Source organism: Hydra vulgaris, chromosome 06 (genome assembly GCF_038396675.1).
Source record: "Hydra vulgaris chromosome 06, alternate assembly HydraT2T_AEP".
NCBI lineage: Eukaryota > Metazoa > Cnidaria > Hydrozoa > Anthoathecata > Hydridae > Hydra > Hydra vulgaris.
The window spans coordinates 32100967-32245145 of record NC_088925.1 but is presented as its reverse complement, the minus strand read 5'-3'; the positions used below and the strand labels follow the sequence as shown (position 1 = coordinate 32245145).

Sequence of the window (144179 nt, the reverse complement as noted above, 5' to 3'; positions counted from 1 at the left end):
TATATTCGTATATGTATATATATACATATATTCATATATATATATATATATATATATATATATATATATATATATATATATATATATATATATATATATATTCATATATGTATATATATACATATATTCATGTATATATATACATATATAAATATATACAAGCATATATATATACGTATGTATATTTTTATATATGTGTATATATATATTTATATATATATTAATATGTATACATGTATATATATGTATATATATATTTATATATATACATATATTTATTTACATATATATATATATATATGTATATATATATATGTATATATATATATATATATATATATATATATATATATAAATATATATCTTTATGTTATATGTATCTTTGACAACTTGTTTATATTTAAACTTTTTACTTGCAAATCTAAACGTATAACATTATTTTTTTTTTTTTTTTCTATGCTTTTTTTATTTATTGAAAGTTCTTTTTTTTACCATTGATTTTTAATGCAGTGCTTTTGTATCCTTAAAACATTTTGTATAAGTGGAGTTTCAAAATAGATGGGCTGCAGCTGTTTAGCTAGAAAATTTTAATGGGAAAAAGCAAAAAGCGGGTGTCTTGGTGCCAGTAAGATGGTTAGACAAGGCAGATAAAAAATTTTATTGGCCACAAGGCATAAATGTACTGAAAGACTAAAGTTCTCCACCAAACAAAGAGCTATGGTATTAAGACGATCTAGTTTCAATTAAGTAAGTCGCACGTAAGTGTTTTAAACAGTTTTACCGTTTAAATTTGGATTTTGTCACATGAAGAAGGCTAAAATATGCATATCGTTAGAATTTACAAGCATTTGATATTATGTCACCCATTTTTTTATTGTGTTGTGCTTGAAGAACATTTTTTGATAGATATTAAATTAACATATTTATTTCTAGACGAAAATGAAACCTGTAATCAACTTCTGTCTGTATTTACTTATTCAAGTGCCAGTGAAATGGACAATAGAAAAGAAAAAGCATTCAGTAAGCTTGCAATTTATTTTTTCAAAATGTTTTTAAATGATCTAAATAATTTTGTTGTTTATATTTGTTGAATGATGAAATTTTTAAGACAAAAGATTGGCTCTTTAACTTTTATGTTAAAGTTGTTATTTCCTTGTTAACTGCTGTCTATCGTTAACAAAGCAAGTAAAAAATGCACATAATGACAACAGGTTTATCTTTAGAATTGTCTGCAAAACTTTTGGTTTGGATAAAAAAGATTAAGTGAAAATGATACTGGAAAGGTACACTTTCTTATAGCTAAACATCATTGCAGCTTTCTAATCTCTTTATTTTTGTTTATGTGTATTTCATCTGTGTTGCTAATGATATCGTCAGTTTTTATAATTTTATGTTGTTAAGTAATGCATCATTATGTTTCATGCTAAAATAGAGCTTTGAATAATACTTTTATCCAGTTTAAATAAATAACAACTCTTAATGTGTATTAGCTGAATTATCATTTCGTTTTTGATAGTCTTTAGTCAATAACGGATTTTTAAATTGTTATAGGTGTACAACATTTAATTTCAGCAAAATTAGATTAAAAAGTCAAGTCGTAGAAGACATAAAAATATCAATATCTGTTTTCAATAACTTGGCTTTCATAGCAAATCTAAGAGGTGCAAATGTTTAGCTTGGTATAAGTACTACATAATAAAATACATCGATGTACAGTCATTTTTATGGTCGTAAAAATTTTTAGCATTCTCATTTTTATATATTTTTAGACTACTGTTGAAATACTGTCCCAATTTAATCTAGTGGAGGCAAAAAGTAAGGACCACGCTGGAAAAAAGAACGGGGTTGAAAGGATCAGCCCTTTTTTAATTAATAGTCGGTAAGTCTAATGTGTTTCACTCAGCTGATTAAATATCATTTGCTTTTTTGTATTACATTAAAACAAGAGACTGTTTTTCATGTTCACTTATTTTTTAGAAGTCGTAGCCAACTCGTATGAAAAGAGTTCTCGGCGTGAAATAGTTAATTTTATTCATTCTCGACGTGAAATAGTTAATTTTATTAAAACGCAACAACGCCAAGAAACAGAGCTCGCTCAAGAAACAAAAGAGAAAGATGAAAAAAATGATGAATCTGGAGATGAATCTGCAGATGATTCTTAAATAAATATATTCTGTTGAACAATACAGGGTTCCCACTCAGCATGCAAAGCATGCAATTGTATACATAGGCATGTAAAAGCATGCATTTTTGTTAACTAAGCATGCAAAAACAAAAATAATCAATTTTCAAGTTAAGTTTCTAAAAATTCATTTTTTTAAAAGACATTACAGTGTAGTTTTTGTATAAAATTTCATTTGAAAAGGAAATGTGTATTAATAAACAATGTTTTAATATTATTTACATTTTATTATTCATAATAATTTATACAATTAAATTTATTTAAAACTTCTTTTTGTTCAAAATATTTTGGTTAATTTAGATTTTCTAGATTTAATACAAACTAAAATATATAAATGGGTAAGACCACTTACCAAAAATCTTGGGAAAGTAGATTTAAATGGGTGACAGGTGTTGACAACAATTTAAGTTTAGCTCATTGCATTTGTCGTAAGACATTTTTCAGTATATCTGCCAGTGGCATTAGTCAACTTGTGAAGCACGATAAAGGTAAAAAACATGTTAGCAAAGATCCTTGTAAAGTATCAAACAACCAAAAGCAGTTCAATGAATCAGTTAGACTTTCAAATGTTGGATGTTCGAATGTCCATATAGATGATCAGATCTCTCATGCAGAAATTATGCAAGCTTTACATGTTGTCAATTGTAATTATAGTTTCAAGTCAACAGAAAATGACAATGCAAGATTTACATCTATGTTTCCTGATTCTGTTGTGGCAAAGCGTTACAAGCAAGGTGAATCAAAAATTAAATATCAAATACAATTTGGAATTGCCCCTTATGTTAAAAGTATGTTAAAATCTGATATTAAAAAAACACCATTTACTTTTAAGTTTGATGAAACAACAACTAAGCAAATAAAAAAACAGTATGATGGGTATCTCCAGTATTGGTCAAACAAAAAGGGAGAAATTGTAACTTCATATTGTGGTTCTCTGTTTATTGGTCATTGTGACCACAACCAACTAGTTGATCATTATTTTAAATTTGAAACTGACTTGGAGTTGGATTCTGCATATCTTTTACATGTTGGGATGGATGGGCCAAATGTTAACAAAGCCTTTGAAATGAAGTTATCACTGGATTTGAAGAAAAAGTCTGAAAATATTTTTATTGAGCTTGGTACATGTAATCTTCATAAAGTCCATACTGCTTTTAGAAAAGGCATTAAAAAGCTTTCCTTTGATTTAGATGAACTTTTTATTGATATTCACTTTTTTTTTAAGTTATCTAGTGCCAGACGAGAAGATTATGCTAATTTAGTCGATGTAACTAATTTGGTTGCTGAGTTTGCCAATAAACATATAGAAACGCGATGGCTTTCTATGAAATATGTTGCTGTTAGGACTTTGGAACAATGGGTGAACCTTAAAGAATATTTTTTAACATTTCTTCCAAAACAAAAAAACTTTAACGCTTTGTTTAAAACAGATAGATACAAAAGAATTTGTGAAGCTCTGCGCAATGATATTCAGACTCAAGGATATTTAGGTTTTTGTGCTTTCTCGGCACAAGATTTTGAAGCATTTTTAGTACAATTTCAAACAGAATCTCCAATGATTCACATGCTTTATCCTGGGATGTGTAAACTATTAAACTCTTTACTTCAAAAATTTATTCTTCCAAAAAAGTTAAAAAATGATAATGGAGAGTTCAAGTCACAGCCTGAACTTTTAATGATTGATTTCTACAAAATCGAAAACCATAGAAAATTAAGTTCAATTGAATTAGGAACAAAAGTCAAATTGCTGTTGCATGGAGCTGCTCTACCTAATTCAGTAGATGAAAAATTTAGGACCGAGTGCAAAGAGTTTTATATTGCTTCTGCATCGTATTTACAAGAAAACTTACCTTTTCGTGTTTCACTTTTAAAGCATGCTCAATTTTTACATCCAAAAAAGCGTATTGCTCCAGGTGCTACAAGTGCAATATCTAATTTAGCATTGAAAGTCGCTTCAGTTCTAGAAAAACAACTTGGCCCGGTTTTTCATCTAAATGATATTTCTTCAACCAAAGAATCACTGTGTGATAAAGTTGGAGATCAATGGTTGTCTTATCAGAATGAGGTAATCCCAGAACACTTTTATATAAATTCACAACTACCTATTGCATCTGTCGCTCAACAGCAAACATCATATTGGTCTTATGCTTTTAGTACTTGTTATTTAAATAGTATAAGCAAACAATCCAAATATAAGTGAATAGATAATTATTGGAGTCAAGTGGGCACTATATGTGATGAAGCAGGCAATTTAAAATTCCCTCAGCTGCTTGAACTTGTTAAGTGTGTTTTAACTCTTAGTCATGGCAACAGTTCACCCGAAAGAGGATTTTCTATAAATAAGAATTTTATAGAAGGTCACAGTACCAACTTAAAAGAGGACACTATTGTTGCATTGAGATTAGGTATGGTTTAAATAACAATAATTTTATCTTTTTCTTTTTTAGTAATATTACAACATTTTATGATAAATAGTTTGATTTATTGCAATACTTTTTTAGTTAAAGATGAACTTAATCAAGTAGGTGGAGTTATGAATTTTCCAATAACAAGTAACTTAATTAAATGTTGTAAAGAGTCTCATCAAAGATATAAAGTTTATTTAGCTGAGCAAACTAAATTAGTAAAGGCTTAATCAGAAAAAGTAAAGCAAACAGAGTTGCTGACAAAATCTTTACAACAGCGAAAAACAGATCTAGAACTTATTGAAGCAGATATAAGGTATATTGTTTACCATTTTTTTAACAAAATTTGGATATTTTCTTTATTTTATTGTTTGAATTTTGTCATTGAATAAAAACATAACTAGTAGGACTTTTTTTGAACAAAATATTTAAATTTTATTACATAAAGGGTATGCAAAGCTGGCATCGAGGTTGCAGAAACTGCTATTGATGAAGGTAATGGAAAACTTCAGCAAGCGCTACTCAAAGTAAAGTTAGATAGAACTGTATGCCAAACTTCACAAGCTATGATTGACATGGGAATAAAGCGTAAAAGGGAATTACAAATAAATCTTGACAATTTAGAAAAAAAGAAAAAATTAGTGAAATAAAGTTCTAATGAAAAAACATTTTTTTCTTAACTTTTTATGTTATTTTTTATCAAACTTTATAAATTTTGGAACATATAATATATTATTTAATTATATTAATATACTATAATACTAAGTACATTTGTTTTGAGTCTAAAATATAAAAGAAACCTGTTTTAATGCAAGATAGTTATTAAAACTAAAAGTAAACTTTAACAGTTATTGTTGTTAACATGAGTTTGTGTTGAGTGTTATGTGTTGACTCAAATTTTGTTGTCTTTGTTATATATATATATATATATATATATATATATATATATATATATATATATATATATATATATATATATTATTGTTAATTTTGTCTTTTTTTGTGATTTCCATATATACATACTTTATCGTTAATTTTTTCTTTTTTGATTTTCCGTAGAATTTGAACTAATTCCAAAGTAATGAAAAATATGTTTTCTATGATAATTTAAAAATAATAAAAATTTACAATATGTTTTTGCAGCATACTTATATTTTAGTATAAGGTTTTGTTGATAATACTTCAAGCATTTATATACAATTTAAAATTGATTCTATACTCATCAGTTTTAAGTTTCTTTTATATTTAATATAAAATTAAAAAATCCAAATACTATTATGAATTTATACATATACATATACACTATATATATATATATATATATATATATATATATATATATATATATATATATATATATATATATATATATATATATATATATATATATATATATATATATATATATATATATATATATATATATATATATATATATATATATATATATATATATATATATATATATATATATATATATATATGTATATATATATATATATATATATATATATATATATAATATATATATATATATATATATATATATATATATATATATATATATATATATATATATATATATATATGTATATATATATATATATATATATATATATATATATATATATATATATATAATAGAGTGCGTGCAAAAACATGCAAATTTTTAAAAAGAAGCATGTAAAAGCATGCAACATAATTAATAAATAGCATGCAAAAGCATGCAATTTTAGTAAAAAGTAGCATGCAAAGGCATGCAAATTCATAAATGTTGGCTGGGAACCCTGACAATACTGCTGTTTTATTTATAGATAATTCTCCTATGTTTAAACAGATGTAGAAAATACTTCCTCTTTTATATTGATACCTAAAAGAGATGTTTTTATCGGCATCGGAAAGAGCTTTTTGTCATACTTTGTATGAAGAGCTGTTATCATCTTCATTTAATGAAAACAGCTTTTCATATATGAAAAGCAGTAATACATGTACTATTACTGCTTTTCATATATGAAAAGCAGTAATAGTACATCGGATGTTATAATATACTTATAAGAATGACAAAAAAAATTCTTTCCAACGTCAAGAAAAAACCTTTTTAGATATGCATAATGGATTAACAAGGACGCCTTAAAGACGCATTTTTATGTATTTTTATAACAAGGTAAAGACAAAAAGACGTCTTTTGAGGCGTCGAAAAAGATGTCTTTTAGATTTGCATAATCGACTAAAAAAAGACGCCTTAAAGACATCGTCAATAAGACTTTTAAAAACGTCTTTTCGACGTCTTTTTTCCCACTGGGTGGTGTCATGGCGTTAAAAAGTGAATTGTTTTGCAAAAGCTAAGCGGACAAGATTTATTTTAAATATTCTAGGCTTTAATTATAAATTTAAAACTAATTGTGAATTCGGACTAATTATTCACACATTAATTCACCAACAACATGAATTTAATGCAGGTGGGGGTTAGTATTTTTATCCACAATTCTCTAAATTATATTTTACGTTACGACCTGTGTATTAATGAAACAGATTGTGAATCATACATTGAATTAGTCAATAAAACTGAAAAAAACAGAAACAACTTTTTGATATTACTATCTGCTAATATCGAAAAGTTCAAAACTCATCTTCAAACATAAACAAAACTACAAATTCGAGAAAATATATTTGTTTGGTTGGATCATAACATCAACCTGATCAACTATGCTTCATATACTGATGCTAAGAACTTTATAAACAAATCAACTAGAGTTACAACTAGGTCTTCTACTCAACATAATCACAAACAACTTTCATGATAAACCCCTTATACAGGTATAACTCAGACCGATTTATCGAATCGTTCCTACATTATTGTGCGCCACGGCCGCTCAATAAGATTTTAATTAACAATGTTGACAAAAAAAACTTCAGCGACAAATCAATAAAAACTTCTTAAAACGATTTAAAAACTGTTTAAAAAATTGCGTTGATTGGAAGCTGTTTTTACAATCGAGATTAACAACGCCTACAAATTGTTTTTTGTTCAAATTTGCAAATAGTATGAAACAGCGTTTCCAGAAGAAAAAAATCATAAATACCAAGTTTACGGCGATCTATCCTGCAGGCCTTGCCAACGCGCAAACGACATCTGACTGGGGGCCTATTTTATAAATAGCAAAAACTAAAAAAATCGGTTTAGTAATTTTATTTTAACTCTATAAACTTTTTTCTCCCAAAAAGATTTACTTTATAATTAAAAAATGAAACTAAAACAAAACATAAATTATATATATATATATATATATATATATATATATATATATATATATATATATATATATATATATATATATAATCAACAAAAAAGTTTAAAAAGTTTAATTAAATAAAATATATATATATTTTTGTTTTTAAATTTGTCAAAGAATTCACGACAATTTCAATATTTTTTGAGCTGGTTCTTTATTTGAATGCGGAGTCAGAATTTTACATAAATTGTTCAAAAAAATATTTGAAAGAATATTTCCATGGTGTTGCTGCATCTCAAAACTCTGAAATCATCATTAGAATAATGCTTAATGATACTCTGCATAGTCTATCCTTAATTGCATTTAAAACTATAAAAGAAAATATTACCCATTGACAGGTATTATTTGTGGGAATATTTAGCCCACCACGGTGCATTGAGTCTACGTGTCTGTGACAAAACCATTAGGTCTTGTCACACAGAACCGCTGATGAAGAACTTGAAACTTTATACAAGTATAAAAGTCGTTATACAAAGTATAAAAGTCGTTTACAAAGTATAAAAGTCGTTATACAAATAAAAAGAAAGCGGACACTCGCAAAGAACCATCAAGTCTTCATCAAGAACCGCTCGTAAATTTAAAAATCTCATGAAAATCAAATGCGTACATACATGGTCAAGTGTATACATATACATATTTAGTTGCATCACTGCATAAAAAATAAAAAAGTAAATTATTTAATATTTAAAAATACAAAAATATATCATAAATAGACAAAATGATATCCTTAAGCTTTTTTTGAATGAGAAGTAACTCTATTCCAAAGAAAAATCAAAAAGTTTTAAAACAATTTTATTCCAAAGAGAAGCTCCACCAAATGAAATGCTTGATTTTCTAAAATTAGTTTGAAAGAATGGTTGACAAATGAAATTATCATTTCTTAAGTTGTATTTATTTTAATCTCTTAAGGTATATAAATTATGGAAAGAAACTGGGTTGGAGTTAGTTTTACATTTGTACAAAAAAAAAATAATATTAAAAACATTTAGCTGATATATATCAAGAATTTTAATTTCAAGTAAAAGAGGCTTGGCATGAGTAAATCTATCTTTAAAATTAATAAGACGAGCAAGATGCTTTTGTTGACGACAAGGTCTAAGTTTGGAATATTTGCATAGCTTAAATGATAATGGATAAAGGAGTAATATATATATATTTTTAATTTTATTTAGGTGCCCCATGAAGTCCTTACGGTCTTATCACAGAGCACAGCGGATGAGCATTTAGTTGGAAGTTCACGCCTTCTTCGTAACCAATGTCTCAAAACTTGCCCAGAGGTGGGGTTTAAACCACGGATCCTTAATTTCTGAGGCGAGTGCGCAATATAATTGAGTTAAACTACGTTTATTTAAAGCACTTCTATCTTTATACAATATTCCTATACTTTTAGCAACTTTATTACATAAGAACTCTATGTGATATTTCCAATTAAAGTTTTTATTGATATAGATACCCAAAAAGTTTGTATTAATTACTCTTTTTATTAGAATTTTGTCATTAAAAAATAATGGTAAATCGCAAGGCAGAAGTTTTTTTTTTAGAAGCTGGATGAAAAAGTATCCAATAAGTTTTTTCAACATTAACTGAAAGCTTGTTTATTTTAAACCATTCAGAAATTTTTGTTAATTCAATATTCATATTTTGAAATAATGTTTTAATGTTGTTATCAGATAAAAAGAGGTTAGTGTCATCTGCCCATGACAGCAATCAAGTTTGAAGCTTTATGTAAGCCATTGATGTAAATAAGAAAGAGAAGGGGTCCAAGTATAGAACCTTGGGGAACACCACCACTTATATTTAATAGATTGGATGGGTCAGTTAAATTACTTTAAAAAAACTGTTTATGGTTGCTTAAATAACTTTTAAGTTACAGTAAAATATTTACTGTTACTTAAAAGTGAGAGTAAATATTTTACTGTTACTTAAAAGCTATTTAATTTCTTCCTTTAATTCCATAATATTCAAGTTTTTTTAGGAGTATTTTATGAATATTGTATCAAAAGCTTTTGATAAATCTAGGAAAACTCCCTACGTGAATTGAGAATTTTCAAAAGATTTAGAAATATTGCAAATAATTTGGATTATTGCATGTTCTGTGGAGTTATTTTTTATTGAATCCGTATTGATTAACATATAGTATATTATTTGAAGAAAGGTGGTTATAAATTACGTTATATAAAAGTCTCTCTAAAAATTTAGAAAAAACAGACAAAACAGAAATTGTGCGATAATTAGAAACATTGGTTGCATCACCAGCTTTGAAAATCGGTGTCACTTTAGCTATTTTGAGAAAATCAAGAAAAACGCCCTGTTTTATTGAAAAATGTAAAACTTTAAATAGTACTTCTTTTAGGGGTTTATATGACTCGATGACAACATTACCATTTATATTATCATGACCAGCTGATTTATTACACTTAAGCATTTTTTAAGATTACTCAAAATCTTCATAAGATAATTCATAAGATGTTAAGACCATACTCATCTATTTTATTAGTCACAAAAGGATTTTTATAAGCTAGACTAGGGCTAACTGAAACAAAAAAATTAAATTTAATTCACTAATTATTACAGTTGAATCAGAGGAAAATTCATCATTAATTTTTATAGTTTTGGGCAGTGAGCATGGTTTTTTTTTCTGCATGCCAGTAAGTTCTCAAATAATTTGTTTTATGCGTATACAATCATCTTAATGCGTATACAATCATCTCAATGCGTTTACAATCATCTTAATGCGTATACAATCATCTCAATGCGTATACAATCATCTCAATGCGTATACAATCATCTCAAGTAAATTTAAGTAGTTCAATAATTTAAAATTTTTCCTTTGTATTTCAAATTTTTTCGTATATTTTTTATAAAGAGTCTTACTTTAGTTTGTTTTGGTTAAGTACTTGGTATAAAATTTTTTCTTAATTTTAGAGGATCTTCTAATATCTTGGTTTTTTTTATTTAATGTACATTTTGGAAAGCTTACGTCATTTGTTTCATAAAAAGTTTTAAAGAAAGTGTCATAAATTTGATTAGCGTCTGTAGATACTTTAGTTTGATTCCAATGAAGCATCTAAACTTAAACACACTTTTATTCATACTTATATACGTTATGGAACTATTGCCTGGGGAAGCACTGATAAAAACAAGTTACAATCAAATAGTAGCATTAATTATACCAATGAAATTCAAGTGATGTTGTTAAAAATTCATCTGGTGATTATGTTAGTTATAAAATTTTATATTTGTATATACTTTTTTTATTCAAGAATTTTTGTTTATATATTTCTTTAACAACTTAGTAATAGTAAGCATTTTAACACTTCTTTATTATTTTTATTTCTTTATTCTCTTAGTTATTTTCTACTTCATTTCTAATTTTTAAATGTCGCGATTATGTAAAGTTTTTAAATGTCGCGGTTATGTAAAGTTTTTAAATGTCACGGTTATGTAAAGTTTTTAAAGTAGAACTCGGCGATGAAGCAAAATGTGCCTTCTTCTTGCTCTAGCCATTAGTTTTATTTTATTATTATATAACATATATATTTTTATTATTATATACATATTATATAACATATATTATATAATATTTTTAGAAAAAATGAGCAGAAATCCGTGTAAAAGCTTGTTCGTTAGAAAACAATTAAACAAAATACTTCTTTTTTTTTTTTAGGTGCCCCAAGAAGTCCTAACGGTCTTGTCACAGAGCACCGCGGAAGTGCATTTAACCAGGAAGTTTACGCCTCCTTCCTTACCGTGACGCGAAAATTTATCCAGAGGTCGTTTCGAACCTGGATCTCCTGCTTATAAAGCAAGCGCTCTAACCACTGCGCCACGGCCGCATATAATTTATCGATCATGAAACATCCACCGAATCAGATGATATGGGAATCATGAGCAAAAACAGTGCCAATGAATTATATTTTTTAACTCCTGGGAATTGAATGAAAAAAACTATAAATTAACAGTGTGTTGAATTGTTCAGAAAAAAAGTTGAATCTGCATATGGCTATCTACATTTTCATGCATGTTGCCACTCTATGCGACCGATCCAAGAATGTAAAGGATATTTTAACAAAATACTGCGTAAAAAGTCCTGGAATGGCTGAACAATAGTTCGGACTTAAACCCAATAGAAAATTTGTTGTATCAAAAGAAGAATTTAGTAGCCGAAAGACAACCTCCTAGCGCCCATTAATAGTCATATTTATGTTACCATAAATTTATGTTTTTCTGATGAACTCCGTTTTCTGAGAAAGGGGGGGGGGGGGGTCCGATACTTTTGCAAATGACTGTAAGGACCACTTTTGCATCTGTATATAAAAATGACCAGTGGTAAAGTTAATGCATAGTCAAAATTAAACTTTGTTTGTCACCACAAATAGTCTCCTTATTTTATTTTTTCTGATCAGGCCCTAGGCAGATTCAAATTTTGGGGCCTCTAAAATGATACATTAATCCTTTATTCAAGAATCAAGAATGTACTTTTAAAAGCAACTTCAAATAATGACACTCAATCAAATTTAAAAAAAGGACTTCGGTATGTGAAAATATGTTTTATTTTCAAATTTTACATTAACTTTTTTCTACACTTTTCCTTAGCAAATTCTTCAATCAATTCGTCGAAATCAATTTTTTTCATCAAATGTAATGTATACTTGATAGCAATCAAAGACTATTTAATGTATTTTGTATAATAGTTGATCTTAAATAATTTTTCGTAAGTCTTAACTTTGAAAAACTTCGTTCTCCAGAACAGTTAGTGAGCATCAAACATAAATAGATTCTTAAAATTGTTTCGGAATTTGGAAACACAATTTCCATTTTTTTTTTCTTTAATAATTTTATATAATGATAAATGACTTATAGGTAAATCTTCACTTTTGCAGGTTAACTTAATATAATTATGTAAATGAATTAGTTCATTATACAAAGCTTCATCGATGTCTTCACTGTATTGCTCTATAATTTTTTGAACGTTAGTTTTTAAATCCTCATGTGATATGTTTAAATTTGTCAAAAATCCAAATAGTGCGAAAATATCCTGATAAGCTTTAGCCTGTTTTTTTAAGTTTACACTGAGTATTTTCAAACTTTTCTCAAATATATTTGTTTGAAATGCTTCTTTAGGAGTCAATTTGGTTTGTGGTGTTTGAGATTCATCAGGAAATCTTTTGTTTGTTCGTTGCCTTGTGTATCGGTGTCTGGAAGCAACTTTTTTCGCTTCCGTTTCAATGACATTATAATCGCCAACTAATTTATCAAAAAAATTACCAAGAGATAAGTATAAATACGAACAAGTGTCTAGGGTAATTTTTGAATCTTGTAGATATTTTGAAACTAAGTTTATTCGACTCAGGACGGTGTTTCAAAAAACTGTTTGTAATGCAAATTCAAAATCGTCCATCTTTTCAATCAGATTATGTGCCTCCGCTCTCGAATTCGATTCAAAACTTGAATCTTCCGCGGTTTCATTCAAAGAATCTTCTATATCTTCGTAGTTACGATATATTGTATTCACAGATTCTGCACGAGCACTCCATCGGGTTTTAGACAAAGATTTAACAGACCTATCCGAAAATTTCTCAAGAACGACCCATCGTTTGGTTGATGACGAAAAAAAGTTATATATTTGTTGATCTATTCCGAAAAAATTAATTAATTCTATACAACAATCAACACCAGATAAACCCACTAAATTTAATGAATACCCAGCACACGGCAAAAAGATGGCCAACTTATTGATATTCAAAATTTTCGTCTTCATATCTTTATATTTTCCAGACATGTTTGGCGCGTTGTCATATGATTGTGGTCTACAGTTGATGGTTTCTTCAGCTAATTTCTCACCCGAGTGATCTCAACTTGCACAAAATTGATAAATCTTTGAATTGGTTCAAATGTTATATCATCAACATATCTCAAGATAATACAAAGCTGATCTTTGTGACTAATGTCTGGTGTAGAATTGACGGATAAACCAAAATATTTTGAATTTTTTACTTCGTTGCTAATCGACTGTAAAACTTTTTTGGCCATCAGTGCAACGAGTTCGTCACAAACAGTCTTTGACAAATAATTAGTTTTTCCAGATCCAACATTTCCATAATTTTTCACATGCTCAGATAGAAAAGGGTCGAACATCGAAATAAGCTCCAGTAATCCTATAAAATTGCCATTGAATTCTTTGCTGAAACTTTCGTTGGATCCTCTGAAAGCCAAGTTTTTTTCTATTAAAGTACAAATCACTGCTACTACTCGTTTCAAAACTTGTCGCAAGTAATTTCGTTCCTTTCTGATTTCAGAGTCCAACTGAACTTTTAAACTATAATCATTTTAACGCTCTAAATACTTCATCAAAGCTTCTCTATGTTCGGTGAATTCTCATGACTTTTTAACGATGAAAACAAATTCTTCCAGTCTCTAAATCCATGCGTTGCTAGGGCGAACTGAGAAACTCTAAACAGCTTGCACACAAAACAAAACACACTACCTAGTGATGGAGAATATATTAACCATTCTCGTTTAAATTCTTCACCATTGGCTTTTTTGCTAGTGAAAAGGTTTTTTGAGCAATAGCGATCGTTTTCTGCATACGACGTTTTTGAAGCCAAAAATGTGTCATTTATATTTTGACAGACTTTAGGCCCCCTTTGAATCCATAATTCAACATCCTCCTTAGACAAATCAGCCCATAGTCCGGCATCACTCTGTCTATTAATTTGAACACTCAGATCATTAAAGGTTATTGCACTTATTGGAGATGATTCACAACAAGCTAGAGTTGATGTTTCAGTGATTGCTGACAAATTATTTGTTTCCAATCCAATAGCATTTTCATTTACTTTAATGAAAAACTGATCAAGCTTTGGTAATTTTTTGACTTCCTCATCTTTTTCAGCTTTTTTCTGACGTTTTTGAGCTCCGCTTTCATATGCATTTCATCTTCATTTTTTAGTTTTTTCTATAATAAAGGAAAAAGTCAAATATTCTTATATTTCTCTGCTGAAATGAATAAAATAATGCGCTAATTAAATTCTTACATTAATTTATTGAATTGTACTATACTTAAAAAATCATTTTTAATCTAAGTTTCTAGTTTATTCTGTACAAATAGAATTCAAATTTCAACTTATTAAGTTGAAATTTGGTTTCTATTTGAAAATTTGATTATACCCTACATTATAATTTCACAAATTATGAATAAACAAGGAAGGGGTGTATGTTTTCACTAAAAAATTACTAAAGTAATTTTTAAGAGATGGCGCTCGTAGAAAAAACATGTTTTTCAAATTAATAATTTGAAATTATGAACGTTTATGTGCAAACTCACAATATATAAAGTATAATTTTTTTTCAACACAATTGTTGATTTTTTATCAAAAGTTTTCAATTCAAATATTTATTTGTTTCCGAATTGGATCTCCTGATGCTTGGGGGCTCCCAAAATTTTGGGGCCCTAGGCAGTGCCTAGTCTGCCTATAGGTAAATCCGGGTTTGTTTCTGATAAAACCAAACTTTGTAGTATATTGGTTTCCGTGACCCAATAAACATTTTGGTACTTAAATAGTTGTGTTCAACTAATTGACGCTGTACAACTTTACTAAGTCTTTGACCCTATGTTATTTAATTTTAAAGGATGAATGTTTAAATTTATTTTTGGGCTCTCCCCGACTTCCTCAAGATAACAATAAAAGACAAATATAATAATTTTAAATTCTATCTTTAAATTAATATCTTACCAACTCTTATTTTCATTTCAGAACTAGGTATATCATCATATTTCAGAACAAGGTATATCATTATATGTGCTGCAGACTATTTTACTTAGAAATTTAATAACAAGTTTGATAACTTTTAACTGCGAATACATCTCGTTACATCAGTATAACAATTTTAGCATAATAAATTCTAATATGTTTTTAGCATAATAAATTCTATAATGTTTATGCCATTCTTCAATTAATTCCAATTTTAATAGAGAGAACACACAATCTGAAATTACTTAGATTAAAAAACACTGTGGATTGATGCGGAGATAAATTATACATCATTTTACAAGTAAGAACTTAGATTATACCCAGTGATGGATCCAGGGGGGAGGGCGGGTATGGTATGAGGTATGCAACCCCCCACCACCACCACCACCACTACCACCCCCACCAGAATCTGAATGTCCTAAAATATCTTAGAAACGGAAGGACTTTTTTTTTTTAGAAGACGCAAATATGATACAAAATACAAAATAATTTTTGTATTTTGTATCATATTTTGTATCACATAAAAATAAAATATCCCCGCCCCCACCAAAAATTCACTATTGGTTATACACTATTAAAAAAAAATATACGTTGAAAAATTAAAAACAAAAAAAATAAATTACATTTTCAAAAATACCTTTTTTGTAAAATTAAAAAATTAAAAAAAGTGATACATTTTTTAATTTTTAAACATATTTTTTTTAACTCAAAGAGTTAGTTATTTCGGTGCCGGGTGCTTGGAATTATCAAATATAAATAAAACGTACTAACTTCTTCGCGTCCATAGCAAGATATAATGGCATCAGTTGTGAAAGTTTTGATCTGCTTAACTTTATTTTCAACATTTCTTGTAGTTTTTTCAGGGTAAGGTGTAACTTAAGCTATTCCTATTTAAAATTGAAAATAAAAAAATGTTTAATTTTAAAATTGCATAGAAAAAAATGTAAATGCAGCATAATAGTTGACTGACATTAAATTAGTTTGCAACAATTAGGTGTAAAGTTAATTTAAAATAGGAACAGGAAATATACAGGAAATATCCAGCGTAATTTTAGTTTATTTTTAATATAAATTTTTCAGAAACAATTCTTACATTTAAAAATGCCATAATTTTTTATGAGTATCTCAAACTATAATTAATATAATTTTTTATGAGAATCTGAAACTTCACGTAGTTTTCAGCCTTATAATTACTACGAAGCCATAAATAACTACATCAAAACTATTCCAAACCACTCTCTCTATTCAGTTCTTGAGCTTAGCAAATTTGTCACACTATATGATTTTGATCTGTGGTTCAATAAAGATACCTGCTCTATGTGAGTCTTAGTATTACAGTTCTCCCAGGCAAAGGAATCAAGGAAATTTTATGAAACCCTCTTAAAATCCACGAGGATTTTAAGGGGGTTTCATAAAATTCACAATTTTATAATCTTTGATGACCTCCAATCCGAAGTTGTCACACTTCAAGGCATTCAGTAACTTCTTGATACTGGTGTAGTCCTCTTTAAGATAAGAGTAAGCTATCAGAATAGACTGGTAGTTGTTTCTGTTGTAAAACAATTCTGCTTTCATTTTAATAGGAGCCATTCACTCAGGTTACCCCTAAAAAATCTTTGGTTTTTTTCTGTGATTTTTATAGTGTTTTTGTTTACTTTTAGTTTTTTTTTCTTGGTTTTAGTTTATTATTTCGATATTAGGTTATATTTAAAATAATCTTGTTTTAATAAAGTGTGAACAGAGACTTAATTTTTTTTTCACAATTCAAGTTTTGTTTAATTTTAAGTTTAAAATTTAGCAACAAAGTAATTTTTTTTTTCAAAAACAAGTTTTTTATTTAAAGTTCATTCACAGAAGAATCCTGAATATAAAATTCTGATAGTTCAAGAACTTTTTGGCAAAATTGGTTGTTGTATTGTACATATATCCAATTTATGAGATATGAACACTAATTTTTTTTCTTTTTTATTTCACAATCTTTTTTTTCCAGCACATAAATATATTTGCATAATTGGTAAAACTTCTTTTGCAAGCTTAACTCAATAATTGTCCATAAAAAACATTTTGGAAAAACTTCCTCTTTACTTCGGTAGACATCAAAATATCTATGTTGATATTAAGAAAATTTATAGGAATAAAACACTTCACATGTAACTGTTAAATAGTTTTAAATATTGCATAAATTTTTTTTCTTATAAACAAAATTTTTGATCTTTTATCTAGAATTACTGTTAACTTACATTTTTTTCCCCATTTAAATATCTTCCATGATAATTAGGGTCAAACAGATTAGCAGCCATACAAGTTTCTCTTTAGCATAATTTTTTTCTTTTAGCAAATAGTTTTTTCATTTCTGCTTCCTCTTTTTTTGTTAAAAATTTTTAAAATTTATTTCAATGTTTGTTTTAAAAGTTTAAATATTTAAAATTTTTAAATATTTTAAGCGGTAGTGGTGTAGTGGTAGAGCGCTTACTTCATAAGCAAGAAGTTCCAAGTTCGATCCCCACCTCATCCCCGGTACTGCACTCAACTTATTTCTCTGTGCAGCGGCCTTTTTTTGTCAAGGTTCATGTTTTGAAGTTATAGAGTTAAGAGAGGGTTTGTAGACAACTAAAGTAGCCTCCTTGGCTGTAGTGGCCTTCTCGGCCTTGGGGAGGTGAATTAACATTAAAAAAGGTAAAAAAGATTTGGTAAACATTTTTTTCTGTTAAAACTCGCTATTGTGTTTTGAATACTATATTATTAATAAGATATTTAAGATTTTAGCTGATGACAATATTGGGCTATCTGCTTCTGTTATTTTGTTTGCATACAGCTATTTGTGCTACAGCCCGTTTTAAATAATGCTTAACATGTTAGCTTAATGTGACTTTAACTTCATAAAATTTTCTTCATTTTTTATTTTTTTTAAGGACGATTTTTTTAAACTACTACAATATCATAAATTACAGCAAAAAGAGTTCAATTAAAAAATTAACTTTAATATTAATTTTTTTTTTTGTTTTTAATATAAACTAATTTCTTTCTTTTTTCAACACTTTTATAAATGAATTAAAATATATTAAATTTTTTTATTATATTGTTTCTTAAATTTTTGATTTTTGATTATTTCGTCATTTTTTTATTTATAAAAAATTACAAAGTAACAAAAAAAATATAACTTATTGCAAAAATAAAAACTTTAGTTAATTTTACCAGCAAAAGCAAAGATTTTTTTTTAGATTTTCAAGTGCCATTAAGTAAAAAATGTATATAATTGCGCTTTCCCTTTGAAAAAAAAATTTAACATAGGTTTTGTACAATCTTTTGATGCAGCCTTGGAACACGTTTAGTTTTTAGAAAAAAAGTAAAAGTTTATTATTGAGCAATACTTGGTAATATTTTTAAATTTAAACCCAAGCATAAACTTTTATTATCTATATAAGCTTAAAATATTTTATATTGGTTTGCTTCAAGCTTCTAATATTTGCGCTTTTCAAGCAAAAATATCAATAATTAAAACAAAACAAATTATTAAAATATAAAATATCATAAACAGCGATAATATAAAATAAAATTTTTTGTTGTTGTTGTTAATTTATTTTTTATTATTATATAGAAATTTAAGTGATTTTTTTTTATTGCTATGAAAAATTGTATAAACAAATGCTCTTGTGCTTGCAAGATGATAAATAAAAGTTTTTGTATTATAAATATTTATCTTATTTTTACATTTTATTTTAATAACTTAATAAAAATTAGGTTTTCTTTATTTTGAATTTTATTTGAATTTATACACCCAACATCCATATAAATATCCAACATAATTGACATTTAAACTTTGGTAACAAACTTTTTTACATAATTATCATTCAAAACTTTAAGTGTTTTTTTTGTTTTCCAACTTGACAATGTGATAATTGTTGGAGGTTGGCTGCAAGAGCAGGTCCAACAATGTTATAAAATTATAATAATTTCTTTATAAAATTAATTACTTCTTTTATGTTACCGCTTACAGACCAAATTGCTTGAGGCATATGAAAATAGCTTTACACATATGTAAATTGGGAGCTGTCTAATGCTTCAAAACAAGGCCTAGTGCTTGCAGCATTAAAAATTCTTGAATTTTATCCTAAAAAGTATCTGATAACAAACTATTTTGAGTTTATGATATTTTAAAAACATTATTTAAAAATATTTGAACCCTATCTAATAAAAATAATAAATTTTGTTATTTGGTTTTTTGAACCCTACCTAATAATAATAGATTTTATTCACATCCTAATTTAAAGATTAGCAATGAAATAGATTATCATGTAAAATTACATTATAACTAATTGTATGAAACTTAAAATTACCTTTTTTTTTTACTGAAATTTTCAATAAAATGCTTTAAGTGATGAATTTTAAATTCAAAACTCTTAAAGGTGCGTTGAGGTTGCTTTCAATGTCAAATGTTTCTTTATACGTAGTACTGTTATCATTAGTTATTGGTCATATAGCTTCAGGTGCAAGATTATATTTCCATAAATAGAAATGACTTTGAATGAAAATGAAGTTATACATAAATCTTTTCTCTCAAATAATAGGATTTAAGGATTTTCTCTCAAATAAGGATTCAAGGATTCTCATCTCATCCTATCTCATCTAGATTTTGATCATTAAATATTTTTACTAGTAGTGTATAGTGGTCAACTGCAACAATTAGGTTAGGATATTCCATAACAAACATTTTGCAACTGTCTAAACCATATAAAATATAAGCTAAAGATTCATCTGCAATGGGAGCGCATTGACTTTCAGCAGCTTTTGTAAACCAATAACCAGCATAAATAATTTTCCCATTAGTTAGGCTGATGTTTTCCCATTAGTTTCCCATGATGCTTTGTAAGCTTTCTAATGATTGTAAGCTTTCTAATTTACTATTTTACACTATGCTAAATGCTTTTAAATAAAGTTTTAAAATGTTAGTAAATAATTATCATATATATACATATATGATAATTATAAACTTTTTTTTAAAATTCATGAAGTTAATATAGTTGAAAACATAACTACATTTTTGTTGTTGTTTTGTATAAAATATTTTTCAGTTTTAAATTAGTTGCTTTTTTTATTTAGAGCTATTGTTTTTAATTATTATTATTTTTAATTTCTCCTTCGTTAAGATCTCTTTCTTTTTTCTATAGTTAAACTTGTTTATAATTGCCTTTCTTTTTCGAGTTGTTCAATGTATTTTTGAAGTGTAGAAAAGCTACAGTCAAGCTTTCAAAAATAGTAATTATATGTGTGGCTAGGCATCAAGTGGGGTCGCATGCCTTTCCTTTCCATGATTGAAAATATTTTATTTTGTATTAGAAAAATCAAAAAAGATTTTTTTGAAAAAAAAGGTGCCAATGTCCACGGAGCTTTGTTTCAGAAACTCTGTGAGCGAACTACTTCAGCCCCTAAAGTGTGTTGATTGTGAAAGGTTTTGAAGCTATTTAATAAAAAATAAACTTTGTAAAACATTAAATAAATTCTATAAATCAAAATTAAGGAGATAATGCTGCAATGCACTTTTCAAGTAAAAGTAAAACTATAATAATTGTTATAAGTTTATGTCTTCACATATTTTCACATTTTCTTATTAAAAAAGTGCTGCAACTCTTGCCATTACCTTAGTTGCAATGGCTGCTCAAAACATTTTTTGTTACAGCTCTAGTGTTAGTACCACAATAAAAGTATTCATTGGATCTATGAAAATATATAAAATTACTTTTCATATAATATACATCATAGCCATTTTTTCTGCAGCCCTTATGCGTTGTATAACAATTCCCTTCAAAAACTTTAGAAATGCCTAATCCTTTGATTGAGTGTATCCAATCGCTTCTGCAGTAAATAATGTTTTTCGTCTGATTGACAAAACGTGTTCAATTCCGAAGTTCATTCGGATTTGTTTTTTTGCAAAAATATTTGCAAAAAATCCAATCCGAAGATCCAGTGTTATTATTCAAAACAAGTTAATAATAAATAAAGTAATATTTTTTAACATTCACACTCAAAGAGATTCACACGCCATATTCAAGCACCAGGGATTGTCAATTATGTTTATTTCAAAGAATTAATTGTGCATTATATAGCCATGTCACAGCTAATTGTCGTTCTTTATCTACTTAGTTAATCAGCTTTGGTTCAACCAGTGTTAATGTTGAAATTTTCAAAAAGAGGCTAGACAAGGTTTGCAGATCTCTCTATAGATTACTTTAAACAATAATAAAGCATTTATAATTTTAACTTTAGGGTTTGTATAAAAACCAATTTCTTGAAAATATGGTTTTCAAATTTCAAAATTCCAAAAAAACTGTCTTTAACTGGTTTTTGAATTTTTGTAAAAAAATTGAATAAGAAGAAATATTTTATTTAGTTTAAAAAACAAAATTAGTGATCAAGTCGAAATATATAAAAATAAATTATACATGACTTACACCTAACAAAAAAAGCTTTTAAAATCAAAAAATTTAAATTAGAAACAATATATATATATATATATATATATATATATATATATATATATATATATATATATATATATATATATATATATAATTTATTTATTTATTTCACATATTTGAAATTTTCCTTTGGAAATAGGATTTAAAAAAATATAAAACATCCACTGAACAGTGCTATATTTACACCTTCGGGGGGTCCTAAGCCAAATCAATTTAAACATCTAGAACTGTTCATTATTTGCTCTTGTATCTACAATTCTTTAGTAAAATGTTACAGCTTTTTACATTCATAAAAGAATTCCTTTGTGTGGAATTAATTTTGAAGCAAATTTTAGTCCGGTGATGAATGTGTAAATAGAACTTTACAAAACTTTAAATTGTTTAAGGGTTAATTAATGTGCAATCATTACAACCATGAAAGTTTTTTTACAATAACTCTAAAAACTCAAGAAATTTGAAATATTTATCGAATCAATTTCGGGCCCCCAAAATCGTGAGGCCTTTGGCTGCATCCTTGTCGACCTATAAAAAAATCCAGCCCTTATAACTAAAAAATGGTTTTGAAATGGGTTCTTTAATGTGTCAAATTTATTATAAAAACTGATTTTTTAAAAACGGTTTTGAAAAACCATGAAACTCTACTTAACTTGTCTATAATGTTACATCGATTTTTTCTATCAAAACATCTGTGATTGAAGTAATTATACAAAAAAAAATTTTATAACCTCATCAATTTAAAAAATAATTATTTTTAGGAGAGATTTCTACAAGATATTAGGCGTCAGTCGTAATGCTAGTGTCAGGGATATTAAAAAAGCTTACAGAAAACTGGCAATGAAATGGCATCCAGACAAAAATCCTGATGATCCAAAAGCACAAGAAAAGTTTCAAGATCTTGGAGCTGCATATGAGGTTTTAATAAGTGTATTGTTTTTCTGTGGAATTTTACCATAAAATAAACAAGTTAGCACACTCTTGTGGATTAAATATTAAAAAAAATTTTTTTTTTCCATTTTAAAATGTAACTAAATAAGTGTATATTAACAAATAGCTGTGTTTGAAATAAAAAAGGCACCACTCATAAACAAAAAATAATAAAACTGTACCTAAAGGAGAAAAAGTTAAATAAAAGGTTTTATTAAAATGATCGTTAAATTCAGATATACATGCACAAAAAACTTGCTTAGCACTCATTAAAATTTAACAAAATTTAAATTTTTTAAACTTTAGAGATTAATAAAATTAATTTTAATTAACATTAATAAAAGTAGAATATATTATAAAATTTAAAACTTTTTAGTGTTTTACTATTGGCTTCTTAGAGTAATGAAAAGATTTTTTGTATATTATTGTTTCTAATTTTCACAAAATCTTGTTATTCTTATATAAACAATTATGTCTGTTGTTTTTATACTTTTTCATTTACAAACTTGTAAGTCATTCATCAAGTTCATTGTAAAAGTAGCATGTGCTAAAGTTGTTTAAAGTCTTTCTTTTCATTCAATTTTTTATCAAGATTCTTCTTGTTTAAAGTTAATTTATCTAGTTTTTATTTTTAGTTGTATGCTTTTTTTAGATTTGTTTAGAACATTTCTTGATAAGAGTTCTTCACCTATAGTGGAACTCTTAGCCTTGGGGAGGTGAATGAAATTAAAGAAAAAAAGGACAGTTCCTTAGTTAAAAAAATCTCTATTCCTTTTATTTAATAGATTTTTTTCAAAAGTATTTTATAGCATTTTTTTAAAGCAATTTTATAATTTTGTCATTATTCAGTAGAATTTGTTATTGAATAGTTGCTGGGTTTGTCATTGATTAACTTTGTTATTTTTTACCTGTCAGCTATTATCTTCTTACTAAATCTTTATTTTAGTTTTTTATCTTTAACTTTTTTTCTTTGACTTTTACTCTAATTTTTTAATCAACTATGGTCTAAATTGTTAAATTGATTTTTAATGAACCTCCTTATTAGGAACAACAATTGATTATTTTTCAATCAAACAAAAAATTTGAAATTTAGTGAGAGAAATTTGGTTTGATGAATGACCATACAAACCATGTAAGTGTGAAACTATGGGTGTTAAACTTTAAAACAATTCTATTAGTTTTGCATAATACAAAGTTAATTTGGGTTGATCAAGAATTTTGAAATCTTAAATTTTCTATTGACTTTATATATATATATATATATATATATATATAAATATATATATATATATATATATATATATATATATATATATATATATATATATATATATATATATATATATATATATATATATATATATATGAATTATTACCTTCTATGTGTATTTCATGTACATTGGTTTTTATTAAATTTTGTATAAATGTTTAATAAAAAAATTTCATTCATAAACAACTTAATGCATAAATAACAGGTTTTATCTGACGAAGAAAAAAAAAAAACATATGACCAACATGGAGAAGAGGGTGTTAAAAAAATGGGTGGATTTCAAGGTGGTGGTTTTGATCCATTTGAGTCGTAAGTTACAAATATTTTTTATAAATTTGAGATGCAAGTTAAACATTTGTTGTTGTATAGTTTTAGTTATTAAAGTTTAATCTTATTATTATTGGTTAAAGATTTTTTGGCGGTTTTGGAGGTTTTGGTTTTGGTGGAGGAAATCAAAAAAGTCAAAAAGAAATACCAAAGGGTGCAACTGTTACTATGGATTTAGAAGTAACACTTGAAGAATTATATACAGGAGATTTTGTTGAGGTTTATAATTTTATTATTTAGATAATTTTTGTGTAATTAGGCAATTGTTTCTCTTTTTAGAACAAGACATAAAAGTAGTTTTGAAAAGCTTTTGTAATAAAATTTAAATTTCAAAGATATAATATTAGTTAAATGTCTTATTTGAATTCACTTTTATTTAATATTTTTATTACTTCAATAATAATAAACATTTAAGATATTACGTGCAAAACCTGTGGCTGAAACCACTTCCGGTACTCGGCGCTGTAATTGCCATATGGAAATGAGAACTCATCAACTTGGACCTGGTAGATTTCAAATGATGCAGGAAGAAGTTTGTGATGAGTGCCCTAACAAAAAGTTTATTGTAAAAGACCAAGTACTTGAAATTGAAATTGAACAAGGAATGAGTAATGGACAAGAATATCCATTCATTGGAGAAGGTTTAATAGTTGTAAATGTTTTTATTAGTTGTTTTTTTATTGTTTTAAAACAATTCTAATTTTCCATCTATAGGAGAGCCTCATATTGATGGTGAGCCTGGTGATTTAATTTTCAAAATCAAAGAATTAAAGTATTTGAATTTTTTTTTTATTAAAACTTTATAATTTTATTTTATATTTAATATTAGTAATGTCTATATAAATTCATGTAATGTATGCATGTGTGTGTATGTATATTTTATGAACAGTATCACATTTATAAAGAATTGAAGTATTTAAATTTTTCTTTTTCTTATTAAAACTTTAAAATTTTATTTTATACTTAATTTTTTAGACACAAAATATTTGAACGACGTGGCGATGACCTGTATACCAACATTACAATTAACCTTGTAGATGCTCTTAATGGCTTCAGTATGGAGATAAAACATTTAGATGGACATATTGTCAAAGTTCAACGTGATAAAATTACATGGCCTGGTGCAAAGGTTAAAAAAAGTGGTGAAGGAATGCCAAATTATTATAATAACAATCAAAAAGGACAATTAATAATTACTTTCGATATCAACTTTCCAAAAGGTGAACTTTCACCACAAGATAAAACAGGTAATTTATTTTTGTTTTATATTGCCAGGTGTTCAATATTTAGTTCTAAAATTCTAACTAATAGAAACAAATAAAACAGATTCTTCCTAGAAAACCAAAAAGCTGAAAAATAAAAATATTAAAGTTAAAATGAAAATGTTAAAATACATTTTACAAGTATTTAAAATTCATAAACAAAATGTTTCTTGTTTTCTATAATATACATTGGAATAACCAGAAAACATTATTTTTCTTAAACTAATTTTTGCAATTGTCATTTTATTGTGTAAAAGGTCTTTTATTGTTTAAATTAAATTTGAGATTTTAGACGTTTTGACGTTGTTTTTTGGTTACTTAAATATACGTGTGGTTTTCAATATCCTTATTTCAACTAGGATATTGAAATCTGCATGTATATTTAATTATTTTTAACTCCGCATCCCTAACATCCATTGTTTTATAGTAGATATATTTCACCTAAAAGTTATATATAAATTATGGACTGAATATTAATATATCCTGATATATGGTTATTAAAGCTGCTAAAAATATATAGAAAACATTGGTTATATGAGTTATTGTGATTAAATAATTTCGTAAATAATTCCATTGTTCAGCATTTAATCCAAGTGATTTTCATTATTTTATTTTATTTTCATGTAGTATTTATATCTAAAAGTTACAATATTATAAAATAAAGTATGCATTATTTTACTTTTTGTTTTTAATGATTTAGTATAACACTAACACAAAACCTGACAAACCAAAGAGTAGCAAGTTAAATATTTTCTCACTTTGGTCGTCACTAGAGTCAACATAGCACTTTGCTTTTCGCTATGTGATTTCACTAATCCTTAAAAACTAGTCAAAATTTTTAAAATTTTGTTACTTTTTTCTACTTTTAAAAGCGTATTTTAAAAACTTAATCTTATAGTTAAAGGGTTCCCACTCCTCCTTAAAAACATTAAATATCCTTAAAAAAAAATTCTCCTTAAATGTCCTTAAATAACCTTAAAAAAAGATTTGACTGCTCTCCTTAATTTCTCCTTTTTTTTAATTTATTTTTTAATCATCTAGGAAATTTTATTAAAGTGAAGGATTATACTTATTAACAAAGAAAAAAATATATAGTTTGTTGATAGTTTGCAAATCTATATTTATGGAAAAAAATAAGATTCTGTTTCTAATGTTTTCTCCTTAATTCTCCTTATTTTTTTCTTAAAAAAAAATGTTGTTTGTGACCAAATCTCCTTAAATATTAGAAAAATATTTCCTTATATCTCCTTAAAATCCTTACTTTTAGTCTCAGTTTTAATAGTGGGAACCCTGAGTTAACTTCTGTAATACTTCTGCATTGTTTGTTTGTTTTTTTTTACAAATACTCCTACATTTTTTTTTTTTTTTTACAAGTACTCTTGCATTATTTTTTTACAAAATATCTTATGGTCATTTTATATTATACCGTTATATTTTATATTTGTAATATCTTTAATTTTTTTCGTTTAAGCTATCGAAGAAATATTAAAACAAGGATCTAAACAGCACATATATAATGGTTTGCAAAATTAAATCATTAAAAAATACATATACAATATTTTGGAATTCTAAAATGGGGAAGATCACAATAAACATAAGGTGTAGAATTATTGGTTTTTAAAACGAGGATCTTTGCAACAAGTGTTCAACAATTTACTTCAAAATGTAATCACTAAGTTTGCTTTTAAAAATAGTTAGCATTTACAATTATTCATAGAAATAAAAATAAAAAACTTAAAATTTCGAATTTTTTTAATGTTTGCTTTTGCTTTTTATTGTACTTTTATTATGTCTTGTGTCTTTACTTAGTTGAAAGTTGCTGTTTTATATATATATTGTACTTTTATTATGTTTTGTGTCTTTTCTTACTTAAAAGTTACTATTTTATATATATATTGTACTTTTATTATGTTTTATGTTATTATGTAATTAACCTGATTTATTTCTTTGCTACTAAATTACAGCTTCAAAACAAATAGTTATATTTTTTGCTTTATAATTTGTTTTTTACTTCTCCGATGAAAAAAAAAATCTGATCTTATTTTCACTTTTAGAATTAAAGTAGTTGTGTTGTAAAATATGTCAAATTACTATTATCGTTCCAGAATATGTCTATTAAATTTTCTTTATAAAAAATTGCAAGTTTTATGTTGTGAGATCAAGAATCCAAGGTTATAAATAGGGTTGCCGATCACCATTGTTTTAGCAGAAAGTTTTAGAAAAGAGTTTGTCATAAAAAATATTTTTTTCAGACTAATTTTTTATTCATATTTTATGATTTGTAAACAGTATACTCAATCTTAAGGCGATTTTCAGGAATTGTAAACGATACATTCAATCTTAAGGTGGCCAGTTGATGCGCTGATGATGTGTTGCTTAAAAGTCAAAAGCAATTATTCGTATTTTTTTTCGAACTCGCTTTGTTATATAACCGGAAGCCGTATTTGTAAGAGTGCGGGTTATATTTTAAAAACTCTCTTATGATAAAAACTCTCATTTTAATAAAAAATATTTTTGTATAAATTTTAAGCACTGTTTTTGTATAAATATTAAGCGCCTGTTTGTTTTATTTTCCGTTTAATGATTATTTATAAATTTTATTAGTATTCTTTTAGTAACAAAAACGTAACAGAAGTTGTAACGTAGTTGTTAATTTTAAAAGCTCTCTTTTTATTGCATAATTTAATAAAATCAAGTATTATCTTTCAAATGAGCTATTGCAACACTATTTTGCAATTAAGTTATAAAATGATTTCAGGTGACTGGGTATTTGAAGTATTTTTTTCAGTTAATATATAGTTGAATACTTATGAGGTGGTCTAGTAATTTGAGACTTGAAATTTTTCAATATGTATATTATCAATATAAGTTTGGTTTATAATCAGCGGATGTCCGCATGGTCTATAACAGGGGAGAGTGGTGTACCTTTGGGGTACGTCAATTGTGCTGCCATCTTGAGTGATGAATTCAAACTGAAGTTTTAGTTGCATGTATTGGTTCATAATAAGTTGTTTTACCACTGCTTAACATATTTTTGTTGCAATAGAAATAAAAGTTTGTTTTCGGTATCAAAAAGTAACTTTTTTAGGGCGTATTCTTTTTTTTTATACAACTGTAGGTATAAACTTTATTTTAAATGCATGTTTAAAACTGCTAACCTATAAATATATTTCAGCCACATTTATGCATGTTTAAAACTCCTAACCTATAAATATATGGTAACGATTTCGTAAAAACTAGGGTAGCGGTGTATCTTGGAGGTAGCTAATGTTGTATCTTGTTGGTAGCACCAAGATATACACATGCATGATTTTAAATATAAAAAGTAAATACTATTATGAGTAATATTTTAAAAGTAATTTTTTAATGTATTATGTTGTTATAGTTTATTATGATTTGTTTAACAATAATTTTCTCATAATATGTGTGTATTTCTTTGTTAAATTGTAATTATTTTTCTCAAACCGTTATCTTCTGTGTGATAATTATCTCAAATTATCAAAGAGAAGATAAAACTGTGTATGGTTTGGACAAATCATACATGGTCTTTCAGTTGCCCACTATTACAGGAGATTCAACAGCTGCAAAAACTATCATTTGGCATTAACTTTAATTACCTGAATGTTGAATAGACAAATGCTAAATCAAGGTGAAAGACTTAATATTACTAAACTTTATTTAGGTATTTGTTATTAGAAGAGAGTGGGGCACCATGAAACATTGTAATTGTGGAGGCATCTTAAGTGTTGTAACAACACTTTCATATAGTGAAATAGTTACTACTAGAGCTATGTTTTAAAAAAAAATTATATCATTTGACATCATTAGGCCTGTGAGGGGTCGAAATTTGTGTTTTTTGATGACTAAGTAATTTATTAGTTTTTAAAGCTCATAAGTTTTAAGGTACCTTGTTTGATGTGTCTATCGGTAAGCAACATTATTTTGTAAACTAAAATCCATAAGCTCTTTACTTTATTATATAAGATCATTGAAAAAGCAAGTTGATACTAAAAATAAAGCGATTGCTTTCTATTAGAAAGTGTGGGGTAACATGATACAGCATTTGTGGGGGGACCTAAAACTGTATAATAATACTCCATTGTGTCATAAACAAATTTAAAAATCATTTCTATTAGTATTTATAGGCAATTTTTAAAAGATTTATGTAAATGTAATAGGGGATACAAGAAGATCAATGTGCAAGGAGATCCCATTCCGATACAAAACCATTATTTATTGACGCTTAAGAATGACACTTAAAACAATGTATTATCTGGTTTTCTAAAATGTGATTTGGACCATTAGATGCATTATTTGATTATAATTAATAACTTGTTTATATTTCAAGTGAAAATCTGCCTTTTCTCTATGTTTGATACTTATTATTTACTTTTTTAATGATGCTCATAGAGTATAGCAAGGTACCCCATGGGTGGGGTACCTTAGTACACTCTATACCTCTCTACTCTCTATTCCACTTTATTACCTTGAAACAAATTTTTAATTTTACTTTAAATAGTCTCCCAAGTTTTACCTTTTATATTTTGGTAACTTATAAATTTAATTTTGTAGGCATAAATTTATTCTACAGAATAAACCAATCGCCTAAAAAAAAGGCGTATTTAAAAAATTGTTACGAAACAAAAACCAAAAGTTTGTCATGGTGCCCCACTCTCCCCTGCTTTTTTCTTAATCAACTTTATTTCTTTAGCACGCGTAGTTCCAATATATAAAAGCGGAGATAACTCTACTTTATCAAACTATAGGCCTATCTCCATACTTTCATGCTTCTCGAAAGTACTAGAGCGCATAATGTACAACAGACTTTTTTCATACCTCCAAAATCACAATATCCTTTGTCATAACCAATACGGACTTAAAAAAGACCATTCAACTGAACATGCAGTAATAAAGTTAGTTAACAAAATTTTGAATGGGTTTGACAAAAGTCAATATATACTTGGAGTATTTATCGATTTGTCAAAAGCGTTCTATACAGTGGATCACGAGATCCTTCTATACAAACTTAGTAATTATGGTTTAAAAAAAATCTAAAATGGTTTAGATGCTATCTAAACGATCGGAAACAAGCTTTTTATTACAATAAAACTTACACTTCCCTTGAAACCATTACTTGTGGCGTTCCCCAGGGATCTATTCTAGGTCCTTTGTTTTTCCTTGTCTATATTAATGACATATTTTTATCATCTTGTTTACTTTTTTTTTTTTTTTTAATTATTTATTTATTTTGCCGTTGATAAATATTACAAAAAAGAAATTACAATAAAAGAAAAATCCTGGCCTGAGCAAGAAGAAGACAGGTTGTCTTACAACCGAGCCCCGTCACACAAAAATTTACATGCACAATAAATGATAAAAGACAAGAAGACAGTATAAATACAAAAACAAATAAAATACTTCAGCAATAAAATAGTTTGTTGCTAACAATCTTCTAGCAGAATAATTTTAAAAATAAAAAAGTAAAAACGACAGAAAATTATGAAAGTTATAAAAACAAAAAAAAATGCGTTTTTTAATTAAAAAAAAAAAAAAAAGCAATATATGTAAACATAAGTATTCGGGCTGATTATTTAATATCATCAAAAATATGAACGAAAAAGACAATTTTATTTTCGTTATCTTTTATACTAATGGTTAGAAACCATTTTAATAAAAGCTAAAGAAAGTGATAAAGATTTAATTTATTTTCAAGCGATTCAGTCCAAACCTTTAAATTGTTTTCAAAAAAGGTATTTGAAATCTAATATATCGAATTCCATGTTTAGTAAATACCGTTTTGAATCATCCTTAAAACTTTGCAAAGTGCAGTTTAAAACGAAGTTTTGTTTTTTACTAAAGATTGGAAGAAATTTTTTCCAAACTAAAGGTCCCCGATATTGAATTTGGTGCGAACTTAATTTAAGAAGGTTTATGGGAACCACAAAGTTATTCACTGAAAATTTGGTTGGATATTTATGGGAGATTTCATTAAAGTAGGATTGAAATGTTACTGGAGAAAACCCAAGTTTTGCTTTAAACATAAATAACATTACTTGATAAATATTAAGCTTATAAATATTTAAAGCTCCAAGCTGACGTAAGAGAGGTTCGCATTGTGTTTTTCTATTTGCCCCAAATACTATCCTGCAAGCATGTTTTTGTTTACTAAAATTTTTTTTGAGTTTAGTGTGATTAGTGCTACCCCAGGAAATGTTACAGTATGAAAGATAACTGTGTATAAACGAAAAATATAAATTTTTTTAAGACTTGTTATTAAGAAAAGGTTTTGTTCGGTATAACATGGCAATATTTTTTGAGATCTTACCTTCAATATATTTAATATGAAATTTCCATGACAATTTTTTATCTGAGAGCACTCCCAGAAAGTTTGTAGTCAATTCCCTTTTAATTATTTTATTATTGATTAAAAGATTGGGTAGTTTAAGAGGAATATTCTCGGCTTTACTAGATTTATGGAATAGGATAAATTTTGTTTTCTCTACATTTAATGATAGTCGGTTACTTATAAACCACTTGTTGATCTTATCTAATTCTTCTTTAAATATTTTAAAAAGAACAGTAATATCTTTGTGAGAATAAAACAAATTAGTGTCATCTGCAAATAAGATAGTATTTAATACTTTTGATGATAAATATAAGTCATTTATATAAAGTATGAACAATATACTGAATTTTATTCTTTTTGCAGATGACACCCAAGCTTTCTACACCCACTCAAATATCAAATCTATCTATAACCTAGTAAATCCGGAGCTTGAAGAGTTAAGCAATTGGTTGAAGGCTACCAAACTTTCCTTGAACATTGAAAAAAGCAAATACATTCTTTTAACAAAACCAAAGTCAGACACATCATTATTAAAACTTCCAGATACTTTAGTTGAAAAAACAAAATTAAAAAGAGCATTTTCTGTGAAGTTTCTAGGAGTCATTTTAGATGAACATATTAGCTGGAAAGAGCATATCAAGATGTTAGAAAATAAAATATCTAAAAGCATTGGGATTATGCATGAAAACTAATTATATTTTAAATAAAGTATGTCTAAAAAGTTTATACTTTGCATTTGTTTATAGCTACATTAGCTACTGCAATGTTGCCTGGGCAAGTACTTACCAACCAAAAATAGCCTTAGTCTATAAAAAACAAAAGCAAGCATGCCGCACATTCACAAATGGACATGTTAGTGCTAAACAAATAATGAAAGAACTGAGAGTTCCTAATATTTATGAGCAAAACATCTATAGCATCCTTCAGTTTATGTTTAAAATAAAAAATAATTTGGTTTCAAAAATGTTTCATAATTACTTCCAACTTATTGATCATAAATACGAAACAAAACATTCTAAGCAGAATTTTCTTAAAAACATTTTTTGAATATAGTAGATATTCAAAAAATGTTTTTAAGAAAACCCAAGTTCTCAATATCTAGAAGAGGACCACAATTGTGGAACTCATTTCTTACAAATGAAATAAAAACAATAAACTCTTTTCAATATTTTAAATGCGTTGTTAAACAACAGTTACTTGACCTCAACATTACTGTAACAATTTCTTATTTTTAAAAAACTTTTACAGGCTGATGTAAATAAGGCTGATTTACATCAGCCTCATTTGAGATAATAGTCCAATTATCCTATAAATAAACATTATATCAAATTTCTACCATGTTGAGTACTGAATTTGTTAAAACAATAATACCTTCGAAGTACACTCACCGGTGGTGTACTTTTGAGGTATTATTGCTTTAATACTACAACCAGGGTACTTTACGACCAAGGTACAACACCGCAGTGTTGTACTTTTGATGTAGTGTAAGTCATTTTTAAGAATGAAAAAATATGTCTGGATGTTTAATAAAAAATTCTAGTAACTAATATCATTAAGTTAAAGAAAATATATTGTTACAGATCATATTGTAAGTATTTTTTTTATATTTGTAAAAGTTTGAAAATACCTTCGAGGTATACCACTCTTCCCTAACGATTTTTACAAGTTAAATGATGTACCTGATTTTAGGTGGTGAAAACATTTTTATTGTTATTTTTTAAACATTTTAAACATTTGTTAGTTTTTACGATATAATGAGTAGATAAAATTTATAAAGTAAATACTAGTAACATTATAAATAAATAAAGTAAATACAAGTAACATTTGAAAAACTCTGAAAGAAGATCAGTAAGATCAGAACCTTATAAAGTGCAAACAAAATATTAGGTTATAAAGTAACTCTAAGTACAACATAATAATATATTTATACGCATATCACTTTGCACTATAGGTAATAAAGTTTAATTTTTTCCTAATATAAATTTTATTATCAAATATTGATAAAATTGGAGAATAAAAGATTTTTCAGCCTAATTTTGAAAATGCGAAAAAAAAAAATTTAAATCGAAATTAAAATCATACAAAACAATTTTATTCCAAAAATGAAGTGCACGATTATCAATGCAAAATTGGTTAAAATATGTTCGACAAAAGGGCTCAATAAGAGAGTATTTATTGGTATGTTTCAAGGTAAATAGATCCTTAAAAACGGCAGGAGAAAGATTATCTTTACGAAGCATAAAATATTAAAAATATTGAGTTCGTAGGTATTAAGTATTCTCATTTCAGAAAAAAAATATTTAGAGTGGAAAAACAATCAGCAAAAGTAATTACACGTACTGCATGTTTCTGACGGCGATAGATAGATTGTAACTTTTTTCAATGCTTGCCCAAAAAATATTTGCATAATTCATGTCTGAATTATGCAATGAATGAATGCATGATAAAGTTGAAATAAAACTTTTTTATTTATATAGATTCCGGTCTTATAAAGAATTCTAATATTTTTGGAAACTTTTGTACCAATATAATCAGTATGTTGCTTCCATATGATGTTCTCATCAAGGAATACACCCAAAAATTTTGTGATGCAATCTCTTTTTATTTGGTCAAAGACCAAATAAAAAGACCAAGTAGAGCTGGTAAAAGTTTTTTAGTTATCAAATGAAAAAGAATCCATTTTGTTTTGCTAATATTTGTGGTAAGTTTATTGCATTTAAATCAGCTAGAAATATTTTTGAGTTCTTCATTCATAGAAGTAAAAAGTTAAATAATATTGTTAAAAAAAATTGTTCTTTGCGTAACACCACATAAAATATCTAAAACATTTGATAAGGATCGTTAAATGAAACGAATTGTTTTCGGTTTGTTAAAATCTTTAAAAGCATTTTAAAATTACGCCATTCACTCCATTATATTTAAGTTTATGAATCCAAATGCAACGATTTACTATATTAAATAGAGTTAGAGATTTCACGGACGAATTGGATGATTGCATGCTCAGTAGAACTATTTCTTTTAAAATCAAACTGATTTTTATATAAAAAAAATTCTTATCCATAAAATAAGTATATAATCTATTTTAATCAATTATTTTAAAGATTTTTGAAAATGTTGATAAAATAGAGATACGTCGATAGTTATATATATATATATATATATATATATATATATATATATATATATATATATATATATATATATATATATATATATATATATATATATATATATATATATATATATATTAGTTTTGTCTCCTTCTTTGTAGATTGCGATTATCTTGGCTATTTTTAACTTATCAAGAAAAACTCTTTATTGTATTGACGCTTTAAAAACTTTAAAAAGAATATCTTTTAATTGTTAAAATCATTCTAAGACTATGTTTCCGTTTATTTCATCAGCTCCAGGAGCTTTTTTTATCATAATAGGTTTAAATGACACTTGAAGTTCCTTAAATGATAGCTCAGAAGATAATCCATTGGAGCAAATGCAATCATCCATCAGTGTTAAAAAGTTATTGAACACAAATTGGGAATTAGGAATTTTATTCTAATTGGTAACGTAATAATTGGGTTTCAGTAAGAATAGATTAGTGTTACGCTTGTTTTAATATTAATACATCTTAGAATACCTATTAATAAAATGTTGTAAATATATTTCATATTTTTATATAGTTAAAACATGAAAAATATTGATATTTATTCACATATAATGCAAGAAAACTTGAACTTAGCTAATCCTAATATTTTTGATGCAGTTGTAAATAGCATGAACTAAACTGCAAATAACAACTTGCCTAATTTGATTCAGCGTAAATGATATGAGCTTAATTGCAAATAATAACTTGTCTAATTTTGTATTTGATGCAGCGTAAATGACATGAGCTTAATTGCAAATAATAACTTGTCTAATTTTGTATTTGATGCAGCGTAAATGACATGAGCTTAATTGCAAATAATAACTTGTCTAATTTTGTATTTGATGCAGCGTAAATGACATGAGCTTAATTGCAAATAATAACTTGTCTAATTTTGTATTTGATGCAGCGTAAATGACATGAGCTTAATTGCAAATAATAACTTGTCTAATTTTGTATTTGATGCAGCGTAAATGACATGAGCTTAACTGCAAATAATAACTTGTCTAATTTTGTATTTGATGCAGCGTAAATGACATGAGCTTAATTTAAACTTTAACAAAGGTAGCGTATATGCAAAAGCTTAAAATTCGTTTCGAAAAAAATAACAAACAATGGCCACAAAACAAGCCGATATCGGTTTAATTTGTAATTGATAATAAGAATATTCTTCTAACTGCTTCCATTGATAAAGATATCTCTGCTCTTATCCAACTGTAGTATCTGGCAGATCCCAGGTTAACTTTGATACTTCAAGAAGCAAAACAAAGAAAAGATGATTAATGTCATTAGTTGCATCTTTTTCATCTTCAGAACTATTGTTTGCACCAGGTCGTAGTTTGCGCCAAGGTGTTAAAGAAAAAAAAGCTAAAGTTGCTTCACAATTATCAGTATATATAGGTTTTAGTTTGAAAAATAATTTTAAATCAAAACTTTTTAATTACTATATACACAAAAAGGTTTAAGCTTTAGATTCTTTTTTATATGAGTTACGTAGCACTTTCATGAAATATATGAGTTATGTAGCAGTTTCATGAAATACAAAATAAAGCATAACAAAAAACAGCATAAAAACACCTAAAGTTAGTAATTAGGTATGTGTTTAATTATTCTTAATCTGGCTGCCACATTAACATTAGTCTATAGACTAAAACCTACAAATTAGATCTATAAACTGTTAACTATATCTAGTTTATAACTTCCATGTTTTAAAAAACTTAAGCTGGTAATTATGCAAAATGAACCGTTGCTAGGCATTTTTGTGTCACTATCAACCAAAATAAAAAGAATAATACCACTACATTTGTATTATAAAAATACTAAATGCGGCAATTATGGGAGTAATCTGATAAAGTTATTACTTTCGTCCAGTTTATATTTATTATGGTTAATAAAATATGTGGTTGCTGAGCAATTTAGGTATCCATAGCAACCCAAAAATTAAAACTAATGTCGCCATTGAAACCGCAATCCTTAAATTAGTAAACAGTGCAAAAGTCTTTAAATCTTTTTTTATACGAGGAGTTATTAGTTTTATCCAGTAAAAGTAATTTCTGGCCCACTCACAGTGGTCTGAAAAAACTGTTTTTTAGACAAAATTAAAATTTTGATGTATTATACTAAATCGATAATGCTGAATCCAAATCTGAAAACAGTTTTTGATTTAAAAGTTTTGTTGTTCAGATATCGCATAATCGGCCCAGTCAAGAATTTCAGAAAAAGTTTTTATTTTTTTGCTTGCGATTTCATAATATATCGCATTTATATATATGTATATATATATATATATATATATATATATATATATATATATATATATATATATATATATATATATATATATATACATATATATGGAATGCAGTAAGGGAGGAGGGGGAGGGAGTTAAGCCAGTCACCCCCACAAAAAAATTTTTTTAACATCAAGTAAATATCAAGCCAAAACTAAATATCTTAGGTAAAAATTGTTGGTGATGGTGACTGCTGGTGATTTCTGTTTATTTTTCACAAGTTTTTCATCAGTAATTAATTAGTAATAAAAATCACAAGCGAAAATTAGTCATAAATTGCGTATTTATTTTTTCATGAAAAGCTTATTATTCTTATTTTCAGTTTTATAATCAATCTAAAGATATACAAATCAATACATTAAATTAAAAACCATAATATAAAAACTATACGTACAATACGGAAAAACAAAAATATGATTAAAAAACAACACAAATATACTGTCAATACGGTATAGTTTGCAATGAATATAAGTCCCTTTATTTTAAGTATATGCAGCTGATTTTTTTAGTAATTATTAAGCGATAATAGATGTTCAAAATATACTATAAAATGTAATGTTTTAATAGCGGACATTCTATTTTACGTGGAATTTAAATTTGTTAAAATATGCTTATTTTTTAAGTATGAAATATTTTATAAAAATAATATAAAAATGAATATTTGAACTATTTTTAATAATTTAGGTAGCAAGTACGAATGCATAAAGAAAAAAAAATGTTTTTGAACATGTATTTATAGAAATAACACAAAAATAGAGACACTAGTATTAGTGTCTCTATTTTTCGAAAAACAACTTTTTATATATCGAAAAACAACTTTTTTTGAATTTGAAATTGTAATAGAGCGGAAAAGTTGCATAATGCTATAAAAAGTGTTTGATCCAAATTTTTTTGTATATTTTTCATGTCTTCAGTTCACGCTAGGATTTTCTTTTTCTTACAAAAACACGTTTTCTGACCTTTTTTACAAAAGAAAAATAACAAATTCTATGCAAATACTAGAATTGTAATAGAGTTTAAACATTACAAAATGACTAAGTTAAAAATGGTTACAATTTTGAAGAAAATATTTTAATTTTTTCAGTTGCCGCTAGAGGGCTGAGTTTTTAAGAAAAAACACAATTTTTATTTAAAACAAAGTAATTTTAATTATGTTATTGATGCTTTTACTTGTCGTCACTGTTACGATAATTGAATAAAAGTAATTAAAATGTAAAACATTCTATGCCAATTGTTACCCCGGTGATTTTTAAATGACATTAAAGTATGTAAAATGTCATACGTCATTTATTTCCATCACCGTCAGCATTATTTACCACAAATTATGTCTATAATCAAAACATTTATTTACATGGTTATTCAAAATTATAATCACTTGTATTCAAAATTATAATCACTTGTATTCAAAATTATAATCACTTGTATTCAAAATTATAATCACATCTATTCAAAATTATAATCACATCTATTCAAAACTATAATCACTTGTATTCAAAGTTATAATCACATGTATTCAATATTATAATCGCCTTAAAATTCATGAAAATTTTATTACTTCCGTGATGGTAAGAAAAGCAAGAAAGCAAGTAACGAAAGAAATTTATAATATGGTTATAAATATGCAAGAAAGCAAAAAATATACTATCAAACAGATTTCAAATACCGTAAATCTCTGCACCAGGGCGGTTGGAAAAATAATTAAAAAATATGAAGATGGAGTTGCGTTTGTATCATCTGGTGAAAAACTTAAAGCAACTTGTCTTAATAAAAGAAGAGTTTTTGATCCAATTGAACAACTATTATACAATTCCATTTTAATTGATAATTCAATAACACAAAATGAGTTAAAAACTCTCCATACATGATGTAAATGGTGTTATAATATAACAACCATCTATATCAAGAAAAATTAAAAAGATAGGGATGAGTCGAAAAAGACTCTCTTTGATTCCAATTGAAAGAAATGATATAGAAAAAATCAACGCAAGAATTATCTATGCAGCCGAGATATCAAGAATCGGGAATAAAAATCTCGTGTTTTTTGATGAAACTGGTTTTAATCAGCATACGAAAAGAAGATATGGTTATTCACCTCTGAATAAAAAAGCCTTTGTTGCTGTTCCAGCAAATAAATCGGTTAATAAAAGTTTAATATGTGCTATTGATTATCATGGGATCATTGGTTATAAATATAGAACAGGCTCTTATAATGGAACTGAATTTATTAATTTTATTTCAGTGTTGGCTCCATATTTCGCATAGCACCCGAATAGCATTTTAATTATGGATAATGCCAGAATTCATAAAAATCACGAAGTTCTAAGAGTATTAAGTTCTCTTAATATTCCATTTAAATTTATTGTGCCGTATTCTCCTGAATTGAATCCAATTGAGGAATTTTTTTCAATGTTTAAATCAAGATATTGTGCAATACGATGAGCAAATCCAACATTAACAATTGAACAATGCTTAGATTTGGTGGCATCATCTGATAATGATTATTCATTACAATGCCATGGATTTTATGAAAATATGAGATGGGTTGAAAAGGCTCAAAACGGTGAACAATTCATTTAATTAAATAAATAATATAATTTTTTTATTTAAAATTTTATTAAGTTTTTAATAAAAATTGTCAATAATTTTGAATATATGTGACTATAACTTTGAATACAAGTGATTATAATTTTGAATAGATCTGATTATAATTTTGAATAGATGCGATTATAATTTTCAATATAAGTGATTATAATTTTGAATACAAGTGATTATAATTTTGAATAACCCTGTAATAAATAATCAGATAAAGAGCAAAAAGCACAGGTTATAATCTATTAGTTCTGATTTATATCTGTTTATTATTAGAATAAATTGAAATCAAAGAAAGTTTTAATGGCAAAAATCTCTTCTGCTGCAGTGACAACAAGAAAAAAGTCTTCTTGTCCTATCTTCGGTTTACCAGCAGACTTATGTGAAAATGTCTTGCCAGCATACAAACCTGTCATGCTAAGTTATCTTTTCTCAATGCAGAAAATGAGAGTGGAAAGTGGTGGAAAACAACCTTCTTTGAAAGAAATATCGGAAAACTTGACGCACAAAATAGAAAATTTGTGGAGAAAAGCATCGATACCTACTGTGTCTCATAAACGCATTGTAAAAATGTTTCTTGATTACAATCAAAAGTATAGAAATATTATGAAGTCCGTTAACAAAACAAAACATACAGACAAGTTGAATTCCAAAATAATAACATTTCAAAAGCTTGCAGAAAATACTTTATTTGACGTTGCAGCATGCAAATGCTTTGATTTTTCTAAATGCATCTGTGAAAAAGTAAAGAAGGTACCACAGAAAGAAAATGATTTTCTCAGCGATCAGAGATTTATGAAAACTATGTATATGGAAGGACTTGATATTCAAAGTACTTTAAGATTACGGCAAAAATAAGCAAGAAAAAACATAGTAAATAGCCCCGTACTGTCTAACCCATCAACACAGTCTTTAGCTATTACAGGTATTGAAGCTCAAGCAATATCATCAAACCGCAGACTCAAAATGCAACATTTAGACCATGAAAATATTCAAATGTTAGAAGGTTTGTATTTTGATGGAAGAAAAGATACAACATTAGTAATTGATACAAACAAAGAGAAAAATATACGAAAAACTATAAAAGAAGAACATGTTGTTTTAGTTCAAGAAACAGGTTCAAAGTATCTAGGGCATGTAGAGATTGCACCAGGGCATAGATACAGCATTAAGACGAGTATAAAAATATTTTTAACTCAAAACAACATTGATACGTTTAAGTTAGTTGCCATGGGTTGTGACGGGAAAGCTATCATTACCGAATTTCTTAATGGTGTTATTGCTTTGTTCGAATTAGAACTAAAAAGACCTGTCCACTGGTTTATTTGTAAAATACATGCTATTGAACTGTCTCTACGGCATCTGATTCAAAAACTAGACGGACCTACATCAGGACCAAACGGATGGTCTGGACAAATCCGAAGAGAAATTAAATTGTGTAATACCTTACCAATAGTCAACTTCATTCCTGTCAGTGTCACATTGCCAATAATAGACAAAAAAATCTCTTAGTTCTGACAAAAAATACTTACGTAATATTTTCAAAGCAATATCTACAGCTTATTGTCCAAACGCTTTGGCTAACCAAAATCCTGGAAAACTTAACCATGCCAGGTTGAGGACCACTGCAAACAGAATATTGAGGCATTATGTTGAATGTAGCGAACCGTCACACAGGCTGAGAGAAATAGTTGAGTTTGTTATTAAAGTTTACTGCCAAATGTGGTTAAATATAACATGTAATCCCACGTGCACGAAAGGGGCTAGACATTTATGGCTAACCATCAATTTATCCAGGGATGCCAGTAGTGAAATAAAAAATATCATCAAAATTATACAAAGGAATGGTTTTTTTGCGCATCCAGAAAACATGCTTCTTGCTATGATATCAGATACTCGCCCAAATGTGAGGAAATTGTCATTACAACTGATAATGAAAGCAAGATCAATGAAAACAAACAAAGTCCGAAAGTCCTCTATACCAGAAATCAATTTTGAAGCAAAAGACTATGTAGATCTAATTGATTGGAAAAAATGTGAACTAAATGAACCTCCGATTACCACTCACATTTCAGATGAAAATCTAATTGAAATGTTAACAAATGTTTATCTTCCAGATGAGCAGCATTTTCCATGCCATACTCAAGGAGTAGAGAGATGCATCAAACTTGTAACCTAAGCTTCAGATCAAGTTTGCGGTTTGGCTAATAGAGACGGCTTCATTCGTGCAAGACTTGCATCGCGAAAAATAATGCCTTTATTCAACACAAAAAGACAGTTTCACACAGATCTAAATGAATCAGATAGTTGAACTTTATTACAGCTAAACTTTAAACATTTTTCAAAAACATTTTTCACATAACTTTAACTGTACATTATGGACTGCAGAGCTTGTTTGCCAGAAACTCATTAAACAGTGTTTTTTCATAAAAAAATCAGCCCTCTAGCGGGATCTGAAGACATTAAAATATTTTCTTAAAAATTGTAACCATTTCTAACTTAGTCATTTTGTAATGTTTAAACTCTAATACAACTCTAGCATATGCATAGAACTTGTTATTTTTATTTTGTAAAAAAGGTCAGAAAACGTGTTTTTGTAAGAAAAATAAAACCCTAGCGCGAACTGAAGACATAAAAAATATACAAAAAAATTTGGCACAAACACTTTTTATGCAACTTTTCCACTCTATTACAATTTCAAATTCAAAAAAAAGTTGTTTTTCGATACACCCTAATTAGTATTTTTAATAACATAAAATAGGTTAACTAAAAATAACTGAAAATATTTATTTTGGGAGCTTTAAAGTTGGTTTAAATAAATATATCTGCAGCTGATTTTTGTATTGAATAATATATGCATATTAGGATTTAATAAAATCATATCGATTAAGTCCATGCATGCGGACTTTAGTTTAAGGTAGAAGTTGAAATTGAAGAAAAACTCTTATTTTATGCTAGTTTCAAAAATAAATAACTTATGCAAATATACAATAACAAAAAACTATTCTTATTTAAAATCAAACTCTATACTACAATACTTGCTTAAAAAAAAATCTATACATACGTGCATGTAGTTTTAAATTTCTACACATATGAAAAAATGTTGTATTTTTGAAGAAATTATTCGTCGAGTTTTAATCGCTCTTGGATACGGTTATTAACTTTTTTTCCAAGAAGAATACAGATTTTTTTTTTTTAATTTTGGTTAAAAACCAAGTTTTTCAGACCACTGTACCAAGTAGCAAAAATATTGGCGCAACATTTTTTACAGTATGTAAAATGTATAAGCAATATTGTGCCAATATTGTTTATATATAGTTTTTCTAGACTAAGAACGCATCGTCATATATGATGATGATTAGGAATGCAGCACTGAAGTTAAATTAATCGAATAAAAAATCGTTTTTAAAATTCCAAGATAAAATCTTGGAATTTTAAAAACGTTTTGTTTTTTAAGGACAAAAAAAGAAGATATAAACAATGTTGAAACAATGATTTATTGTCATGTGCCAGTTATTTTCGGCTTTTGCTAGGTGGCTTCGAGATTTAAGGCTTGTGCTAAAAGATTTTCTTACTCTAAACAACTTTTTTCTGAAATGACAATACTAAATATAAACTCAATATTTTTATTATTTAATGTTTTGTATATATGCGTAAATACAATCTTTCTTTAATGATCTTTTTTTTGTTCTTTTATTGCTTTAAAAAAAAAAATCAATTAAGAAAAATTAAGCAATCAATTAAGAAAAGTTAAGCAATCAATTAAGAAAAATTAAGCAATTAGTTAAGAAAAATAAGACAATCAATGAAGAAAAATTAAGCAATCAATTAAGAAATAGAAAAACGCGGAGATCTATTTACATTAAAACAAAGTTGTTTTACTTAATTTTAATTTTGATCTACTTACTTCTTTGCATCTTATCATAATTAAACTGAAAATCTTTAAATTTCTCATACTAACACAATTTGATGTTAACATTTATAATATAGAAATATTTATTAAAAATTGTTACGTATAATACATAGTGATATGTGTATATTACTTTATTATGTTATATTAATAGATACATTATAACATTTTTTTGTCTATAATAGTATAACATTCCGACGACAAAATCATAATGATCTTCTTTCAGATACCAAACTTTTAATGTTAGTAGTATTTGTTTACATTTTAAATAGAACTTTAAGTTACTCTCATTATATTGTAAAATTGTAAACTAAAAAGTTAAAAAAAATTAAAAAAAAAAGTAAGGAATGGTTTCATAGATAGAGATGCAAAAAAACGTGCTTTTTTGCTATCGTATTTTTTTCACCAAAATAAACGTGTTTTTTTGGTTTTTTTGGGGTTTTTTTTGAAGTTTTTTTGGTTTTTACAGATCCTTTTAGTGTTTTTTTTTACTTACTTTTAACTTTTTTTAAATGTTTCCAACTGATCTAATATGTTTTTATTTAGTTTTGATGAGTATTTTAGATTCTATATTAGATTATATTAAAATTAATTTATTAAAGAATAAACAGAGTTCACAAAAGAGTTAAATTAATGATTTTTTTATTGCTAAAATGGTTAACAAACTATTTGTTATTTTCAAAATTTGAATTCAAAAATTGATAAGAAACAATTCTATTTTAAGTATTTTTAATCTAAAACAACATTCTTGGTCAAGTGACTCAAATTCTTGTTCAGGTGACTCTTCATCCGAAACATTTATTGATTCGTGAGATTTATCTGAAATATTTATTAGCTATTTAGGCAGAATTGGTTATTGTGTTGCACAGATATCCATTGCTTCAAGTTTGAAATTTTGCAATACAAAATTTCAAACTTGAAGCTCTTTCATTTGTTAATCTGTTTCTTTTGGCACTGTGAATATTTGCATAACTGCTAAAACTTCTTTCGCAAGCAGCACTTGTAGCAGGAAGCTGAAGAAATGAGATTGGGACATGACTGTGTCATCATTTAAAAATTTGATTTTGACTTCAACTGGACATTTTCTACATTTCTTAATATGCAAGGCCATTCGTATTTTACTTTTCTTTTTTTATTATTTATTTTTTATTATTATTATGTATTTCGCCGATAAGAAAAGCTTACAAGTTTATGCAATACAAATATATAAATACATGGCTGGGGCAAGAAGAAGACAAGTTCTGTCTTTTGACTAAGCCCCTTTAAATAAAAATGTCAATAATAAAAATACAAAACAAAGTAACTCGTTAAATAAACGTTAAACAAAACGTTGCGTTAAAACAAAATAACGATAAATAAAAACTAAAAAACATTTACGCTATATTACAGTGTAATATATCCAAAAGTATACGAAGATTTTTTAATTAATTATTTTAATTAAATTATTTTTTTCCTAACTGGTTTTAGATTTATCAACCTTTTGAATTTAAATCATAAAATAACAGATAATACACGAACAACAAACAAACAAAAAAAAAAAAAAAAAAAAAAACATTTTTTAAAACATTTTTAGTATCATAATGTGTCTTTTATATATGTAAAGTTTATTATATCAGATAAAAAACAACGTCATAATGTACAAATTGAACTGTATATAGAATATATATTTAAACCATATTTATAAAGAAATAGACAAACGTGATTACTCCTAATCAAAGGCTTCAGAAAAATTTTAATTCGTTGTCATTTATTAAAAGCTTTTACTTAAGTTTGTTTTTAAATTGTTTAATAGAAGAAATAGTTTTTAACTCATTATTTAATAGCATGTTCCATAGTTTAGGACCTCTGTTAGCAATTGAGAACTTAGTAACAGAGTAATAGGTTTTAGGTTGAACATAATTGTTTTTTGAAAATTGTGTTGGGTATAGATGATATATTTTTTCCAAAAAAGAGTTAAATAAAATACATGCTATTTTTTTATTAACTTTGAACATAAAAATAAGAATTTGATAAAGATTTAGTTAAAATACGTTGAGAATATTAAATTTAATGAATAGAGGTTTAGTGTGTGAGAAACGATCTACATTTCCGATAATTCTTAAAGCATGCTTTTGTTTAATTAATAGTTTATTTATTTTAGTTACGTTAGTGCTACACCAGGCAACGTTTGCATAACTTAGGTAGCCATGAATAAATGAAAAATAAATGTATTTTAAACAGGTTTGATTTAATAACTGCTTAGCTTTGTAAAGTAGACCAATATTTTTTGAAATTTTATTTTGAATTATATTTATGTGCTCCTTCCAACTCACATTTTCATCAATAACAACACCAAGAAATAACAATGAACGCTCTCTTATTATACAAGAGTTATTTACAACTAAAATTGGAAGATTTAATGGGATGAGTCTTTTTTCATGAAGACAATGGAAGAAAGTATATTTTGTTTTTTTTATGTTTATGGATAATTTATTTGCTATAAACCATTCACTTAGTTTTGCAAGCTCTTTGTTTACTGTTTCAAATAAAGAATTAATATCCTTATCAGAATAAAATAAGTTGGTGTCGTCTGCAAATAGGATTGAATTTAAGATACTTGAAAATTAATTTAAGTCATTTATATAAAAGGGGCCCTAAAATTGATCCTTGTGGGACGCCGCAGGAAATTGTCGCTAAATCCGTTTTACTATCATTAAACGAGATGTACTGTTTCCTGTTTGCTAGATAACTTTAAACCATGCTAAGTTAAAACTTATGATACCATAATTTTTAAGTTTGTGCAGGAGAATTTTTAAGTTTGTGCAGGAGTTTTCGAAATAACATCTTTGCAAAAAGAACATTGAACTCTTTTTGCTTTGATCACCTGGCTTACTGGCTTAAATAAAATGCTCACAGATGTTTTCTTTCTACCCCCAGTGAGGCCACAGACTACTCTATTATTACTACTCATTAGTATATTCTAATCAAACAACTAAATGATGTGACTACTTTGATTAGAAAACTGTCCAATTAATGCTTACAATACCTTATAATGGCTATAAAATAATTTCATAATTCAGTAATAATATTAAAAAACTACTGCTAATAATTGTATCACTGAAAATTTACTTTGCTAAAAATTATGATAAACTGGTACATTAAGTATTTTCAAAACAACAATATATCATCATTAATAATCTTATGTTTCAAAACTATTAACATAAAGGTATAAAATAAAAAAATAAAAATACTACAACACACTTATGCAATATTATTTATAACATGATTGAAAATACTATTTCTGCTTTCTGAAATTAAATGTTGACAAATTTAATTTATTTGCAATTGCAGAAATAAAACTAAAAAACAAAAAGCATAAAATAAAATAGCAAAATTAAAAAAAAAATTAAAACTATGCAAAACTTATACAATACATATAAATTCTGCATTGCAGTGTTACTTCATTTATAAATTAAAAACTTCATTTATAAATTATAAAGTTCTCATTCATTCTACAAATTACAATAATTAGTTTTCATTCATTCTTTTGAAAAATTTGTTTTTAACGTTAAGGAAAAATAGTTTTGAACTCAAAAAACATATCTACATAAAAAAACAAACAAAAAAAAGACCCTTTACTTATGATGTCTTTGTATTTTATAAAAAAAATGTTTCTTTAAATAATTTTTTTAATTTTATTTTAGCTTAATATAAGTAAGTTATTGAAGAAAAATTATTAAAGTTATTTGATAAATATTTGAAGAACTTGTAAAACAAGACAGATAAATGGTATGTTAAATAGGAGAATGACAAAGTCTTTTAATAAATATCTCCTAAAAACACACTCTTGAGGTGATATTTATTTAAATGTTAAAGTTCAAGGTGTTAAAGTAGTTAGTTAAAAAAATACACACAAAAAAAAAAAAAAAGGGGGGGGGGGGAATCTGCTACTTGAAGAACTTTAGGTAATTCTAATAAAATCATGTGTTAAATAAATGAATGAAAACTCTCCTTTAATAAATAACACCTAAAAACAAATTTTTAAAATTATTTCAGTGTTTAAAATAAGAAAAAAAGTAATTTAAAAAAAACAACCAAAAAACGAAACAGTTTGTTTTTTTGGCAAAAAAAACGGTTTTTTTTTGCAAAAAAACAAGAACCAAAAAAACGACTCACATCTCTATTCATAGATAAGAAGCAATAAAGTAAAGTATTTGAAACGTAACATCGACAAGAAGGAATCGAAAGAGAGTTGAGATTCTTATGTTTCAGGAAATTTATGATTAAGTTTTTTTACTTTCATATTTATCTGTAAAAAAACAAACTTCGAGAGTTGTTTCTATACAGGTAAATCTGCGATACTACTACTAACTCTGTATTCATTTCTAAATTAAAGTTTGATATTTGAAATTTGGCTTTTCATCGAGAATATACTACAAAAATAAAACAGCTGCCTTTTAAAAAAATGATAAAGGTTTAAATTTTTTATTATAATTTTATTTATTCTTTGATAATCTATTAGTTTTGTAAATTTGAGGTTAATTTTTTGTATTTAAAACCTAAAATAAAATAAAATTAATGAAAAGAACAAAATGAATAAAATGAAATAAATTAATAAAATGAGTTTTTATAGGAAAAAGATTTTAATTCTGTGATGACGTTGAGTCTTTAAGAGGTTGAGTTGAATTGTCACTTATGCTGCTATTTTTAAAGCAATAAAACTCGATTCTATTTATATATTGCTTTGGAATGCTTGTTTGACAAAGCCAAACCTTGCATTTTGAATATTCGCTGTTACTTGCTGAAGCTTCGCTCAAAACATTACGGCACTTTTTACACTTGACTTGGTTTGCTGCTGCTGTTGTTGTTAGAGTTATTGATTGATTTAGCTGCTGCTCATCATTAAAATAAAGTTAACGTTGAAAAAAACGGTTGGGATTTAAAAATAGATTCTTGACCGATTCTTGATAAAAAAATAAACTACATGACCGAAAATTTGACCATTCATAGAAAAAAATTAACCGTTTTGTATTAAAATTTTATATAATTTTATTCAGAAAAAGATTCTCCACAACATGAATAAAAAGTATTTGCAAAAAGTTCTCCACAACATGAATAAAATTTGCAAAAAGTTCTCCACAACATGAATAAAATTTGCAAAAAGATTCTCCACAACATGAATAAAATTTGCAAAAAGATTCTCCACAACATGAATAAAATTTGCAAAAAGATTCTCCACAACATGAATAAAAAGTATTTGCAAAAAGATTCTCCACAACATGAATAAAATTTGCAAAAAGGTCTCCACAACATGAATAAAATTTGCAAAAAGTTCAATAAATAAGCAGAAGCAAAAGAATGAACATTGGGGAGAGTGGGGAGAAAGAATGAACATTGGGGAGAGTGGGGAGAAATAAGCCATGTAAATTTTTTTTTAAGGGTAATATCTTTTTTATTTGATGTATAAACTGAACCAAACAAGTTTTTACGAATAAACCTTCTTTTTAGGCACTAATTCAATCCCTTTAGGTTTCCATGCAATTATAACAAAGTATATAAATTTTTGCTTTTAGAGAAACTGTGCCATTGGGGTAAAATGGGACAAGTGTGAGTAGAAGTGGGACAAATAAATTTAAAACAACATTTTAACACAAATTAATAAATAGAAACTGATAAAATCGCCTAATCGACATAAAAATGTTCAAGAACTTTCACCAATTGAAATAATCAAATAGCGACGGGAAGATATTTCTTTTTTCTGTCCCACTTCACCCCAATGTAAACACTTTTTAAAGGTACATTTCAAAATTAGGGCTTCTAGCGAACGCAGGGAATTAGCAATTTCTGTTAAATAGAGGGGAAGAAATTTAATTGTTTACATTATTTAGGCACCACTCCTAATTAGAAATTTCGGGCTTCCCAATTCTCCCATACTATTTCATTTAACCCGCTTTTACTCTATATTTTATACAGCCGTTTAAAACAGTATTTTTTTAATTTATATAAAACACAATTTTCATTGAAGCTTTGATATGCTATAACATTAGCGACAAATATTAAAAAATATGTAGGCGATATGAACGCTTTAAAGCGATATAAATTTTTTAGATGTCCTAAATATAGTAATAGAAAACAAAACAAACGCTACTGCATTCAATTTAATGCATTTGTGCTTACTTTAAAATCGCTAAGTAGCTTACGTTTAATTTTGCGTTATGATTATTTTATCTTTTTAAGACCAGATAAGTGTTTCTGTAAGGTTCAGTTTAGGCGTTTAAATTTTCATTATTCCTTTTACATAATGGTATTCATTTTACGTACTGGTATAAATGCAAAAATATTTATAAAATGGTTAGTTATATATTATTAAGTTTGTGAATACAATACCTGTGACTTAAATAAACAATATATTGTAATTGACGTTGCTTTCATTGCTGGTATTGTTATTATCCTTTATTAATTCGATGGTTTGAAGCACAAAAGACACATGGCCATACTTGACTGTCTCAAGAAAATAGGTTTTCAAAGCTAGAGATCCTCAATTAACTAATTATAAAATATTTCAGAAAATCAGTAAAATTGTAATTTTTGTTTGTTCTATTTTTTTTATCCACACACAATAATAGTGTCTTGTTACGCAAAATTATTCCGTCTCGTACTCAAAAACGTGTTTACAATCACATCTAGCAGATGTTATTAAAAGATGTTTTTATATTATTATAAATATTATAAAGACGTCTTTTAGCCTAATGAAATAGAGATCTACAAATGCGCATTTTAGACTTCTTTTAAACTTTTTTGTTTACTGGGTATGACTTTGAACATATTTTCAATATAATAAACTGCAGAAAAAGGCAATGTGATTATATAACGCAGAGTTTAATTCATTTTTTTTCTTCATAAAACAATTTATACTTTTTATCCAATTTTCAAGTATACATATGTAAAATTTCGTAAATACACGTAGTTAAATTTCGTGTTCACATGCATCCAAATTTCGTAAACATATGTAGTACATCAAATAAATAAAACTAAAAAAAATCTTTACTTCAACTAAAGTCACCAAGTTATAAATTAAAAGCTTAAAAACTTTCTAAATATATTTAAGATCATTTTAAATACTGATTATTCTAAATACTTGGTATAATTAAGATATTTTACAATGAAAGTTATAAAAATTTTAAAAAATGTTAAAGTTACTTCAAATGTAAAGTTACTTCAAAATTTTAAAAAAATCAAACAAAGTTTTGTTATATAGATAAAATTTTACATGCACAATATTAAAATTTATTAAAAGTTATTTTACTTAACAGAACAAGACGCAAACACTAAGATGACAGATAGCAGTCTGAAAAATGATTTCTTAATAAAATTTGTTAAAATGAGTTAACAAAAAATAATATATGTTAACATCACATATAATGTATAGAAATTCACATAAAATATAGTTAAAAGTCTAATAATTAGACGTTCCTAAGTTAAAATTCAAAAAATGCAAATAAATTGTTTAATACTTATAATAGCAAACAATTTATATAAAAACCTTTCAAATCTCCAAAAATATCGAACAATTGTGATATAAATTGACTTTATTGCGTAATAAAAAAACTTTCAACAATGATGTATAAGCAGAACCAGTGAAAAAATTATTTTTAGTCGGCAACAACTTCTTTCAGAGGAGTGTCGCTACAAACAAAACATGAGTTAAATTTAAAAGATAGATGCAAATGAACTTTTACAAAAAAATTCCGTGAGTTTCATAAAAGTTCGCGTGTTAATAAATTATTCCTTATTTAGTTTTATAACACTTTTTTAAAAAAATACCTTTTAAAAATAAATATAAAATAATTTATGCCCATAAATTGTTTATTAATTTTCAAAAAGTTTTCTTGAATTAATCAATTCGTAACAGATTCGAGATTTGATTCGAATTTTTTAATTTCTCTAATCTATACAAATTAATAGTGGATTGCAAGAAGCGAACTTAAATTTTGAAGTCATACTTCAAATCTGAAATTTGTTTTGAGCAAATGCAAAGAGCGAACTATATTTAAAAACCGGCTTTTAAATTTTTTAGATTTTACGAACTTTGAAGATTTCCTGGATATATTGGAACATTAGATGAATCAAGTGTATAACATAATGACAAGGATAAAACATGTATATAAGAAGTTCTGAGGAATGCAGAATTAGAAACAGTATCGAAACAGAAAAGGATATTTTTCTTTATACTACCAGGTAATTAAAGGTCCTTTAAAAGAAACTTTGTCTGCTTTTATTCAATGGGCTAGATAAATTCAAGGATCACGAGTTTTTACTCAGCCATTAAGCAGGTTTTAGAAGCTTATCAGCATGTCCATGTTATAGGGGACAACGTCCCATATTATCAGCACAAGTTAAACAGTGGAATGTTGTTTTGGAATTTAAAGAAAAAATTTATTTGTACTATCCCTTTACAAATAAAACCAAAAAATTTTATAGACATTATTGATTTTGCTTTGCTTCACAACTTTTTTTTTGCCTTTCTACAAAATGATCATTACCCGATGAAATGATCGTATACCCGATGACATGCAAAATTATAACGAGAAAAATGGTTTCAAAGCATATACGAGGGGTTTTGTAGGAGAAATGAAAAGTAATTTAAATTAAAACAGTGACTCGATTCTTTTTATAAATATTTAACTTATTAAAGAATAAAAGCATAAATAAATGAAAAGTATTAACAAAGAAAACCTTTTTTATTGATAAAATAAATAAAGAACTCTGAAAAAAAAAAGAATGATCTTGTAAATTAAAAATAACATTCAAACCATAGAAATACTTTAATAAAATAATCCTTAAAATTGTGTTTATTAAAATCGGTGCCTTCTTTTGCTCTCTTTTACTAAAACTCAAAAAATAGGTTTATTAAGCCGAAATTATTTGTTTATATTATAAACCTAAAAAATGCAAAGAACTTTTTCTCTAATTCGCATATTGAACAAAAATGGCCATACTCTTCCTGTCACTTCAATGATACAACTCAGCTCAAACTGAAGAGCAATTTTTTGCAAAGCATACTGATTTTGTTCTCTACCTCTATATATATTGTACTTGTGCTAGTAGTGAAAACTGTTGTCATAATTTTATATTAATTTTCTGCAAACTCCCAACTTAATTAGTGTTTGCTTGTTGGAGTTCAATTTTTTTATTTAATAAAAATTTCAACAAGAAAAATGAATAATAACAACCTTGTGTTTGACATATATGCCTTGCCGATAACCGCATAGCATATATGTCATTTGAAAGTTAAGCAGCTGTTACATCGTAGTAGAGCTTTGGACTAAATAAAAAGTAACACAAGCATGTTCAGTTGAACCCAGTGTTTTTTATTACATTACCAAGTTTTGATAAAAATAAAAATTGTTATTTTTGTAACACATTTATTTTTGTAAGTTAATATTATAAAACTTAAAAATATATAGTTAATTTGCTTTATTTAAAAGGTTTACCTGTGATAAATACTCTGCTGCTATTGGTTGCAAAGTGTTTTTTTAAAATTCCGCCTTTAATTCAACACCTTTTAAGTTTTTCAAGTTTTGAATTTGACTCTAACTTGAAAAAGCGTGATCTTGAAATTTTCAATTTTTGTTTACGCATTTGCTTTTTTTTTTAAGTTTAACTTGACAAAGTCAGACTTCAAAGTTCAAGTCTAATAAACTTGACTCAAGTTCGCTTCTTGTATTCCACTCTAAATGTTTGGACAACTTTTCATGAACTTTTATTTTTACATTAAAAAACCATACATTTTTGATGTAAAATTTAAATATAATTATAACTTATAATTTGTAACAATATTTGTTTTTATATAATTGAATTTTTCAAATTTAATTAATTTTTCTATTTAAAGTATATAACTTAGATTACATAATAAATATTATGCAATACTTTGCACCAACTTTTATTATTTAAAAGATAAAAATGTCAAAACCTTTTATTATTTAACCGCGGAGAAAGTTTTTTTTAGACCAGAAAGAGGATAGAATGTATATTGTAAACAAAGAACTTGAAAGATTTGTTAAGAACAGAGATGATTAATGGCAGAGAATGAAGAATGATATAGCATTGAAAAAGAGGCATGAGATGAGAGAACTGTTTCTTGAGATGAGAGGCAAATTGAGATAAGAGTTTCTTTATGAACTTTCCTTTAAACATGATGTTTGTACTTTTACATCGAAGTTTCTGGAGATAAAACTTTTGTCAATGAATTACTCCATAAAGTCTCCATAACTTCTTCATAACTTCTCCATAACTTCTTCAGTAAAAGAGTAATATGAGTAAATATAAGAATTTAAATCTAAAGTTGTATTAATTAAATTAAACTCAACTGCATTCAAATAAATTAGAACTAACATAATTATATTTATATATATATATATATATATATATATATATATATATATATATATATATATATATATATATATATATATATATATATATATATACAGGCCTCGGGATTAGGGTCAGTATTCCGCAATGACGACCTACATGCCAACCTAAAAGTGTTTGAGGTTGGCGAAAAATATCTATATCTATATGGCGAAAAATATCTATATCTATATCTATATATATATATATACTATTTGGATAAAAGTATCATTCCTGAGAATTAGATTAGTATTTTTATTAGTAGTAGATTGTAGTATCTATTCAGTATTATTAGTAGTAGATTGTAGTATCTACTCAGATTCTGCAGTATCTACTCGGTATAGGATTGAGATCCAACCCCATACCACAATCTTACAGCAAGTTCTAGTATAGCAGGCTTTGATCTTGAGGAAGTGTCTTTTCAATAAATAAATCTTTTGGATGATCTCCATAAACTTTATTCATCATATAAGACTCAAAAAGTAAAAAATATTGAGGATTAAATGAAACTAAATAATGATTTTGATAAAAAAGTAGTAGTGTCTGCTAAATAAACCAATCTAATAAAAAATTATTTTTTTACTAGAAGATTAGATAAGATGCTTTTCCAGCACCTTAATTGCAGACAGATCAAAGAGATGAAGGAGAACCTAAATTTTACTGTTAGTATTAAAAGTCTGTACTTTATTTTTTCTTTAAGTTTTTTTTGGTACACGCTAACTTATATATATAAATATATATTTATGTGGTAGCCTGATAGCACCAGACAACCAATTATAAAAAACATAATTGTGATAACTGTAAAGAAAATAGTTTTTAAGTTTTTTAGACAAAAATAAATCAAATGTTTGAATTAATAACTGTATTTTAAAAACATGGTTTAATTTGCATTCTAAAAATCTTTTTCAGTGAAATAAAAACTTTTATTTCACTGAAATTTAGACTTTAAACAAACAAAAAATTTAAAGTATAATTGATGTAATATTTTTTAATTTATTGAGAGAATAAAATTAGTAAAAATAAATAAAAATAGTTTAAATCAATAAAAATAGTTTAAATAGTATATATAAAGTATATATAAAAACTAGATCATCTTTTTAATTAAATAGTTTTTAATTTTATTAAATATTTTAATTTTATTAAATAGTATATATAAAAACTAGATCATCTCAAAAAAGTTTTATCAAACAAAATTTATGTTTAAATCAATTTAACACCAGAACTACTGCAAATTTCACATACCTAGAACTCTGATAAGGTCATTTTGACCCAATATATAAAACTTGAGTTAGGAAGGTTTTATTTATCATAAAGTATCGTTAGGTAATAGTAACTTCGTTTTTTTATTTTAGACATTATGTCACACAATATCTTTGAAGAATTAGCCAAGCTAACAAGCATCATCATTAGCTGATTTATCTGAAAACAAATCAGATAAATCAGCTTATGATGATGTAAGTGAGATTAATGAGAATTTGGTAGAGTCTGAAGATGAGAGTAGCAAATCAGATTTAGAGCCAAAAGAATCAACAGATATAGATTTGAGTGATCCTTTAAAAGCTAAAAATGGAATCCAATGGCGTATTGAAAATTGTAATCATGTACGCGGAAGACAACAAGCACACAATATTTTATTGCAACCTCTGGGCCATCTGCTACAGCTAAAAGAACAATTTTATCAAAGGAAAAAGCAAAGTCATCATTTTCACTTCTAATTGATGAGACAACTTTGCTAAAGGTTTCCAGCTCTGCAAAAGGCAGTGTCCAAAAAATTGGACAATGTAACTATAAGATTTAGCAGGGGTTGATAGCCGGGGCTAGAAGAAAATTTATAATACTTTATATATTATAATTTTATGCTTACATTTACTATTCATTAAATATTTTATATATTTTTATATATTTTAAATATTTTATACATTTTTAAACTCTAATTTACTTCCAACAAGATTACAAGCAACCACTATTAAGTAATGAGTTGCTTTAAAATAGAGAATAAGTAAAAATATTAGGAAATGGTTAACTAAAGACTTGAATAGTTGTAGGTTGTATATAAAAGAAAAATAAAGTTTTTTTGATGTGCAAGGAAAAAAACTGGATTAATAAAAGTTTTTATAGCATGAAGGGACAAATACAGTAAAAGGATGGAACTTGTTGAATAAGAAACAAGTAAGAATGAGTTTTGGTTTATTGTAATAGAGATGATAGCTTGTTTGAGCATTGACCATTATTGTATTTGTAGAAAAAAGAAAGAAATGCAACCTTACAACTATAGGAGAGTGGCTCAAGCTTGGCAGATAAAGCAGGTCTAATTTATTATTATTTTTTTATGTTAATTAACCTCCCAAGGCTGAAAACGCCACTACAGACGAGGAGGCTACTTAATTGTGGTTATAACCCTCTCTCAACTATGTAACTCCAATTCACGAACCTTGACAACCAAGGCTGCTGTGCAGAGAAACAAGATGAGCGCAGTACTACCAGAGACGTGGTGAGGATCAAACCCGCTACCTCTCGTTTATGATGTGAGCGCTCTACCACTACACCACGACTGCATTACATTTACAATGTGCTTTTAGACTTTGTCTGAGATTAAGAGGGTTGTTATTCATCAATATAGGCATACCATCATTATTTCAATATTTTTTGCAGTAAATAAATGAGTTTTGTTGTCTAACAAAAATTGCAGATTTTAAGTCCAGAATTTAAATCCATTAGCCACAGCAAGCCTTAGGCTGTTACAGAAGAGAGATCAGATTAAAAATAAGCTGCTTGTTCTAAGCAATCAAAAAGTGAAGATTTTTGTCAAGACAAGAGTATAAAGTTGAGTTGTCAACAAATAGAGCCACTTTAGATGTTAAACTTTTATGAAGATTGATACTGTAGATAAGAAACAATATAGGAGCAAAGATTAAAGGGTACCCCAAAATACCTTGTGGTACCCTTAAAGTTACTTGAAATAAAGAAGAGTGTAGGCCTTCAAGAATAACTATATTACTGCAGTTAGTAAGAAATAATTTAATGATCTCAAAACCTTTATATAAAGAAACTAATAACAGAGTGAAGACTAATCGCAGGATAGTTGGATAGGTCAATCTTATTTTTTTTAGAGTTTTGAACAATTGGAACCACTTGTTTAGCACTTTTTAAAAATTAAATATTATATAATTAATAAGATTAAATGTTAGACTTTCTTTAGTTAATGACATTGTTGAAGATTAACCAAAAGTCTCTAGAACCTAACATCTGATATATAATACAAGATTTAGTAAACTTTTTTATTTTTTTTTAGTTAATGACATTGTTGAAGACTAACCAAAAGTCTCTTGAACCTAACATCTGATATAAGATACAAGATTTAATAAACTGAGAATAACAAAGCTTAACATCAGACGGGACCTTTTTACATTGGCTTTTTGAAATAATAAAAGGACATTTGTGCTTAAGAGATTAATTAATGAGAAGAGATTAATGTTTAATAAAGCAACTGCTTAAGATAGTCAAAAATATGGAATAGAATAAGGTTTGACTTAAAATTGAAGATTAGGAATAAAAGCTTCTAAACTTTTAGCCTAGAAGGAATAAAAGCTTCTGAGATGCGCTTTATGCATACATATTATGGACATAAACATATATGTTTGCTATTTATTTAGATGCTGGCATACAATATCTTTTCATATTTATATAAACTTAAATATTTATATGGTGTAGTATTTGCTGAAAGAGAAGATGATGATGATTATGATGATCATGTTGATCATAATAATGTTTATATATGCACCTATATACAAAATATAACATGAATTTTAAATAAAAAAAGTATACTTTAGGATGTATAAATATTTATGCAGCCCTGGTCACAAACCCGGCCCCAGTCAAATATGAACCTTGGTCGTTTACTAATGGGGAAACAACTTATTTCAGCATGCTATACCTAGAGACAGATTCAAGGCGATCATGAAGTACTTAAGATTTGATGATTATCAATCAAGGAGCACCAGACTTTTGCAAGATAAATTTGCACTTTTTTCTGAGATCTAGATCTTATTCACAGCCAATTGTCAGTGGTACTATACTCCAGCTGAAAATACTACAGTGGATGAGCAGCTCTTCCCAACTAAATCAAGGTGTAGATTCACACAGTATATTCCCAATAAAGCAGACAAATTTGGCATTAAATTTTGGATCTTAGCAGATTTGGACACAAAATACTTCCTCCATGGAATGCCATATCTTGGTAAATGCACAAGACTTATACTTTATTTTATGCAGAAGGGGTAATGTGTGATTAGTGTCTGTTTATATTTATAGGTAAAGATGATGCAAGGACTGGTGAAACACTCGCCAAACATGTAGTTCTTACAATGGCAGAACCATATTTAAATAAAGGATACAATATTACTGCAGACAACTTTTTCACACAACTTCCCCTTATTTTGACTCTGAAAAAGAAGAGAACCACACTTGTTGGAACAGTTAGAAGTAACCAACATGAAATTCCATATATAGCCTTTAATGTAAAGGGAAAACCCATGTATCACTCTAACTTCTTCCATGAAGATAATGGGGTACTTTTGACCTTCATATAAAGTAAAGACAACCAAAAATGTTCTTCTTATGTCATCAAGACATGAATATGGGACTTTTGAAGAAAGGATTAGGAAGAGTAAACCCAACACTGTAGTTTTCTGCAATGAAACCAAGTGTGGATTCACTTGACCAGATGTGCAAAGCCTATTTTGTCAAATCTGGAATCTGACAGTGGCCCCTAGCATGCTTCTTCAATATGTTGGACTTGGCCGGAATAAATGCATTTATTCTTTACGAAGTAGTAACAGGGCAACGCCTATCGAGAAGACAATATCTAAAGACGCTCCTTGAAAATTTAATAATACGTGCAAGACAACATCAACCATTACTTTCTACCTTCTAGCCAAAAATTAACATTGATAAAAAATTAACATTGATCAATTTAAGCAGCCAATCAAAATAATTAAAAATGATCAATTTAAGTAGTCAATTAAAAATGATCTATTTAAGCAGTCAATCAAAATAATAATCCTGATATTAAAGATTCAACTCAAAGAAAAATTAAATGCAAAACCAAATTAAAATATTCTTTTCATATTATTTTCAATATTAAAATATTCTGATTTCATTGTTGTAGACTTTTGCAATAACATTACATTTTTACTCAGCAGAGGCATTTGATTATTCTAATCACCTGGGTCTTTACCCTCTACTTGCCCAAACTACTTTAATCTTCCCTGTTACACACACACACACACACACACACACACACACACACACACACACACACACACACACACACACACACACACACACACACACACACACACACACACAACATATATGTTGCTAAGTCGACTGACAAATAAGTAGTATATAAGGAGTGCTGCCACATTGACTCAGGGTTTTTGGCTAGGGCAGGCAATCTTTTTATTAAAAACATTAAAATCCTTAATAAAATAATTAAAGTAAAAATGGCAAAAAAACAAAAATTTTAATTAAATCCTAAATATGAATCTTTTATTAAAATAGTAAACAAAACAATTAAAATAAAAGCGGAAACACAAATTTCATTAAATTTCATTAAATTTCATTTCAACAAATTTCATTAATTCTAAATAAAATAATTATAATAAAATTATCAAATTTAATGTTTCATTTGAATTCCTGTGGTATGCTTGTTACCATTAGGTTACTCTAATGGTAAAATGATGCATATAAAATTTGTATACAACCTTTAATTTTATTTCAATAAAACAAATTACTTTAATCCAAACAAATTTAATTTTTTGTCAATATATGATACACCAAACATAGTATGCATTAACATAGATATATAGTATAGTAAACATAATATATATAGATATAGATGCATATAGATATGGTTATTGTCTTCTAAAAATATCATCTTTTTTAAAATCAACATTCAATGAAAATTGTTAATGTTTAGATTTGAATTTTTATATTTTACTTGTCAATACAACTTCACTATAAAATAGCTGTTTATCTTTAAATTTTCAGGACTCTCGATTTGCGAGTCTGGATATGGAATAGGCATGTCTAGCCTTAGTGTTTTTACAACATTATAACGCCAGACTTGCCTATGTCATATCTAGTATTAATGAATTTAATATTAAACTTTATATATTTCATAAAAATTTTTATGGATACACAAATTTTTGATTACAAAAATTGCAATATAATATTTTGCCTACTTAACAGATTTTTTTTATAACACATGTTTTGAGGTTATTTTTAGTTGGTAACCCTACCTTGGGGTAGGGCATTAACCAAAAATACCCTTAAAACATGTGTTATAAAAAACATGTTCACTAAACAAAAATATTAAACTTATTAAACTTCAAAAAAAGTAAAAAAGTCAATAATTAAAAGTGAGTACACAGTATGACAATAATTAAAAGTGAGTATACAGTATGACAATAATTAAAAGTGAGTACACAGTATGACAATAATTAAAAGTGAGTACACAGTATGACAATAATTAAAAGTGAGTACACAGTATAGCAACAATTAAAAGTGAGTACACAGTATGACAATAATTAAAAAAAGTGAGTACACAGCATGACAATAATTAAAAAAAGTGAGCACACAGTATGACAATAATTAAAAGTGAGTACACAATATGGCAATAATTAAAAGTGAGTATACAGTATGACAATAATTAAAAGTGAGTACACAGTATGAAAATAATTAAAAAAAGTGAGTACACAGTATGACAATAATTAAAAGCGAGTACACAATATGACAATAATTAAAAAAAGTGAGTACACAGTATGACAATAATTAAAAGTGAGTACACACAGCATGACAATAACTAAAAAAAGTGAGTACACAGTATGACAATAATTAAAAAAAGTGAGTACACAGTATGAAAATAATTAGAAAAAGTGAGTACACAGTATGACAATAATTAAAAGTGAGTACGCAGTGAGTATGACAGTAATTAAAAAAAGAAAATTATAATACATAATATATACAAATCAATTTAAAAATTCAGATAAAAATCAATGTCAAATATTTTTAACTCTAATTAAATAAAAATAAAACAATGAAAGATCAAGCAGTTTACAGCAAGTTGCAGGTGCAATTGGATAGAGAATTTTCACTTGTTAGCAAAAGTAGTGCACAACCTTTTGAAATCATATTTTCAATATCTGTACTGATTATTTTTTAGTTAAGTAAATGACAACCATGTGTTGCACCTAAAGACTATGTCCTTAACTATGCATGAAAAGTTTTAAGTATGAGATATCATTGTTGCTGTTGATTTATAAAAAAATATTCATCTAAAAATATACCTTTTCTTTTCTTCTAAATAATCAGGCATTTCAATAGTGTAGGTATCATCCAGTAACAAACAAAGTAAACCACTGGTTAATGCCAAAAATCCATTTACTGTAAATGGTAAATGTTGAGAAATGTTGCTGAGAACTCTATTTTGTGGGGCAACTATACCACCAAGGCGACCAAAAAAAGAAGCAAAACCATAAGCAGTTGTTCTATAAGCAAATATTTAATATTTAATGTCTAATTTAAAATAATAATAATAACACACACACATACACACTTGTGTATTATAATAATAAAGGCTAATATAAAATATAAAATATAAAATTAACTATTTGCAAAAATTAATTAGCTGCATTAAAATTTTTTAATTATAAAATATAAAAAATTAAATTAAAATAGTAATTAATTTTAAAAATGCAATTTAGCAAATTAATAAATTTAAATATAAATTTCAAATAAAGTTCAGTTTTCATTAACAATATCATATCAATTAATAACTTAGTATCAAGTATTAGTCAGCCTTTAACTTAGTATTAAGGCTGATGGTCTATAGGTCAGCCTTTAAGTGATCTTGCTGGTTTTAATATCAAGATTAGAATTTTTTAAGGCTAATAGTCAATTTTAAGTGACTTTGCTGGTTTTTAAGTCAAAACTAAAATATATAGTTATTAACATTATAGTAATTATTTTTATAATTGTAAATATAAAAATTGTAAAAGGTTTTGTGTAATTAATTTTGTGTAATAAATTAATGTAATTTGTGTATTTGTATAAAATTTTTTAAAACCGGCTTTTAAAAAATGAAAAACAATTAAAATACATACATAATTGGTCAAACAAAATTAACTAAAGTCTACGTTATGTCTACTTATAGACATAATGTAGACATAAAATAATTTTTTTAATCGTATAAAATCATGTTATGTTTACTATAGTAGACATAACATAATTTTATTAATGCTATATAACTAAAGTTATATACCATTAATAAAAAATTGCCACTGATTGTTTCTTGAACCGCAATGCAATGAAATTCATTTAAAAATTCATCTGTGAAATTAAAAAGGAATTATGTAAGAAAACGACTTCAAGCTTTTAAAAGCCATTTTCTTTAAAACATAATTTCAATGCGTTGTTACAACTATTGTCAAAAAACATTAATACATCATCAATGTTGTATGACAGAATTAAAAAATTTAACCACTCCTTTTTTAATGAAAATAAATTATTTATGATATTTATATGTTATATATTATTTTTGTTGTGTACCTAACAACAGTTGGAAAGGTTTCAGCTGTAAATACAATAGTGGATGTCCATGCAGCAGTAAGAAAAAGTCGAGAAATCAATGCTAGAACACTCATGATCGCTTTAAAACGAGTAGTTTTCGCAAAGTATGCAGCAGTAATGCCAAATGAAAACCCTGAGGTTAAGATCATCAGAATTATAGTACTTTTTTTCCGACCAAAACTAAAAAAAAAAAAAATTTAATTTGAGATTTAGCTTAAATTTTGATTTTGAATAAAAAACTTGCAACAGATAACACAATCATAGTCATCATAAGTCATTTTTTTATACAATTATAGTTGTTATGGTTGAAAAAGAAAATTTTTATACAATTATAGTTGTTATGGTTGTAAAAGAAAATTTAACAAGAATTAAACATATTTGTGTGTTACACAAATTTAACAAAAAGCAATCAAAAATTTCAGTGTAATTAACTTCCTGATGTTTTAAAAAAGAAGCAAGTAAAGCATAAAAAAAAAGACTTTTAATCGTTTTTTTTTTAAATCGCTTTTTGAAGAATAAAAACAAAAAAAATAAAAGCTTTTTTTAAAACTTTATAAAAAATATTATTTTTTAAAACTGTTTATTTTACCAAAAAGGAGACAAGTAGTTAATACTATACTCATGTTTTTAAATTGTTTTAAAGAATTATGATTATTATATTTACAACAATCATGGTGCTTTAATTATGCTCAACTTTCATTTACCATTAAGATAATAACAGCAGCAACAGCAGATAATAGTAAAAGTAAAGAGAAATTGTAATGTAAAGTATTGTTAATATTGATATTATAATAGTAAATTTTTTATAACAATTTCATATTTGATGCCTATTTCTCAACATTGATTTCTCATTAGAAATAAACATAAAAAATGTTATCATATTATGTTGACTATAATCACTTTTTAGACAAGGACCAAAAAAGCATTGTAAATGTTGTTGGACCAGGTCTAGATGCTTGGATCTAGGTGCTAAGCTTGAGCCTCTGTCCCATCCTCATAATTTTTTACAAATCATGATCACTGGTCAAGCAATCATGATCACTGGTCAAGCAATCATGATCACTGTTCAAGTAACCATGATCACTGGTCAAGCAATCATGATCACTGGAACTATCATTACTTACTCCATCAATCAAAACTTTAAAACTGTTTACAATTAGATAACTTAAATGCAATTTAAAATAATTCATATTTTTTCTATAAATGTTTTTAATTGAAAGTTAAAGATTTTTTGGCATGGGAATGTTTTAACTTAAAAAATTAGCATATCGAAAATACACAAACAATTGTTTTTTACATTTTCTTTTTAATTACCTTTTTTAAAATATATTGGACAATGACAAGTCAGTTATAAAAAAAACTTCATTTTTACTTTTTTATTATTTTTATTATAAAAAAATAAAATTTCAAAAACTTATAAATATTCCAAATAAATGGAACTTCCATAAAGGTTATTATATTATTCACTATTGCCCAGCTAATAAAAAAATTATAAGGGTCATTTTATTACTTATATAAGTACAAAAACTGAAAATAACAATATTCAATAATTGAATAAAATATGTTATCAACATAAAAATTTATAAACAAAAAAATAAAAACTTTTTATGGCTACTAGTAGTTTCATGCCCAAAGGCAATCATCAGCCATGTAATACAAGAAACATTAAAATACAAAGTTACAGTGGAGTGTCTTCTGCTGCCAAAACAACAAATATATATATATATATATTTGTTATATATATATAAATATATAAATATTTGTTATATATATATATATATATATATATATATATATATATATATATATATATATATATATATATATATATATATATATATATATATATATACACACACACACACACACACATATAAAAGCTTACTGTTTATATATGTATTTTAGATCCTTTTGGGGCAGAAATTGCTTAGTAGTTATGTATGGGTTAATTTTATTAATAATTTCTCTTTTATTTAACAAGCAGATAAAAAAACAAAACCATGAAAGTTTTGAAGTAACAATGAGTAGCTACAATGGCGTCGAGATTGGTGTTCTCGTAGGAATCCAGATACTTAACGAAGTATCCAAGATAAATACAAAAATTGTCATAAGGCCGTGATGACACCTTGTTAGTAATGCAGAGTTTTAATGGCCAAGAAACAGAGTGAACTTAAAAAAACATAATTCAAAAATTTAAAAATATAGAATTTCAAATCAATATAAAAACAAACCTGAAATCAGTCAACTTCTTTGATGCCATCTTCAATTTAATTGAAAACACTAATAAAACTTTCAAAAAACCCAATAACAACCTTCATTACATCTATACATCTTCTAATCACCCACCACAAATTCTTAAACACTTACCTACTTCAATACGCAATAGCAAAACTCCTCAAACAAAGCAATATTTAATCAATCCAAAAACGAATGCGAACAAGCACTAAAAGCGCACACAAAAACAACTTAATAATATTAAACAAAATCAACTCCAAAAATTCTAAATGTAGTATCATATGGTTCTCCCATTAAAAAAAAAAATCTCCACAAATCTAACTAAAATATTTTTAAAACTACTAGACATAGACTTTCATTAAAACCAAAAATAACACAAAGACTTTAACAGAAACACTTAAAAGTAAGCTACAGCTGTGCTGAAAATATAGAAAAAATAATTAAGAATCACAATAAAAAAACTCTTTTTCCAAAAATCCAAAATAATGAACAAAATGCTATTGTGGAAATAAGGTAGAAAGCTCCATGGATGAAAGGTGTATAATTACAACTAAAAACCAGTCCCACAAAGTTTATATTGGATTAACAAATCATCATTCAATAATGTTAAATACAAAAAGTTGTTGTATAATATATAGCATTATATTAAATGGCTACGCTTGGGATTTGAAAAGCAAATATAATGACATAACTTTATAGATACCAATTTTGTGATACCTCACATAGTTGAACCATTCACACTAAATTTTAGAAACATAAAACTATTGTTTTATGTTTCTAAAATCTCAAAATAAAAATTTACACAACTAGCACTAACTAAACACTAGCAATTACTATTTTTTTAATATAATTATTTTATTATTTTATATCTAAACTAACTAATAAACAACAATGTGCACTATGGCAATCCTCTGGGTTCCCATAGCCCACCATAAAAACATCTGGTCTTTAAGTTATGTTCAGCAGAAAAAGGTGTTTTTCAACAAACATTGAAATATCACTATATAATCTTTTTCATCCTGTAGCAGCCGAATCTCAATGATACTGAGGTACTTGTTATAATTCCTGGTCATTTTCATTGTTAACAGATACAATGAGTCAGCCATGAACTTCATGCTTATACCAGGTTGTAGAAACCTAAAGTTTGACAAACCTGCTCCAAGGTAAAATGAAACTAGTTGACAAAAATATTCTCACTTTCGTCAAATATTTTTGTTTCCAGAGCTGTTTTGTAGAACTTCCTTGTTTTAGTTGCAAGATTGTAAAAGAGTGTTCTAGGAGTAAACTCAGGTCTGTTCCAATCAAATTTCTCAATTTTGCATAGCATATTCACATCCTTTTTCAATCTTAGGCCTAAGATCTTGATACTTTTTGTATACTGGTCAATTGGGTATACTTTATTTTATATTTATAGTATATCTTTATTTTTAGATACTATACTAGATAAAGATTTATATCAATTAAAAAAAATTATGAGATAATCTTGATTTTATGTAACAATGAAGATTAAAAATGACAAAAAATCATTTTTCACATACTTTTGAAGCATTTAGACTGAAATTTTTATAAAACATTTTATAAATTTTTTAAAGCATTTAGCTGAAATGTTTATAATATCTGCTTTATCATTTTTGTTCTGAACAAACAATAATCAATTGGAATACCAATGGAAAAGTACCCATGGAAACTTTGCATGTAAACTTTACTCTATTTTTAAGTTTAATAATACTTTTGACATTTGATCAATATTTTTTAAATACTTGTCTAACTTTCATAGCCAATATCTAGTGAACAAATTATTTTTTGAAAAATATTTTGTAATTTACCTTCTAGTATACTGATACTGTATGAATAGCATCAACATAAAAATTTTGAAATAGCAAAAGAAGTCAAGGCCACTATTGAACTTTTCCTAATTATTACAGAAAGTTGCTCTTAACTTTTTTTTAACTTTACAAGTATGCAAATCATTTATTCAAAGTTTAATTACAAAAGTTTTTAAAATTTGTCACTCTCTCACTTATTATTAAATTCAATAAAATTTTCATTTACAGAAGAAGAGAATTAAATGAACTTGTATAATAATAAAGAGAAGTACAATGGTTTAATAAAAAAACGATATGCTGTATGACAGTAAAACGATATGTTGTATGACAGTACAACGATATGTTGTATGACAGTACAATGATATGTTGTATGACAGTACAACGATATGTTGTATGACAGTACAACGATATGTTGTACAACATTTTTATATTATTATTTATTTATTTTATTATAAAATATTAAATAAATATAAAAATAATAATATAAAAATTAATTAAAAAATAAATATTTTTACTATCCCGGAATTGAAAAAGGAATAAAATAAAAGTTTTGAGTTTCTGAAATTTTATGAAAACATGATAATTTTATTTCTAGAAAAAAACTCGTGCAAGATTATTCCCTTATTCCATATATAGGGTCAGGTGCATCAATGTCAAAAAAAAAACCCAACTATTTATTAAAGTATAATCTTTTGATGCAAAAGTCAGTTGTTCTTTCTTTATATTTCATCAAGTTCTACAATTCATTTCAAAGTTTCTTGACATCAAATATGCAATTCTGTCTGAATTTAGTATTCCAAAATAAAACAGCTTCCTCTGGATCATTCTTTAGAAATATTTTCATTACTTTTGACTTCCTCTGGATTATTGTTTAAAAATATTCTCAATATACAACTTTAAGATTTTCTCTGGACCAGATTCCTTAGAAATAAGACATTTCATAACTTGCCTACAATCAAGTAGACTCATAATTAATGTTCAAGGATGACCTAAAAATAAGTCAATTTCATGTCACAGGTTTGTTTGGACCTGCTTTGTACGAGCAAGGAGTACTAATACTTAGTACTTGGTTTTTTTCTCCGTTTTTTGAAACTTTTCTTATTTTTTGTATGGGTAATGACCAAAAAAATTAAAAAAATAAATAACAAAAGTATTTACTTAAATTTGTATTTATAAAAATCTTTTTGGAAACCTGGAAAAACTAAAAGTTCTGAAAAAACTAAAAGTAGAAATATCCAGAATTCCAGATAAAAGATAATCCTTGATGTAATATACTGTGATTATGTTAATTAATCATAGATTTAACGTTTAGCATACATGAGAAGCCTATTTTAATTGTATTACTATTAAATATACAAAGCATGTGACTGATCAGAAAGTGCAGATCTACCATTACTAATAAATGACTACCTACTTTTGTTGCAACATTAATAAAAAGTGGGTTATATAGGATTATGGTCTGTTTGTGATTTTTAATAGGTCTGTTTCTTTTTTTTTGAACAGTAAATAAATTTGAAAATAAAACTTGATTTAATTATTACATCTTGATAAAGAGGAAATGGTTGTTTAAAAATATTTCTATTTGAAGAAGTTATATAAATTATTATATAAAATAATCTTAACTTGATAATTTAAGAAAGACTTTTAATATGAAGGTGGTAAGAGTCAGCATGTATATAACTGATTCAGTGGCAGCAAGGTTGGAAAAATTTGCAATTAAGATTTAACATTAGGTCTGTATAATTAACTATTTTAAAATTATAGCTGAAGGAGATCATTATTTTTAAATATTCTTACAAAATGCTTTTTTGTTTTTTTCATTTATTGGCCACTCAAATTAGTAAACTTAAAGATTATTAAACACTGCTAGACCATCATGAACCAAGATGGCCTAGCAGTTATCTCAATACAATCTGACTATGACTGCACTAGCTGTATGTATATATATATATATATATATATATATATATATATATATATATATACATATATATATACATATACATATATATATACATATATATATACATATATATACATATATATATACATATATATATACATATATATATATATAAATATATATATATATATACACATATATACATATATATATATATATATATATATATATATATATATATATATATATATATATATATATATATATATATATATATATATATATATATATATATATATATATATATATGTTATCACCTAGGATCATGTGTACCAAAAATTAGACTAAAAGAAGCAATTTTAGGGGTTGCCATGTTTTATAAGATGAATTAACTATTGGTAAAGTTTTGTGATTCTCTCAAATTTTGCAAATTTATTTTTTTATTTTATATATATATATATATATATATATATATATATATATATATATATATATATATATATATATATATATATATATATATAACAATATATTTTGAATAGAAATTAATATGGCAACCACTAGATCTTCTACTGTAGTGTGGCTTGTTGGTAAACCTACACATACTCTGTCAACTGCCAGACTTCCTTCAAGAGGGGATGTTCTTCGGAGGTTGCTCATCATATTGAAGAGAAACAAGAAGTGAAAATAAGTATTCGGGCAACAATTGAAGCAGTTCTTGTTATATGGGAGAGAGGAAGAATTCCAACTCAAAGAATAGAAAATGCAAAAATAAAGTTAAAAAAACTTTATGACTAATATCTGTTGCTGAAAAAACACCGACGATCAAAATTGGACAGCTGTCAAATGAAAGAAGGACTTTTCCATGCTGACCTTGAAGAACTTTTTGATATATCAACCAAAAATGCATCAGAAGTTATGAAAAACGATGAATATAAAGCATTTTTACATCAGCAGCAAGAAGATCCATTAAGTTGTAGCATGGCAGGAATTGATTGGAATTTAACAGCTAGTGAAGCACGGAAACAAGTCCGAGAAACTAAAATGGAATTGAGGCATCAAAGCAGTAAAACGGAACTGATGGAGAAAACAGAACTCATTTCTTCTTCATAAGCAGTTGACATTGTGAGTGAAAGTAGCTCAAGTTCCTCGGATGATGATGAAAATCAGACTCTTTCCACTTCCAGCACACTGAGCACAAGTGGTTCAACAAAAAAGAAGATGAAAGTTCTAACAAAAAATGTTGTATCGTCTCTTGATTGTGTTAATATTTCTGATTGCTGTGCACTCTTTATGGTGGAACAGTTGCTCAGGCTCTTGGTCACTCTCTAAAAGATTTATCATTGTCGTACAGCACAATCTGCAGAGAAAGGCGATCTGTTCGTGAAGCGCTGACTACAACTGACAAGGTTGATTCATCTCATGATGATCCACTTCTTGTGCATTGGGATGGAAAGCTCTTACCTGATATCACTGGTGGTCAAAAAAAAGTGGATAGAATTGCCATCCTTGTGACTGGTGGTGGGGTGGAAAAATTGCTGGGCGTTCCAAAGATTGATCGAGGTACAGGTGAGCAACAGGCTGATGCTTGCATGAAGGCTCTTAAAGATTGGAAATTGGAAGAACTTGTTCAGGGACTGGTTTTTGACACTACTTCATCAAAAACTGGGTTTAACATTGGTGCCTGCACAATAATAGAGCAGAATTTTTACCGTAACCTTATATGGATAGCATGCAGACACCATGTCTTTGAAGTCATGCTTTCCACCATTTTCATGACTGCATTTGGAAGCAGTGGAGGACCTGAAGTTGGAAATTTTAACCGTTTCCAAAAGCAATGGCCAGCAATCAACAGGGAGGTGTTCACTATAGGGAATGAAGAATTGTATAACTGTGATTTTTTCTCAAACTCCATGAAGAAATGGTAGTGTATTATGGTGAAGCAATTAAAGGTCAACAACCCAGGGATGATTACTTAGAACTCTTGAATTTGGGCCTTATTTTTCTTAGAGGATCAACTGCAACATCGGAGTTGAATGTAAAGTTTCAGGCACCAGGTGCAACACATAATGCACGTTGGATGACAAAAGCTATATATTGTATGAAGATATATTTGTTTCAGGATCAATTTGTTATTACTGCAAAGGATAAGAAAGGAATAACAGACATAAGTCTTTTTGTGGCATTTATATATGGACAGTTATTAAATGAAGCTCCGTTAGCTGAACGAGCACCACTCAATGATGCCAAGCTTCTTCAACGAATTCAAGAATATCCAAATCGTACAATTGCAATTAATGCAGCAAAAGCTTTTCATCGCCATCTGTGGTATTTTTCTGAATATCTAATAAGATTGGCTTTCTTTGATTTCCGTGTCGATAACAACACCAAGAGAGACATGGCAAACAACCTGAAACAACAGCCAAAACAGAAATCTCTCAAAAGACTTGATGCTGCCACATTCAATTGTCACAGTACATTGTCTTCCTTCGTTACATAACGCACCGCAGAACTTTTCGATCTAATTTTGAAGAATGGCAAAGAAAAAGCTGAATCATTTTTAATGAAAGAATCTTCTGAATGGGAAATGGTTTCAACATATTTTGAAATGAAGCACAAGGTTCGTCAAATGAAGGTCGTCAACGATTGCGCGGAACGAGGCATAGCACTTATAACATCCTTCAACAAAAGCATTACAAAAAATGAAAACCAAAAGCAGTTTTTTCTTCGATTGGTTGATCTTCACCGGAAGGAATTTCTAGTTGCATCAAAGTCTACCCTGATGAAGATGACTGTTGAATGATGAAAATGATTGATCTATTATTGCCTAGTGTATATACATAGTAGTACAGTACTATATTATTGTTTCTTTAACATTAAACATCAACAATCCACCACATAATAATAAGTAATTGATAATAAATAATTGAAAAAATAATTTTTTTTTTTACTTTTTTAACCTCATTCCAAAATGTGACAAAACATGACAACCCCTAAATATCATCCGATTTGATTCAAATTTTGAAAAATAATTACTATTGTCATATAGAACATATAGAAGGGCAAGCTTGAGGACACCTAAAATTTTGAACCTAAAAATTTTGCATCACCCTAATATGTATATATATATATAAAATTGTTTATTGCTGTTGTCACTGGTGTAAAAACTGTCATTTTTCAAAATTATATAAATTTTATGTTATAGCATACCATTTTGCGAAAATCAAAACTAGAATACCCTGGACCATTTCTGCAATACCCATAAATAAGAAATTAATAGATAGATCTCCAGAGAGTTGTCCAACACCAAGAGTCATTGCATAATATACAAACGTGCAAGTAAACCTAGAAAATTATAATATATAAATAAATCATTAACAAAATTATTAATACTTTTTTTTGTAAAATCACAACTTTTAACATAAATTCATGGAATAATATTCCATGAATTTATGTTAAATGAAATAGTTTTATATATTGTAGAAATAAAATAAATTCAAAATTCCGATTGCTTTATATGGTTTTGGATCAATTTAACTCTGCAATTTTTGCAATTATAAATACTTGTGCTTGAATTGCAAGTGTATTTGTAAGAATTTATTGCTCAATTTAACTCAAAAATTACTTCCAGCAACTTTGGGAATTTTAACTGCAGCACAACATTTAAAAATTACTTCCAGCAACTTTGGGATTTTAACTACAGCACAACATTTAAAAATTACTTCCAGCAACTTTGGGAATTTTAACTGCAGCACAACATTTAAAAATTACTTCCAGCAACTTTGGGAATTTTAACTGCAGCACAACATTTAAAAATTACTTCCAGCAACTTTGGAATTTTAACTGCACAACATTTAAAAATTACTTTTATTTTCATAAGATCAAATATTTCGAACTTTTCGGTGTTTATTTTCAGTAAACTAAAAAGCTTGCTAAATTTATTTTTTTAAGTTTATTAAAAAAACTTCTAAAAAAATATCTTGAGAACTTTTACATTTTAATGTACCTAATTCCTCTTTTCGCTACTTAAAGCAATTTTTAAAAACTTTAATAAATTGAAAACAATTAATTCTTGTTTTTCCATGAAAAAGAAGGCAAAAATATTCCTTGTGGAAGTAGTTTTATTTCAAGCATTGCTTTTTCATCATTATTTTTACAGCTTACCATGCACCTAATTGTAATAGCATTGAATCTTTTATGCTCTCTCTTTACCTCTTAAAGAAAAAAGTTCTAAAATATACTGTGTAATACAATTATCATTTAAAAAAAAAACTTTATTTGATGGTCAAAAAGTTTTGGGATAAAAAAAAATTTATTGGATGGTCAAAAGGTTTGGGGATAAAGCTTTAATTTAAATATTTCACAAAATTCTAATTTATTTAAATCTTGAATTAAAAAATATATGCTAGACAACTGTTTACTTTTTTATTTGTAATTAGGTAAAACCTGATTCTAGATATACATAATATATTTTAATAATGAGTTGATTCAGTGAGGAATAGAAAACTTATGTAAGACAACACTTCTATACTCGGAAGAAGAAAGAATTTAATGTAAAACTTTTCAAGTTCGATTCTATAATATATAATTATATTGCACAGTAAACTTTCAAAGTAGACTACCATGACAACGACCATGCAATGACATATTAAGAAAAGGTTACCCAGCTGAAATAGACATGTAACAGCGACTTGAAATTCTTTGCTGAAAACTATATTGGAATGAGCCAAAAATTGGTGATCTAAAAATGAAATGTACTAAAACATACACAGTGAAATCAAGAAAAAATAAATACTAAACAAGTGGTGATAATTATGCCCAAAATTTTCCAAAACTTATATCATTGTTGAGAGAGAAAAGTATTTTGAAAATCAAGCTCAGATATGACCAAAAATTTTAGATTTTATTCTTCTGATAAAAAATACATCAAATGTAAATTTAAGCATTAGTCTGTATTATATAAAAGAAACAACTATGCTGAACAAATAAAAAGTACAACTTGTGAAATAATGTTTTAACATTATTTCTATATATGTTCGAAGTTAAAGAGAGTTATGAATAAACTAAGAAAGATTTATTTCAATATCAAACCATGATGAAAGGTGGTGTTCAAAAATTAAAAAAAAAAAAAATAGATAAAGAATCTTTAAGTGATATAAACAAAAAGTGATAAAAACAAGAACACTTTACCTTTTCACAAAACTTTTTGACCACCTGTAATTTATTAAACTTCAAAAACGATTAGTATTTATCTTCAAATTTCAAGATGGAAACACCAAACTTTTGAAAGGAACACCGTAAAAAATATAGCCTGCAAAACAAATTTTTAAAATTTTTTATTAAAGTATCAATTTAGTGAACCAAGCATTTTTTGTGCCGCAACCTAAACTATATAAGCTGAAATTTTTCATAAAATTTTTTTAATGCTTTTTAAAAAAATTCATTAAAATAGATTTTAAACCAACTCTTTACTTTAATAATATAATGTTACTTAAGTCTTAAAAAGTAAGTCCAAGGTAAGAACTTCGAAGGTGAGGTCTTTATTAAAAAAATCTTAAAGAAAAAATTTTGCTTATATAGAAATGTTATGTTACAAATATATATAAATATGGGTTTAAAAGGTCATCAATCTAATAATTACAGAGTGACATTATGTTAGAAGATCATTAGTGCCAATTTATATGAATCGTTTCAGTGATATCTTATATCACAATAAATCTCTAGATTTTCTGTAGATGTAGAGATTTTCAGTAGCAGCATTCTGAATATTTGAATAAAAGACCTAAAATGAGAACCTGTCAGAATTTTATATTTTACCATAACATCATACAAGAAATTTTTTTCAGGAAGCAGGTGTAAGTTTGAGCATCATAGTATATTCCAAAATCATCTTCAGAGTTTTGATCAACACCCGATTCAGATGAGTTGAATACTTTCAAACTGATAAAAGCTTGATGCAGTGATAATGTATATGTGATCACATGACATGTGATGCAGTTTTCTGCATTTTCATAATACAAACTATTTTTATAATACAAACAAAAAACAAAATAAAATTTGTTTTCTTCAGTGTTTCTAAGTATTTTATAAAAACTTCAAAATGCTGATCAACTATATCTAATTATATCCCGGAAAACATTATGCAATATTTTTTATAAGTTTTTCCACTCTTAAAAACCACAAATTTTATTTATTAGACTCTTGACATACCCTTTAAATCTTGAATTGGAGTTGCTGATTTTAATCAAAGTAGGAAATGGATACTATGGATACCAGATGAAAAAAATATTTTAGTATTTCTTAAGAACCAATTTGAAGAAAATCTCGACAACAAAAAATTCATTTTTTCAGTATACTTATACTTTTTCATCTTTTTCTTCTTAACCCAGGAAAAAAGTTCTATAGAATTTTTATAAACTTTTGAAACATACGGCCTATAAAAATTCTATAGAATGTTTAATAATTTCTATAGAAATTGCTATAAAACTTTTTTTCTATAGAAAAAAAGTGGAAAAAGTAGAAAAAAAGTTCTATAGAAATTTCTATAGGCCATATGTTTTAAAAGTTTATAGAAATTCTATAGAACTTTTTTTCCCAGGAAACCAAGCCTTCCCAGAAAGCGCGTGCGGTCGCATACTTTGTTCGCCAACTTTTACAGTAATTTTTTAGACAACTTGACCACCTTTTTTATATAGTATGCGTTTTAATAATTTGCAGCAAAATAAAGCTATAAGAAACTACAGAGATTAAAGCATCAATACCCGGAGAAAATTTAAATAAAATAAACTAAAAAAAGAATTGAAAATTAAATTAAGAAAAATTTTGTCAAAAAAATAATATAGTGTGGCCACGCTAGACAAGGAAAGCACAGCTAAAAACCTAAAATTCACCAACCCGGCTTAAACACATTTAACCCTCTATCCTCTGTCACTACCAATAAAGCCAATTGAAAACAACTCAATTTCTGGGCAAATAATCCGCACTCACTGAATGGTGTAAAACAAGATGAACTGATGGCGAGAATAGACACCCAAGAACCAGCAGACAAACCAGACACTAAAATCAATGTCATCAAACGTACTCAACTATTATATAGTCAATCTGCTAACTAATCGGTTGCTAGGTTAATATTTCGAGTGTAAAGTGCCATCATCACATGCAGAGCTAAACTATTGTCTGTGAAACACTGCTGCTGAGGTGCATTTATCAGTTAATATTGACTAACACTTCTCGCTGCATCAACTGAGTTGATAGACACTGATAGATATTGGACTGCCAACTTGAACAGTTGAGAGAATTGTTCCTAGCTGGAGAACCAGAATGTAAGTGGTTGCACACTGGCATCAATCTCCTTAACAGCCTGCTTGTAGGCAGCAACTTCATCAGCAATGAGATGATTACACTGTACAACAACGAAAAAAAAACGGAAATGCCATTGACACTATATTATATTGACACTACCTTATGTATTTTGATTTGGAGATTACGAAAATGATATCCGTTTTGTTGTGTGACCCACCAATTTTGGTTAAATTCACATTTTCAAATTTTCGATTTTCACTATGAAAGTTGTCAATGTGATTTTTAATATATTTATTAGCAGTTGTATATGATTTATTTATTAGCATTTCTTTATCATATACCTATTTGCATTTGTTTAACCTTGTATTAGACTAAATGTAAGTCTGTTTTATTTTAGATAAACTACAGTTAGCCAAGTAATATATAGATATAATACAGTGTATATTGAAACTTGTAAAAATCAAGCCGACAACTTTTGCTACATTTGTGACGAACTGACTTTAAAGAGATGCAGACGAAGATTAACACCACATGTGAAAAAACTGAATGAACTATACTTTGGTTGCAAAGCCGGCGACCAGGATAAGAACTGGGCGCCTCATGCATGTTGTGTGAGGTGGGCTAGTTCACTATCGTCGTGGGCAAACCGGACTGGTGGAGGACCAACATTTGGGGTGCCAATGGTGTAGCGTGAACCCCAAAATCATTGCTCAGATTGCTATTTCTGTTCTGTTAACATATCAGGTCGCAATTCTAAGGGTAAGAAAGCTATAGTGTACCCAAATCTACCTTCAGCTATTCGTCCTGTTCCTCATTCGGCTGAACTCCCTGTTCCTGAACCTCCATCGGAAATCCCAAACACGGACAGTTCTGATTCAGACGAGGATACTGATGACGATGATAGTTACGAGTTGCCAGAAGATACAGAGCGTAAACCCCACTTCATAACAGGATCTGACCTGAAAGATCTCGTTCGAGATTTGTATTTAACAAAGCAACAGAGCGAGTTGCTGGCTTCACGTCTCCAGGAGTGGCATCTGTTGGCTGGTGATGCAAGAGTGTCATCATTTAGAAAGCGATCACGGGAACTGCAGCAATACTTCTCTATGGATGAAGAACTTTGCTTCTGTAATGACATCAGTGGATTGTTTGATGATCTAGGAATACAATACGATTCATCTATATGGAATTTGTTTATTGACACATCACTTTATAGTATTAAGGCAGTATTACTGCATACTGGAAATGTGCTGCCTTCCATTCCCATAGCACATTCGGTAACCCTGAGGGAAAACTATGTGAATATTTTACTTATTCTGGACAGAATTAAATACAGAGATCACAGATGGTCCATATGTGCAGATTTGAAAGTTGTTGCTATACTAAATGGATTGCAGGCTGGTTTTACTAAGTAGATGTGTTTCCTCTGCAAATGGGATAGCAGGATGAAATCAGAATATTATATGAGGAAATGTTGGCCACAACGAGAAACATTTGAGGTTGGTTCCCATAACGTCATTCATGAACCTCTTGTGGATAAAGAGAAGATCATCTTACCCAATCTTCACATCAAGCTTGGAATCATGAAACAGTTTGTAAAGGCGTTAGATCACGACAAACCAGCATTTCAGTATTTGCAGACCGAATTTCCTAAAATCAATGACGCCAAAATTAAAGAGGGCATTTTCGTGGGGCCCCAAATACGAGAACTGATGCTGGATGAAACGTTTTTGGGAGCGATGGATCAATATGAACTTGCAGCATGGGATGCATTCAAACGGGTGTGCCAGGGATTTCTTGGAAAACATATTGCACCGAATTACGCTGATTTGGTAGACAAATTAATAGCATCCTATCAACATGGTTTGTAACATGTCGCTAAAGCTCCACTTTCTTCATTCCCATCTTTCCTTCTTCTCTGTCAATGGAGATGTATATGATGAAAATGGCGAGCGCTTTCATCAGAGTATTGCCACAATGGAAAGCAGATACAAGGGAAAGTGGAGCCCCGCCATGCTTGCAGATTACTGCTGGAATTTGCAGCGCGATGAACCTGATGCAGCATTCAAACGCCTAAATACAATTAAATACAAGTAAACAATTTGTGTTAAAAGTGATAATAAACATGTTCATACACTTATTCATATGTATAGAAAAATGCATCTTACGTTACATCTTTAAGTTGTTATTACAAAAAATTGTGACGTGCTACAGCATAACTGATTACATGTTTGGAATCAGCACGTCTGAATTAATAAAGATAACCTAATTTGGTTCTTGTTTTTTTCAAAAAGTTAAAAATTGTTGTACAGTGTTATTAATCTAGGTATTCCATTATAAAAGCAGTTCAAAGTTAATGTCTTGGCCTATTGTGGATTGAACAGGCAACGGATCAAGCCATGAATCATGCGAAAATCGCATGATTCACAGCTTTCCTAAAAATTGCAGAATTTACAACATCTGTGACTTTGGGAATTTTCACTGACCCTAATGTAAATCCCTGGAGACTTCAACTTCAGTCACACGTTGTACCAAGAGCTTGACTTGGACGGAACATCAGCAACAGTTGCCCATGTGGAAAACGAGGATCAAAATGATTTGATATTCTAAAAATGTCTATATATAATATTCCCTACACAAATGGTAACTTTCAATACTTAGAGAAGAAATAGAGAAGAGCCAAGAAGCACACTTGACTTACTTATTACGGACAAACCTATTCATTTTCCTTTATGCATAAGCATAAAGGAAAATGAATTAGTGTAATCACTTGAAAACAATGCTGGAAAGATAATTACAAGTATCCCAGAAATTACATATTTACTTACTATTTTTAGTCTGCATTTGTCATTGAACCTCTAGATCAAATTTTAAATTTCAGAGACAGAAAGCAAGCAAAGTGCAATTTAATTGAATAATTTTAATGAATGTGTTACATTTTCAGATGCAATTATTTTTGCACATGATGTTTCATATTTTGCTGACACAAGTTGTCATAGAAACAGTAGGTTCTGAATTAAAAGTATGCTTATGTACAAAATAACATTTTAATCTTTAAAGGGAGATGTTTGTAGTAACTTAAAAGTTTTTTTTACAAAAATTAAACACCAAAAACAAACTAGAAAAAATAACTATAAAACTGCCAAACTACCAATTTATGTTTTTATTTAAACAAAATTTTTGATATGATTAAACTTTTAATGTTTATAGTGTATCAAACTACCATCATTTTTGGTTTTTATTTAGTGAGTTTAAACCAAAACATATTTTACAACTTTTATAGTAATTTTTTTTTTTTAATTGTTATAAAAAACTTTTAACTTTTAATATTTGCAATTTTTTCCTTATACTTTTTTCTTTATTTATAAACATATTGGTAGCCAAAGTTGCCAGAACTTTCTACATGTTAAATACCAAAAGTTTGGTTGTAAAATACCGAAATAATGCCATTCTGCCCTGAAAAATGCCAAATTATGAAAGTTATATTTTCATGTTTTATTTCAAATTTTCTATGGAATCATTTAAAATTTAATAGTCTTTTTAACATTTTTTTAATCTGCAAAGGAAAAATTGTTACTACATAAGGTATTGTGACAATGGGGGGATGGGAAGAAGGGTCTCAATTTGCTGACTAATGGTACAAAAATTTATTGATTGAACTTTTGTACCACACCCTCCTCCCCCATCGCGCAGGCCTTGTATATTATATATATTTCAAACATAAAAAATATATTAGAATACATAATGTTAAAACAGTGCAATGGTATCATTATTTTATGGTTAGATCAACGTAAATACAAAATGAATAAAATGTTTTAATGCTACTTATAGAATTTTTTGCATTTGTTTACTACTTTTAAACTTTTTGAAAATCCCAAAATAATGTCATAATGGCATACTATAACGCCATCTGGCAACCCTGTTGATAGCAGTACTTCGTTTTATTCAAATATTTTACCTTCTCTATATATTCAGTTATACTATTAATACTCTACAGCTACTAATAATAACACATAAAAAAGTAATAAAAAATAAAAAATTATAAAAACATACCATAAGAATGCAAATAAAGGAGCTCTCCATGCCGTTTGCCTGTAACAAAATAATGATAGATATGTATAAGCGGGTTTCTTCTTATTAAATGTTTCCTCTTCTTTAATAATTTTGCGAATGTCTGATAAATCTCTCTCTGGTAATTTGTTTACTTTTGCTAATGACTTTAAAACACTTTCACCTTCATCAAAACGATTTTGTGTAAAAAGCCAACGGACACTTTCTGGTAAGTAAAACCTTAGATATAAAGAAATTTGAACATCAACAACAACAAAATTACGAAAATTTTAAAAAAACTTTTTAAGGATAATATGATATTAAGATGGTTCCTATTCAAAGATTTCTTATACAAGCTATTGATTATTTTTATCAATCTTGACCAGCTATGAATGAGACTTTATTATATCATTTTTATGCTAATATCTTGTTGAATTACTACTTTGATGTTAAAAGCACTTAAGTTTAATTTTTATATTAAAAAAACTAATATAATAGTGTATAACAAAATATAGTTTCATTAATAATAACTTCACTAAGCCATTTGAAAAGTTATTCAATAATAAGAGAAAAATCTGCTTAACCCATAAAATAATAGTTTATTCATAGTTGATTTGCTAAAAAAAATTGTACTTTTACATTTTTCTGAAATTGCTTCCTTGCATAACTATTTCTTAATTAATTTGCTAATTAAAGCTCCTGTTACTCTTTAAAAGAAAACAAAGAAGAAGAAAACAAAGAAGATGAGTGAAATTAAAATTTTATGGTAAAAATTGGTAGAAATTGTAGAATTGGTAAAGATTGGCAAAAAAAATATTTGAATAATAGAAAAAAAATTAAAAATCAAAATACATACCACATTAATAAAAATACAGGAATTCCTGTTGCAGAAGTAGTATAACATACATGCTTCCAGTATGGCACAATTTTGATTAATAAACCAAACAATGAAACGCCTAAACCCCAGAAAGGTAGCACAGTAGCAACTGTTCTATACTCTGTTCCAACAAACTCCAAGAAAGCTACTTTGATTAAAACCATTAACCCTAAAAAATAAATAATTGTAAAATAAACATTGATATATATGTTGTAAAGTAAATAATGGCAATATAAACATTGTTATATATATATATATATATATATATATATATATATATATATATATATATATATATATATATATATATATATATATATATATATATATATATATATATATGTTGTAAAATAAATAATTGTAAATAAAGTAATAAATAAATAAGTTTTAAGTAATTTTAAAAGTAAGAATTTAAAAAAATGATAATAAAACTTATATTTTTGACATTAACAAAGATGTCTGAAACGTCTAACCCTTGCCTTATTCAAGTCTACAAAACTATAAGGAACTTACCCATTAAGAAACATAATCAAAGCTAATCTTGATTAATTACTTCATAAATTGAGGTAATATAAAAGATTAAAGAAAATGTATGTAACATTTATGAAAATTAAATTTTTTTATTTATTAAATTTATATATTGTTTAACTACATTTGAATTTTTTTTAAATTTGGTCAACGCAGTGTTAAAAAATATTGGAATAGTCATTCTTTAATTTTTTTCTATGGATTTACAGCCCAAATTGTTACAAATTAACAGAGATGTTATTTGGCCATGTTATAAAACCATCATTTAGCATTCAAAGATGTTTTAAGAAAAGTGTTATCTCACACGTATAACAGCTAAAGCAACCTCTTCAATATTACATTTGACACATTTGAATTCATTTTCAAATAATCTGGCATAAAACCAAAAATTAATTTAACACGAGAAGTATAATACCAGAATATAATATAATACCAGAACCCATAGGTGAAATCTTTAATTGAAAAAACAACTAACCTTCTTGATTTTTGCAGAAACAAGAAAGTTAGTTGCCTAAAACAATAATAAACATTTAAGAGATTTTTCAAAAGTAAATGACCTTGGAGCAGAATTAGCAGACAACTTCAATTCCTTCATTTATATCCTAAAGGTTTTTGCCAATGAGTAATCAAAAACAAATTCATTTGATGAAAAATGACATTTAAAATTTTGACATTTTGATTAAAATGGCAATTTTATCAAAAAACAACTTCGTAGTTTCTTGTAGCTGAAACGATGTTTACAGTATAAAATAATTGTAAAGAAGTTTAAAAAAAAAATGTTAATTTAAGTTCATTATTTTGATAAAGTAATCAAATAATAATGAATGGTTAAATAAATATATGCATTGTTTGTGAAATTTCAAAAAAAATAAAAAATAAAAAAACATTTCATCATAAAGCACTAAAAAAACACTCCATTGTAAAACAATTGAATTAAAAAACTGAATTCAATTTTTTTAATAACAAAAAAAAGATTTTGCATTCTTGAATGCTTAATAGGAAGAAATGCATATTTTTTCATATTATTTTTGTTGTGTAAACACAAATTTAAACAAGAATTTCAAATTAACAAGAATTCTACACTATATGCTAAATATAGTAAAATAGTTATATAAATATAGTTTTTGCTAAAATTTATGTTATTTAACTAAAATTTATGATATTTAACTAAAATTTATGTTATATTAGTTTTAATTATTATTAATTGATTAGCTCACTCATTTAAAAGTAACAAACAGTTTTGCTTGAAATGAAAAATAAAAAAAATTCGAAGATTCTTCTTTAATACTTATTGTCCCTGTTCTGCTATTTAGTTTATTGTTCTGCCACTTAGCTTATTTTATCTTTCGTTTAATCTATTATCATTTTATTCTAAGTTTTAGAATATTGAAAAAAAATGATCAAAACTCGGAAATAAAACGATCTTAATTTGACTTAAACTTATTAAAGAAAAGAGTTTTGTGGCAGTATCACTATAAAAAACATGCCATAGTGGTGTAGTGTGGTAGTCATAGTCTGATGTATCAATTTTAAAATATGTCAGTGGTGTAGTGTGGTGGTCATAGTGTGGTAGTATCACAATAAAAAATGTCAGTGGTACACCACTTCTATAAAGTGGTGTACCACTACATAAATATGTCATAGTGGTGTAGTGTGGTGGTCATAGTGTGGTGTATCACTACAAAAATATGTCATAGTGGTGTAGTGTGGTGGTCAGAGTGTGATGTATCATTGTAAAATATGTCATAGTGGTGTCAATACACCACTATGACATATAGTGGTGGTGGTCATAGTGTGGTGTACCACTACAAAAATATGTCATAAGGGATGTAGTGGTAAAGTGCTCCCTTTGTAATCAAGAAGCTCTAAGTTGTACAAGGAATTGGATAAGTTAAAAACCCAATGTGGTTATTCTATATGATCTATATTTATCATCTATATTTTTCTATATTTTACATTTGATTAAAACATCACAGAATTTTCAAAATATTTAACATTTAAAAAGACTTTAGAACATTTTATAAAAATACAGGTTTGGATTTTCAATTATTTATTGAAATAAAATAAATAATGAATGTATTATTCAAAATTAACTACAAATAGTTACCTCCAACAGAAATTCCAACAAAAAAAACACATACGGACATCATTATCCAATTAATAGAAAAAGCCTCCAGAGTGAAAAAAAACAGATTCATTGAAAAAACTATTAACAAAGTCTTTCGGCGTCCTATATAATCTCCTAAAAAATTAAAATAAAAAAAGATTTAGAAAACCAATTACATCACATTTTATATATGAAATAAATTTTTTAAAGACACAACTATATGCGTTGTAGAGAGAACACTTAAAGACACAACTATATGTGTTGTAGAGAGAACACTTAAAGACACAACTTTTAAAGATATTAACTGTGCTTCAGACTTATATCTTTGAAAGTTTTGATTACAAACATATCTTTGAAAGTTTTGATTACAAACATATCTTTGAAATATATTTTTGAAAGTTTTGATTACCTAATCCAACCTCTGTTTTTTCTAGCTTATCTCCATTGTAATAGCAAATATTTTTATTTGAAGCTTTTGAAAAAATAACTATTATTATATTTATTATTCTATTACTATTAAAAAATTTATTGCATTAATATTAATGCAATATGAGAATTGTTTTAAACTAAAAAATAAATAAATAAAAAGAGAGATTGGAAGTATTGTCAATAATAAAATAGATACTTATTAACTCAAAGATGTTTGTTTTATTTCCATTAATATTGAATAAGTTTGAACAGTAATAACTGTAGGTAGATTGAAATATTGGGTATATAGGTCAGATATGGTAGATATTATAAATCAGTGTCATGTATTTTAAAACAGAAATTAGAATTAAAAATAGAAATAGGAAAATTGAAAATCTCCCCTTTTTCCATCTATCATTTCTGTACAAATTATAACAAATTTTCTTGGTTTTTGAAATATGTTTATTACATTTTAAGGTGAGGTAGCATTAGTATATAAAGAAAACTTGAAGAAAAATAAATTTGTTTCAAGAAGAAAAAAAAAAGTTAGACTGTAGTGAGGAAGTTTTATTTTTTATTTTTCATGGATCAACATAAAAAAAGAGTTGTTAATTAGTTTAAAATAATATGGAGTAATTTTCAAGCTGTTATTGCAGAAGCAAGCAATTCATCTTTTAACTAGATCACCCACTCAACACTCAATCTAAGAATGGTTTCAAGCAAATAATTGTAATGTTTTGGTGTCCTAGATCACCAGATCTTAACCCAACCAATATTTGGTTATGGATTGACAATCAACTTACATATCACCAAATTTAATCAATTGAGTATTTCAAGCCACTTTTAAATGAGTACTGGTTAAAAATCTCATACAGTCAAGTTAAAATAGTAATTAAAACACTATCTAAAAATGTAAGAAATTAAACAATGTAAAATATTGTAACAATGTAAAATAGTGGTTTAAAAATAACTAATTCTTAAACTAACAGAAATAACTAACATAAAAAACTAACAACTAACATAAATGAAGAATAAAAAAAAGAAATAAAGAAGGATAATAATATTACTTGTATATTACAAAAAAATTTATTGCTGGATTATAAAAATCAGATCATTTTAATCTTAAAAGAAGCAGCAATAATAAATATAATAACAATAATAATCAAAGTTAAGTTCTTAGTGATTTAAAAAAAATCTTTTAATTATTGATATAAATAAATTTTAACAATTTTTATGTCAAACATTATTTTAACAACAATAAAGTTATAAAATAATTTTTAGAGAGTTTTTTAAAGATGCTGAAGAAACCTTAAGATAGAAAAATACAATTTTGCAGTTGGAATCATCAATAACAATAGCACTAAGGAGTTATATATAAGTTAAATGAGGAGAGCTCTGAAAGTTTAAAGTCTTAAAAAGCCAAAAAACACAAAAAGAAACATGATCACTGATGCATTCTTAATGGCCCATGATTGATTAATATACTTTTACATAAATGCAGTGAATCGCAAAAATATCAAGAGAACAAAACTCAAAAAAACATCAAGAAAATGTAGAAAAGCTAAATATTAATAGATCTAAACAATTAAACAGAACTTTCAGATAAGACATAAATTTTCACTTTTAAATATACCACCAAAAAAAATAAAAAATTAATTCTTTTTTTGGCACATTTTTTTTTTTTTTTGAAGGCATATTTTTATTTTTTTTTTGGTGGCATATTTTATTTTATTTTTTTTTGGTGGCATATTTTATTTTTTTTGGTGGCATATTTTATTTTTTTTGGTGGCATATTTTATTTTATATTTTTTGGTGGCATATTTTTTTATTTTTTTTTGGTGGCATATTTTTTTTTTTTTTGGTGGCATATTTTTTTTTTTGTGGCATATATTTTATTTTTTTTGGTGGCATTAATTTATTTCATTTTTTTAATGGCATATTTTTTTTTGGTTAATACTTATCAAAAAAAAAAAAATATGCCACAAAAAAAAAAAAAAAAAGAAAAATATGCCACCAAAAAAAAAAGTGCTCTTAACCAATTAAAAAGTTAAAGAGTGCTCTTAACCAATTGAGATTATTATATATTCTGTTTCATCAGCTTCAAAAGAAAAAATATATAAAATAAAAAACAAAACAGGACCTCCAAAAAAAAATGTTGACAGAGATCTTATAAGATTAATATAATATAGTATAATAAAAAACTTATAGTTTTTTTTTTTTTTTTTTTTTTGGTAATAAAATGCAGAATTTGGATTAAATTGTATACTTTGGCACAGCTTGTCATAGGATAAAAATGAACCATGTATATTTTAATATAAACATGTTAACAACAATGTGTTAACCATGACCTGCTGTCCATTGATAAGTTTAACCATGGACTTCTACTTATTGATAAGTATTAGCCAAAGCCTACTATGTACTGCTATGTTTTAACTAAGCTCTATGTATAGTAAAAATACCATAACAAATATTGATAACATGTTACAGCAGTCCTTATCATATATATATATATATATATATATATATATATATATATATATATATATATATATATATATATATATATATATATATATATATATATATATATATATATATATATATATATATTAGGGATATGACTTTTTAATTTTTTTTCAAATAAAATGTTTCCTGTATCATAAATCGATGAACTTTTACCTAAAATCATGAAAAAAGGCCCAAATAGCTTTCTGCAACAAAAAAAGGTCACCCCCAAAATAAAAATTTGATTTACCATTTTTATACATTCATTTTTGACCGATGTTTTAATCTTAAGCTTAATTCTCAGCTTAATTCTATTTATTTCATTATTTTGTTATGAATTTATAAATATAACGCCACACGTTACCATGGCAACAAAACGGCCGTGTGCCGGCAAATACTTGGAATTGTTATGTGATGACGTCATTGTGTTACCACGGTGATATAGACGACTGTAACAGACTGTAGAAGATTATAGAACTTAGTAGAACATTCTGGAAGCTCTAAATAATTATATAAGCGAGCTGCTGTCAGAGCTCAGTGTTGATAATGTGAATAGTTCTATGAAGTACTCTGCATGTAACTGAGCTAATAAGGAACTACTGTAGCGAACTAAAGACGCTGTAAGAGTACGAAGTATAAGTAGTTGTAGCATTATCGTTAGGATACGGACTGGATTATCGAACTGTTATCAACATTGACTGGATTATCGAACTATAATTGGATTACTATACAGTTAAAGTATTTTATTAATTAAACGACTTTATTAAACGGATATTTACGCTCAGCTATCCGTAAAGTCGTAACAATATTATATGATGTCTCACAAGAAAAGTCATACCACAGTAACAAAGAACAAGAAGACTTGGACTAAAAATTTGGTGAGATTTCAAGAGTCACACAGAAGAAGAGGAAGCGTGGCTGTAGAAGAACATTCACTCGATGAAAAATCCAGAATACCACTTCAATTGCAGATAGTAGGAAGATACCAGTTTCTCGGAGCATATGTTAAAGGAAGAAAAGAACGAATAGACCAAATTTCTAAGGAAATTACAAAATTGTGGGACAATAAACTGAATTTTCCACGTGTGTCTGATCAAGTGATAAGAGCAAAGCTTATGAAGGTGCTGAAGGTCTATGATGAATGTGTCAAGCGTGGAAAATATGATGTTCTCAATGCATTATTTGACATCACGAAAGTGAATGGCCAGTGGTTATCCTCGGAAGATAAACGTCTATACCACCTACAAAAAGAAAGTAAAGGACAGGTGGGGTACTCAACAGGACAAGTGGCAAGTAAAGAAACCATTCACCTTTCCAAGAGAAGGAAAGTCCAGTCTGGAACAGCAATACCTTCCACATCACAAGTCCTGTCTACCACAGACAGTGGTACTGAATCTGAAAACTGCAAAAGTAAGAGTGAAGATGATGAAGACGACGATGGTGATAAAGACGATGATGAGGACACTCAGAAAAAAACTAGAAAGCACTACAAAAGTAAATTTGCTGTAAGTATGGTTACATCAAGTGGAGTTTCCACAAAGAAAGCTGCTAAAATATGCAATGTATTATCACAACAAGGTATTGATATTCCAACTCCAAGACAATCAGCAATTTACAAGTCCATATTCAAAGAGGCAGGTAAATTAAAAAAAGAAATGATACAACAACTTAAAATGGAACAGTGGTCCTTACACTTTGACGGCAAACGAATAGATGATAAGGAATATCAGGTAGTTGTACTTCAGAATGAAAGAACTGACGTGAAACTTGATGCACTGCGTTTAAAAGATGGCAAAGCTGAAACTGTTGCTGAAAAAATTGCCAAACTTATTGATGAATACAATTTGTGGAATTCAATTAAGAAGATCATTACTGATACAACAAACGTCAATACTGGGAAGAGAAATGGAGTTGTTGTGAAGTTGCAACGTATGTTTAAATTAAAGGGTGTCACAATACCACAATTTATCGGTTGTCAGCATCACGTACTAGACAGGATTCTCCGTCTGGTGATGGACGAAGAACTTGGGGGTGATACCAAATCTCCTAACATTGAATACCCATTTGTGTCTGAACTGTTGAATAAGTATGATGAACTGAAGGATAAGTTTGTGAATGGAACTGTAGAAATTCTTGATAAATCAGGGTGGAGAGACGATATGAAGTTTTTGTACCATTTAACAAGAGTGTTTAGGTTCTATGAAGAACAAAGAAACTTCCCTCTGATTCACTTTCAGAACATTCCTAATATGAGCAATGCCAGATGGAACTCAAGAGCCATTCTCGCCATTCTGGCGTTCATTCTTATGCCTGAAGCGAGAAAGAATTTGGAGAAGGTTTGCAGGTTCATTTCATATGAGTGGGCAGAACATTGGTTTAGTAGTCAAAAGTACAATGACAATGACTTCAAGAATTTATCTGATGTATTGAAGCCTTACAAAAAGGCATTGCAGTCATTCAAAAATCACTGGAAGAAAGAGCCATCCGTCATCGACATACCACGAAGTAATCAGATAGCTGAACGTGCAATCAAGGTGATGCAAGACCTGTATGCTTCCTGCAGAAAGAAAGACAAACTGCAACTTCGATTCATTCTAAGTAATAAGCGCTAGACTCTTTATGAGACGTGAGCATCATGTGACCCATGTACTAAACACAGTAGGCCTATAGACACAGACAGTTATGTATATTGTTGTACTAGACGCTTTGATACTGTTAATTTTGTAATACTTGTATAATTATATATCACATAATGTTTTTTGTTATATCACAGTACATGTTGCATAAATAAATAAAATAACAACAGGAGTATGACTCTTACAACATCTTCAGCCTTTAATATTCATTTACTGTACAAAAGTGTACCTATTGAAAATTCGATTTTTTGGTTTTGGGGTGACCTTTTTTCAAAATATGTCAAAATGAAACATCTATTCGTTCTTTTTACATAAAAGTTCATTGAATTTAGATACAGGCCTAGTAGGTTGCAAAAAAGACATATCCCAAATATATATATATATATATATATATATATATATATATATATATATATATATATATATATATATATATATATATATATATATATATATATATATATATATATACATGAGCCCATGAGATGCATAGTGGTATAAGTCACTTTTTTCAATATTTTGAGTTATTGCCACCAATAATTAGCATTTTGTTAATTCTATTACATGGCAGAGTTGTATAAGTCTAATAATATTGATAATGATGCTGGAACTGTTTTTTGTTATGCTCCTCACTAAACAGGTGTTTTTGTTCACATCCATAGTGATATTAGTCCGACTTCTCAAAACTAGATATGAGTGACTTATACCATATATAGTCTAATAAATACTGCATAAAATTAAGTCAAGAATATTACTTGTGTGAACATTCATTAAAATGTACACATACGATCTAAAAATTGTATTATAAATAGTGTTATAATTATAACAATAAATTATATACTTAATTGTGCACAAAACTATTTCCAAGCTAATACTAATAAAAAAATTATAATTTAAAAATTCAAATTAAAATTAGAAAATGAAGAGAGCTAAAAGTAATAAAAGTTTAAATAAAATCTACTTTGATCATAGGTCTGAAAAAAATAAAATCTAATTTGGTCAAATGTCTGATCAAAATAAAACTTATATTGATCATGTCTGATCTAAAATTTTTGTGAACTTTCTTCAAATAGAAGCATGATATATACTCTCTCTTTCTTTCTCTCTCTCTATATCTCTCTCTCTCTCTCTCTCTCTCTCTCTCTCTCTCTCTCTCTCTCTCTCTCTCTCTCTCTCTCTCTGTGTGTGTGTGTGTGTGTGTGTGTGTGTGTGTGTGTGTGTGTGTGTGTGTGTGTGTGTGTGTGTGTGTGTATATATATATACACAGAGAGAGAGAAAGAAAGAGAGAGTATACACTGTATATATATATATATATATATATATATATATATATATATATATATATATATATATATATATATATATATATATATATATATATATATATATATATATATATATATATGTATATATATATATATAACATTGCGGCAGAAAGTAAGTATACACCCTACCCAAATCGTAAAAATAATAGTTTAATGTGGTATTTCTTATTTTTAGAAACATAATAGAAGCAATTATTGCATTCTGTGAATTTACTTAATCAATATTCTTTGCACTTCCTGTTTACAATAGCAAGTGTGACTCATCTTGTGTACTAAAAATTAAACTTTAAAGAGTTAACTTTGTATTGTTTAATTGTGCAAATTTTGAAGACAAGGTTAGTAATTGTTTTACAATGTTATAGTATTGTTATTATAATTAAGTTTTTAATAACAATTAACAAATAACTTTTTTTTATTGTCCTAAAAACTTTCAAAATGGTTCTGACCAGTTTGGACTTTAGGCCAAGTCATTAATAAATTATTATTATCCATTGTTGAGATGCATGTTGGGTTTTATAGAATTTTTAGTTACAATTTGTTAGTTTAAGCTAATACTGATTAATTAATGTTGGTTTTTCATTATTCATATTTGGCCATTTGTCTGATATATTTTGTGTAATTATTCATTTTTATATTTGAAGGTATGCCCAAATATCGTCAACTGACAACAGAAGAAAGACTTCGCGCAGTGTTCTTGGCAGTAACAGGTGCAAGTTTAAGAAAAATAGCCAGAGAACTTAAAGCAACACCAATGGGTATTAAGAAAATAATAGATAAAGATATCGAAACTGGTTCAACAGCTGATAAGAGGCGATCTGGAAAACCAAAGAAAACAACTCCACACACTGACAGAGTGTTAGTTCGAATGTCCTTGCAGGATCGTAGACTCACCCTCAACTCGGTCAAAAACTTTCTGAAGAGCATGGGGTTACTCTGGCAACTCGAACTGTACGTCAGCGCCTTCTGAAAGCAGGTCTTCGTGGATGTGTGGCTGCAAAGAAGCCACTACTTTCAGCTACAAACGTTCGTCGACGATTGGCATTTGCCAAAGCACACAAAGACTTGACAGTAGATGATTGGAAACATGTCCTGTTCAGTGATGAAAATTCTTTCGAGTTGTTCCTTAGTTCCAAACGAGTAATTGTGCGAAGAAGAGTTGGTGAAAAATTCAGTAAAAACTGTATTGCTCCAACTGTCAAGCATGGAGGAAAGAGTTTAATGATTTGAGGGTGTATGTCTGGCTATGGGCTCGGGCACCTTTATCGATGTACTGGAAGTATGAACCAACACCAGTACATTGATGTACTACAAAACACAATGTTTCCTTCTGCTAGTGCACTGTTTGGGCAACTTAACTCGTTCTTCTTTCAGCATGACAATGCACCATGCCACAAGACCAAGACTGTCACAGATTTTCTTTGGCGTAATCAGGTGGCAGTACTTGATTGGCCTGCTCAGAGCCCGGACATGAATCCGATTGAAAATTTGTGGAGCGTTATGGCAAAGAACATTGAAGGAAAGAGGCCATCTAACTTGGATAGTCTTTGGTTAATTTTGCAAGATGCATGGAACAATATTAATGATGTTACAATTACTCGCCTGTTTGAGTCAATGCCAAACCGTATGAAACATGTTATTAAAGCGCGAGGTTACCATACTAAATATTGATCAAACTGCATGTTCTTGATACAGAGTGTTGTTTTTGATGATTCTGATAAATAAAAATTGTGTTTGCAACAATTTACAGTGTTTTTAATTGCTTAAAATAATAAATGTATGCAAAACTCAATGGTGTATACTTACTTTATGCCGCTATAGTATGTATATGTATATATATATATATATATATATATATATATATATATATATATATATATATATATATATATATATATATATATATATACTTTCTTTAATTTCTAGCAACTGAGTAAAGACAAATATGTAACTGCAAAATTAAAAAAAAATTTAACATGAATTTTCTTTAAATGAATTTTAAAGAAAATTCATGTTAAATAAAATTTCATGGCCAAATAGTTTTTTAAAATATATTGAAAACAAAACACACAAAAAAATATATATATATAAATAAATTGATTAATAATTTGAAGACATCTTAAATCTCTATTTTTAAATTAAACAATTATTAAAAACAAATTTACTATAAATCTAAAAATTCATACCCAGAGCACCACCAATAGCAGCACCAATCATTACACCCACCATTTGCGTAGTAGTGATGGTAGTAACAATCCATGATTTCCCACAGATCAAATACCACTAAAGTAATTTTTATTTTAAATAAAGTCAGAAAAAAAAATTAAATCTAAATTTAAAAAAGTAAATACTTGCCTAATACTGTTTTTATACCAAATACATAATATCTGGTTAACTTATTTAATAATTATTATTTATAGCAATAATATTTATTATATATTTTATTTTATAACACAAAAAAATAAGATTTAAATGAGTTACAACTTTCTTTTTATCTATAACAACGAACTTTAATTTTGCAACAATAACAACAAGCTTTACTTTCACAACAATAACGAGCTTTACTTTCACAACAACAACAATAAGCTTTCTACAGTCGTTTTTCAAAACATCTCAAGGTAAAAAAAAGTTAAGTTTTCTACAAAATATGATAATTTACATGCCAACAAAGATTATCAAATTTTTTAAGAATTGTGAAAAAATTTATAAAAAATATTTCACAAAACATTTTACAAACATATTAATATATATATATATATATATATATATATATATGCATATATAGTTCTATAGATTGTTGCATTTGGGAGTACAGAAGGAAAAAAATTATTATTACGCCAACAAATATGTCACTTTTAATTACTTTTGACTTTCGTCCAACATTTGCGTGTTGTCAGAAAGTAAAAACCATTAATTTAATTACAAATTAATCGTTTTTTAAAAAACCTGCAAAAACGCAAATTTAATTGACAAGAATGTTTTTAAAAACATTCTGAATGTTTTTAAAACATTCTGAATGTTTTTAACAATATAAACAATGTTTTTATTTTTATTTTTCTTATTATAAGATGTTTTTATTATTTTATTGACCATACAAGAAATGATGTAAAGATTTTTTATATAACATGTTACAAGGTTAGTTAGTTTAGATTCACTTAGGACCATTATACACTTTATATATATATATATATATATATATATATATATATATATATATATATATATATATATATATATATATATATATATATATATATATATATATATATATATATATATATATATATATACACAAAGATTCATCAGAAATGCTGTGTTTCATCTTTGTTGATGAAACACAGTGTTAAATGGAAAAAAATTTTGTTAAGTGATTTTCTACTAATATATAATTGCTCTGTTCTTTTAACAACATTGAGCACTCTATTGTGTAGAATGTTTTTTAAAATTGTTTAAATATATATATATATATATATATATACATATATATATACATATATATATATATATATATATATATATATATATATATATACATATATATACATATATATATATATATATAAATATAAATATATAAATATATATATACATATAAATATAAATATATATATATATATATATATATATATATATATATATATATATATATATATATATATATATGTATATATGTATATATGTATATATATATATATATATATATATATATATATATATATATATATATATATATATATATATATATATATATATATATATATATATATATGTAAATATATAGGCCTCGGCAGGAAGAAATAAGTGCGAGAGTGGCAAAAAACTCTCCTAAAACAAACATAGAGAGCTATGCGAGCTGCTCCTCTAAACAGTTTCTTAGGAGAGCTTTTGGTTTTTGCAAGATTGTTTATTCATTAAAAAAAGTACTTATTAAAAAAAGTCTGTTATAAATCTAAATATTATTAATTTGATTGATTCTTAGTTGATTTAATATAATAATATTGTTATAATATTATTTTTACGAATTATTTTGGGCTAATACATAATGAAACATAAAATATGTGACCACCCAAGTTATCTCGGGTTCTTTTTGGACCATATAGCATGACCTGAGATATTTCGGGCCTGGCCCTTAAGGGGTTAATTACAAAATTTTGGTTTTATACTTGCTACAAGCCCAGGACGCGTTAAATTGTTTATTTTTTAATGAATGTTGACATTCATATCTTTATTTAACAACAAACGTCTAATTTAAGAGATATATGTCATATTAGGAAGTTTTATTTTCAAATTATTTTTAATACAGTTAATAAGTTATTAGATATAATGATGCTTATTGAAATTAATTGATTTTTATTTCTTTAAAACAATTTTTTACACATTTGCAAAGTGCGCGCAAACTAATGATAATTAATATGCAATGACCTAACGATTGTAAATTGTTATCCATCGATATTAAATAATGAATTTTTCTCAATTTAGTTCGCTTAATAAAAAAAACGTACAAAAAATTAATAAATAATTCCCCCCTCCCCATCCTCCCTTAGAAATTTAGTTGACAATGCAAAAACGATGGGTCTCTTGTTTGTTAGGACATACTTATATAAAAGATTGACAGATATTAACTTGCAAAATACTTAAGAATTGCAACCAGTCAGTTTCCAATTGATATTAAAAATATGGTGAAAAAATTAAAAGGAGCTAAAAATAAAATAAAAGTTCTTTTTTAAAAGTTATAAAAATATTAAGTATTTAATAACAAGTTAGTAAAAATATCATATTATTGACGCTGTTAAATGTATATATTTCAGCAAAACTTAAATATTCTTTTCAGACATTTAAAAGTGTTCTTATGCAAATAAAAAATATGCCACTTTAAGAAGAATTAAAAATTAAAAAAAAAACACACTATAGAAAAAAGCAATCATAATGTTTAAGCATGGTTTTTTTTAAAGTAATTGCATATGCACTCATTTTAAGTAAAACTTTGAATGCTTTTGTTAACACATGCAAAAACCATGCTAAAACATAATTACTTTTTTTGATAAATTTCTATGAAATTTTGGCATTTGCTTAAATTTTCTAAAAACACAGGCATTACTTCAGCAATTTTTTTTTAAATATTGTTTATTATAAAAAGCAGATATTTATGATAAAAAAAACAATTAGTTATTAAAATTTAAAACACATTTTAAAGACTTAAAAAGAAACCATGCTAAAACATGATTATTTCTTTAAGTAAATTTTTAAATATTATTAAAGTAAACTTAATAATATTTAAAAAATAATCATGTTTTAGCATGGTTTCTTTAAGAGTCTTTAAAATGTGTTTTAAATTTTAATAACTGATTGTTTTTTTTATCATAAATATCTGCTTTTTATAATAAATAAAAAACTATCAATCACATAAATATTTGGAAAAAAAAATTGCTGAAGTAATGCATGCATTTTTAAAAAATTTAAGCAAACGCCAAAATTTGCATATGCAAAAATATAGAAACATGATTTTTTTAACAAAAGAAAAATGAACGTCAAAGACAAAAATGTCTTTTTTTTTAACAAAACCTTGCACTTTCGTAGATTTGTTGTGCCATGTCAAGTGTATGTTTGTTACGTTAATATTACTAGAATATATACATAACAAGTGTCATTTATTGCAGCATGAAAGAATTCTTTAGACGAGCATTGTTTTTACTGCTTATAAAAAAGTTCTATATTTTCTTATTGCAGGCATTATAAGAATTATTAAAATAATTATTAAAATGACTGCGTTTTTTATTTTAGTTACAATGATAATTATACTTTTGAGAGAAAAAATTATATTTTTGCGAGAGCCATAAATTGCTCCTGTAAACCGTTAGGTGAGTGTGGGCAAGAACAAGAGCTAAAGTTCTTTCTTCCTGCCAAGGCCTGTGTATATGTATATGCATATACACAGGCCATATATATATATATATATATATATATATATATATATATATATATATATATATATATATATATATATATATATATATATATATATATATATATATATATATATATATATATATATGCATACATACATACATAAATACATATATACATACATATATATACATATATACATACACACATAATATATATATGTATGTTTGTATGTATGTATGTATGGTCTACTAAGTCTGTACTAAAATTAGACTTAATAAAAGATAATAAAAGATTACAGGTAGTTTTGACTTACAAGATAGAACATTCTTTAATATAAAATACATATAAACTTTGTAAATAGTTTTAATTTTCAAATCATTAAGTACTTTATGAGTAATTAAATAACCTGAAAATTCTGTAAAAAAAAGCATATTAGAAATGTATATTTATTGTTGAAAAAAATTATTTTGTTACATAATTGAATTCAAAAACTATTTCCCAAATGATATAGGTGTTTTCTAATTCTGGAATTGTTACGTTCTTCTTAAAACTACATATCCAATAAAATCTTTGGTTTATTTAATTTAAGATTTATTTTTGACTATTACTAATAACTATAAAGTGATATAACTGTGATACAAGTGATACTACCTCAGTAACTATGTTGTTAAGACCTTCTCTAAAGACAATAGTTTCGTTTACACTTTTTGGGCATACTTTGAAAAACTTTTGTGTTAACGTAGAATTAGCTAAAAATAAAAATTTAGTAATGGAAATCAAAATTAGCATTAAAAAATTTGAAAAGTATGTTATAGAAAATGATATTTTTAGAAGACTTTATTGAACTGTATTTCAACAGTTTAAACTTAAAAACATTATTAACTTCTGTAATTGAAAAACAAATATTAGAATAAAATTTAAATATTTTTTATTTAACAATTTAATAATCTTTTATGTAATTTAATTTATTTATATAAAGATTAATATAAATTTTAAAAAAGATTTCAAAAATAACTTTAAGTTAATACATTAATCTACATTAATACATAAGTACCACAAAACAATTATAAAAAAAATCGTTATTTAAAAAAAAATAAGATTACAGAGTAAAAAGACGAGACTTTGCTGAATGACAAGTCAAGCGAGAACAAGCTTTGGTTGATGGAACTAGGGAGCAGTGACCATGATAGTATTTGAGAGCATTAAATTTTTTTTTTTTTTTACTATGATTTTTTGAACTTTTGGAATTTTTAAACCAATTAGGAATTCTGCATTATAAGCAGTGCCATCAGGCTGACTAACAGCTGACTTCTCTGCATAAAAATGTTTGATCAGTTACATCAGTGTTCCAAATGACTTTGTTTATAAAGAAATGTTAACAGTTGATGATATTTTAATAATGGAAAGTGTAATGGTAGATTACGCTTTCACTTTGCATTATTAAAGCACCATCATCAAAAGATATCAAAAGAAGAAATTGTTCATGATATTATTGAGACAGTTGATGATGAAATGAAAGAAGGAAAAGAAGTGACTAATGAACCAGGATATTCGCTAAGTCAGACAATAAATATATTTCAATTCATAGTTAAGTTAACAGGATTCTACTGAAGTATATATATGGAGCTACCACAGGGTCTTTCTTAGCTTTCACTTTAGCTAAACTATTTATTTATTTAGTCAACATGAAAATATTTGGTTAAAAAATAATAAATGCAAAAATCTTTAAAAATAATAATGAAGTACTTACCTTCCTAGACAACATAAACAATTAATATTCCTTAAATTTACTAAAGAGGAAGAGAATTGATCACAAATTAAACTTCCTTAATGTTATGATTAATTTTAATAACAATATTAAGTTTAAAACCTCTACATTCTATAAAAATAAACTGACACAGGTTTTTTAACTTATTAATAAACTGACACAGGTTTTTAACTTATAATTATAAACTAGGACTCATAACTTTAATTGAAGTCTTGATTTTGAATTGAAATTTTTTTCATTGACTTTTCTTTTAAATCTATAAAATCAACATTTGTTGGTTAAGATTTTTTAGGTACCTTAAAAATGTTAAATTTTTAAAAACTAAGTTTACTTTATTTCAAAAACTACTGAAATTAGACTACACATAAGGTTAAAAATTTTAGTCAACCATTCAATAACTACAAAACATGTTTATCAGCCATGCTTTGAACTAAAAAAATACTATATTATTTGATGCAAGGGCTAAAAGGATGAGGTAATTCCATGCAAATATAGAACAAAAATATTAAAAATTAATATAGAACAAAAATATTAAAAAGTCACCCCCTCAGATTTTTAGAAAATTTTGAACAGTTATACCTATTACTGAAATATTAAAAAAAAAAGTTTATGGTCCAAAATCCAAATGATTCAAAAGCTATAAGATTTGGAAATGCAGACTAAAATACTCTGATTTTGAAGTCTGACATAATGGATTTTGAAGTTGTACTTTTAAATGAAAAAGTTCTGTTTAAGAGGAAGAATATGGCTAAATAATAATACCTGACTATTTTAAAGGGTGCTGAATCAAAAAATGTAGAGATGGTATTTCAATTTGAAGTTTTTAATGGTCATTATTTGATTTTAAAATGGTCATGACAAATATTTATTGTGTTAACAAAAGTTGCAGATTTAAAATATTTTCCAAATTAAAAAGAAAAATTATAAACCTCAAAATAAAATATAGTTTTAGACTTCTAAAGCATAATATGTCATTTTGAAATATCAATTTTGATATTTATATAAAGTAAATAAATACAATAACTCTATTTTTATTTTTTTTAATGTATTTTGGGCAAATTTCATTGTTCTAATTTTGTAACTTCCCCATGGTCACGCACTAATTTTTTTTCTGAAATCACTCTAATAAAGTCTAATAAATCAGTGGAAAAAAAAAATCTTATCAAAACCATTGTTGATCCAAGGTTACCAATGGTTTGAAGTGGAGGCACATTTCTTTTAGCCGCAGCCATTTTTAGAAGTCCATAATTTTTTAGGTATCTTATTAGTAAATTTTAAAAATTTGGAAGCCTACTATTTATAGAAACTTAAAAAATATGCTGAATAATTATGTCTTTTCACTTCTTAAATTGCAGATTTTGTATATTGACTCATCAAAAATCAACTTTTTATATTTGCAAACAATTTTTTAGGATTTTTAGGTAGCCATTAGGAATAAAATGTGACATTTGAAAATTCAATGTCAAAATTTTATTAAAGTAAGTCTAGAGTTGTATTTAGTAAAAAAAACTAGAAGGCTTACTGAAATTTTTTTTATAAATATAAAGCTTCAAAGTATGAACAAAACATGTTTTTGGTAATAAAGTTTTTTTTTGTGGAAAAATCAGAAATTTAAAATGACTATATCTCATAAACCACAAAAGATTTTATGCTGAAATTTTAAGGAATCACCTTTCTCATTTATTGATTAAGCAACCCACCAATTTTCATCAAATTCTGAGGTACTTTATTATGAATAATTTTGAGTGGGAATATATATGGGAATAATAAATCTAGTGGAAAAATAATTAAATATTAGTACTTAAACTTGTGAAGCTATTGAGTTAAAAGATTTTTTTTAAAAAATCAATAATTTCGATGATCACTTTTTGATTTTAAAATGGTCAAAACAATTTTTTTGCTTTGTTACCATTGGTTACCATGGTATATGCTTTCACTATTTGCCTAAAAAAATGTGATGTTTGGCCATTAAATAAAGTATAACAACGTTTAAAAGTCTAAATATAGTTTCTTTTTCAATTTTTTTAGTTTTCTCAATGAATGTTGCAGAATAATGACATAAATTAGAATAAGAAACAAAAGAGATGGAGATACAATTAATTAAAGATGTAGTGGAGAAAACTTTGCTGAAGTTGACAAAATCATTGCTAAACAGTATTATGTATAAACTTAAAATGTCCTTTAAAAAAACTTTAAAAGTTCATTTATACAATACTTATAATAAGTCTTTATCTTAAAAGAAAAAGAAAGGTTTAAGAAGCAGTTATTAGGAAACTTTAAACTGTATTTCATCAAATCTTGTTGCACCAAGCAACATTGGAGTTCTAAAAGAGATTCAAACCAAGACTGGCGATCTAGGTTTTCTTGTTGAAAACATGAAAGAAAAATTTAAAGCTTTTAACCAAATGCAGCAACTTCAAATTTTGACATCGAATCCTAAAATTAGAAAAGCAGCAAGAGTTTTCAGTTTCCTAAAGCAAAATTTAAAAGGTAGAGTCGTTACACAACCAAAATTATGTCATAACGTACTCTGATGAACAGCATCAAATCAGCAAATATTTTAAAGTTTTTAACTGTGATGATGGGTATTAAAGGCAAATTCCTGATTAAAAAAAACTGTTAGTATTGGAAGAAATAAACATAACTGACTTTCTGTAGCCTTAAGGAGTTTTATGCAACATATAAGATAAAGTACCTAGACCATAAAATGGGATTCTCTAAATTTTGCAGCCTTCAGCTTAAATAGTGCAACTATTGCAGCCCAAAAGATACAGATTCTACTTAAGTGTATACAATACACCAAATGTAAAATTTTTGAAACAACTATCTGCAGTAGAGAACAATTTTTAAGCTACAAATAAAACAGAAATGTATTTATATAAAGTATTTACTCCACTTGTCCATTTTCTTGAGCCAGGATATTATCTTTATTCAAAGATGTTTTAGATTTCTTGCCTGTTAGTTCTTTGCATAGACCATTCCTTTTAGAATAATCAAAGTTATCAACTTTAGCCACATAATTTGTGGAAATCTTTTCAAATGATGTCACTGTTTCACCATAATGCGAATAGGCAAGGTCAGGCCAAAATTAGTATTAGTCACCATTATGATATTCTTTAGTAAAAAACGGTAATCATTTCTTGATGCAATGTTCCAAGTAAAGATTTTGGTTAACTATTACGCAGCAGGGGACAAAGTACATTTTGACACCCCTTTATCAGAAATCAAAAACAAGTATTTTTTGGTAACATTTTGCAGTTTTTCTATACTATATCTTGCTTGAGTAAAAAATATTATTGACAATAATTGTGTTGTAAGCTAAAATGAAATAAAATTTACCCATTAATAAGAATTTTCTTTGCAAATTCTGATACAGGCAATCAGATCTTTGATCTTTGGGAAATTCTATTTTGATAGTGATTACTTCAAGTTTCTAACTTTTTAATTTTTTCATTAACGAGTAATTAATTAGTGCTATATTCAAAATTTCTAGCAGTCTACCTTTGGGAAACTCCATTATAGTAACTAAATGCGATTTTGATCATAGGGTGCCTAAATTTTTTTTATTCATTCTTCTGGCAACATGAAAACTTCATTTAACTCTTTTATAACCAGAATTAATCTCAGCACACTGGATCATATCATAAATGGTTTGTCATGGATTTTTATCTCAAAATGATCTAAGATGAATTTCTTTCAATTAGATTAATGAGCTAAATATAATTCCTAAATTTGTTTTCTGTTAGCTTTTTGTTTTGACGACATTTTCTTAGAAATGTGTTACTTTTTTACAAAACGTAATTTATATAAAGAAAAAGTATTAAATTTGTAACAAAATAGATAGCATTTGAAAGGTAACCATGTTTAAAATATTTTAAATTTGGGTATCTTATCGACATTTTTGAATTCAGCAACCTCAAAATTGATCAGGAATCATGTTTTAGCCTAACTACTACAAAAAACTTATAATGACAAACTTAGGCAACCATTTGGCTGAATTTAAAAACACTATAGCTTTTGAACCGTTAGAAGTTTAAACTTTTTATTTTTTCATGTTTCATTGATAGGTACTAGTCATTAAAGTAAATTGCATTGCATCTTTTAAATATTATTTAATTTACTTGAGACTTATGAGACTTATATCAGTATGTGTATACACAAGCATTCCTTTTTGCCATCTAAATTTAAAGGTATTTTGGAAATACATACCTCAAAAAAACCTTGTATAGAGATAAATATCTCTTAAAAAAAAAAGGAAAAGAAAAAAAATAGAATCTACAACAACTTTAAACACAAACTTCTGTTCGATACAGATTGGTAGTGATAAAATAGTTAACTATTAATATATTAATAGTAATTAAGTTAACATTTTTTTCAATATTAAATATGGTAATACTGAAACAAAATTTCTAAATATTCACATGTGACATAACTGTTAATTCTTTAACTAATTACTTTCTTATGACAACCAGGAATTGGTTATTTTTATTGTAAAAAAACTTTTTAATCTACAGTTTAATATTAACATATAACTTTATAAGAAAATATATATTTTTAATGCTGTTGAAGCAAAAGTCTAAATATTTTTTTCCTAGTTAGAATATAAACGGTATCAACACTGCTAAATTATATGCATACTTTTTATCTTTAACCTAAATTTACTCAACAATAAAGAATTAAAGTGTGACTTTTTTTATTGTTTTACACCTGAATAAACTTAAAAATTATAATTAAGCAAATTAATTTTTTTGTAAATAAATGCAATTTACTTACAAAAAAATTAATTTGCTTAATTAATTTTAAAAATATTTTTAAAATTATTTAGGTAGCTGAGTGTTAGTTATTATAGTAAACATAAATGTCATAATAACTTTATTGAAAGTGTTTTATTGAAAGTCAACTATTAATTAAATTACTGTAACCTAATTAACTTTTTTGCGTGAAAGCAACAATATAAGGTTGTTAAAAATGAACAAGATTTTTATTAGATGATTTAATTATCTATCAAAAGAAATTTTTAATCTGTTAAGTTAAATATCGCCAACTCAAAATTTTATTAAACCTGTACAAAAAATGTCTAGACTGAATAGCTATAGCTTGCCTTGCTTATTATAGATAGACTGTTAAAGCAGATCATTAATAAAGACCTCCTAGAGTTACTTATTATTATTTATTATTTTTAATTATTTATTTAGTCTATTTTTTTATTAGTTAAGCTATCTATTGTTCAATACTTTGAAAAAGTTTATTTTTAAATAATAAATTGAAGATATCTTTTTTTTTTTTTTTAAAAAAAAGTATTTATAAAAAAATATATATCAAAGTATGTCTACTGATTAGTAAACACAAAAATTATACATTACATATTTAAATGAATTTTTAATAAAATATAACTTCCTAATATTTATATGCAATATAGCTATTATTTCAACAACTAATTCCATCATTTTTATGACAACAAGTATATTGTTGTTTTCATTATTACACACTTTCTAAATTTACAGTTTAAAATCTACAGATAACCTTAAAATTTTATAAGGAAAAAGTTGTTTTTTTGATGCAGTTGTAGCAAATTTGTTTGCAAAAAGTGTTTTTTTTTTTTGTCTAGTTGCAATTAAAAAATACTTATCTTTTTCATCTTTTTTGATAGTAAAGGATTAAACTATGGTTTTTTTTAATAATGTTTACTCAGAATTAATCAAATGAATTGTTTTGTTACCGACTGCAATAAACTTATTCATATTTAAGAAAATATTTAACTTTGATAATTTTAAATACTGATAGTCTCATCTCAAAATTAAAAATCCCATATAATCACAACACAAAACAGCATAAGATAAGATTTAAAATCTTTTAAAAATAGCAACCTTACATGTACTGTTGAAACTCGTAGTTTCTGACCACCAGTCTTGCTCTATTCCTGCATACCCTAGCATAACCATAGTCCATGCTGCTATAGCTTGAGGTAACCCAGTTACAATTAAAATAATCAACTGAGATCGACCAAACTGTCCGATAGAAGACTCAATAACTTCTTGATAATTTGTCATTTTACACTAAACTTTTAGATATTAAAAATAATAGTAATAACTTTTACATAGTAATACTACATACTTCATTAATTAAAAATAACCACTGTTATGTCTAAAAATGTCATTTATATATGTTGATATTTGTACTTCAATTTTAAATAAATTCGTATTAAATTGTTTTGTATGTCATATTGTTGTTTATAAAACGACTCCACGTGGGCTACTTTTTAAAAAAGTAATACTTATTTCCCGGTTTTTTTCTTTTCATGCTTGTCTTAATATTCCGATAAAGAGTAAGCTCATGATCGGAATTTAACAGCAAAATTATAGTAAACGTAATCTTTATCTCATTTCGACTACATCTCATTGTACTCTGCTTATATTAAGCTTTTAAGCTTCATAAACCGAGCTTATGCTTAAAAATTGATAATAAATATATCAATTTCTTAACATTTTTACCAAAAAAATTTTTTTTTGCTTAATAGAAAAGTAACCTCAAATAAAGCAGACTAAATTGAGTTGTTATCTGAATAAATCTTGTTTATATCAAAAAGAGCGTTACGATTTTTTTTTTTTGTCAAAAAAGATGCTTGCAAGTGTTAAATACTAACTATGAACAATCCCATCGTCGAAATCCCCAGCCCATGGTTAACACCGAAAGTTAGAGAGATTATCGTAGAAAAAAGAACATTTTGGGAGAAGTACCGAGTCGCTCGGCGCTTTACACATAAAATCCTTCGAAAGAAACACGCCGAATCATGCAAGCAGGTCAATAACGAGTTTAAAGTAGTAGCTCTACAATACGAATCAGCAATTATTCAAGCCTCAATCCATAACTCAAAATCGATTAACGTCTACATAAATAAAATGCAGAATGTAAAAGATCAAATACGGATAATCGGTATCGTGTAAGTCGATACCAAGAAAAATATTCTCGTATCGTATGGTATCGCTTATATACTAATGTCGATACCATCGGTATTGGTTCGATACCACACGATACTGATAATAAAAAGTATGGTATGGTATCAAATGGCCGTATTGTCATAATTAGAAAAAAAAACAACCAAAATGTGACCTTTTGAATCTATTATTAAAAGAATACAAGTAAGATTGCTTTTTAAAGGTTTAGTTTAATGTTTAGTTAATGATGTTATAAGAGGCATAATGATGATTAGTTTACTTTCCCAGTGGGCACAGGACCTAAATAAGACGTCTTTTGAACGTTCAAAAGACGTCCAAAACGTTTAAAAAACGTTTAAAAGACATCTTTTTTACACCCTGTGTGTACTGGGTTGGTTGTTAAAATTTGAACACAGATCAAAAGACTATACCACAGAAGAACTACGATACCACGAGAGATTTAGTTAAAGTAACAATACCACAGAGAAATTAAAATACGAAAGCAATACCACACAATCAATTAAATTAAAATAACGATACCAGATAAGAAATTAAATTATGGAAGCGATACCACACAATTAATTAAATTAATGTTGCGATACTACTTTAAACATTAAATGATAAATATGATGTGAAACGATACCACACAGTCCTTGAGAATTTCAATTATACTATATGAGTCAATTATATAGGGAAGAGTGCGGAGAAGTGGGACGCGGAGAAGTGGGACATCTCCAAAATTTCAATTAGGAGATGTCATCAATCAACGTTATTTAATGTAAAAATGAGATTTTTCCCAATCTATTTAGCAAACAACGCTCTGTCTTTCCACGTGTGGTAAAAACTACCTTTTTGACAAGTACCCCATCTTTTTTGATAAGATTTTTTTAGAGGTGAAGTAAGACAAAGAAAATTATTTAATCTTCTATTTCTACCACTTATGTGTAAATATTTTGTGGAAATCTCTTAAATATTTTGATGAGGATTACGTGGTTTATGAATTTAATAGTTTTAGTTAAAAGTTTTTGTTAATATGTTGTTAATTACTTACTTGACCCGATTCCATGGCTTTCCCAATTTACCCTAGTAGCACAGCTCCTCAAGTTAAAAATAGCATATTGTAAAGTTTATATTTTATTGCAACCTGCTGTCAATTTTAGTGAATGAAATCAGTGCCCGAAATTATACTTTATATGTTAAAAATTGTTTGGTGCAGTACAAAAGTTATAGAAAAAAGATATTAAAATTATTCTAGAAATATTTTTTATTGTCCCACTTCTCCCCACTCTCCTTTACATCTAAGTTGTTATATAAATTTACTATTTCAAATTACTAATTGTTTATAAAATAAAATGCAAATTTTCGCGAAGACCCGAGCTGCGATACCAAATGATGCTAATGGTATCGGTATCAAATGATACCAATATAACCAATTTTTTCAATAACAGTATCGCATGATTTCGATATCTATACTGTAAGGTATCGCACTGATACTGAACGATATTAACATAACCGATGTTTTCGCTACCATTAATGCGTCATCTCAATATTGATGATGTAAGTTATCGCGCCAATACCAGACGATAAACCCGATACCGATTATCTAGTATCTATTGGAAATATGTCGAATTTTAAATGACAACTTTCAGTATGTTTTTGTAATTAAGCCAATGTCAGATTTCGAACCACGCATAGAAGTGACAAGTGCAACAAAGACACAGATTATAACAAAAGATGAAGTACAGAAGAGACTCGAAACTTTGGATGAGAACACGTCGATAGGTACCGACGTCGTTTATTAACGGCAAATGTTAACTCAAAGCATTTAATATAGACTATTCTCATCTATAGTAACCTTGACAAAGTTATGGAGCGTTTTATTTGAGACTAGATTATGAATCACTGCATTTTAAACGGTTTGATATCAAAAACCCAACATGGGTTTGTTTTCAAAAAGTTGTTCCTGACGAGCCTATTTGAGACACTTGATATTATGACAGAAGGTATGTACCAAGTATACGTTGCAAATGTAACATTTATGAATCTAGAACAAGCCTTTGATAAAGTCCATTACAAAGGACTCCTCTAAAAACTTCAAAGCTACAGAATCAAAAATGAGCTCCACGCGTGGCATAACTCTTAGGAAGGCGGCAGAGTCGTAATCGGAGAACACACCTCAAATTATATAGATGTTACCAGTGTACCACATCCCAGTCGGCATATCTAGTATTGTAAATACTCGTAGTATTGATCACGTATAACATACCGCCATTGATACCAGAAAAATACGCATTTAGTTTTAAGTTTCGAATTCGAGTTCAATACCACTTATTTATCAAAAATACGTATTTATAATATTTGATCAAAATCGGATATGATATCGAACCCGATTTTGATCAAATATTGCCAAATAAAGGAAAAACGAAAATCTTTGCTTTTAAAGCGCATGCTTAAACTGATATAGCGAAAATAAAATTTAAATTAAAAAGGTTTCCTTTGAGAAATTTAGTAAATTATCTCCAGTACAGTTACAGTACTTTTTTGCACTAAAAGAGTTACTAAAACTTTATCATAAAAATATTTATTTACTACTTTTAAATTTATTAATTTAGTTTTATGAAGTCCTAAATTAATATAATTCAAATATACGTTAAATCCTATCATTTCATACCTTACTTATTTTATTCCGTTGATTACTATTTTATTGACATTTCTGTTATACTATTACCTTTTTTTGTTCTGTTTTAGAAAATTTAGAAAAATAAGTTAAAATTTTGAGCCAACGCTGACATTTTATTTGTTGCTAAACGTTAAATTTTGTTATTAGGATTGCAGTTCTTTTATCTGTTTTTTGTTCTTTATTCAATAAGTATTTGATTTAAATTAAATATGATTATAATTTGATATTTTATTACGAGATATATGTCTTTATATATAAATATATATGAACCTTTTTAGATTTTTTCATGTTATTTTAAAATTTTTTGTTCACGCAATTCAAGTTATATATGTCTATAGTTTGCATATATGTTTATATTATGTTCAGAATTAAAAAGTTTTTGATAAATATATGTATGTGGTAATATGTGTTATATAATTGTTTTATAAATGTATTTTTAAAATAGTATAAAATGTATCTATTGTGTATATAAATATTATAAGAAGTGTTTATATATGTTATATAAATTTAAATAAATATATTGTGTTTTATAGTTAGTATATATGTTTATATTATGTTGTTTCCATGACATAGAAACATCATAATATAAACATATATACTAACTATAAAACACAATATATTTACTTAAATTTATATAACATATATAAACACTTCTTATAATATTTATGGATCATGTTTTCAAAGTGTGTGACTTGGCAAACGTGTTGAGCAAGATTTGGCATAAAGTTGTTATTTATGTTACTAATGTTGTTACATTTGGCTTACCTTTATGTTGGTGTCTATTGTTAAAAATTATAAGTGGTTTTATTATTGAAAGTCACTGCTTTTAATCATTCACTAAAAGCCACTCAAGAAAAATCATTTTGCCACATATACATTTTGTTTATATCTTAATTTGAATTTTTAGAACCATGACGTACCAACATGAATTGTTTTCTAAAAGCTAACATGAAATAACAATATTTAACAACTACTACTCTCTTATCATGACATCTTATCTCTATCTGATATATTGATTTGCGATTCATATATGATGTTTTTCTTTGTATTTGCTTATCCATTACATTTTTTTATTTCAGATTTATCATATGATGTATTTATGCAATATAAAAGAACGAATATATGTAAATTTTTATGAATTTTTTAAAAACATCTGCTAATAATTAGTCCAGTCAACGTTCAAACTTCAATGTTGCATATGTCATCTTTAAGTAGTTTCTAGGCTTTTCTAAATGTGTTTCTTATTCACATGGTTTTACAAGCAAGGTATGCAAGCAAATTTGAGCTGAAAATTTTTTTTTAGCCTTTAAGGAGAATTGGCATTACACTTTTTTAAATTTAATTTGTTTAAATATAGTAGTTTTAACAAATAAATGTTTGTTTGTTCTTTGTTTTTTTACTTATTTGTTTTTAAATTCTTAAGAACTTGGCAACTTATCTAAGAAAGTTTTTTTTTTTTTTTAGTGCAATTGGAAAGAGCTGAAAGTTATTTTTTAGAGCAATTGAAAAGAACTACAGCGTTTTTTTGTTACTTCACACAGTATAACTGATACTGATTTGAGTAAGTTTACTATTTTGTTTTATTTGATATTGGATTTATTTGATATTTGATATATGTTATATTAGATATATATTTTATGTATTTAACATGGAAAACTGACTGTAATTTGTTGACACAAAAGTTTATAAACATAAATCTGCCTATATTTCAGTATATTTTATATTTCTCTGTATCTTTATAAATATTCTTTCTTAGAAAAAATAACAGACTAGAAAAAAATAAATTCCTTTTGAAAGTAGTTGAAAAAAATGATGATGTATTTCCATATTTCATTGTGTAAAGTGTAATACCACTTTTTAAAGGTATGTGAATAGATATATGGGGGAACATGGGGCAAGATGACGACTGTTTCGAAAAACGCCTTTATCTTAGTCTGTCCCAAAAAATAAAACTTACCTTTAGCTGGTGATGTAGCAATGTAATAAATCAAGTCAAACGAGGATAAAAAGTTTTTTTTTCAATGTCGGAAAAACTTTTTTAATACTTAGCTTTCGTCACAAAAATAATATTTAAAAAGAAACCATTGATAAATCTAGTGAAATTAATCTACTTCCCTTTCAGCTAAAGTCAACTGTTATATTTAGTTTTGCTTAAGAGATAACTGTAGGTCGTCATCTTGCCCCACTCGCCATTTTACCCCATGTTCCCCTATATATATATATATATATATATATATATATATATATATATATATATATATATATATATATATATATATATATATATATATATATATATGTATATATATATATATATAATTAAATAATTAATTTAGAGTAAAATATACTGATTGACATAGCTTCATTTTTTTATACAAGATTGTGCATTTATTATTTTTATGCATTATGGTAAAAATAATTTTGTGCATTGTAGTCTAGATTCTTTTTTAATTAAAAATAATTGATGTAAATAAATGTTTTTTAATATTTTTGATAAACGACTAATGTATGTAAACATATAAAAAGATATGGATTTCAATAAATCTTAAGTTTAAATAAAGTCTTTGATTAGAAAAGATCACAATTTGTAAGATTCTTTTACGTTCATTTATTCAGTTGCAGCGATAGTAAGATTACTGGATATGTTTAATGATAATAGTTAAATTGAAATAGATAGTATTAGGCTCAATGAAGTTGTTAATGTAAATGCTTATAGGCAACTTGAAAATAGTAGTCAAATGAAAAAAATAGATCATTTCTAAGAAATATTTTACGATTTGCTTGCTATTTTATGGTATAATTGTTTAAATTGTTTAACTATAATTGTCCCTCGATTGTTCAAATATTGTAATAAATAAAATCTTTTCAGTCCAAGTATTTAAGTTAATAAAATATTTTATTAAGTTGTGGTGTTATTTGCCAGTGTTACTACATTGTGTTGTCTAGCCTTTTTATAATCTTTTTTAATTATTCTGTAGTCACGGAATATATATTTTCTGTTATTATTATCCTAATTCTACTAACAATAAAATGCAAATAGTACTTTTGTAATTAAAAATTGTAATTTTTTTTTAATTTAATTTTTTAGGTATTTGCAGGCTTTACTTAACTCTCCGTTTCTGGTACTTGTGTTGTGACAGATTTTAAAAAGAACTCAACTGATGTTGATGCGGTCTTCGTCGTTAACTATAAGCAATGACGTTGCTGATAGGGAGTCAAAGTTAAAATATTTATAGATAAATTTGTATTTAATTTTTTAGATAATATATCAAGTTATTAATGTGTTTTTATTGTTATTAATGATTTAATAACTCATAACCCGTATTACGGGTTTCTTATTGCTAGTCATTTTCATTATGTTATGAATTCATATTAGTTAATAAAATTGTATTGAATATTCTCTGATTATCGTGTTTTATACGTGTTTAAATGCGAGTTTGATACTCAGTAGGCGTCGTATTGTATACCTGTCTTTATACGCATCTGATGTCTATTTTTAATGCGCGTTTGACACGATAAAATGGCTAACAAATATTCGTAAATAATGCGTATTCTGGAAAGTTTTAAATGCGCATGTAATACCAGGAAAATATCGTATTAAATATTCTCTGGTTATCGTATTTTATACGTGTTTACAAGAGTTTCAAATGCGAGTTTGATACTCAGTAGGCGTCGTATTGTATACCTGTCTTTATACGCATCTAATGCGTATTTCTAATGCGTATTCGACACAATAAAATGGCTAACATACATACCACATCGATACGTATTTAAACGAGTTTCTAATGCGCATTTACAACTAAATTTGCCGACTGGGATAGTTCAGTTTTAGGATCATTACAGTTACTTCTGTATATCATCAATCTTCCAAAAAAAATTTGATCAGATCAAGCTCTACTCTGATGATAGAAAAATCATCGGCATAATAAAATTGGACTGGAACGCCGATCTTTTTCAAGCAGATATAAACAAAGCCGTTGAATGATCACAGTAATGGTTAATGAATTTCAATTTCGAGAAGTTTAAAGTGATGCATATAGGATGAAGAAAAAAAATATCAACACAAAAATATTTCATGCCAGGACACTTGCACTTGAAGTTACTCATTTAGAAAGAGTTTCTAATTTGGGAGTTCTAATTTCGGCAGACATTAAACTCAAACCTCAGGTTACGGCTACTGCTGCGAAAGCTAACCGATCCTTAGATAGGCTAAACAAAACTTCATCAAAGTACATTACGCAAGGTCATAATCAACGGCTGACACTGCAACAAGTATATATATATATATATATATATATATATATATATATATATATATATATATATATATATATATATATATATATATATATATATATATATATAACAGTGTATGTATTCATAGGTATAAGTGTATAAGAATAATATACAAGAATAGTATTAATAAATTACTTTAATATAATAAACTCCGGGACCTTTGTAGAGTTGTGCTTTCCTCTGTTTACGTCACTGGTTATGTTGATCGGTGATTTAGGATCTGATGATCACTTTCTTTATAAAAAAATTAAAATTGCATTTAAAGTTTCCAATTGATTTCTTTTTGTTTCGTAAGTGAAATTTTTGGTGCGTTATACAAAATTTGATCATAATTTTTTCTATAGAAATGATATAGAAACTTTTTTTCAAGCAGACAAATATCTAAAAGATATTTTTCTGCTACAAAAAAATAAATTGTTTTTTAATGTTAAATTAAATAAAAAATATCTCTGCGGCTTTTTTTCATCTAGACGCTAAATTTATAAGCTCCAAGAAGACGGATTTCTGAATTTGATAGAATTTAGAGAGAGTGATGTGATCAGAAAATACTTATCAAAAAAAATTATTGTATAATGTATAAGCATATTTTAAAAATATGCTTATACATTATACAATATTTTGTCATTAAAATTTTTAATACAAAAATTAAAACAACATGTCCACAATCAATGTTCAGGGTCTTTTCAAAAAATAATAGACACTCATAAATACTAATAATCGGTTAATGCTTATTTTACTAAATCTAGGGAAATAAAAGTGTATTTTTCTAACTGTGTACAGTGTTTATGTGAAGTTAGTTAATAGTTCAGTTAATAGTAGTACAGTTAATAGTAGTACAGTGTTTATGTGAAGTTAGTTAATAGTTCAGTTAATAGTAGTACAGTTAATAGTAGTACAGTTTTTAAAGTTTTAATAGATTGTTTTATTTTTGTTTGGGAAAAAAGTCAATAAAAAAGAACAACAAAAAAAAACTTTAAAAAAAAGCTTTTGAGTTATGTTATAATTGAGAAAAAAGAACTTTACCTGCTAAATGTCTTTTATTTAGTTTTGATACGAAAAAATCAACAGTTTTGTTTATGCCAGGGAAAGATTATAAATGAAAAGATTATTATACTTAAGATTGTTATCAAAAAAATACGGGAAAACCTCTTTATTATATTGTTATTTTGATTTAAGCAACCATGCCAACAATTTTTATTAACCATTGAAGGAACAATAGTTGACAGGGTACCAAATAAGACAAAAAGGTCGGAAATAGACGTAAAGCTATGCATCTAAACAAAATTTAAGTACAAATCTATTACTAAAAAAAAAAGATTTTTAATTGAGTTAAATTACATTTTTGAGTATACAAATGAGATTATCACTAGTAATTTAAAAAATTACACTTGTTTTGAAAATATGCCAAAGAATTTCAACATGAGCTAAAAAAATTATAAAATATAAGACATTGAAATACTCTATCAAACAAAATCTTTACTCGTTTTTATATTTATTTCTCATTTTAAAACTGCAAAGTTCTCATATTTCCTATCTTTGTATATTTTATAATAGTACTGACGCAAATTGACGCACTTACATAAATTTAAAAAGTTTAGACGTTTATAAAAATTGCACTGGTGCAGGGATTAAAATCCTTATAAAAATTTATGATAACCTGAGCCAATTATTTGTTTTTTTTTTGATTTAGGCCTAAGATTAACTGATATATGTTCGAAACCAAATATTGAACCGCATAACTTCCGATACTAATTATATTAAAGATGAAAATGAATTAATGATCATTTTATATTAGTAAAAAACATTGTGAGCAGTTTTTTTTATTTTTTGTTTTAATAAAATAACCAATTTCAAATTTGGAAATGTATTTACTTATCCTAAGATTCAAAGTCTTTGCTAATAATTGTAAGAAGTTGGCGATAGAGGTGTTAGAGCAAACTTTTAAGAACAACAAATGCAATTTATCAGCTCGGAGGAAAATATATTTAGGCACTTGTTAAATAGTTTAGAAAGAAACAATCATGTATGTTGTCCGAATCACAAGCTATGGAGAAGTTTAAGTGAGCAATAACTGTAACATTCAATGCCGAAGTGATTTTGATGCCTTACAATAGAATAACCAATTTCTCCAGGATGGTGGTCACTAGATTCAGAAATAAATTAGATAAAAAGTTCTTTGCAAGTAGTTCTGCTTTACACTTGGAAAAGATAAAATATGGTTAGACCCATATATAAAAGATGGAATGTTCGACCTTTACCACAAAGTATCAACCTTTGTAAGAAATGGCTCAACATTGTACACTAAAAACATTAACACTAACATCTTTCATGTGCAATATGGTATTTTAAATTTAAGACAACTGATATAAATGTATTCTGACAGGAAATATCAATGACACTATAAAATAGTCATGTCACAAAGAGTCTAATTCACTCTGAAACGACTAAATTGTCGTTGGACTACGCTCTTATACCAATGCAAGTTTTTTTTCCTGTTTTTTGGTATAAGCGGACAAATTCTAGACAATATCATTTTTTTTTATATGTTGAATTCCTCGTGTTCTTACAACAGGTTTCTCTCTGTTGTCAAATAAACCATATTAAAGTGATTTGGTCTAGGGTTTACTTATTCATCTTAAAAGGAGATGAAGAGTCCTTCCAATTGTTAAAATCTGTTAGTCGCATAGACTTGACAATAACTTTTTCAAAGTTACCATTCTACAGTTAAGCTAGTCATTGAAATTGAATCTGCTAAGGTAAGATCAACCCGGTGACAGAAGTTTTCTGCAGACATAAATGTATGTCAGGCTTCAAAATTTCAATTTTATTTGCAAAATTTTCCTTACTGTTTACTATATAAAGTTAGAAGATGAAAAATTCCCAACTTTTATTTTAAATGACACAGTTATTAAGCTATATAATGAAAAGTGTTATAATATATATTTACTTTGAAGCCGCTTAACTTCTAAAGTTAACTGAACTCTAATTTTTTTTTGTCTTCTAAAGCTCTTTCAACTTCTATAAAATAATGCAAATTATATTTAGATTTGTGAATTAAAAAAAAACGTGTTCAATAAAAATATTCTTAATTTGAGTGGACTGAAGTTCCTGTCTATTGATATGGTTCAGGTCCTAAACAAAAACATCATTTTAATTTTTAACTTATATAAATCGCATAGGTCTACAGTACAAAGTTGATGAAGACTTCTCATTAATCCATAGAATCTCAAATGTAGCAACTATAGACAATCATTATTCTTGGATAATTTGTATTGTTACTACAGAGCAAGTGCTTCATTCTTACTATAGGAACTACACTGCTGTACAGCTACTTCTTCTTTGGTACTAAATATTTTCTTCAATTTCTGTGCATCTTTTATTCCCATATCTATTTTTAGATGCAACAATTAAACAGAAAATTTCACCTTAGGTCACCCTCTTCCTGTAAATTAAAAGGCGCTACAACATTTTATCCAACTCTTTCTAAAAAAATGTAACCAATTAAAAACTAGACACTCATAAAATATTACTTCTTTGGTGGAGGTGCAAGAGTAGGACATCTCTTCACTTATAAAAATATTTATGATCACATGACCCATGGCACTTGAATATCTGTGTACACTTTTTTTAATGCTCTAGTCTTTAAAAAAGTCTTTAAAAAGATTTTTTCCATATTCGATGAAATCTATAATATAATACTTTATAAATATTTTGTAAATTAAAAACTAGACGTTTAACTATAATTTACAGAGTTAGGTTCAGTGTCACACATATAGTAGAAAACTAGTTAAGCTGGGAATGACACCTTTTTAAGATAAACAGATAAAAAAAGTTCTACATTCTAAAAAAGTTTGTTAAACATTCTTTCTATTTTAGTGGGCAAAATGTAATCAAAATGTAATCAAAATCTAAATTTTACATGGTTATAACACTAAAATGTAATTAGATGAAATTGAAAAAATTCGGATGAATTTAGTATAAGATAGTGAAACTAAATATTTTATTAAGTCATTGCCATCATGTTTAGGCAGAGAAAGTGAGCGTGTAGGGACATGGGCGCCCGATTTTTTTTTTGATGTTTCAGTTTTGACACTTTCACGCATTGCGCAAACTTCAAACTTAAGTATGTTATTACCGATGCCAAATAAAGAGGCCTTGCAAAAAATTAGAATGGTGGATACATGGGAACAAAAACGTCCTATTGATTAGTATATAGAGAAAATCTGTTAGGGAAACAGAAAGTTTCTGAAAAATGTTTCGTTTACTTTTTAAAATTTTGTGGGCTATTGAAGCTTTTTTAGTTTTTGCTTTCTTGGAATCCATTTTTTTAGTTAGGCAAGAAGTTGCACATAATTTTTGTATTTAGTAAAGTCGTAATCCAAAATCTCTCTCTAAAAAAAATATAAAAAAAGTTGACACTATGTGGTTGGCTAACTATCATAGTTCAAAAGTACAAAGTATATTAAGTTTTGTCAATTTTAAATGGCAGTTAATTCTAACGGCGAAAAGTTGCACATGATTTTTCTTGCACATTTTGTAAATATCGTAAGTATTGAGTATAAAGATGCAAAAAAAGTTTTGTGATACCTAAGGTCTATCCATTTATCAAGGCTTGAAATTAGAAAAAAAAAAAAATTATAGTATTTGTACAAAATGACCTGTTACGTCGCAATAAGCGTCACAATCCAACTAAAGTACCCAGACAGCAAGGATATACTGGTCCAATAATGGCTAACCTTTGCTAGCGGATTCATTTAAGGACCGATAAAGTTTCGTTCTTGGATTGCCAAAAGTATATCATGTTGGGTCTCAAAAGAAGCGAAATTATATAAACATTTTAAAAATAATCATCATTTTATAAAAAAAATTTTGTTTTAGATTTCACTGTTTAGAAAATGATATTTTTAAACTAAAAATTAAAAATATGCAATATGCAAATTTTATAATAATTTTTTTTTCTGAATGTTTTTTATAAAATGATGATTAATTTTAAAATTTTTATATAATTTCGCTTCTTTTGAGACCCAACATAATATACTTTTGAAGAACTATTTTTTTGATAATTATTGGGACCCAACTGATGTTTAACCCAGACGGCACAACTCGTTTAAAAGTTACGCGTGGTTTCTGTTGCGTGTTTAAAACTCCCGAAAACACTAAGAATAACACGTGTCAAGAATAGGGTTTTGATTCCGTGAAATTAACTACTATATTTTACCAAAAAACCAGTTTGGATTTAAGATATTTTAGTTATGGTTTTTCAGTTACAAAAATGGAGTATTAAATTATCATAAGTTTTCGCAACGAATGTGAAACCATTACTAAAAGCACGCGATTTTTCAAATTTATTGCATTTTTATTATTCGGAAGGTTTTAGAGTGTGAGTATATATATATATATATATATATATATATATATATATATATATATATATATATATATATATATATATATATATATATATATATATATATATATATATATATATATATTATATATATATATATATATATATATATATATATATATATATTTATATATATATATATATATATATATATATATATATATATATATATATATATATATATATATATATATATATATATATATATATAATACATTTTTTGTGTTAATAGTATTATTGTTATTACTATTAGTATTGTTATTATTGTTATATGTTTGAAAGTACTAGTGTTGTTCCTATATAAATGTGTGTGTACTAAATGCTATAGGATATCCTATTAATAATAATTATTTAACAAAAATTAAAAAAAAACAAGTTCAGCATAGTAGAAAGAATATATGAAAAAATATCGATCAGCCTTAGCTGGAAATTTTTTTCCTGAATCTTTAAATTTGTCTTCGAGCTGCGAGGCTGCACCAATATACTACCTATGCTTCATCGAATAAACTTTCTCTACCAATATTGACAGTAAAATCTAGTAATACTTTGTTGCAAAATACTGTCCGTAAGTAACTTTACTTATCTGTAAATCAATTTTTTATATTTAAAAATTATATAAAATTATTATGTAAAATTATTATGTAAATTAATTTTTAATTGTTTGAGAAGATACAAAAATGAGTCAGCAGTATAAAAAATATGGCATGAGCCGAAGCCAGCAAGAAAATTTCTTATTCTGATTGCAGAAATTATATTTTTTTTTGCTGATAAAGGTAAGGGTCTATTATCAAGCAGACTATGGCTAGTGATATGCATTAGCACATACTGAACTTTTTTTGTTTTGTTTGTGTGTGTGTGTGTGTATATATATATATATATATATATATATATATATATATATATATATATATATATAACATTTTTAAACCAGAATATGTGGGTTTTAATAAGCAACAAAACATAAATTGAAAAGATTCTACTATAAGTCTTCTACTTACTTATAATCTACTAAAATAATCTTAATAATTCTACTTAAAATCAACTACTAAGTTTTTCACATATTCAACGAAAAAGAGAATGAGAAAAAATATTAATGGTGGTACAACTGTTAATGAAAATACTTGTATTGAAACTCTAGTTATTTATCTTTAACTTCAAAAAATTTAAAATGACACTAATATTTCTGGTAAATTTTGTTTTTGCAAATTTTATTTTTTAGGAGTTTTACCATTATCACATAATCTAGATAAAGACAATATATTTATAGAAGACTTCAGAAACTTAATGAAGACAATAATATTAATGTTGATTAAGGTAGTTGACTATTAATGAACAAGGGGGCATGTGTGCATATAGTTTTTTTAAACATTATGTATAACTTATGTTTATATTTATTACCTATATTTGAGTGTATATTAGTCTAATTAATCTTAAAACAGGATATTTGCACTTTAACAAGCAACAAAACCTAAATGAGATGGTTTCGAATCAACCTTTAAAGATTTCTATATTTAAAAGCAAAAATAAATTAAGAGAGGATTTGCATCCTGGTACAAATGCTAATGAAAATACTTGTGAATACTCGGGCTTCTGGGTCCTTCCAAAGTAATAACTTATTTGCATTTAATTTAAAAGTTTCTAATATTTAAAAAGTACAATAGTATATTTGATGAATTATGTTTCTTAATGGGTTTCATAAATTCTTAAAGGGTTTCATAAATTCTTAAAGGGCGTCTCTTATATAGGTTGAAGTAGGTGGCTCTAACAAACAATTTGGAAAGAAGAATGAAGGGTCAATTCCGTTTAAATGTGCAGACACAAACAAGCGTGATTAATAAGGAAAAAAGCAATTTCACTCTTCCATCGAATCATCACTCTGGTTTTTTCAAACAGCATTTTTTATAGTGCATTTATTTAGGTACAATACAAAACAATAGACTAAGATAATCATTTATTTTGTTATTTATTATAAAACTTGTTTTTTTTTAAATAGATTACGGCGAATCATCAAAAACCATTACCAATACAGATCGACCAAAAAATCAGACAAACGAAACCTCTCCCATGGATGATGCCATGTTTTAGCGTCAAATGATTGTGTCACACCATTAAAAGAAATTTTGAAATTGCTGCAATAGTTTTTAGATAAAGATTTTAATAAAATTAAATTTGAACAGGTTATCTCAATTGAGGAATTAGTAAAGTTCGAGACCCGACTTTTAAGAAAAATTAAAAAGAACATTCGATGCTACTGGAATTGTTTGTAAAAATGCGAAAGCGTATTGTTATACGATTTTAGATTTTATAATGACGGAAGAGGCGATCAATCGAAATTAAATATTATGTATGGTAACCATGTGCCAAACGTCTTTTATTAGCTTATTTTTAATGATTTGGATTTTTATTTCTTTGTTTATTTTTTCTTTGTAGTATTATTGTAAAATAATTTACCTTAAAAAACAAAAATAAAACAACAAAATTGTCGTAAATATAATGTAGTATATATAAAAAAAGGTTTACATGTTTAAAGCTATAAACGTGTCTAACAAAACCTACGTATTTTTGGTTTATCATTAAACCGTGCTGAACAGCTTCAGGCATAAGTTTGGAAAACTTATGCCTGAACTAACTTAAATATGGCATTAAATAAAGTTTCCGTTCGGAAACTTTATTTAATGCCATAAGTCCGTCTTAAACTATAGAAAACACGAATTTAAAACCTCATAAAACACGAGTTTAAAACCTCAAAAACACGTACTTAAAACATAAAAAAACTCGTGTTTGAAACCTTAGAAAACACGTGTAAAACTCCAGTTAAACTTCCCGTGAAATCCACGTGTTTTCGGTTTACGCCTGGATCGTAACAAACACGTGTTTATACGGGTTTTAATTCCGAGATTAAAACCAGATGTGCCGTCTGGGAAGCTACCCCTAAAAATTTTTTTTTTTCAAAAATTTTAGTATTATTTTATTATATAGAACACATTTAGAGGGTGAGAGCAGACATTTTGAAAAAAAGTTATTTTAATAGCCACCCTAATATAAATACATACATATATACATATACATGCATATGTAAATATTTATGTGTTAGTATATATATATTTATATGTTAGTATGCTTATATATGTATAAATAATTATACATGTATTTGTATGTATACAAATAAACATGTAAAAATGTCAAATAAAAATTGGCACAAAAATAACACTTCACACAAATTGATACATCAGATATCTTTGAGTACTAATACTTTTTTAGCATATTATAATAATAAAATCAGTTGACTACCTTTATATACTTGAATTTTTCAAGAATCCGTCTGTATTTGCACAATTGCTTTATTTATTCAAATTCGATAAATTTTTTTCTCAATGTAGTTTATAAGTTTCCTAACATTTTGAGTGCTCCCCAACACTTTATACCTAAAAGACACAGATAGTAAGTTAAATACTATTTCTTACTCTCCGTTATTGCCAATAATGAAGAATAAGAAAAAGTATCTTCGATATTGCCAATAATAAAGAACATTATATTTAAGTTTCAACTTAAATATTTTAAATATATGCTTGTAATGTTAAATGTCATACGTTTAATTTTAAATATATTAATGGTATAATGATACTGTGCATCTTTTTAAAAATGTTTAAGATTTTTTAAATTGTAATCATACTATGGCAACATTTTAAAGTCATTGTATCTATATCATTATAATTATTATGTCAGAGAACTATTGTCAGAAAATTCGTCAGGTTGCCGATCAAAATGTGCTTTTAATATTATACACACACAGGTATTTATGTAAATATCAGTCTCATTTATTCATTTTTGCCATATAAATATGAGCTCAATTATTTATACTATTTAAATTGGAAAAATTACACAACATATGATCATCGTAAGTCATATTATAATAAATTAATTTATCACAGCGTGTTATATACTTTATTTAGAGTCTGCTGTGAAGTAAATTAAATATTCAATTATAAAATATATCTTAAATATGAAATTGGGAATGGAGTTTTGGCCCATAATAATACAAGTATCACATATTTTAATAAATATCATTGTAAGTAACCTGCACTTGGTTTTAATTGTAAATTTTCATTGTGATAATAATTGCATTTTAGTTCACAAAGTTATAAAAAGATCCCTAACTCGTAGTCTAGGTAACTATGGTTTGATTTTAATGGATAAAACGTCAATAATAAAAATAAGTGTTATCGTAACATAGTAACCATTTTGTTTAAATGTTGTGACCATTTTGTTTAAATGTTGTGACCATTTTGTATATATGTTGTTACTATGTTGTATAAGTATATATGAAATAAATTATTAAGTTGTGCTTATGTCTATTTTTATTTACTAAAGTTAAAATGGATGCAAGCACTAAAGAAGAAAATAACTTTACAAATTGAAGCAGAAATTTATAACGAATCATGTTGGCGATTGGATATGAATCGCAGAAAAGCACCATTGTCGAATGGTTACGAATTAAATCATTGTATAACAATTGTTTTTTGTCGCGTAAATATGTTTTGAAATTTAAGTCTGATTTTCAAAGTTATTCATAAAAATTTAAAATGTCAATAATCGTGTGTCTAATACATTTTGTTCTCCATAAACTAATGAAAAATACGCCAATTTTTTAACCAAAAAAATTACAGTCGATTCTGCTAAAAACAACTTTAAATACTTAAGAAGACTAAACTAAAATGAAAATAAAGTGACTTAAAATCCATAACAATCCCATGCGCGACCCAGTTAGTTAATAAAGATAAGATCACGATGGTATGGTGTAATGGTTGTGTAATAATGGCTAATCGTTGTTCTGTTAGTTCTTGTCCTCCACTAGCAAGCCGCTGTTTTGCCATCACTGACCACGGCTGGTCATGAAAAATCCTTAGAGCAAAACGGACCTTCGGCAGCCGTGGCTGGTCCAGCGCGGCAGCCTACACAGGACCAGTGCGGGACCATTACGCCCTTGCTGTCTGGCTAGGAAGTAGGTTATTAATCCAAGAACCACCAAATTTTTTAATAGAATTATACACAGGACATCATATATTTATTTTTGTGCATATCTAAAAAAAAGAATTCAAATATTTATAAAACCAGAGGTTTTTTCTTTTTTTCCAGATTTATATAGTTTACCGGTCATAAAATGTAGACCGATAGTTTTCTTTATTTAACCAAGGGGCGTGCAGAGGGCGAGTCACCCGAGCAATATCTCGGGACTCCGATTCCAAAGTCCTGCTAGTGGTTGACCAAAAAAAATTTAACCGCAGAAATTCATAACACTTCCAGTTTTTTTTTTTTTTTCTAGCAAACCAGTTACAACTTTGCGCACACATATACAGAACAAAATGTTTAATGCCGCCAAAAATAAAGAAGCGATTTGTTGCATTAAGTTCATAAAATTTGTTGCATCAAATAAAAAAACTGCTGTAACACGATTCATTCTATTAATCTTTACGGACTGAATTAAACAAGAAAAAAACATTATGCAAAATATTTTTTTAACTTTTCTTGATATTTAAGTTTAGTTAAAATTAAGCAATATAATTTAATTAAGCAAAATTAAAAAATTTTTAAATAATTATTTTTTTTATTTGGAACTACTAACCTAATTTCGTAAAAAATTATTTAAAAAGATAAAATTAGAAAAATCGAGTAAAAGTACCGCAAACCGGACACTCTTCACAAAAAGCTAAATAACTTTTTTAATATTGATTTTTTTTCTGGAATATAGTTGTTTATTAAAGTTGGAATATAGTTGTTTATTAAAGTTGGAATATAGTTGTTTATTAAAGTTGGAATATAGTTGTTTATTAAAGCTCCAACTTTAATAAACAACTATATTGGTAAACATATTTTACTTTTGGATGGTCACAGCACACACGTGTCACAAAGTGTAGCCTTAAAGTGTAAAGAAAACAATTTAACACATAATTTACATTCCCACCCATTCATCTCATATTCTGCAGGTTTTAAAAACACTGGGCTCTTTCTTATTTCCAAATCAAGATAACACATAATATACATTCCCACCCAAAAGTAAAATATGTTTACCACCAATTTTTAGAATGTGAGGAATAAACATTTCATCGAGCCACTGCAAAAATTGATTACTTTCCATCCAACCAGATAGTGATGTCGGGTAAAGTGTGTTTGGTGGGTCGATTATTTTATTTGTAAACAGCAAAAGGCGGTAGAAGTAATCCGTCAGCATTAACACAATTAAGAACAGCGTAGTTTATTTTTTTGTTATTTCGATTTAATACTAGTGGACGCTTTGCACCTCTTCTGGTAATTACTTTCGCATCCCTTTTCTCACGATTGAAACCAGTTTCATCATAATTCCACAAATGCATGTCTTTACTAAAACCTATTTTTGCAAAATCAAAATGTTTTTTCAAAACATCAAAATAACGGGAAAAAATTTCTGGTGTGCATGACCCTGCTCTCAAAGATGCGATGTTTGCAGCTGTTCTTTCGCTTAGTTTTGAGTGCCATCGAATCATTAATACTTTGTGCCATTTGTGACTAGGCGTTTCATTTTTGAACAAACACGTTTTATCATTTTCACTAAACTTTTAACTTGATTTAATTGTCTAACAAAGTCCCAATCGCCAAGCATCTGAAGAAGGTGAACCAAGGTTAACTCAATAAAATTTTGTTGTATTGCCACTACCAACTACAAAAGTCTTATTTGATTTTGGTCGGATAACGTTGATTTTGGTATGCGGTAGAATTATGCTGCGGCTCTTCAGCTCAACTCGCCATTTTCAATCTTATCCAATGCGCTTTTTGTTTTCTCCTCAGTGTAAGGCTTCTGGTTTGTTTTATTTTTGCCATTATAAGCTTAGTAAATTCAATTCAGTTACATACTTTTGAAATTGAAGAAACGATGCATTTTTGTGGTTACTTTGTGTACTTTTGCACTTTAACCTCAACAGTATAAGTGCAAAAGTGCAAAATTAACACGAAAGTGTTAGTTAAAAAACTTAAAAAACCCAAATGAAAAAAATTCAGTCAGTGTAAAAAAATAAAAAAATAAATTAACTTTAACATAATAAAAAAATTTCATTAGAGTGAAAAAATAATAAACAGATTAACCTATTAAATTTCAATTGATTATAGGGTGGATTTATTGTGTCCAATTTAAGGTGAAAACTGAAGAAAATCTTATTTCCGTCATAACTGAGTAAAATTATGAAAATCTAAAACTATTTTGAAACTAGCAGAAAATTTCCAATAAAATAGCTTCCTTTGGTTTCAAATTCCTTTTTAAATCTTTCATGCTAAGAACCTAATTTCCAAAAAAAAGTTTGACTTTTAGGGTTAGATTTTGTTTGAACTTAAATATCTTATTAAAGCAATCATTTGAATAATTTTTTTTGAAACTTTATAGTTTTCCACACACTAAAAATTAAAAACTTTTTTAAATTTTGCAAATATCTTTATTCTTAGCGAAGATACTTAGTTTTTTCGAAATATGTCCGCTTTTGCGCACTGTCCGGTTTGTGGTACTTTTACTCTCTTTAAGAAATTTAAGCAAAATCCTATTTCCGTTTATAGACGCATAGTGTTGCAAAGGTGATGAGTTTTGTTAAAACATAAGGATGCAAAAATGTCAATACATACCATTAACCAGGGATGCGGAGTCCCAAAAGGACTCCGGCTTTATATCTCCATTTTTTTTTTTTCATGTTTATTAACTTATGATCTGCTAAAAGAAAAAAATTCATGAGATTTAATGACTTGGAACTTATTGTTTTTAAGCCCGGAGTCCTGGAGTCCCGGAGTCCTTGCCGCTATTATACCTAAGGACTCCGGGTTAAAAAAATAATTGTTCCTCTCACCTAAAAGTCTTTTTTTTTTCCTATTAGAAGTTCATAAACTTTTTTATATTTTTAGAGCTCCTGTATACCAAAAACTAGGAAGAAGTAATCCTTTTGTGAATTTAAAATTCGGAGCCCTTTATGGACTCTGCATCCCTGCCATTAACCTAATAATTAAAAAATCTCGTGTAATTTTGTCATACACATAATATAACATGAATTAAAAATAGAACAAATCTTGAACAGAAAGGAATGTTGCTAATTAAATGTTAATTGCTAATTAAAACATTTATTCACGGTAGTTGAGTAATTTTTTGTTGTGAATTTTATACTTTAAAGTATTTTTTTAATTATGTTGAAATTATATATTATTATAAATTTAAACTAATTTATACTTAGAAGTATTAAAAACTTACAAAAGAACTGTTTATTAAGAAAAGAAGATTAACAAATAATAAGTATTTCACTTTGATTTAGCATTTGTCTACTTTACATTCAGGTAATCAAAGTTAATGCCAAATGAGTTTTTCCAGCTGTCGTGCTGAACCTCCTGTAATAGAGGGATGTGGCAATTAAAAGACCATGTCTAATTTGTCCAACTCATACACAGTTCTCATTTCTTTGATAAACTCATACACAGTTCACATCTCTTCGATAATTCGAGAAAATTATCAAAGAGAAGATAACAATTTGAAAAAAATAATTACAATTTAACAAAGAAATACACACATTATATTATACTAGAAAAACCTTTCTTTTAATTAATTGAGTGCCTTGCTCAAAATAAGCTTGATGTACTGTAATTTTCTCACTAAAAACAAAACTTCTTTTCTTTCCAGATGGTTTGTTTTTCTTCCGAAATTCAACTCATCCTTCCAAACCTTTTACTTGAATTTATATAAAAAATTACCCACAAAAATTGACAAAAAAACCGCTTAGTATATAACTACAATTAAAATAATTAAGAACTAAAAAAAACCACGTAATTGCCAAAGAAAATTTTAGAAACTTCTACACCGAAATTACACTCCTCCTTGATTCTTAAGGATCATACAAATCAATGATATTGTATATAAACTAGTCTAACTTGTGGGATTTTATTGGACGAAAATTAAAACCGGTTTTTTTGTTTTGTTTATAAATATAGTCCGCCATTTGTAAATAGGACAAAAGCTGAAGCCGTTGAGTGGAATAAAAGTTAAAAATGCAGGTTAAAAGTTCCCTATAAATAAAGATAATTCAAAAACACGTTTTAATAATTATAAAATACTTATAAAAGTTTTTTTATGAGCCTATGTTTATTAAAAAGTATTATAAACCATAAAAATGCTTTAAAAGCGTCTGTCGTTCACTTTTCTATTCAAAACTTTAATCCCTTTCTAATCGAAAATAAATTTAGATTAGACATCAAGGTTATATAATATATCATTGCATACAAATAGTAATCGCCGTACTTTCTATTTGTAATTTCAATTTTTACTGCAAAATTTCTCCATTGGGCTTTTATTGTTTTTGCTTAGCTAAAACATTGTACCAAGATACTGCTTCCAGAATTGATACTTTTGATCTTTCTGCGATTCTCTTAATTGTATGATGGTTTCTTTCCACAATTCCATTTCCTTCGGGATAATAGGCAGCTCGAAACCTAATGCGCACTCTCTTACCATCAAAAAACTTTTAGCTCCTAAGTTTTAAAAATTACTTTGTTATTTGTTAAAATACCAGATGGCGCTCCTTGCTCACAAAAGATCAGGCGGAGTATTCAAATTATAGCAACACTTCTGTACGAACTTGAAAGTTGTCGCCACAGTGCGTATCTTGAAGGTCCGCAATCAATTGAGTAAGAAAATTTTCGGTGCCAAAATGCGTGGCCACTCTCTCCCATTTTTGTTTAACTCTTAATTTTCCTTTCAACCATTGTACACGTACTGGATCTATTGACTGGCACGTTTCGTAATTTCTAATTACTGCTCGAACGTCGTTTTCTGTAGCGGTTGGAATTTTTACGAACAAAGTTTAACGTACAATTTACTCTAAAATGTCCGGTTCACTTGTGTATTTTAGAAATAGATTCAGCCTCTGCAACTACTCCAACGGAATTTTAAAATGCTCAAGCTCTGTCAATTTATTCAACCATCTGCTTTAAACTCTTGTCAATGCTTCAGCTAAATTATCTTTCGACGAAACATTTTTTACATTAACATTAAGACCATATTCTTCAATAAGTTATAGCTGAACGCTTATTTTTCTTTAAATCAACATTTAACTCGTCGCATTTGATTAATAATCGTGATTTACCAGTAGTCAGATACCCGGTGAAACACGGATTCTGTAAAAACAGTCACTTTCTTTAGTTTTCATGTCAAAGCCATATTCATTCCTCGCGTTACAGCATCTACTTCCGTCAAATTTATGTGAACATCAAACATTTCTTTTCGCAGCCATGATGCCTCCTTTACTGTAGTTTTACTAATTTGATAAGAGTACCAATCGCTAAAGAACTGGCGTCAATCCACATGTCAACCTCTTCACCATCTACAGTCTAATCACCAATCAGCCCAATCAGCTGGTTCGGACTTCCCCACTTCAGCATAAACTTCTTGAAATACACACTTTAAGTTTTCATCGCAAACCTCATTGTCCCAATCCTTCATCAAAGTAACGACTCTTCTTTTCATAAGACTGCAAATTGCTCATAAGAGACAGGCAAATGAGCTACCCACTGCATACAAACAGAAAACACACAGACTGACAAATCACCTACCAACTGCATACAAACGGAAAACACTAGTCTTCTGTTTAACTTTTTCGGAATCACATCAACTCAATTCCCTCTGAACTACATCAGCTTGCCACCAACCTTGCTCATACACAATCACAAAACACGTACCCTATTACATCCATTCTGGTCACCTTCCTTACTCTCCAAACCATATTTTTCAAAATATCTTCTGACATAATCAAGACTCACTACATCCTCATTAACAAAAATGTTGTCTACGTAAGTGTTAAATTCCCTACTCACCAATACGTCTTGATCAATAAGGACTCTCTCGACATATTTTATAATAATTGACGCAACAATCAATCTTAAACAAAGACGTGTCAAACAATACTTTTTGTTTCAAATTAAGTCTGTTTAGAATGAGCAAAGAGATTTTTTAGTTTTTAACTTGAGATAAGCCTTGCATAAATTAATGATTGCTGGTTTGTTTCCCATTCTTCTCCATTCCCTAAAAATCTTAACACACACACACCTGCATTTCTTGTATAAGTCTCAATAGAACTGTTAGCTTCTCTCCGATCCAAAACGGGTCTAATTTTATCATCTTTGTTTCATTGGATTACAGCCATTAAATGAATTTGCCGTTTGGTTGGTCACATCTTATTTTTGTCATACTCAATTAACAATTTACGATTGATCCAATCCTATTAGCTCGTATTCGTATTCTGCTCTTGTATGTTTTGGTATGAAGTATTAAGCAACTTTGTTAAATAATTGGTTGGGGCCTTCTCCATCTCTCCATTTCCATTTAACTTTCTATTCAACACCATTAAACTTTGCCCCATGATCTTGATTTTTAATGCTAATTTTATTCACTTTACCTTTGGACCCAAACTTTGCCACTCCAGATAGGGAAATGAAACTCCTCCTAGCAACTTAATGGGACTCATTCCAAGCATCATATCAACTCCAAACGGTCAAAAATCCACCGTAATAACGTCTTTTCGTACTTGGATTCTATTAATTTAATAATGACAACCGTTGATTCATCCCGCTGATCAAAAGTTGCCACCTTTGGAGGACTCTATTTCTTTGGAGGTATCTATTCCGATTTAACTTAAATAGAAATTGACTTTTTAGATTGACATAAATTTTAGTAGATTAATGTAGAACTTGCTGCGTTTACGGTTTATCAACCGTGATAAAGTTATTAAGATATTGTGAATAAATAGTGACGTCCGCGAAACTACACTAACTTATTACTAAAGAAGTTATTTCAATTATATTCTTATCAAAAATTAAATATTTTCAATTATATTATTATCAAAAATTAAATATTTTCAATTATATTTTTATCAAAAAATAAATATTTTCAATTATATTTTTATCAAAAATTAAATATTTTCAGAGTTTATTAGCCCGTGTAATGTTAATTTGTCACTGTTAGTTTGTACAACTTTATATATATACAACTTTATATAGTAGCGCAAAAACTTTTGGTACACCTGCATATTTTTTCTTAGGTGCCCCAAGAGGTTCTTAGGAAGTTCACGCCTCCTTCCTTACTTTACTTAAGTTAGTAGTTTTATATAACTACTCTGTGACTACTACTATACTATTCTTTTCATTGAGAAATAGAGTCAGTTACTTACATAAAACAAATTGTCCAACACATCACACATGTTAATCTGCACAGTAAGTTTTTCTAAAAATACTGATAGTCTATATTAAAGTTTTCTTCGGATAATTAATAATCGCCGCAACCATTAATTAGAAAAGGAGTACCCGGCAGTAAATGAGCATTATAGAGATTTTAGATTTTTTTCTCACATTATTGTTTCATTTTATTCTTTTATGTCTATTAATAAATATCAAGTACTAAAAATTCAGTTTTTAGCATTGGGTCTAATATATTTATGATAATAATTGAACTTGAAACATAACAATTTTATAACGACGTGTCGCTATTTAGATATGACATCTTTGTAGCTATTGATATCACGACAAATTTATCGTTAGCTTTATATTGCAGCATTGTAGCTAGCTACAAAATAATGAAAAATTTGGAGCTAATTGATGGCTTCATATCGAAGCTTTGTAGCTAGAGATGTTATTACGGTATAATGATAGCTATAGATTGTAGGTATGTAGCTAAATACAAAAAACAACAAATTTAAAGCTAGTCAATAGCTACATTCTATAGTTTTTTAGCTAGCAATGTTGTTACGATATATCGATAGACAAAGCTACTATATCGGAGCTACTAAATGTAGTTACATATAGTAGCTTTGTTGCCAGCTACTAGGTAACGACAATTCTACAGCTATTATGTGACTATAGCCATCTATCGCTATAAGGATAATGAATGTTGTAGCTATGTGGCTAAAAATAACTATAAATTTATAGGTAGCTGATATCGCTAGCTAAAAAGCTGTGGTGTGTATACATACTACAGCTTTTTAACTCTGATTAGCTCTGGTCTCAGAAAAAAATACCAAACAGCGCAACTTTTTAAAACATTTAGAAGTTACGATTTGTGTAATTTTGTTTACCTTTAGTTTATACTTTATTTTTAGTAAAACTTAATAAAGGTTAATATGTTTTTCTCTTACTATTTTTTACCTTTTATTTATGTTGCTTATATACTTTTTATTTTACAGCACTGTTTTTTAAAAGCAACACAAAAACTTGAAAACTAACATATGCTTTGAATAATGTAACCTTCACTCTATATGTCATATTCTGTTGTTTTTGATATATAAAAGCAACCCAATCATTCATTCTCAAGACAAATTTAAATACAAGAAACAACATAACCTATTCTCTGATCACACCTAAACATAAAAGAAAAGTAAACAACTTTCCTAATATTTTTATAAACAGTATACCTACATGTAAGCTCACTCTTTTCTTGTCAAATAACTATCTTTGGCCCTCTCTGTATTGCACCGAAAAAAAATTTGACAAAAATCTTTTAGTCAGAAAGCAGTTTCATTGTTAATTTGCTTAAAAGCTTCGATCTTTTTTTTCTATTAAGAAACTCTCATTAAGATGTTTTATACAGTTGAATACATTCTTTATAGCAATTTCCAAACCATAAATAAAACCATCATTTTCAAAATTTTTATTCGCTGATTCTTTAACCATCTAAATAGTCTTGCACAAATAACAATTCGCTCATACCACTTCCGATATCATTGTTTTGAATTAAATATTTTTTTTCAAATGGATCTGATAAAGCATGTTTTGGGAAATGAGACGAAATGTTTAAATTATTAACACTACAATTGGTTTGATAACTTGTTTTCACATACCTTTTTCAAGGACAGCTTAACAAGATCTAGAATTAAATCCTAGCGCTAATTTTTGTAACGTTTAAAAACAAATCATACCTGAAGCAGTGAAATCATTTACTCCGGCTAAAGTTTTTCAACTTTGCAGTTTTATTGCATGCAAGACTTTTGATAAGATAATGGTACAACTTTTTTGATAGAAAGTACTTGCGTGACTAAATTTTGTCGTCAATATTTCTATTCACTGCTGTCGTATTTTAACTTGGTTATTCCATAAACAACATCATACAAATTACAGTTTGTAAATATAAAATCTAAGAAATTTTCATATTATTTGATCAAGTTTAGAACAAACAAACAATTTCTTTTCTGTAATTCCTAATCTTAAATTGCTAACTTTTTTATGTTGTTGTTCTTGGTAATACTCGGTGGGAAATCGGCTAGTTACTAGTTAAAAATACTCGTAACAATACTCGTAACTCGTAACTCGTAACAATACTCGTAACAATAAAAAAATTAATTTGACTGCAAGGATTGCCAGCTAAATAAGCTTGCAACTAGCTAGCGATAACTCGTAAAAATAAAAGACATCGATTTGACCTCAAGAACTGCTAGCTATAAAAGCTAGCTTTTTATATATGCAAAAATTAGCATGACGTTATTATATCACTTATTCGTATTTACTATATTGTTATATATATATATTATGATAATAATATAGCTTGTTCAAAAACTGTGGTATGTATGCACACTACAGCGCTTTATCTGTGCAACGTTTTAGCTAGTGATGTTAACTAACTAAAGATTTTTAGTAATGTTTAAGCAAGCTACAAATAGCTGCGATATTCAGCTATTGATATTATTTATAGCTAAATATTGATTCAATATTTCATATCAACATCGCTAGCTAAAAAGCTACATTATGTACCAGCTTTAGATTTGTCGTTATGTTGTTGTTAGCTACATACCTAAGATCAGTAGCTATCAATATATAGTTATCTATACGGTATTTAGATAGCTACATATCGTAATAAAATCCTAATGTTATAAGTTTAATTAGTATTATAAATATATTAAATCCAATGCTAAAAATCAAATTTTTTAAGACGTAATAGTCAAAATGAAATAATACGATAAAAAAATTTACTATAAAGCTAGGTTGTATCTTCATTCCTAGGTATCTTCTAGATAAACAAACTTCCTTCTTTTTTTTTTTTTTTTAGTATTGTATTTGCCGATTGAAAATAATTTACACTCGTAATTTATAAAAACAAATATTTACATGACTGGGGCTTGAAGAAGACAAAATTCATCTTATCATTAAGCCCCCCCTAAAAAAATGCATATTCATCAAATAAAATGTTTTAACAAAATGCAAAAAATAAAATATATAACGTTTAAAATATTTAATAATTCAAAGAGTATTTATATTTAAGAACTGATTAGTAAAATAAGATGATATATAAGTATTAATATTACAAAAAGAATTTACAATAACTTTTTTTAATAAAAATTGAAATTATAAAATTTTACAATATTTTTAGTAATTAGTATTTCAAATAATAAAACTTAAAAAAATCGTTTGTAAATTCAAAACTTATAAGATAAGAAATACATTTACAATAGCAGACTATTGTTTAGAATATTAAATATAATATTAAAGAGTAATTAGTAGGTTAATTTTTGTTTTTGTTTGCTAGTTTAAAAAGCTTTTTAGAAGAACTTTAATTCATTTTCATGTATCATCAGTAATTGCTTAAGTTTTGTTTTAAACTGGTTTAAAGAATAATTAGATTTCAGCTCATTATTTAATATTGTATTCCACAGCTTAGGACCTCGGTTAGCAATTGAGAATTTGGTTGCTGAATAATGTGTTTTGGATTGAATGTAATTGTTTTTTGAAAATCTGGTAGGGTATATGTGGTTTATTTTTTCAAAAAGTGAATTAAATAACATTGGTGATATTTTTTTATCAAGTTTAAACATGAAGATATGAATATGGTAAAGGTTTAGTTTATATACATTTAGAATATTAAGTTTATTAAATAATGTTTGAGTGTGAGAGAAACGGTCTACGTTTGTAATTATCCTTATAGCCTGTTTTTGTTTACTAATCAGTTTTTTTACTTTTGTTGCGTTTGTGCTGCACCAAGCAACGTTTGCATAATTTAAGTAGCAATGAATTAAAGAAAAATATAAGTTTTTTAAACAAGATAGATTTAAAAACTGCTTGGCTTTATACAAAACACCTATATTTTTTGATATTTTATTTTCAATTAGACCTATGTGGTCCCTCCAGGTTAAATTTTCATCCAGAACCACACCTAAAAATTTTATTGATTGCTCTCTTTTTAATAATGCGTTATCAATAAAAAGATCAGGAAGTTTTAATGGAATATCTTGTTTTTTATGAAGACGATGGAACAAAGTGTATTTGGATTTATTGATGTTCAAAGATAGTTTGTTTGATTTGAACCATTGGGTTAATTTTTCAAGTTCTTTGTTTACTGTTTGAAATAATTTACTGATATCTTTACTAGAATAAAACAAGTTTGTATCATCTGCAAACAAAATTAAGTTTAAAATGTTAGAAAATTTATATAAGTCGTTAATATAAACGAGAAATAAAAGTGGTCCTAAAATTGATCCTTGAGGAACACCACAGGTGATTGACTTATATTCCGTTTTTCCGCTATCATATGAAATAAACTGCTTTCTATTAGACAAGTAACTATCAAACCAGGACAAATTAGTATTTATTATACCATAACTTTTCAGTTTGGATAGAAGGATTTGATGATTGACAGTGTCAAAAGCTTTACTTAAATCGATAAATACACCTAGGGTATACTTGTCTTCATCAAACCCTTTAAATATATCATGAACAAGGTGAGTGATTGCATGATCAGTTGAATGACCAGATTTAAATCCAAACTGTTTATGAAAAAGAATATTATTAACATTTAAAAAGGAATATAGTCTATTATACATAACCCGCTCTAATATTTTAGAAAAACAAGAAAGAATTGAGATTGGTCTATAATTCGTAACATCGGAAGGATCACCTGATTTTAACACTGGAATGACTTTTGCAATTTTTAGGTTATCTGGAAAAACGCCTTGTTTTAGAGATAAATTAAAAATATGTAGTAATGGAATTGTAATTTGTTTTATTGATTTGATAATGACATTACTACTTATATCATCAAATCCTAAACTTTTATTGGGTTTTAATAAAGAGACTGCGTCTAGTAATTCTTTTTCTGTAAGTTTATAATTAGACATAACATTAAGGTTGGTTGAGGTTAAGTACGAACTAAAGTGTGATTGAGTAGTTGCTATATTAGATGATAAAGTAGGACCTATATTTACAAAAAACTGGTTAAGTGTTTCAGCGACTAAGGATTTATTTACAATTTGTTTGTTATTAAATTTAAGATTTAGAGGAAGAAAATTTCTGTATAAGCTTTTTTTTCCAATTACCTCCTTAATAATATGCCAAGTTTTTTTAGAATCATTTTTGTGCTTTATTAATTGTTCAGAATAGTAACGTTTCTTTGAGCGTTTTAAAATTGACTCAAATAGCCGTTTATAGTTTTTATAGGTAGTTTCATTTTAAAGAGTTCTTTTTTTAAGAAACTTGTTATATAAGCGTTGTTTTTTTTTGAAGATTTAAGAATGCCCTTCGTGATCCAAGGGTTTAAAAGTGTTTTTGTTTTGATTACTTTAGTAACTTCTGGGAATGCCTTGTTATAAAGATTAAGAAACTCTGTTAGAAAAATATCAAACGCTTTATTGGCGTTTAGATTTAGTTTTAGGGTGTCCCAGTTAACACAGGATAGAAGCTTATAAAAATGACTAATAGAAGTGTCGGTTAGTAAACGTGTTTTAATTATTTTTTCCCGTTCATTTTGGGCATTATATATGCATTTTTGCGATAGGATAAAAATCGGAAAGTGATCAGACACGTCAGTTGTAAATATTCCTGTTCTTATATTTTCATTTATAAATTCATTTGTTATAATTCGATCTAGGGATGTTGAACTTTCCTTAGTTATTCGCGTTGGTTTATTGATTAGTGGAATATAGCTATTTTGAAAAATGGTGTTAAAAAAGTTTTTAATATATATTTTATTTTCATAATCTAATATATTGAGATTGATATCACCAATAAAATATACAGCTTTATTCATAGACGATTTATTTTTAATTATTTTTTTAATGTGGTTTTCAAATACCTTAATGCTTCCTGAAGGCGGTCTGTATAAACCATGAATGACGATATTTTTTGAGGTTTTGTTAATAATTTCAATACATAACGATTCGTAATCGGTAGTAGTTGAACTTAAATTTGGTTTAACTTTGAATAATATTGAGTTTTTTATGTATATACACAAACCCCCACCTTCCTTATTAGATGCTCTAACTTGATGAATTACTTTATAATTAGGTAATTGAAAATTAGAATTGTTTTCAATGTTTTTATCTTTACACCATGTCTCACTTAGACAAATTATTTGAAATTTAATGCCAATTTTATATAAAAGTTGTTTTAATGACTCAAAATTTTTTTGAATACTTATAATATTAATATGAAGCATTGAAAAATAGTTATCCTCCATTCCATTAGCAATTTTTTTAGAATTTGGGTCATAATATAAAGGGTTAATATTTTTAATTATTTCATCATTATTATAAAAATTAATATCAGGATCCGAATAGTTGTTTAATAGTATTGACTTTTTTGATACAAATGAATTAAAATTTATGTTTGTTAAAACAGTTTCATCAGCCATTTTAAATCAGAAATAACTTAAAGCAATATTAAAATTCAAAAAGTAATATAAAAACGTAAGAAAATCATTTATCATTATTTTTTTTTTTTTATAAATTCTCTAACAATAAGCTTATCGTATATAACAACGGAATACTTACCATTTATCCTGTGCAATTTGCTTTCTTCAAGAAGTTTCTTTCTTATTGTGGAAGTTTCCAGCGAAAAATCCTCGTTGATATAAATTCCGGATCCTTTCAGTTTATTGGCATTTTTTAGGATTTTTACTTTGTCTTTATGGTTAAGTAACTTAATTACAATTGTTCTTGGATTTTTTTTTCAATAATGCCAGTTCTATGCGCTCTTTCTATGATTACCCCATTTACATTGAGATTATTTTCAAAAATGTTTATTATCATTTTTTCCGTATCATCCCAACTTTCGTTGTCATTTTCTTTAACTCCTTCAATTCGAAGATTATTTCGCCTTTGTCGATCTTCCAGCTGTCTAAATTTATTTTTTTCATTCTCACCTATATTTGCATTCGATGACTTTTTTAATCTATACTTTGATGACTATTTTAATCTATACTTTTCGATGACCTTCTTAATCTATACTTTATTGTACTTGCATTAAAAATTTCACTTTCACCGCTTCTAAGAAATTCATCGGGGTCGTATTCTTTCTCTGAAGTAGCAAGTGTCACACATGTTTGTTTGTGTTGTGTTTGGGTAAAAAGATTGTAGTTTTCAACAACTTTAATTAAACGGTTTATTGTTTTAAATAAGTAAAACACAACTCTGCATTAACTAAAAATACTTCTTTGTTTCACTTTAACATTAATAAGACGAAATGTAAGGATGATGCCCTTAAAGCGAGAGATTTTTTTAGACGATGAGGATGAAAACATAATTTTGGAGAGCTCCATGAAACAGCAAGGGTATACCGTTGGAAAGCACATATATGTCTCGCCTTGCTTCTCCTACGTGCGATAAGCCCATTATCTTCCTAAACATTACTATTGTTAGACTGCATGATCTAAAAACTGTTTATTCAAAAGTGTGTCATTTATAATCTAATTCCTACAATTAATAAAAGTTTGAAATATATTACAGCAAGTATAAATATAAATATAACATTAAATTATTTATTTAACTATTATGTATTATTTATCTAATATTTGTCTCCTCAGCAAACATTTATATTTATCTGATATTCGTCTCCCCAGCAAACATTTATATTTATCTAATATTTGTCTCCCCAGCAAACATTTATATTTATCTAATATTTGTCTCGCCAGCAAATATTAAAATATATCCTGGTCAGAAACATTTAAATTTCACCATCAGAAATTCACCATCAGAAATTTGCAATTTCTGATGGTGAATTTCTATTTAAATAAGATTCAATTATACTTGAACGGTTCATTGTTGATTGTTTTATTCGTCATTGCTTTTTATAAATATCTAAAAAAATTTAAATTTTTACTGTGAACTCTTATTATAAATAAGTGATCCGTAAAATCTTGCAAACTAGTAATCTGGTTACTAAAAATAATTAATATGGCAATTAAAAACAACTATTATTGTAGCTTGAAATAGTTAATATCCACATGATTTATTTTATATATTTTTTACGTGTATTCAAAAATTATTTTTAAATTCATATTTATAATTTCAGTATCCACTTTAACTATTTTTGAATTAATAATAAGCCCCATAGTTATTTTTTAGCTTGATTAAATACAACCCGTTATTATTTAACAAAAATTTTTATCATTAATATAAAATTTTTTTATTCAAAATATAGTGTTTTCAACAATGTTGAAATGGTAAGCAACTCTGTTGAAATGGAATCCAACATGTGTCGAAATTAAATGCAACAGTGTCAAAATACAGTGCCGGATTAAGGCTTTGTTGGCCCTAAGGGCCAACAAAGCCTTAACATTTTAGTAAATGGCCTGAAAATACAGATAATACGGACTTTCCCACAAAAAGAAGAAAAGTAAAATTTAAAAAAGAGTATTTATTAGGCAAAAACTACATAATTTAAGATTTTCGCGCTTTTATAACTGCAAATTTGTCAATTAGTTCTTTGAAGTTGACCTTGTTGAGCAAATCACTTTCAATGCACACAAGTGAAAGTACAGAAAGACGCCGTTGAGCCATTGTTGATCGTTTTGCATCTTTAATTCTTCTTAATTGAGAAAACGAACGTTCTCCTGAACAATTGGTTGACATCAGACATAAGTAGATCCGGAGTGCTATTTCAGAATTTGGAGATGCTTGATATACACCAGAATTGTGCAGCATTTTAAACATCTTCTGAGCATTTGAATCAACTTGATTCTGTGCACTTGATCCTTCTTCATAGTTTCTCTGTTTTTTATACCAGCACATAAATTGTCGAGATTCTGTTGGAAAATCAGAACAAAGGTCTTTCGAGTACACGGTAACCATTCCTTTAACAGCAATGTCAATATCTTCATTGGTCACGGAGTCATACTCAGTCAGAACTCCAAATCTCTGCAGCACAATTGAGTAAGCTTTAATGCGTTTCTTTAATGCATTTTTCAGCTGATCGATGATGACATAGAAGATATTGACCTTGAAGTTTTGCTGGCTTGACATCCCTTCCATTGCATCTGCGGCATCTCCATCATTGATTTGTGTCTTACGCTTTAGTTGTCTTCGACTTTCAGATTTATATGTGCTGTTGCCACAGCGATCACCTGCCTTCTGATTATAATCATCAAACTTCTCTCGGCATTCATCCAAAAATATATGCAAGCTCTTCAGCAGACCAATAGCTGGAGTTAATTCGATTGTAGAACTTTGCAATAACTTGCTATTAATGTTGAACCTCTGCAGAATGTCATTCCAAAGTTCACACAATAGGGCAACTTCAATAGTATTCATGTGTTTGGCCAATGAACCCACTTCATTCCTTGTGCTACCATTCTGATTACAATCCCCTGAGATCCTGAAGAGCACTTTGTAATTGGTGGTACCCCTTAAACACTGCTTTTGCAGCATCAGCTCGAGCAGACCACCGGGTATCTGATGGGTACTTTGGAACAAAGCATTCTGGTTGGTTTTTAACATGGGTCATTATGACATCCCAACGATGTGTTGATGCTACAAAGAAAGTATACAGGCAATTCAATATGTTAAAAAATGAAACTGCTTCAACGCAACAATCCACAGCTGACTGGCCAACTATGTTCAACGAGTGGGAAGCACAAGGAATGTAGTCCACTAAACTGTTTTTGTTTCTCAGGATTTGTTGCATGCCAATATATTTACCAGACATATTGCTCGCATTATCATACTGCTGTGATCAAAAAGTAAGGTGAATTTTTTTATAAAATGAAAAATCTTTATTTATTCCTCCAAATCTGTATCGTTCCCCTCAAAATAATCCCCCCGACCCCAATGCACTTTTGCCAACGTTTTTTCCAGTCTTCCGATTCATGTTGGATCTCTTCAATGGACTCAAAACGATTTCCCCGGAGTGGTCTCTTGAGCTTTGGGAACAGCCAGAAGTCACACGGTGCTAAGTCGGGCGAATACGGTGGTTGTGGAGCAACATGGGTAGAGTTTTTGGCGAAAAACTCACGAAGAAACAGTGCTGTGTGCGAAGGCGCATTATCGTGGTGCAAAATCCAAGAGTTATTGGCCCATAATTCCGGTCTCTTTTTGCGAATAGCTTCACGCAAACGTCGCATAACGCTTAAATAATATTCCTTGTTGACAGTTTGGCCAGTTGGTAGGAATTCGTAGTGCACGACACCACAATAATCAAAGAAAACAGTCAACATGACCTTGATTTTTGAGCGACTTTGACGTGGTTGCTTCGGTCTCGGCTCGGCTTTTTCACGGTATTCACTCGATTGGTCGGTTGTTTCAGGGTCGTATGCGTAGACCCAAGTCTCATCGCCTGTAATAATTTGTTTGTAGACGTCTAGATAGTCAGAAAGCATTGCTTCACACGTTTTAACGCGACGCTCTTTTTCAAAGAAATTGAGAAATTTCGGCACCAAACGTGATTTGAGTCTTCTGAGGCCCAAATGATCCTTCAAAATCGCTTGCACCGACCCAAATGATATTCCAACCATGTCAACAAGGTCTCGAATGGTTAACCGACGATTTGCAAGCACCAATTCTTTGATTTTGTTGATGTGGCGATCATCAATCGAAGTCGATGGTCGTCCGGAGCGTTCCAAGTCATCAACACGTTCTCGGCCTTCTTTGAAGTTTTTGTACCACTTGTAAACATTTTTTTGAGACATAGTCTCTTCACCGAAGGCCTTTTGCAACATTCGATACGTTTCAGCAGCAGAAATATCATTCCGCAAACAAAATTTAATAGCACTTCTTTGCTCAACAAAATTAGACATCGTGAAAATCGCCGAATGCACTTTTGGTACTTCAGAAACAAGCGTAAACAAAAAATAATAATTATGAGTTTGACATGTAATTTGGCGCAAATGTTAATGACATTCCTACCAACTTAAAAATAAAAAAGATTGCACGATTCGAATAAGGCGGGAAGTTTAAATTAAAAATTCACCTTACTTTTTGATCACAGTAGTATGTCTGACCACGGCAATTTTTTAAGTCGATGTCTTGATCTGACAAGTACTGAAGCAGTGTGTCAGCAAGATTCTGCCCTGTGTGACTGGATATATTGATAAATGTCAAAAAACGCTCCACAGGCTGGTAATCCACCATATTAATATAACGAAGAATGATGGTCAGCTGGTCACAATGGGTAATATCAAGAGTGAAATCTCCTGAAACTAAAAAATACCGTGACTTTGAAATCTCATCCTTTATGAAACGCATAACTTGTTCACCCATCATTGCAATTAATTCTTCACAGATTGTTTTTGATAAATATGATGTGTGACCGCGTCCGCGATTGCCATGAGTACAGATGTGCTGGGACAAAAATGGATCAAATTGACAAATCAGCTCCAAGATGCCCAAATAATTCCCATTTTCTCTGGAGCCAACAACTTCATTGCTACCTCGAAGAGGGAGACCTCTCTCACAAAGAAAAGTAATAGTTACAACACAGCGTGACAGGACATTTCTCCAGTAATTACGCTGCTCCAACATATTGTTGTGCAATTGCTCGTCAACTCTACCAGCAGCAACACTTCTTTGACATAAAGTGAGAGCTGATTGTACGTGCTTTGCACTGATTTTATGGAATTTTTAAGTATTGTGTCATATTCTTCCAGTCCTTAAATCCTAAGCCAGACAACTGTGACCGGTCAGATAAAAAGAAAGCAGAAGACACATGTCTTGGCTGGAGAATAAACAAGTCAGTCACGATCAACGATATCACCATTTGGCAAAACCCGTTTGAAGACACTAGAATTTAGGAAGCGATTCACTCCACTGTATTCCCGCTTTGTTTCTGGATAACTGTCTGCCAAGTTTCGAAAATGGATTGTTCCAAGGCTGATGCACATGTTACGCACATGATCTGTTATGTCACCAAAACTCCCAACATCATTGGGAATGGTTCCTGAACCACTATCACCTCTGTCTTCAAATTTTTCAGTATGTCCAAGTTCAAATACAATTTTTGCAGCCTCTTCCTTGTGATCAATACCTACCTGAGATGTTGATGAGGATGGTGGGAAATTGAGAGTAATATTATCAGTAGTATCAACCTTGTTCGTGTCAGTGAAAAATGAATTGATTTTGGGTATTTTCTTTAACAGTTTATCTTCATCATGCATTTTCTTCTCTAACACTTTCGCTCACTCCCAACCACCTTTACGTATCGACATTAATCTAAAAGTAAAACGTAAAAGTGATCTTTAAAAACGTATTTTATGTATTCAATAGGATAATTATTCGATTTAAAAATAATTGATTCATAAAGTCATATCATAAAATGATGTAAAATTTTAAAAATTGATTTCTTGTGAACTGCATGATAAGAACATACAAAACCTATATATAATATAGATTTTAATATTCGAAATAATATTTTAAAATCAAAATACCAGTATACCAGAAGAAAATCATTTGATGAATTTGGTTTTGAACTACCAAAATAAACACCAATTATGAATTCAGATGATGGGATTTCTAGAATGCACCCACATCTAACCCAAAAACATTTCACTGTGCTGTTAAAGAGAGGTAATTCATCAATAAATAGACAAAGACTTAACTTGGAAAGATCAGAATTTATATTTTGTTCAATTAAGATAATAATTACAACAGAAATCTAACATGATGACTGCGTCAACATAATTCATTAACAATTATAGATTCCTATAAGTGAAGGATTTTATTTTTGTTTATTTCAGGAGCATGGTATTCAAAAATTCATGCAAATTACTCACTGGGACTGATTGTTTGACTTATTAATGATCTGCTTCTTATACCCCTAGGTCACAGAACTGAATTTCTACATGTATAGTGTATATACGTTTTCTATGTTATAGCAAAAACTAATTTATAAATTAAAATAATATTAATTAGAATATGTAAAATGGATATGTGATATAATAATGATTAAACATATTGTTTTATATATATATGATAAAAAATCATACATATATATATAGATAAAAATGTATGATAGTCAAAATGAAAGTCACTCAGTATAGTTGAGATACATGGATCTAATCCATATTATATTAGTGAGCTTTATTATAATAATATCAACAATAAATAAAATATGTGATAAATAAATGTTATCAAATTTCAAAAATATAAAAAAACACAATATTTTTCGAATATTTTATTCGAAATATTTTAAATCGATATTTTAGAAGAAAAAAATTATCACTTATAAGAATGAATTAGTTACAATTTTTGACATCGTAAAATTGATATATAAACAAAATGTGTATAATAATTATAATAATTTCATCAATAAAGATAAGACATAAATATAAATTTATGTATAAATTTTTTTTGGCCTGGATTTTTTGCTGGCCTTAAGGCATGTGCCTTATTTGTCTAAGGGTTAATCTGGCACTATCAAAATGTAATGATACAATGTCGAAATTAAATGATATAATGAGGCGCAAATCCCTGTAATCATAATTCCACGATTCGAAACTACAGTTTTAAAACTACAAAGTATGGCCTTAGTTAAGCAAAATATTGCGGTGTAACTTAATAAATTTTTTTTGTTATTTAAAAGAACTTTTGCGGTTTTGTGAATAAATATAAAATCTTAAAAGTGCTTATCTATGTTTCTTATGTTGAAAAAGCACGCACATATTTTTAATTTAAAGCTCAATATAGAATTTTAGAAGAGATTTAGGTAATTTATTATTTAGCATAATTTAAACATTGTTTTGATGAATTGAAGAATAAGTTACTAAAATATTCTCCTACTACTGAGGGATTTCTATTATCAGTCAATAGTGGTAAAAAAGGTAGTCAGAACAAAGTTTTTACCAACTTTTATAAATTTTGAAATCTTTCATATAATGCTTGATAAAAATTTGATTAACAAAAAGGCTGTTTCAAACTAAAAAGAATAAAATGTTATTGTCAAGAAATAATGTTTGATCATTTTAATGATGTTTTGTTTCATATAGGTTTGTCTTGGCTTTTAGTAAATGATTACAATTAAATGATTACAATTAAATGATTACAATTAAATGATAACAATTAAATGA

At 27.3% G+C, this 144179-nt stretch overlaps 6 protein-coding genes and 2 long non-coding RNA genes across 15 annotated transcripts in view; 5 read left to right on the top strand and 3 right to left on the bottom strand.

Annotated features, from left to right (window-relative positions):
• LOC136081777 (uncharacterized) overlaps positions 1-5352 on the top strand; it is an 18898-nt gene extending 13546 nt beyond the window's left edge. Inside the window, exons 3-9 of the mRNA XM_065799873.1 lie at positions 934-1020; positions 1224-1283; positions 1552-1661; positions 1770-1879; positions 1978-4587; positions 4684-4903; positions 5036-5352. Coding sequence (XP_065655945.1) covers positions 2517-4382 — 1866 coding nt within the window. The 5' untranslated portion in view covers positions 934-1020; positions 1224-1283; positions 1552-1661; positions 1770-1879; positions 1978-2516 and the 3' untranslated portion in view covers positions 4383-4587; positions 4684-4903; positions 5036-5352. The remainder of the gene's footprint in view (positions 1-933; positions 1021-1223; positions 1284-1551; positions 1662-1769; positions 1880-1977; positions 4588-4683; positions 4904-5035) is intronic.
• A 7281-nt stretch (positions 5353-12633) lies between these two features.
• Positions 12634-15677, bottom strand: LOC136081333 (uncharacterized). Its single transcript, XM_065798643.1, has 6 exons — positions 15621-15677; positions 15388-15491; positions 14391-14801; positions 13725-14199; positions 13329-13611; positions 12634-13127 (listed from the first exon to the last, which is right to left on the bottom strand). The coding sequence occupies exons 1-6, from the start codon at positions 15675-15677 to the stop codon at positions 12634-12636; spliced, it is 1824 nt and encodes a 607-aa protein (XP_065654715.1).
• A 673-nt stretch (positions 15678-16350) lies between these two features.
• LOC100209076 (dnaJ homolog subfamily B member 11) lies at positions 16351-27869 on the top strand. The gene is made up of 8 exons (XM_065799872.1): positions 16351-16498; positions 22866-23022; positions 24510-24613; positions 24715-24850; positions 25047-25272; positions 25346-25403; positions 25607-25878; positions 27365-27869. Exons 1-8 carry the CDS (start codon positions 16431-16433, stop codon positions 27424-27426), a joined length of 1083 nt encoding a protein of 360 aa, XP_065655944.1. The 5' UTR covers positions 16351-16430; the 3' UTR covers positions 27427-27869.
• A 23156-nt stretch (positions 27870-51025) lies between these two features.
• On the bottom strand, positions 51026-113752 carry LOC100206742 (solute carrier family 22 member 15). Of its 2 annotated transcripts, none has more exons than XM_065799870.1 (11): positions 113500-113752; positions 104438-104621; positions 97449-97546; positions 93077-93173; positions 84020-84154; positions 81364-81553; positions 80511-80747; positions 72366-72500; positions 63171-63371; positions 61910-62110; positions 51026-51833 (listed from the first exon to the last, which is right to left on the bottom strand). In XM_065799870.1, the coding sequence occupies exons 2-11, from the start codon at positions 104613-104615 to the stop codon at positions 51800-51802; spliced, it is 1506 nt and encodes a 501-aa protein (XP_065655942.1). In that variant the 5' UTR covers positions 104616-104621; positions 113500-113752; the 3' UTR covers positions 51026-51799. The 2 variants fall into 2 exon arrangements, with proteins under 2 accessions (XP_065655942.1, XP_065655943.1); XM_065799871.1 differs by having other exon boundaries at positions 104438-104626; positions 113500-113649.
• Positions 109307-109741, top strand: LOC136081776 (uncharacterized). Its single transcript, XR_010639103.1, has 2 exons — positions 109307-109446; positions 109645-109741. It is a non-coding gene; the product is annotated as an uncharacterized LOC136081776 (long non-coding RNA).
• A 4375-nt stretch (positions 113753-118127) lies between the features above and the next one.
• Positions 118128-120362, top strand: LOC136081775 (uncharacterized). 6 transcript variants are annotated; one of them, XR_010639102.1, is made up of 5 exons: positions 118150-118448; positions 119103-119197; positions 119323-119488; positions 119629-119801; positions 119877-120362. It is a non-coding gene; the product is annotated as an uncharacterized LOC136081775 (long non-coding RNA). The 6 variants fall into 6 exon arrangements; XR_010639101.1 differs by having other exon boundaries at positions 118144-118448; positions 119323-119801; XR_010639100.1 differs by having other exon boundaries at positions 118140-118448; positions 119103-119801.
• A 3706-nt stretch (positions 120363-124068) lies between these two features.
• Positions 124069-136538, bottom strand: LOC136081332 (uncharacterized). Its single transcript, XM_065798642.1, has 3 exons — positions 135468-136538; positions 134508-135228; positions 124069-124268 (listed from the first exon to the last, which is right to left on the bottom strand). The coding sequence occupies exons 1-3, from the start codon at positions 136536-136538 to the stop codon at positions 124069-124071; spliced, it is 1992 nt and encodes a 663-aa protein (XP_065654714.1).
• Positions 136539-143683: 7145 nt separating this feature from the next.
• LOC100205307 (protein-L-isoaspartate(D-aspartate) O-methyltransferase) overlaps positions 143684-144179 on the top strand; it is a 44614-nt gene continuing 44118 nt past the window's right edge. For both annotated transcript variants that reach the window (XM_065799868.1, XM_065799869.1), the window contains exon 1: positions 143684-143818. The gene's annotated coding sequence lies outside the window, so the exon portion shown is untranslated. The remainder of the gene's footprint in view (positions 143819-144179) is intronic.

What these genes read in the sequence shown, in the direction of transcription:
- LOC136081333 (XM_065798643.1), bottom strand. Translation starts at nt 15,677, where the DNA reads ATGATATACCTTGTTCTGAAATATGATGATATACCTAGTTCTGAAATG. An exon ending in GTTCTGAAATGAAAATAAGA is followed by an intron (nt 15,492 to 15,620) that starts GTTGGTAAGATA and finishes TAAATAACATAG; the next exon opens with GGTCAAAGACTTAGTAAAGT. An exon ending in TGAAACCGCGGAAGATTCAA is followed by an intron (nt 13,128 to 13,328) that starts GTTTTGAATCGA and finishes TTGATAAATTAG; the next exon opens with TTGGCGATTATAATGTCATT.
- LOC100209076 (XM_065799872.1), top strand. Translation starts at nt 16,431, where the DNA reads ATGGCATCAGTTGTGAAAGTTTTGATCTGCTTAACTTTATTTTCAACA. An exon ending in ATCTTGGAGCTGCATATGAG is followed by an intron (nt 23,023 to 24,509) that starts GTTTTAATAAGT and finishes CATAAATAACAG; the next exon opens with GTTTTATCTGACGAAGAAAA. An exon ending in ATACAGGAGATTTTGTTGAG is followed by an intron (nt 24,851 to 25,046) that starts GTTTATAATTTT and finishes TAAACATTTAAG; the next exon opens with ATATTACGTGCAAAACCTGT.
- LOC100206742 (XM_065799870.1), bottom strand. Translation starts at nt 104,615, where the DNA reads ATGACAAATTATCAAGAAGTTATTGAGTCTTCTATCGGACAGTTTGGT. An exon ending in TACGAGTTTCAACAGTACAT is followed by an intron (nt 97,547 to 104,437) that starts GTAAGGTTGCTA and finishes TTTTATTTTTAG; the next exon opens with CTAATTCTACGTTAACACAA. An exon ending in TTAACAACATAGTTACTGAG is followed by an intron (nt 93,174 to 97,448) that starts GTAGTATCACTT and finishes AAATTACTTTAG; the next exon opens with TGGTATTTGATCTGTGGGAA.
- LOC136081332 (XM_065798642.1), bottom strand. Translation starts at nt 136,538, where the DNA reads ATGGCTGATGAAACTGTTTTAACAAACATAAATTTTAATTCATTTGTA. An exon ending in CATTCCCAGAAGTTACTAAA is followed by an intron (nt 135,229 to 135,467) that starts GTAATCAAAACA and finishes CATATTATTAAG; the next exon opens with GAGGTAATTGGAAAAAAAAG. An exon ending in ATCCAAACTGAAAAGTTATG is followed by an intron (nt 124,269 to 134,507) that starts GTATAATAAATA and finishes TTGCAAAAATAG; the next exon opens with GTTTTAGTAAAGACATGCAT.